General features: G+C 49.4%; 1 protein-coding gene across 1 annotated transcript; it reads right to left on the bottom strand.

The window, feature by feature from the left end:
* Positions 1 to 11,719: 11,719 nt before the first annotated feature.
* LOC129694693 (murinoglobulin-2-like) lies at positions 11,720 to 128,066 on the bottom strand. Its single transcript, XM_055631433.1, is given in 39 exon segments — positions 11,720 to 11,832; positions 21,132 to 21,188; positions 21,704 to 21,809; positions 21,953 to 22,021; positions 22,142 to 22,214; positions 23,305 to 23,414; positions 24,840 to 25,052; positions 25,606 to 25,829; positions 30,147 to 30,309; positions 30,626 to 30,669; positions 45,701 to 45,764; positions 47,063 to 47,143; positions 47,462 to 47,581; positions 47,583 to 47,631; positions 48,227 to 48,308; positions 50,139 to 50,315; positions 52,830 to 52,913; positions 53,697 to 53,748; positions 54,474 to 54,595; positions 55,891 to 56,014; positions 60,243 to 60,468; positions 61,025 to 61,175; positions 66,425 to 66,515; positions 69,159 to 69,308; positions 69,936 to 70,085; positions 70,212 to 70,357; positions 71,754 to 71,847; positions 79,686 to 79,913; positions 80,319 to 80,480; positions 88,303 to 88,412; positions 88,748 to 88,862; positions 92,429 to 92,534; positions 98,311 to 98,395; positions 106,454 to 106,619; positions 107,938 to 107,958; positions 108,563 to 108,615; positions 115,951 to 116,119; positions 119,324 to 119,513; positions 127,914 to 128,066. Coding segments are annotated over 38 exon segments (4,485 nt in total). The 5' UTR covers positions 127,979 to 128,066; the 3' UTR covers positions 11,720 to 11,832; positions 21,132 to 21,138.
* Positions 128,067 to 131,216: the final 3,150 nt, after the last annotated feature.

The raw sequence follows: 131,216 nt of genomic DNA, 5'->3' as shown, positions 1-131,216 counted from the left end.
CCAGTAAAAAAAAATTACAATACAGGAAAAAAATTCCTGGGAGTTTTACTCGAGTCAAAGGAACGGATGGAGCCAGTCAGCTCCTCTAGGGTCAGTGGTTGGTCCAGACTCTCCCGCTTGCTGTCTTCCAAGACCACGGTGATAGAGGACAGGAAGTTCTGGGAGGCGGTGCTGTCTGTGGCCTTTCTGTCATACAATTCCGTGTAGAGGAGACCACGTCGTGAACACAGGGAAAGGAGCAGAGGGGGAAAGGAGAGACAGTGAGAGAAAGGGAAGAACGCAGTAGAGAGGGAGGGGGTGAGTGTGAGTTGAGTTAAAGAAGGGGAGAGAAGAGGGCAAGATACTTTCCACACTTTCCTCTTCATCTCAATCACATGCAGTGGCGAGTGGAGTGCCGCAAGGCTCGGTGTTGGGGCCGCAACTGATTTCAATATATATTAATGATTTGGAAGAGAGAATTAGCTAGCAAGTTTGCGGATGACACAAAGCTGGGTGGCAGTGTGAACTGTGAAGAGGATGTTAGGAGGTTGCAGGGTGACCTGGACAGGTTGAGTGAGTGGGCAGATGCAGTATAATATAGATAAATGTGAGGTTATCCGCTTTGGTGGCAAAAACAAGGGGGCAGATTATTATCTCAATGGGGTTAGGTTAGGTAAGGGGGAGGTACAGCGAGACCTTGGTGTCCTTGTACACCGGTCACTGAAAGTTGGCGTGCAGGTACAGCAGGCAGTGAAGAAAGCTAAAGGAATGTTGGCCTTCATAACAAGAGGATTTCAGTATAGGAGTAAAGAGATTCTTCTGCAGTTGTATAGGGCTCTGGTGAGACCACATCTGGAGTATTGTGTACAGTTTTAGTCTCCTAATTTGAGGAAGGACATCCTTGTGATTGAGGCAGTGCAGCAAAGGTTCACGAGATTGATCCTTGGGATGGCGGGACTGTCATATGAGGAAAGATTGAAAACACTAGGTTTGTATTCACTGGAGTTCAGAAGGATGAGGGGGTTCTTATAGAAACATATAAAAGTACTAGACTAAGTGGGACCCGTTGGGTCCCAGTATCACATGGGAGGGCTGGTCACCCAATGCAATATTCCACCTCTCAAGTCAAGTCAAGTCAAGTTTATTTGTCACATACACGTACGAGATGTGCAGTGAAATGAAAGTGGCAATGCTCGCGGACTTTTGTGCAAAAGACAAACAACAAAACAACCAAACAAATTATAAACACAATCATAAACACACACATATTCCTTTACATAATAAATAATGGAAGGAAAAACGTTCAGTAAAGTTAGTCCCTGGTGAGATAGGCGTTTACAGTCCGAATTGCCTCTGGGAAGAAACTCCTTCTCAACCTCTCCGTTCTCACCGCATGGCAACGGAGGCGTTTGCCTGACCGTAGCAGCTGGAACAGTTCGTTGCAGGGGTGGAAGGGGTCTCCCATGATTTTATTTGCTCTGCAGTTGCACCTCCTGTTGTATAATTCCTGCAGGGGGGTGAGTGAAGTTCCCATAGTGAGTTCGGCCGAATGCATTACTCTCTGCAGAGCCTTCTTGTTCTTGGCAGAGCAATTCCCAAACCAGATGGTAATATTTCCGGACAAGATGCTTTCCACAGCCGCTGCGTAGAAGCACTGGAGGATCCTCGGAGATACTCTGAATTTCCTCAATTGCCTGAGGTGGTAAAGGCGCTGCCTTGCCTTACTCGCGAGTGCTGCGGCGTGTGATGTCCATGTCATATCCTCAGAGATGTGGACTCCCAGATATTTAAAACAGCTCACCCTATCCACAGTATCCCCATTTATCCTCAATGGAGTGTACGTCCTCGGATGATGTGCCCTCCTAAAGTCCACGATCAGCTCCTTCGTTTTTTTGATGTTCAAGAGGAGGCTGTTGTCCTGGCACCAGAGTGCTAGATCAGCCACCTCCTCCAGGTAGGCCTTCTCATCGTCGTCTGAGATCAGGCCCACCACCACAGTGTCATCAGCAAACTTAATTATTGAATTGGAGCTGAACCTAGCCACACAGTCATGTGTGTACAGGGAGTACAATAGGGGGCTGAGGACGCAACCCTGGGGCGATCCTGTGCTCAGGGTGAGGGACTTCGATGTATTCCCTCCCATCTTGACTACCTGGGGCCTGGCGGTGAGAAAATCCAGGACCCAGGCACACAGGGAGGTGTTGAGCCCCAATTCCATTAGCTTCCCGGCCAGTCTGGTGGGGACTATCGTGTTGAAGGCTGAACTGTAGTCTATGAACAGCATCCTCACGTAGCCCCCCTTCTGGCTGTCCAGATGGGAGAGAGCGGTGTGCAAGACCTGGGAGACCGCATCGTCCGTGGATCTGTTCGGACAATGTGCGAACTGCAACAGGTCCATGTTCCGAGGGAGGAAGGCGCAGATGTGATTCTTCACCAGCCTCTCAAAGCATTTCATGACTACCGATTTCATCTCCACCAATTCCAATATTGCTGGCCAGTTGAGGGGGGGGGGGGGGGGGGGTTGCGCTTTCTGTTGCACTAGTATGGATATTGTGGGCCAAAGGTACTGGCTTCCAGAGGGCTAGTATGGAGTTTGTGGGATGAATGGATTCTTGGGCTGGCAGCTCAGTCACTGAGGCCTGGCAGTACAGTGACTCGGACCTGGCAGGCTGGCAGCTGAGAAACTGCCCGAAATTCTGCCCAAAACAGATGACAGACTATGTGAGAGAGAAGGGGGAGAGGGTGGACTGAATGGATTATTGGGCTGGCAGTGCAGTCACTCACGCCTGGTACACTGGCAGTTCACTCAGTCACCCCTCCTCCCTTCACCCCCCCACTCTGATCCTTGCCATTCCCCTCCCCCCACACATTCTGTGCATCTCTCCACAACCTCCCCCCATGCACTCTTAGTGGCACTCCCACAGAGCAGCCATTTCTGCCTATTAGGTTTCCATTGTGATGAAGAACACACAGGCATCAAAAGTACATAAAGGATTTATTAAAGTTTAAAATGTGAATCTCTTAAAATATAAGAACAAGTTAAATGTTAAAGATGAGAATTATTAAGTTCTTTCTTGTTGTGTCTCTTGTTGTGTTCTGCTGCTCACTGCCTCTTGATGACTATTTCCTGTTGATAAAAAGAGACAATGTTAATATAGAGAAAGTCAACGGTCAAATTTTAAGAAAGAAAATCTGAGAATTTATCTCAAAGTCATCATTCAATGAAGCACGCTTTTAATGACAACTTTCTTGATTGATGTTCCATCCTTCAGGAAAACTTTGACATTTCCCTTCATCTTTCCTCGGCTAAGAGCCACATTTAGTTGTCCATGCTGAAATACCGGTTTGTCGAGGTAGATCAACACCTTCTGCATTATTTGTCCTTGTGCTTTATGGATGGTCATAGCAAAACTTGATTAAATGGGGAATTGGGTCTGCTGAAGGGGAATGTCTTCACCTTCTGTCAAATGAGTGCTATCCTAGTAATGAGAACAATGAAATCTTTGAAGGCTCACATGTTGATTCTTGCAATGATCAGATTATTGTGTAGCCACAATCCACAATCATCCTCGTTCCATTGCACAGCTTTGGCGGTTCCAAGTTTCTCATTAATATGATTGGAGATCATTTTTTCGTGTGGTGGTAATCCAGAGAGCTCGAGTGAATCGAGGGATTCTGTTGGGAAGTGAGTATCATGAATTTCATCATTGACTCCTTAACGATTGCAAGGACCCATCTGATACATGTAGAATTGATGCTTCTCATGGTTTCGTTGTGAGGAACCAAGATACAATTGTTATAGAATAATTCTGCAGGATTATCAAATGTGGGATAGATGAAATCCAGTGTTTCTGCTGATAGAAGCAGGTCTTGTGGGATTTCAATTTCATCGTCTTCATTCTTTAAAATCTTGTTTTCTCCAACTTTCAACAAAAAATTAGAATATTCGCCTTCTCCCTCTGTCAATCGCATATTTGTGTACAATTGAAACTTGGTGAAAAGTCTCCACAAGTAGGATTTCTTGATGCGGGCATTTTCAACATTAGCAGCATTTCCCCTTTTCACCAATGCAAGTAGTTGTCGAAAATCGCCACAACAAATGATACAAATGCCGCCAAAAGGCTTAGTGTTGCTGCAGACATCTTGAAGAGTTCTGTCCACCGCTTCAAAGCTTTCTCGCTTAATCATTGAACATTGATCCCAAACAATGACTTTCACTTGCCTCATGAAATGTGCCGTCTTAGAGATCTTCTCAATGTTGCACAATGTATCCTCGGCCACTTGGATGGGTATCTTGAATCGAGAATGTGCAGTTCTTCCACCAGGCATTAATGTAGCTGCTATCCCAGAGGATGCTACAGCAATAGCCACATCACCTTGACATCTATCTTTGGAGGTTTTTCCTGTTCCTCCTGGTGCTTCAATGAAAAACATTGAAGGGAGATTTGTTTTCAAGGAGTTGCACACGTGGCCATACACTGCTCTCTGCTCATCATTCAGCAGAGGCTCATTCTCCTCAACAAACTGCTGTTGTTCATTTCGATCGTTTTGCAATTCCTGCAGCAATTCTGGATTGTCACCATTAAGATGCATCCTTGCATTTCTTGGTTGTGGCAAATTAAAGAATTCCATTGTTTTGTTGTAATTCTCATGCTTGTCTTGATAATACAACAGAGCCTGATCATGATGTTTCTCGTCAATCACAATATTAGGATCATTCATTGTTCTCCGTTCTCCTTCAAGGTAATCTTCAGACATTGAATTCTTGAAATGATCCCATAATTGTTGAGGATCGTTGATCACAGTATTCGTCAACAAAACAACAAACAAATCATACACACACGCACACGCACATGCACACAATACTAAAATGCCAAATAACTTCAGAACGTAGTGAATATACAGTGTGTAAAACAAATGTTTAAAGCCTCCTGTCGAGGCTCCTGCTGAAGCAAAAATGTGCTTTAAATAACATCCAAGAAATACACTCACCATAGACAGAGCAGTAAGCTCTCTTGAATTATTCAAAGGGGCCTGCATTCGGCGCCATCTTGCAACTAAGCGAAAATCACAGAATGAGCTCCAATTTTGAAATTATGCACAGTTCTGATCTAATAAAATATTTATTCATGCTTTATCCATCCGAAAACTGTTGCAAGCAAGTCCTTTAAAAGCCAAGCCAATTGGGCAAAAACACTTAGCAAGCCAACAAAAGACATTAGTTTGCTGAAAGCACTTTAAAAAGCCAATTAGGGCAAAAACACTTAGCAAGCCAACAAAAGACATTAGTTTGCTGAAAGTATTTTAAAGAGCCAATTAGGGCAAAAACACTTAGCAAGCCAACAAAAGATTTGTTTGCTGAAAGCACTCGAAAAAGCCAATTAGGGCAAAAACACTTTGCAAGCCCACAAAACACATTTGCTGAAAACCACTTCCCGGGGACTCATCGTGAAGTAAACTGGCGTTCAGTGTTATTCACAGCTCAGAGAGCCGTGATCCTCTCGTTTCCTCCGTCTGGCAGAGGCTGAGTGAAGCATGACACTTGCGGGTTTTATAGTCCCTCCCCCCGCTGCCAGCAGAGAGAATGGAGAATTTTTCAAAAACATTAATATCTCTCTGATTTATCATCCATGGGTAAAATCTTCCTGTCCAGTCCGGCGGAGGGGGGCTCTGAGCGAGGTGTCCAAAAATGACGGCCGTAGTTGGATGCGTTCTCTCGGCAATCAAAGCACAGCGAGTCAAAAGCGGTCAAGATATTACATTTAGTAATATAGATGTGGAGGCGTCACTGTGGTGGATGTTTATGTTAAAATATATTTTGTGTGTTCTGTTGCTTTTTATTTGTATGACTGACTTGGCAAATGAAATTCCTCGTATGTTGCAAAACATACTTGGCTAATAACATATTACTGTGATTATGATTGTGATGCTTTGGTTGGCATGGACTCGGTAGGCAGAAGAGGATGTTTTCCACGCGGTATCTCTAATCTAAACGACACATGTCCACAGTGTTTATATTTGCCGTGGAAACTAACCGTGGGTTATAGTGTTTAAGAAAGAAGTGCAGATGCTGGAAAAATCAAAGGTAGACAAAAGATGCTGGAGAAACTCAGCGGGTGAGGCAGCATCTATGGGGAGAAGGAATTGGCAACGTTTCGGGTTGAGACCTTTCTTTACTGATGTGGGCGGGAAAAAGAAAGGAAGGAGAAGGAGACGGTAGGACTTGTGGGAGAACTGGGAAGGGGGAAGGAAAGGGGGGAGAAAGCAGGGGCTATCTAAAATTAGAGAAGTCACAGTTCATACCCTGAGGTGTAAACTGCCCAAGCGAAATATGAGGTGTTGTTCCTCCAATTTGAGTTGGGCCTCGCTCTGGCAATGGAGGAGGCGCAGAACAGAAAGGTCAGATTGGGAATGGGAGGAGGCAGCACAGGCTCAGCTGAACACCTCCCGCTCCCTCCGTCTTAACCAACCTGATCGCCCGGTTGCTCAGCACTTCCCCCCTCCCATCCCACCCCCCCCCCCCCCGGCATCAGTCTGAAGAAGGGTCCCCACCCGAAACGTAGCCGGTTCCTTCTCTCCATAGATGCTGCCCCCGCTGAGTTTCTTCAGCATGTTATGTCTGTCTGCCAGCGGGGTCTAGTGACCGCGAGCCTCCAACTGTTGCCACGACTTCACTGCATCGGATAATTCCACTTCCTGCTTCTTCCCGCGACCCAACCGCCTGCAGAATCTGCTCCACTTCTCTCGTGTTGTCCGATCTCATTCTCCTCTCTAGTTTAATGCCGCTTCCCTGTCTCCTCATCACTCTCCTGTGTGAGATGTCCCCATGTCTTGAATCATCTGAGTTCAGTCCACACCACTCTCTGACCCACTGCTCCAGTACACTGTGAACAGTCCCATCCCCCTCCCGGACTCGCTCAGGGTCCTTTCATCCCGTGCAGGTCAGCTCGCACTTAGCCCTCCCGTGTTATCTCATTCCACTTCCTTGTGGTCTGATGCGGCTCATGTCCATGGTCTGAATACTTTCTCCTGTATGGTCCACGTGCCTTTCACTAACGGCCTGATCTCAGTATCCAGCACAGTCCAATCTCACTCGACCTTATCGCCGGCTCTGCTTCGTGGCCTGAATTGGAATCTGGGTGCTTATGTAAAGTGATACTTGTACGGATCTGTATACAAAATGAATTTCACTGCACCGCTGTACCGGTGACAATAAAGTTCAATTGAACCATTGAAACTTGAGATGTGATAAACACAAAGGGCTGGAGCAACTCAACGGGTCAAACATCTTCTCCGGAGAAACAAGATGGGTGACGTTTTGGGTCAGGACTATTTTCGAAGAAAGGTCTGAAGATGAGTCCTTACCTGTAACGTCACCCACCCCGTTTCTCCAGAGACATTGTCTGACTCGCTGAGATATTCCAGCACTCTATGTCTATCTTTAGCATTAACCAGCATCTGCGGTTCATTGTTTCCTCCGATGAAGATCTGGATCTTCTAAATGCTCAGATCCAACTCCCCAGAACGGAATGATCACATTCTACTAGTCAAATTCCCCGGTAGTTTTTGATGCTCCTTTCTGGCTTCTTTGGGCCGGGAGTCCATGTCCGGGCTGAGCCGATTGCTCTGTGTTTTATGTTTATCGCCTTATCCACTCCCGGTGATTTCATTACACAAACCTGTTTCATCGAATCAGAGACTATGGTCTGACCCAGCCCTCCTCAACTGACGAACCATGCTCTTAACCCCATCTTGGTTGGCCCGTCTTCTTTAGACTTTAAAGATATCCAGCGTGGAGATAGGTCCTTCGGTCGACCGAGTCCACGCGACCAGCCATCCCCATACAACAATTCTATCCTACACACTAAATGTATAATTTACAGAAGCCAATTATCCTATAAACAAACCTGTACATCTTTGGGACGTGGGATGAAACAGGGGCACTCGGAAAAACCCACGAAGAAAGATCACTACTAATGCCTCCACAATCTCCACAGCTACCCGTAGTCTACCTGGTCCAGGTGACTTAAGGGCCTGTCCCACGAGCATGCGACTTGCATGCGGCAAGCGCAACCAAACCAGAAGCGGGGGCCGTGCGGTCGAGTGAGCGACGTGAAGATCGTGCGAAGTTCGTGAGTGACGTACGGCATCATACTGCGTCGAGATGCTGCGCACGCCCGTGGAGGCGGTGCGTAGGGCGTCGAGACGGCTGTGGGCCGGCAGGCCGTTGCCGCGCGGAACTTTTGAACACGGTCAGTTTTCCGGAGCCGCGCGCGATGTCGGGACCAGCTCCGCACAACTCCATACGGCTCCGGCGATCGAAGTGGGACCGGCCCCGCGAGGCCGTACGGCTCAAGCGACCACATTAGGTCGCGCTTGCCGCATGGAGTCGCATGCTAGTGGGACAGGCCCTTAAGTAACAGCAACTACACTAACTTCATCTCGCTGACACTGATGAATTTCTGGCCTGTTGCTGATGTATTTACTGTAAAAACACAAAAACCTTATTCTGTCCATCCACCATTTTGTTGTTCCCCATCACTTCTCCAGGTTCATTTCAAGCTGTCCAATGTCCACCCATGCTCCCGCATGGTCCTGAGATCCACCAGCCACAGATCCATTCTCTACCATGGTCTGTGATGAGCTGCAACTGGGCACAATTCCCCTAGGCACAGTTGTCAGGGACACCAGCAGTATCCCTGACTTCCCACATCCTGCAGGAGGAACATTGCGCCACTCTACCTGCCATATCCACTGTACTAAAACCAAATGGAGAGAGTCACACACAGGAACCAGCAGACCGTGCCTGTACCTCCCGTCACCCTCCGCTCAGCCTCGTGGCCGAATCCTCTTGAGCCAAAACCTCACACTTGGGGGATATCGGGGTAGTCACTGGAAGTGTCTTGAAAGCAGAAAGCAGTCAGTATTACGGTTTAGAGGTTTATGGCCCAAACGCAGGTAAGTGGGATTCGTGGAGCTGGGACATGTTGGCTGGTGTGGGCAAGTTGGGCTGAAGGGCCTGTTTCCACTGTAACTCTATGACTTCACCCCCACCATCACACAGCCTCACTCCCAATAGACCGTTTCGCTACCTTTTTTTATCCTATTTTATTGGATGTTCAGTTAGCCAATTTTAATCATTCAACTAATCCGTCGGGAATGTTTTGAAATCTCGCTGCTGCTCCGAGACTGAAATAGACCGACCCACCAACCCATCGGCTGCCTTTCTGTGGCATCGAAAGACCTTTGGGTCGGCAATAGATATACGTGGAGGCAGAGTGATGTGAATTATGTGCGTGCAGGGAGGCAAGCATGGGCGGAAATCCTGGGGGGACGGGCACCTTTGAGAGTTGGTGGACAATCCCCCCCAATGTTTTGTAATCAGCCGCTTTCTAAGGGCTGAATCGGCCCGGCCCGGCTTCTGCTGCATCGAGGCTCCTGATGTTGAAGCCCCCGCGGGGCAAAGAAAGGCCCCGCGAACGGGCCGATTGAAGCCCCACTATGTGATTCGGGGCGGACGAAGCTGCTGTTGCTGGAGTCGGTCACCAACCAGGTTGGCTCCTGATGTTACCGTCCACAGGGCCCACATGTGTGTGTGTGTGTGTGCCCGAGCAAGAAATTGTGCCCCTCCCCCCCAACAGGCAAGAATTAGTCTTGGCATCATGCTCAGCAAATGCATGGTGGGCCAAAGGGCCTGTTCCTGTGCTATACAACCATATAACAATTACAGCACGGAAACAGGCCATCTCGACCCTTCTAGTCCGTGCCGAACACATATTCTCCCCTAGTCCCATATACCTGCGCTCAGACCATAACCTTCCATTCCCTTCCCGTCCATATAACTATCCAATTTATTTTTAAATGATAAAAACGAACCTGCCTCCACCACCTTCACTGGAAGCTCATTCCACACAGCTACCACTCTCTGAGTAAAGAAGTTCCCCCTCATGTTACCCCTAAACGTCAGTCCCTTAATTCTCAAGTCATGTCCCCTTGTTTGAATCTTCCCTACTCTCAGTGGGAAAAGCTTTTCCATGTCAACTCTGTCTATCCCTCTCATCATTTAAAAAACCTCTATCAAGTCCCCCCTTAACCTTCTGCGCTCCAAAGAATAAAGCCCTAACTTGTTCAACCTTTCTCTGTAACTGTTCTATGAAACTGCAGTTGATGGAATCTTGAGCAGATAACAAAGTGCTGGAGGAACAGCATCTGTGGAGGGAATGGACGGATGATATTTCACCACGAGGTTCTCCTACACACTGCTCCATTCCCTCTGTCTGACTCGTAGAGTTCCTCCAGCACTTTGTGTTTTGCGGGAAGGTAGTAGGGGAGCGAGGGGGGATTAGGGAGAGGAGGGAGGAACAGGAACAGGAGAGTGAGAAGGGAGGGGAGGCGAGGAGACAGGGTAGAGGGGGAGGGTTGAGAGAAAATAAGTGGAGAAAGAGAAGAGAAATAAAGCAAGGAAGAGAGTGGGAAGGAATGAGGGAAGGAAAAGGAAAGGAAGTGAAGAGAATGACGAGGAGCCAGAGGGGTACCAAGATGGGGACAGAGAAAGGTGCTTAGAAGCGGAGTGGGGGTGAGAGGGATGGACAAAGAGGTGGGAAAGAGAGGGGAGAGGGACAAAGAAATGGGCTTAGAGGGAGAGAACGAGAGGGAGCGGGTGAGAGGGATGGGGAGAGTAAAATAAAGAGTGGAGAGAATGGGAGAAGGGAAAAGAAGGTAGCAAGAGGGAGAGAGAGGAGTAGAGTGAGCAAAGGGGAGAAGCGGTGGGAGTGAAAGGGGAAGCAGGTGGGGCAGAGAGAGGGGGTAGCAAGAGGTGATTGAGGTGGGACGAGGGAGAGATCGAGGTGAGAGAGGACGGGGAGAGAAATGGAAGAGAGTTTGTGAGACAACAAGATTGAGAGACAGGTGAAGTGGAGGGGGATGGACATAAGTGAGAGGGTGGTGGGAGAGGCAGGATGGGGAGTGAGTGAGTGAGAGTGGGCAGAGGGAAGGATAAGGGTTGATTATTGGAGAGACAGATGGGAGGCGAGGGAGAAATGGAAACAGAGCGAGAAAGAAAGGGAGTGAATGTTGGGGAGTATGTGGGTGAGTGTGTAGGGGAATGTGGAGGAAGAGTGGGGGGCAAAGAGAGGGTAAGTGGGGGAAAGAGAGAGGGTGAGAGTGGAGGGGCAGGGAGAGTGGGACAGAGGACAGAGAGGGAGAGCGGGGCAGAGAGATGGGGAGTGGGGGGGGAGCAGAGAGAGGGAGAGTGGGGGAGGGGCAGTGAGAGGGAGAGCGGGGGAGGGGCAGAGAGAGGGAGAGGGGGGGAGGGGCAGGCAGAGGGAGTGCAGAGAAGCAAGGTGAACACTGCTGAAAAGATACTTTGTGCGGCCTCACAAACGTCTTGTACAACTGCAACATAACGTCCCAACAGGAAGACTCCATTCCCAGGCTGACAAAGACCAATGTACCAAAACCTTCTTTACCACCGTATCTACCCATAACGGCACTTTCAGGGAACTATGTCTTGGCACCAGAGCCCACTGTGGTGAAGGTGCGTGCGTGCGTATGTATGCAGTATGCACATTTGTGTCTGTATGTACATGTGTGTGTGTGTGTGTGTGTACATGTGTGGATATGTTTGTGTGCGTATTTACATGTGCAACCTATGTGCCACTGGAGTAGTGCCCAAAGCAAGGGTGTTGGAGTGAGCAGGTGTGTACAGGATGGGGAGGTGAGGAATGAGCAGAGACATGAGGAGGATTGATTTAGTCATTTATTGAGGCTGATTCTTGGTTGGAGATTGTTTTTGGCTTCTGTCCGGCGCTGGGAGCCTCTGTGTCCATCCCACTCGACCCACGGCCTTCTCCACTGTCAACACAGAGCACGGAATGTGAGTTTGGCCCTTTTGCTGACCTGGCCTGGCCTTGCCCAGCCTCCTCCCCGATCCCATCCCCCGCCCCGGGACTGCCAGCTTTACTCGTCGGGGTGAATGTGGCTACCCGCTTGTCGGGCAGGAGGTTAGTGCAGTCAGGGAGTGAGTTTTCGCCGACTACACGGAGCCGCCATGATGCTGGGGAGGGGGTTGCAGCAGTGCAGTAGACCCAGGGGTAGTCACGGAGTGCCGCTGTGGTACCCATATAACCATATAACAATTACAGCACGGAAACAGGCCATCTCGACCCTTCTAGTCCATGCCAAGCATGTATTCTCCCCTAGTCCCAAATACCTGCGCTCAGACCATAACCCTCCATTCCCTTCCCATCCATATAACTATCCATTTTATTTTTAAATGATAATAACGAACCTGCCTCCACCACCTTCACTGGAAGCTCATTCCACACAGCCGCCACTCTCTGAGTAAAGAAGTTCCCCCTCATGTTACCCCTAAACTTCAGTCCCTTAATTCTCAAGTCATGTCCCCTTGTTTGAATCTTCCCTACTCTCAGTGGGAAAAGCTTTTCCACGTCAACTCTGTCTATCCCTCTCATCATTTAAAAAACCTCTATCATGTCCCCCCTTAACCTTCTGCACTCCAAAGAATAAAGCCCTAACTTGTTCAACCTTTCTCTGTAACATAGAAATTAGGTGCAGGAGTAGGCCATTCGGCCCTTCGAGCCTGCACCGCCATTCAATATGATCATGGCTGATCATCCAACTCAGTATCCCGTACCTGCCTTCTCTCCATACCACCCTGATCCCCTTAGCCACAAGGGCCACAGCTAACTCCCTCTTAAATATAGCCAATGAACCGGCCTCAACTACCCTCTGTGGCAGATAGTTCCAGAGATTCACCACTCTCTGCGTGAAAAAAGTTCTTCTCATCTCGGTTTTAAAGGATTTCCCCTTTATCCTTAAGCTGTGACCCCTTGTCCTGGACTTCCCTAACATCGGGAACAATCTTCCTGCATCTAGCCTGTCCAACCCCTTAAGAATTTTGTAAGTTTCTATAAGATCCCCTCTCAATCTTCTAAATTCTAGAGAGTATAAACCAAGTCTATCCAGTCTTTCTTCATAAGACCAGTCCTGACATCCCAGGAATCAGTCTGGTGAACCGTCTCTGCACTCCCTCTATGGCAATAATGTCCTTCCTCAGATTTGGAGACCAAAAACTGTACGCAATATCCAGGTGTGGTCTCACCAAGACCCTGTACAACTGCAGTAGAACCTCTCTGCTCCTATACTCAGATCCTTTTGCAATGAAAGCTAACATACCATTCGCTTTCTTTACTGCCTACTGCACCTGCATGCCTACCTTCAATGACTGGTGTACCATGACACCCAGGTCTCGCTGCATCTCCCCCTTTCCCAATCGGCCACCATTTAGATAATAGTCTGCTTTCCTGTTTTTGCCACCAAAATGGATAACCTCACATTTATCCACATTATACTGCATCTGCCAAACATTTGCCCACTCACCCAGCCTATCCAAGTCACCCTGCAGTCTCCTAGCATCCTCCTCACAGCTAACACTGCCCCCCAGCTTAGTGTCATCCGCAAACTTGGAGATATTGCCTTCAATTCCCTCATCCAGATCATTAATATATATTGTAAATAGCTGGGGTCCCAGTACTGAGCCTTGGGGGTACCCCACTAGTCACTGCCTGCCATTGTGAAAAGGACCCGTTTTACTCCTACTCTTTGCTTCCTGTTTGCCAGCCAGTTCTCTATCCACATCAATACTGAACCCCCAATGCCTTGTGCTTTAAGTTTGTATACTAATTTCTTATGTGGGACCTTGTCGAAAGCCTTCTGTGAGTCCAGATACACCACAGCCACTGGCTCTCCCCCTATCCACGCTACTAGTTACATCCTCGAAAAATTCTATAAGATTCGTCAGACATGATTTACCTTTCGTAAATCCATGCTGACTTTGTCCAATGATTTCACCACTTTCCAAATGTGCTGCTATCCCATCTTTAATAACTGACTCTAGCAGTTTCCCCACTACCGATGTTAGACTAACTGGTCTGTAATTCCCCATTTTCTCTCTCCCTCCCTTCTTAAAAAGTGGGGTTACGTTTGCTACCCGCCAATCTTCAGGAACTACTCCAGAATCTAAAGAGTTTTGAAAGACTATTACTAATGCATCCACTATTTCTGGAGCTACTTCCTTAAGTACTCTGGGATGCAGCCTATCTGGCCCTGGGGATTTATCGGCCTTTAATCCATTCAATTTACCCAACACCACTTCCCGGCTAACCTGGATTTCACTCAATTCCTCCAACTCCTTTGACCCGCGGTCCCCTGCTATTTCCGGCAAATTATTTATGTCTTCCTTAGTGAAGACGGAACCAAAGTAGTTATTCAATTGGTCTGCCATATCCTTGTTCCCCATGATCAACTCCCCTGTTTCTGACTGCAAGGGACCTACATTTGTTTTAACTATTCTCTTTCTTTTCACAGTTGCTGAAACCGAGGCAACATTCTAGTAAATCTCCTCTGTACTCTCTCTATTATGTTGACATCCTTCCTATAATTAGGCGACCAAAATTGTACACCATACTCCAGAATTGGCCTCACCAATGGTACAATTTTGACATTACATCCCAACTTCTATACTTAATGCTCTGATTTATAAAGGCCAGCACACCAAAAGCTTCCTTTACCACCCTATCTACATGAGATTCCACTTTCAGGGAACTGTGCACAGTTATTCCCAGATCCCTCTGTTCACCTGCATTCCTCAATTCCTTACCATTTACCATGTACGTCCTATTTTGATTTGTCCTGCCAAGATGTAGCACCTCACACTTATCAGCATTAAACTCCATCTGCCATCTTTCAGCCCACTCTTTCAACTGGCATACATTTCTCTGTAGACTTTGAAAATCTACTTCATTATCCACAACGCCACCTATCTTAGTATCATCTGCATACTTACAAATCCAATTTACCACACCATCATCCAGATCATTGATGTACATAACAAACAACAGTGGACCCAACACAGATACCCGGCCTGGACTCACACACCAGTACAGCAGAGGAACACAGCGACTGGAGCGGGGATGCAATCCTGGTCGCTACTGGGGAGGGAGTTCCAGGGGTCAGACCCAGGGACAGTCGCAGATCTAGGCTTCATTCTGCTAAACTTCTTCTTCACCCTTTACTAAGTCTCCCCATCCAGTGGTGCAGCGGGTAGAGCTGCTGCTTTACAGGGCCAGAGACCCAGGGTAAACATAGAAAATAGGTGCAGGAGTAGGCCATTCAGCCCTTCGAGCCTGCACCATCATTCAATATGATCATGGCCGATCATCCAACTCAGTATCCCGTACCTGCCTTCTATCCCTTTAGCCATAAGGGCCACATCTTAAATATATCTTAAACTCCCTCTTAAATATAGCAATGAATTGGCCTCAACTACCTTCTGTGGCAGGGAATTCCAGAGATTCACCACTGTGTGAAAAATTGATTTCCCCTTTATCCTTAAAACTGTGACCCCTTGTCCTAGACTACCCAACATCGGGAACAATCTTCCTGCATCTCCTGTCCAACCCCTTAAGAATTTTGTAAGTTTCTATAAGATCCCCCCTCAATCTTCTAAATTCTAGCGAGTACAAGCCGAGTCTATCCAGTCTTTCTTCATATGAAATTTCTGACATCCCAGATATCAGTCTGGTGAACCTTCTCTGTACTCCCTCTATAGCAAGAATGTCTTTCCTCAGATTAGGAGACCAAAACTACGCAAAACTCCAGGTGTGGTCTCACCAATACCCTGTACAACTGCAGTAGAACCTCCCTGCTCCTGTACTCAAATCCTTTTGCTATGAATCTGTGACGTCTGTGAGCTATGAAGTAGATCCTGACTGCTACTTTCCTGCGGCTACTGTCCATCCTGACTAGTGTGTAGGATATGTTAGTGTATGGGCTGCTGTCTGTATGGAGTTTGTTCTTTCTCCCTGTGACCGCGTGGGTTTCCTCCAAGTGCCCCGTTTCCTTCCACATTCCAAATATGTACAGGTTTGTAGGATAAATGGCTTTGGTAACATTGTAAAATGTCCCCAGTGTATAGGATAGTGTTAATGTATGGTGTGATCGATTGTTGGCGCAGACATGCTTGGCTGAAGAGCCCGTTTCCGTGCTGTATTTCTAAAGTCTAAATTCCTTACTGTAAGGGGATGACCAGAACTGCGCATAATACTCCAAATACAGTCCAACCAGAGATTTATAAAGCTTCTCGACTCATATACGCAGTGAACGTAGGCATACCTCATGCCTCCAAAAGATACAAAGTACGGGAGTAACTCAGCAAGTCAGGCAGCATCTTGGAGATCATGGATAGGTCATGTTTTGGGTCTGGACCCTTCTTCAAACTTCATACCAAATGCCTTCTTTACCACTCTATCTACTTTAAGGGAGCTGTGGATTTGGACGCCAAGATCCCTCTGTACTTAAGGGTTCTGCCATTAACTGTACATTTCCCCCTTGTGTTTGACCTCCCAAAGTGCAACAACTCAATGCCTGGAGGTGAAGCAGCATGTGGTGTTGCCCGTGGTACTACACAGCAATGAGTTGTGGAAGCAGCCTAGTCATGGAGTGAAACAGTGTGGGGACAGAACCTTCAGACCAACATGTCCACACCACCCAACATGCCCACACCACCCAACATGCCCACACCAGCCCAACATGCCCACACCAGCCAACATGCCCACACCAGCCAACATGCCCACACCATGCCCACACCACATGCCAACATGCCCACACCACCCAACATGCCCACACCACCCAACATGTCCCAGCTTCACTAGTCCCACCTACCAGCATTTGGTCCAAGTCCAAACCAGTCCTATCCATGTACCCGTCTAACTGCTTCTTAAATGTTGGGATAGTCCCTGCCTCAACTACCTCCTCTGGCAGCTTGTTCCATACACCCACCACCCTTTGTGTGAAAAAGTTACCCTTCAGATTCTTCCATCGTACATACCACTGTCCTCCCCAATCAACACCATCTACACCTCACCCTGCCCCACGATAGGAGCCAGCATCATTAAGGAAAGACACAAAGTGCTGGAGTGACAGTGGGTCAGGCAACATCTCTGGAGAACATGGACAAGTGACGTTTCGGGTCAAATTCAGGTATTTTGGGTTCTGACCCGAAACATCAACTATCCTTGTTCTCCACATATGCTGCCCGACCCGTTTACTCCAGCACTTTGTGTCTTCTTCGTAAACCAGCATCTGCCATTCCTTGTATCTCCAGCATATCCAATGACTGCTCGCACCCGGTCATTCCCTTTTCTCCCCGCTCCCACCCAAGATACAAAAGTTGGAAAGCACATGCACTAGATACAGGAGCAGCTTCTGTCCGCTGTTACTAGTGTAGTGAACACTCCTCCCGTACCCTAAGGATGAATTCCCCCATCTCCCAATCCACCACCTTGCTGCCCGTACACTTCTATTACCTGCACTTCCTCTGTCGCTGTGACACTATGTTCTACAGGTTGTTTATCAACTTTCTCCACTACTCATGCACGATATGACTTGCATGTATTGTATTACAACACATCGTTTCACTGTACCTCGGTACACGTGACAATAACAAGCCAATGCCATCACGTCCTGTAAACCTTCCTGAACACTGTATGTCCATGTGATCAGCTGTTGCCACGCTAACACACATGCCCATGTAGATCGAGACAGGTGAGCGCCACCATTCCCCGTCCTACATCCGCATGGTGCTGCCATCCGTGTGAAGCCTCCCCTGGACACAATAGCTATCGGCCTGGGCCACGGTAGCACCGGCCTGCAATTGGCAGCCATGCCCACAAGCTGAGACCATGCCAACACCAGCGGTCTGTTTGTGGTCGGGAACCTGGAGCTCCCACGATGCCAGCTCTGTCTATGTGGCAGCTATGTTGGTACGGTGAAGCCCACACAATATGTCGGTAGATATTTTGGCAAGATGATGTAGGTAGATATGTTGGCATGGTGATGCTAACACAGGGTGCCTGTAGATATGTTGGTAGGATGATGCCCACACTGGATGCAAGAAGCTGCAGAGAGCGGGCAATTCTGCCCAGTCCATCATGGGCACAGCCCTGCCCCCCTCTACAGGCGATGCCTTAGCTAAGGGGCATCTACTATCAAGGACCACACCATCTGAGCTGTGCCCTCTTCCCACTGCCACCAATGGGCAGGAGGTATAGAACCTCACCACCACCAGCTTCAGGAACAATTACATTACCACAACTAACATAGAAAATAGGTGCAGGAGGAGGCCATTCAGTCCTTCGAGCCATCACCGTTGTGATCATGGCTAATCGTCCTTAATCAATAACCCGTGCCTGCCTTCTCCCCATATATCTCGATTCCACTAGCCCCTAGAGCTCTATCTAACTCTCTCTTAAATTCACCCAATGACTTGGCCTCCACTGCCCTCTGTGGCAGGGAATTCCACAAATTCCCAACTCTCTGGGTGAAAAAGTTTTTTCTGACCTCGGTATTAAATGGCCTCCCCTTTATTCTAAGACTGTGTGGTCCCTGGTTCTAGACTCGCCCAACATTGGGAACATTTTTTCTACATCTAGCTTGTCCAGTCCTTTTATAATTGTATATGTTTCTATAAGATTCCCCCCTCATTTTTCTAAACTCCAGTGAATACAAGCCAAGTCTTTTCAATCTTTCCTCATATGACAGTCTCGCCATCCCAGGGATCAATCTCGTGAACCTACGCTGCACTGCCTCAATCACAAGGATGTCCTTCTTCCTTCATAACAAGAGTGTTTTATTGTCATGTAGAACAATACAAGCCAAGTCTTTTCAATCTTTCCTCATATGACAGTCTCGCCATCCCAGGGATCATCTCGTGAACCTACGCTGCACTGCCTCAATCACAAGGATGTCCTTCACAAATTAGGAGCCAAAAACTGGACACAACTGTGGTCTCACCAGAGCCTCTTTGTGGAAAAACCTCTTTACTCTATACTGAAATCCTCTTGTTATGAAGGCCAACATTCCATTAGTTTTCTTCACTGCCTGCTGTACCTGCACATCAACTTTCAGTGACCGGTGTACAAGGAAGCCCAGGTCTCGCTGCACCTCCCCCTTGCCTAACCTAACCCCATTGAGATAATAATCTGCCCCCTTATTTTTGCCGCCAAAGTGGATAACGTCACATTTATCTATATTATACTGCATCTGCCCACTCACTCAACCTGTCCAAGTCACCCTGCAACCTCCTAACATCACAGTTCACAGTTCACATTGCCACCCAGCTTTGTGTCATTCACAAACTTGCTAGTGTTTCTCCTAATTCCCTCTTCCAAATCGTTCCATTACTTGTTGCGCTGGGTGACACTCATTCACTGCCAGGTCCGTGTCTTTCAATGTAAATTTGCATGGGGACATGCTTTGGAGGTGTGTGACGGTTTGGTCAAGTGTGAATAACAGAGAATAAGAATGCTGCTGTCTTGTCAACAGACACGCACACAAGCAGTTGATATTTGTTTTGAAATTCTCGTTGATCACAGAATTTCTCACGATGGAGCGTGAGAAACTCTGTGATCAGCGTGAGAGCGTGAGAATTGGGCGAAATGTGTAATTCTCATGCTCAATGCGTGAAAGTTGGCAGCTCTGTTTATGGAACAAACTGCCAGAGGTGGTTGGGGAGGCAGGGACTATAACAGCATTTAAAAGACACTTGGATGGGTAGATGGATAGGAACGGTTTAGAACTACATTCCTACCCGTATGGTCTCAATGTCCAACAGTTCTTCATTGAACAGGGACCCAATCAGTTCCCCTCTGTGACACTCTCCTCCGCCTGCTGGAACTTGTCCCCACCCTCAATAACTTCTCTTTTAGACTTCCCACTTTCTCCAATTTAAAGATATCGTCACGGGCACTCAATGGGCACTGTCTGCCTTGTTATTGGTTTTGTCGAACAGTCCTTGTTCCAAACTTACATCGGCTCCATCCCCAACTTTCAGCAGCTTTGATAGCTGCATGGGGGCTGCATTGGCAGCTGCATGGGGGCTGCATTGGCAGCTGCATGGGGGCTGCATCACGGCTACATGGGGGGCAACATAGACAGCTACATTGGGGCTACATGAGGGCTGCATACTCAGTTGCCTCAAGAGCTGCATGGGGGCTGCATTGGCAGCTGCATTGGCATCTGCCTGGGGGCTGCATTGACAGCTGCATGGGGGCTGCATGGGGGGGTACATGGACAGTTACATCGGGGCAACATACAGCTGCATGGGGGCTGCTTCCTGCACCCGTGCTTAACTTGCCAATCTCCACTGTCTAACACCCCTCTCCCCTTTCTTGATCTCTCTGTATCCATGACAGAGGACATCCGATTGGATGCTAGGAGGATATAGAATGATATGCTGAAGGGTCACAACCTGGAGTATTGCGTGCCGTTCTGATCGTCCCATTACAGGAAAGGGTTGGAGGCTTTGGAGACGGTGCAGAGAAGGTTCATCAGAATGTTGCCTGGATTAGAGGGTTCAGCTACTGGGAGAGGTTGGACACACTTGGATTATTTTCTCTGGAATGCCGGAGGTTGAAGGGAGACTTGATACATGTCCATAAAATTATGAAAGACGTAGACAGTCAGAACCTTTTCCCCAGAGTGAAAAAGTCCAACAGTAAATGACTTGGCTATAAGGTGAGAGGGGGGGAAAGTTGAATGGAGATGTGGTGGGCAAGTAGTTTTATACTGAGAGAGGGTGGTGTGGGCCTGGAACACATCATCGTGTTGCCGTGCTGTACGGTGCTACCACTCCATGTTCCTGGATCCCTCAGCTGTACAACAATCGCAGGGACCCACCCATCACTCAGAAGGCCCTGCCCTTGGTGGACTTCCCAAATACACCACCTCACACTGACCTGGACACAAGCGGACATGCTCCCACCCCACCACAGTGTGACCCCTCTCCCACCCGTGTGACCCCATTCCCCAATGTGACCCCAGTCCCCAGTGTGACCCCAGTCCCCAGTGTGACCCCCATTCCCCACCCCCCATCCCGGTGTGACCCCAGACCCCAGTGTGACCCCAGACCCCAGTGTGAGTCCCCAGTGTGACCCCCATTCCTCACCCCCCCAGTGTAACCCGTCGCCATCCCCCAGTGTGACCCTAGTTCCCATCTCTTCCAGGGGAGAGGGGAAAACAGGGAGTGGGGAGAGCAGGAACGGGGTTGTGGGGGTGAGGGGGGAAACACTCACTGATTTGCTACTCCTTGCTTGAAGTGGGCCACTTGTATCCAGCAATGGCGGCCTCGTCTGGCAAAGAGAGACAGAGAGAGGTGAGGAGTGATTTAACATCGAGGGAGGGGAGGAGGGAGGCAGCGTGGATGGATGGTGGAAGCAGGGAGGCAGGGTAGACATATGTGGTGGATGGAGGGGAGGGAATAGAGAGAGGGTGGAGGAGAGAGGGAGGGTGGGAGGGAGGAGGGTGGGAGGGAGCAGGAGGAGGCAAGGAGGGTGGAGCAGGAGGAGCAGGGAGTGAGGGGAGAGCAGAGGGGGAGGAGTGAGAGGGGACAGGAGGGGGGAGGAGTGAGGGGGAGAAGGAGGGGGAGGAGTGAGGGGGGGGAGCTGGGGGGGGGGAGAGGAGGAGCAGGAGTGAGGGGAGGGGCAGGAGGGGGAAGAGGGGAGGAGCAGGAAGGGGAGAAGTCGGGGGCAGGAGGGGGAGAGTGAGGGGAGGATGAGGGGGGGAGCAGGAAGGGGAGGAGTCAGGGAGGAGGAGGAGTGGGGAGGGAGGGGGAGAGGAGCAGATTGAGGGGGGAGCTGGGCCCTACCGGTCACGTAGTAGTCGTAGACGGAAACTTGGGCCTCCTGCAGGTTTTCCACAGGGAATTCCTGGAAGATGCGGACGGACAGGGGGAGGGTCTGCCCGGCGTCCATCTGTGGGGGCAGCGGGGGGTCAGTCCGGGACCGCAGCTTCTCCCCCGTCTAAAACCCCCCCTCCCCCACCCAAACTCCCCCTTCACCTCCCGTCACCCTCCCCCACGCCCTCGTCCCCACTCCCCATACAAACCCCCCCTCACCTTTTCAATGTACATCAGGAAATGTCCGTCCTTTGACTCTATGCGACTCACACCCACAGGCATCGTGGTCTGGAGAGAGAGGGGCAAAGGTCATCAGTAACAGCCCCGAATGGTGGCAGCAGCCCATAACCCCCTCCCCCTCGTTGTGGGGGGATCCCCCGTGAAACCAGCCCTGCCCCCGCCCCTTACCTGGGGGGAATACCCGGAGAGCATCTTCACGTTGACGATCACCATGTTGGAGACGTTGCGGGATCCCGTGTAGCTGCGGGGCAACACGGTAACACATGTGAACACACAGAGCACGGAAACACACGGGACATGTGAGCAATCGATCACACACGGGGCACGGGAACCCATGGGACACGTGAGCGCACGATCACACACGGGGCATGTGGACACAGGACACGTGAGCACACGATCACACACGGGGCATGTGGACACGGGACACGTGAGCACACGATCACACACGGGGCATGTGTGGACACGGGACACGTGAGCACACGATCACACATGGGGCATGTGGACACTGGAACATACGGGACACGAGAACATACGATCACACACAGGGGCACGTGGACACATGGTAACACAGGGGACACGTGAACACGGTCACACATGAAACACATGGGGGTAAATGGGAACACACGGATACACAACGGCAAAAACAAAAACAAAAGGAACACACGGGAAAGCATTGGGCATGGGAACTCACAGGAGCACACAGTTATACACAGAACATAGGAACCCCATACACAACACGGGTCCCAGCACCAGGGCACAAATGGCCCCTCCCCCCCAGACGGTTCCAGGACAACCCCACCCCCCAGACCCCTTAGACAAGGGCCACATCTACCTCCCTCTTAAATATAGCCAATCAACTGGCCTCCACTACCCTCTGGGGCAGAGAGTTCCAGAGACCCACCACTCTCTGTCTGAAAAAAGTTCTTCTCATCTCGGTTTTAAAGGATTTCCCCCTTTACCCCCCTACCCTTTTGACAGATAGCCCTGACCTACCCCACAGATGACCGTCTTGCCCCCTATATGGTCCCTACCCCATCCCAGACAGCCCCTCCCCAAGGCAGTCCCTCTCCCGCCCCAGACAGCCCGTCTCGCTGCAAACAACCCATCGTCACTCCCCAGACGGCCCCTCCCCCAGATGGCCCCTTCCACCCACAGACTGTCCATCTCTACCGCCCCAGACGTCCCGTCGTCCCTCAGACTGCCCGTCTCTACTGCCCAGATGAACTGTCTAGCCCTCAGACAACCCCTCTCTACTGTCCCAGAAGGCCCATCTCCCCCAAGATGCTCCCTCCCCCAGTCGGCCCGTCTGGCCACCAGACGGTGGAGCTCACGTGACGTTGATGTGCAGCTTTCCCTCCGTGTTCCCGTATGGCTCCAGGTGGAGGGAGAGATGGAAGGCGGCACCACCGGCAGACGGCAGTGTGTGGTAACGGAGAGACGCCTGGGGCAGGGAGGGGTGAGGGCAGGATCAGTACAGCATTCACTCACCGTTCCCTCCACCCTTCCCTCACTCAACCCTCCCTCTTCCCTACCTCACCCACCCTCAACCCTTCCCTCACCACTCCCACAGCGGCCTCACTACAACCTCCACCGCTCCTCCCTCCCTCCTCCACCCCTCCCTCCAACCCTCCATACTCCCTGGAAGGTTAGATCGCATGGGATACAAGGAGAGATAGCTGAATACATTGAACATTGGCTTCATGGAAGGAAGCAGAGGGTGATGGTGGAAGGTTGCTTCTCGGACTGGAGGCCTGTGACTAGTGGTGTGCCTCAGGGTTCAGTGCTGGGTCCGTTACTGTTTGTCATCTATATTAATGATTTAGATGAGAACATACAGGGCAAAATTAGCAAGTTTGCTAGTGATAGCAAAGTGAGTGGTTTTGCAGATAGTGAAAATGGTTGTGAAAGATTGCAGCTGGATTTTGATCGATTGGCCAGGTTGGCTGAGGAATGGTTGATGGAATTGAATACAGAGAAATGTGAGATGTTGCACTTTGAGAAGTCTAACACGGACAGGACTTACACAGTGAATGGTAGGGCTCTGGGGGGGGGGGGGGTTGTAGAGCAGAGGGATCTCGGAGTCATGGTTCCTTGAAGGTGTAGTCTCAGGTAGATAGCGTGATCAAAAAGGCATTTGGCACATTGGCCTTCATCAGTCAGAGTATTGAGTATAGAAGTTGGGAGGTCATGTTGCAGTTGTACAAGACGTAGGTGAGGCTGTACTGAGAGCATTATGTTCAATTCTGGGCACCATTTTATAGGAAAGATGATGTCAAGCTGGAAATGGTAAAGAGAAGGTTTACAAGGATATTACCAGGACTAGAGGGCCTGAGCTATAGGGAGAGGTTGAATAGGCTGACACACTATTTCTTGGAGTGCAGGAGTTCGAGGGGGAATCTAATAGAATTGTATAAAATCATGAGAGGAATAGATCGGGTAGATGCACAGAGTCTCTTGGGCTGAGTAGGTGAATCAAGGATCAGAAGATATAGGTTTAAGGTGAAGGGGAAATGATTTAATAGGAATCTGAGAGATACCTTTATCCACACAAAGGGTGGCGGGTGTATGGAGCAAGCTGCCAGCGGCCAGGTTTGGAAGGATATGGGCCAAAAACTGGCAGGTGGGACGAGTGTAGCTGGGGCATGTTGGTTGGGGTCGGCAAGTTGGGCCGAAGGGCCTGTTTCCACGATGTCTCACTCTGTGACTCTGATCCTTGTGCCCCTTCCTCTCTCCACCCCTCCCCCCCCCCCCCCCCTCCCCTCCCCCACCTCCCCTCCCCCCCCCCCCCCTGCCCCTCCCCTCCCCCCACGCCCCTCCCCCGTCCCCTCACTGTACCCCCCCCTCCCCCACTGTCCCCCCCCCCCACCTGGAGCAGCACACAGCTGTTGCCGGTGATGATGCCGGTGTAGGTGCCGGTGCCCGGCAGTGCCGCTCTCTGCACCACCAGCCGGTTGTGGGCGTCGATGTGGAGGCCCTGCTGGAAGCCGTCGGGGCCACTGAGCGAGACGGAGGAGAGGGGCTCGGGGGAGTAGGTGAGGGCTGCATAGAGGGAGAGGGCCTGGAGGGCCACCACTGTGTCCTGTAGAGGGGGGGAGAGTGTTAGGGGTAATAGGGGTATGGGGGAAGGGAAAGGGGGGGTGGAGAACAGGGTGGATGGGGGAAGAGGATAGGAGAGAGGGTGAGGGGAGAGGGGGGGTGGGGGGGAATGGGGGGTTATAGATAGAGGTACATTAGCAAGGCCTTTGACCGGTTGCACATGGGGAGAGGTGGGGGACTTAAGTTTGGGGATCGATTCAACAGTGTTTGGTCGAGGAGCATGCTCCCCCCTCTCTCGCTCCCCCTCCTCATTGCCTTCCGTCCACCCACCGTTCCACCCTCCGTCCCTCTCCCCTCCCCCTCTCCCCTTCTATCCTTCCAACTCCCTCCCTTCTCATCCTCTCCTTCCATCCCCATTCCATTCCTCCCACTCCCTACCTCCTCCCTCTTCACTCAACCCTCCCCTCTCCATCTCCCCCCCTCACTCACTCCGCCCATAGTGTGTCGGCGTACCCCCATCCGCCCCTTCCTCCCCCCCCTCATTCTCTCAGACTCAACCCCTCCCCCACTCCTCCCCCACCCCCTCTCCCACTCACCTGTGTGGAGGCGAAGCCGCCGTACGAGTTCCTCTGGCGGACCAGCCAGCGGACGATGGGGGAGGAGCGCTGCAGCTGGGTGGGACTGATGTTGGGGGGGGAGAGCAGGGCCAGCAGCACGTAGGCTGTCGTCTCCACCTCAGCCGAGGGGGCCCTCCACCAGTGCCTCAACTCCTCCTCCCCACTTTCACCACCCTCACGTTTCCCCCAGTGGGTCTGGCCGTCTGCAGGGAGAGGGAGAGCATCAGGGGAAGAGACAGGGTCAGGGGAGAGAGAGTGCGAGAGTTGGGGGAGAGAGATTGTTGGGGGGGAGAGGCAGGGCCGGATTAAGACCCAAAAAAGATTTTGGTGCCCCCATATATATGTAATTCAAAATATAAACCATAAAATACATTTTGTTTTTCAAAATGAAACAAAACTAACAGTAAGATGGAAAATATTGTTTATTTTTATATACTTCCACTTTATTTATATTTGAAAAGTATTCTCCTACTTTTTTAAATTGCAAAGTCTTTGATCAGATCCTCAAAATGAATCTTACGTAACACATCTGCTTCTATACTTAGTAGAGATAAGGCATCCAGCCTGCCTTGTTGCATAGTGGTTCTGATGGGATTTTTTAAATATACTTCAACTGAGAAAATGAACGCTCAGCTGAGCAATTTGTGACCATAAATGTTAAAAATATACGAAAGGCAATGACTACATTTGGAAAGGCACACTCAATATTGTCTTCTACAATTATTTTATAAAGTTCAGCATGACTGAATCGTGTTTTTACAGTTTTTGTTACACTGAACTTATGGCGCACATATGGCGCACATATGGCTGGAGCTCAGCTGAGAAATGAGTGTTCAAGTTCTCTGGGTAAGCATCAATCCGTTTTTGACAACACTGAGAATACCTTTCAATTTCAGTAGATGATGAAGTCATTGAAGTGACATTATGTGGCACATCACTTAGAAAAGAAAATCTCTCTGATATTTCTTTGTATATCTCTCCTTCTTCTCATCTCATGTTTCTAAGTTTCCGATCATATAAACCACTTTGAATATTATTTTAGCAAGTTTAATGTGATTTATTTTGTGCCGTAAACCATTTACCATTTCTGTGGTGCCCCCCCCCCCCCCTTCCCTTGATGCCTTGAGCACGTGCTTATTTTGCTTAATGGTTAATCCAGCCCTGGGAGGGGGAGGGTCGTGGGAAGGGAGGAGAGGAAAGCAGGGGAGGGGAGGGCACAAACGATATAGGGAGGAAGAGGTAGGAGGTTCTGCAACATGAGTTTAGGGAATTAGGTAAAAGGCTGAAAAAGATAGTTATCTCTGGTTTTCTTCCAGTACCTCGTGCTGGCGAAGGCAAGAAGAGAAAGATAAGGGAGATGAATGTGTGGCTGAGGAGTTGGTGCAGGAGGCAGGGATTTTCCTTTCTGGATCATTGGGATCCCCTCTGGGGCAGGGGGGAACTTCTTCTTCTTTTTGTGTCTTTGAAGCTGGTTGGTTATATGGCAGTTTCCCATTCCTTTACAGGGGTGAACTGTACAAAAGGGACGGGTTGCACCTTAACTGGAGGGGGACCAACATCGCGGTGGGCAGGCTGGCTTATTAGTGCTCCACGGGTGGGGGTGGTGAGAGAAAGTTTAGTGACAGAATACACAGGTGAAAGGCAGAGAGAGAGAGGAGGGAGGGTTGGTTTAAACTGCAAGTATTTGAATGCAAGGGGCTTGATGCGTACGGCAGATGAGCTTGTATAGGTACGAGCGACTGGGACGTTGTAGCCATTACTGAAATGTTTAGGGGAGGGGCAGGATTGGCAGCTCAATGTTCCGGGGTACAGGAGCTTCAGGAGAGACAGGGGTGAGGGTAAAAGAGAAGGGGGGGGGGTTGCATTATTGGTTAAGGAGCATGTCACGGCACTTGTCAGAGGTGACAATACGGACGGTTCGTCTAGCGAGGCTGTATGGGTGGAGCTGAGGAACAAGAAAGGGATGATCACCTTGTTGGGGGTGTACCACTGTCCCCCAAATAGTCAACGGGAATTAGAACAACAAATATGCTAGGAGATTGCAGGCTGCTGCAGGTCAAATAAGGTTGTTACAGTTGGGGATTTTAACTTTCCCAATATTGACTGGGAAAATCGTAATGTGAACGGTTTAGATGAAGTGCAATTTCTCAGGAGAATTTTCTCCAACAATATGTAGGGAGCCCCACATGTGACAGGGCAACATTTGATCTAGTCTTGGGAAATTGGGAAGGGCAAGTGAATGAAGTGTTTGTGGAGGAACCAGTTCAATTTAAGGTTGACTGTTCAATTTAAGGTTTAAGATAGTATGGATAGTGCCAGGCTGGGCCTTCGTGTTAAAATTCTCAATTGGGGTAAGGCCAACTTTGAGGGTATGAGAGAAGGTCTCACTCAAGTTGATTGGAGAAGGTTGTTCGAAGGAAAAGTAACAGCAGTCAAGTGGGATGTTTTTAAAAGTGCGCTGCCAAGAACTCAGGATATGCACGTCCGTGTTAGGGTGAAGGGCAAGGCAGGCAAACGTTAGGAAGCTTGGCTGACAAGGGAAATTGAGGCATTGGTCAAGAATAAGAAGGATGTATGGGACAGGCAAAGGCAGCTGGGATCAAGTGTATCCCCGGAGGAGTTTCAGGAACTAAGGAGTAAACTAAAAAATGAAATTAGTTGGGCAAAGAAGGGGCCAGAGATAACACTACCATTAAGGACAACCCCAAGGGATTTAAGTCAGACTAACTGGCCTATAATTCCCACTATTCTGCTTTGCTCCCTTCTTGAGCAGCGGGGTAATATTGGCAACTGTTCAATCGTCTGGGACCTCTCCTGTCTCTAGTGATTCTTGAAATATCACTGTCAATGCCTCCACAATCCCTAAAGCCACCTCTTTCAGAACCCTAGGGTGTAGTCCATCCGGTCCAGGTGACTTCAGCCCTTTCAGCTTCCCAAGCACCTTCTCCCTAGTAACAGCCACTCAACTAGCTTCCACCCCCGACTCTCTTGAATTTCAGGCACGTTGCTGGCGTCTTCCACTATGAAGACTGATGCAGAAACGGTATTCCCACTAATCTTTGCTCTGCTCTATGCCTTCCCCTTGAGGTTTTATACTGTCCTTGACTTCCTTTGTCAGCCACGGTCACCTCTTCCCCCCCTAGAATCTTTCTTCCTCTTTGGAATGAAAAGATCATGCATCTTCTGGATTATTCCCAGAAATTCCTGCCATTGCTGTTCCACTGTCATCGCTGCTAGAGTCCTTTTCCAGTCAACTTTGGCCTGCTCCTCTCTCATGCCTCTGTAGTCCCCTTTGCTCAGCTGTAATACCGACACTTCTGATTTCACCCTCTCCATCTCAAATTCCAGATTAAAACTTATCATGTTATGGTCAGCATGGTTTTATATATGGGAGGTCATGTCTCACCAACCTGACTGCCCTTTTTGAAGACGTGACCAAACAGGTGATGAGGACAGAACTGTAGATGTATATATGGACCAGCAAAGCATTCAACAAGGTTCCACGTGGTAGGCTGCTCTCAAAGGTTAAATAGCATGGGATCCAAGGAGAGATACTGAAAGGATAGAATATTGGATTCATGGAAGGAAGCAGAGGGTGATGATGGAATGTTGCTTCTTGAGTGGAGGCCTGTGACTAGTGGTGTGCCTCAGGGTTCAGTGCTGGGCCCGTTACTGTTTGTCTTCTATATCAATGATTTGGATGATAATGTACATCGCAAGATTAGTAAGTTTGCAGATGATACAAAAGTGGGTGGTTTTGCAGATAGCAGCAGGATCTTGATTGATTGGCCAGGTGGGCTGAGGAATTGTTGATGGAATTTAACCGAGGGAAATGTGAGATATTGTGTTTTGGGAAGTCTAACATGAGCAGTATTAACACAGTGAATGGTAGGGCTCTGGGGACTGCTCTAGAGCAGAGGGATCCAGGAGGGCAGGTGCATGGCAACATTGAAGGTGAAGTCGCAGATAGATAGGGTGGTCATAAAGGCTTTTGGCACATTGGCCTTCATCAGTCTTCTAGAAGTTGGGAGATCATGTTGCAGTTACATAAGACGTTGGTGAAGCAGCATTTAGAGTATCGTGTTCAGATCTGGGCACCATGTTATAGGAAAGGTTGAGAAGATTTACGAGGATGTTGCCATAACTCAAGGGTGTGAGCTGTAAGGAGTGTGTCGGAGGGAGGGAGGGGGAGGCGAGAGGGAGGGAAGGAGATGAGGAACTGGGGACGACTGGATCTGTGGTGGGAGGGAGGGAAGGAGGGAGCAAAGGGTGGAGGGAGGGAAAAAGAGGAGGGTAGTGTGGGAGGGGGCGAGGGACGGAAGAAGGGTAGAGGGAGGGGGTGAAGAGTGGGTTTAGATGGGTGAGAGGAAGGGGGTGAGAGGGGGTGAGAGGTGGAGGTAGGGATGAGTGGAGGAAGGGGGCAAGGGGTAGAGGGAGGCGGCAAGGGGTGGATGGAGGAGAGAGGAAGGAGTTGAGTGAGGGGTGGAGGGAGGAGTGAGGGAGACTGCCTGGGTCCTCACCCTCATTGATGGCGAGGGCGTCCAGCCGGAGGAGTGTGCTGTCCCTCGAGGGCTCGTCTCCAGCGAGGGTGAAGGCGTAGGCGAGGAGGGCGAGGGTGTAGGTGTTGTTCACCGTCCCCAGGGCCTGACGCAGACAGTCCAGTGACCCGCCCAACACGTCCGTCTAGACGGGGTACAAGATGCAGACGGAGGGTCAGAGACGGGAGGCAGGACGTACTGGAGAATGTACTCCCCCTCTCCCAGTACCTCCCCACCACAGATCCAGTCGTCCCCAGTTCCTCATCTCCTTCATCCCTCGCCCCTCCCACTGTCCCTCACCCCCAACGTTACACCTCTCGATACCCCTCATACCTGTCCCCCCCCGCCTCCAACCCCATACCCTACTCCTCCTCCAGACCCCCACCCCCCTCCAGCCGAGGTTCCCGCAGCGACCCCCCCCCCCCCCCCCCCCCCCCCCCCCCACTCCAATATGTCCTCACCTTGAAGTCGGAAGGCAGGGGCTGCACGAGAGCAGACTCGAGATCTGTGGAGGACGAGGAGAGAAATGAAGGAGGTGAGGAATATGTGAGTGAGTAGTGGACCAGACCCAACCATGTAACAGGAACGAGGACAGCAACTCCAGGCGCCGGGTTGCAAATAAAGATGCAAAGTGCTGGAGTAATCAGCGGGTCAGGCAGCATCCCTGGAGAACGTGGATCGGTGACGTTTCGGGTCGGGTCAGGAACATCTGATATTCGGCCCACAATGTCCATAGCCAACATGAAGCAAATCAAACTAATCTCCTGTGCCTGCACGTGATCCAAATCGCTCCATTCCCTGCATATCCACAAGCCCTGTAAACACCACTATCGTATCTACCTCCACCGTCACCACCTGGCAGCAGGATCTAGGCACCCACCACCCACTGTGTAAACCAGGGTGGCATGGTGTGCAGCGATAGAGTTGCTGCCTTACAACGCCAGAGATCAGCCTTCAATCCTGACGGGTGCTGTCTGTATGAGTTTGTACATGAGTCTGTATGAGTTTGTACATTCTCCCCGTGGGTTTACTCCGAGATCGTAGATTTCCTCCCACACTCCATTGATAAAAATACTTCTATTGATGCTCCTGAACACATCATCAGTGATGTAACCTGGGGTCATTGGGTGTTTCGGGTCTCACAACATCAGGTGACCAGACCACGACTTGTGTTCAGGTGGCATTCGCTCCTCCCCATGGACCTTCTCTGCAAAGCCAAACAGGTTGTAGGTTAATTGGCTTGGTAGAATTGTAATTTGTGTCCAGTGCAAGTGTACGGTGATCGCTGGTTGATGTGGACTCGGTGGGATGAATAGAAACATAGAAATTAGGCCATTCGGCCCTTCGAGCCTGCACCGCCATTCAAGGGCCACATCTATCTCCCTCTTAAATATAGCCAATGAACTGGCCTCAACTACCATCTGTGGCAGAGAATTCCAGAGATTCACCACTCTGCGTGAAAAAAGTTTTTCTCATCTCAGTCCTAAAGGATTTTCCCCTCTATCCTTAAGCTGTGACCCCTTGTTCTGGACTTCCCCAACATTGGGAACAATCTTCCTGCATCTAGCCTGTCCAACTACTTAAGAATTTAGTACGTTTCTATAAGATCCCCCCTCAATCTTCTAAATTCTAGCGAGTACAAGCCGAGTCTATCCAGTCTTTCTTCATATGAAATTCCTGGCATCCCAGGAATCAGTCTGTACTCCCTCTATGGCAAGAATGTCTTTCCTCAGATTTGGAGACCAAAACTACGCAATACTCCAGGTGTGGTCTCACCAAGACCCTGTACAACTGCAGTAGAACCTCTCTGCTCCTATACTGAAATCCTTTTGCTATGAATGCTAACATACCATTCACTTTCTTCACTGCCTGATGCACCTGCATGCCTACTTTCAATGACTGAAATCCTCTTGTTATGAAGGCCAACATTCCATTAGCTTTCTTTCAGTGACTGGTGTACAAGGACACACAGGTCTCTTTGCATGGCCTGTTTTCCATGCTGCATCTCTAAACTAAACTACACTACACTAAACACTTACTCGAACATTATCTGTACTCTGACACTTCCAACCTAACAATAAGGTCTGACTGTCTCCTCTGTCTATGCCTCTCATAAGTTTATATACTTCCATCAGGCCCTAAAGGACTGGAGAGTAACTAACATTGGTCCTTTACAGGTCTACCACTGATATTCTGGCAAATGGTTGTCCGACACTGGTTGTCCTGTGACGTGGTGTGCCTCAAGGTTCGGTGTTGGTTCCGTTACTGTTTGTCATCTATATCAATTGTTTGGGTGAAAACGTACATGGCAAGATTAGCAGGTTTGCTGATGATACAAAAGTGGGTTGAACCTTGAATCCTCTGAGTGAAAAGGTTTCCTCTCAGGACCTACACAGTTAATGGTAGGGTTCTAAAAAGTTTTATAGAGTAGAGGGATCGTGGAGTGCAGGTACATAGAGCCTCGAAGGTGGAGAAGGTTGATAGGGTGGACAAAAAGGCTTTTGGTACATTGGCTGTCATCAGCCAGAAGATTGAGTATAGAAGTTGGGAGATCATGTTGCAGTTATATACATTATCTCAATGGGGTTAGGTTAGGTAAGGAGAGGTACAGCAAGACCTGGGTGTCCTTGTACACCAGTCACTGAAAGTTGGCGTGCAGGTACAGCAGGCAGTGAAGAAAGCTAATGGATTGTTGGCCTTCATAACAAGAGGATTTCAGTATAGGAGTAGAGAGCTTCTTCTGCAGTTTTATAGGGCTCTGGTGAGACCACATCTGGAGTATTGCGTACAGTTTTGGTCTCCCAATTTGAGGAAGGACATCCTTCTGATTGAGGCAGTGCAGCGTAGGTTCACAAGATTGATCCCTAAATAGGCAGGACTGTCATTTGAGGAAAGATTGAAAAGACTAGGCTTGTATTCACTGGAGTTTAGAAGGATGAGGGGGCATCTTATAGAAACATATAAAATGCAGGAAAAATGTTCCCAATGTTGGGCGAGTCCAGAACCAGGGGCCACAGTCTTAGAATAAAGGGGAGGCCATTTAAGACTGAGGTGGGGAAAAAACGTTTTCACCCAGAGAATTGTGAATTTGTGGAATTCCCTGCCACAGAGGGCAGTGGAGGCCAAATCACTGGATGGATTTAAGAAAGAGTTAGATAGAGCTCTGGGGGCTAGTGGAATCAAGGGATATGTGGGAGTGTCACCTTCCTCAAACGGATTACCACATTCCCGAATCAGAAGCCATGGATGACAGTGAGGTGAGGCTACTGCTGAAAGCACGGGACAACGCATTCAGGTCAGGCGATGCTCGAGCCTACAGTTCATCCTGGGCATCAGCGTGACTTTAGAGAGCTCGGAAAAATGCTGAAAAGCAGAACCTCCAGGGTTGTTATCTCCGGTTTGCTTCCAGTTCCTCGTGCTGGCGAGAGCAGGAACAGGGAGATACGGGACCTGAATGTGTGGCTGAGGAACTGGTGCACGGGGCAGGGATTTAGATTCTTAGATCACTGGGATCTGTTTTGGAGTAAGGGGGAACTGTACAAAAGGGACGGATTGCATCTTAACAGGTGGGGGACCAGCATTCTGTCAGGCAGGCTTGCCACTGCTACACGGGTGGTTTTAAACTGAATAAGGGGGGTGGGGTGTCGAATGGGATAGTCGAGGATGGAGTTAAAGGGAAATGGTTTCTTAAATGTGTGAGCGTAGAGACCGAAGGGTGTAAAATGAGGGTAGAAACAATAGGTAGCAAGGTGAAAAGTAAAAGTGGCAGGCAGACATCCAGGGCAAAAATCAAAAAGGACCACTTTTCAACATAATTGTATAAGGGGTAAGAGTGTTGTAAAAACAAGTCTGAAGGCTTTGTATCTTAATGCAAGGAGCATTCGTAATAAGGCGGATGAGTTGAATGTGCAGATAGCTATTAATGACTATGATATAGTTGGGATCACGGAGACATGGCTCCAGGGTGACCAAGGCTGGGAGCTGAACATCCAGGGATATTCAATATTCAGGAGGGATAGACAGAAAGGAAAAGGAGGTGGGGTAGCGTTACTGATTAGAGAGGATATTAACGCAATAGAAAGGAAGGACATCAGCTTGGAGGATGTGGAATTGATATGGGTAGAGCTGCGAAACACTAAGGGGCAGAAAACGTTAGTGGGAGTTGTCTACAGGTCACCTAACAGTAGTAGTGGAGTTGGGGATGGCATCAAACAGGAAATTAGAAATGCGTGCAAAAAAGCTAAAACAGTTATAATGGGTGACTTCAATCTACATATAGATTGGGTGAATCAAATTGGCAGGGGTGCTGAGGAAGAGGCTTTCTAGGAATGTATGCTGGATAGTTTTCTAAACCAACATGTAGAGGAACCAACGAGAGAGCAGGCTATTCTAGGCTGGGTATTGAGTAATGAGGAAGGGTTAGTTAACAGTCTTGTTGTGCATGGCCCCTTGGGCAAGATTGACCATAATATGGTTGAGTTCTTCATTAGGATGGAGAGTGACATAATTAATTCAGAAACAAGGGTTCTGAACTTAAAGAAAGGTAACTTTGAGGGTATGAGACGTGAATTGGCCAAGATAGACTGGCAATTGATTCTTAAAGGGTTGACAGTGGATAGGCAATGGAAAACATTTAAAGACTGCATGGATGAACTACAACAATTGTTCATCCCAGTTTGGCAAAAGAATAAATCAGGGAAGGTAGTGCATCCGTAGATAACAAGGGAAATCAGGGATAGTATCAAAACAAAAGATGAAGCGTACAAATTAGCCAGAAAAAGCAGCCTACCAGAGGACTGGGAAAAATTCAGAGTCCAGCAGCGGAGGCTAAAGGGCTTAATTAGGAAAGAGAAAATAGATTATGAAAGAAAACTGGCAGGGAATATAAAAACTGACTGCAAAAGATTGTTTAAAAGGGGTTCTAAGAGTAAACCTAGCAATTATAGACCTGTTAGTTTGACGTCAGTGGTGGGCAAATTAATGGAAAAGATACTTCGAGATAATATATATAAGCATCTGGATAAACAGGGTCTGATTAGGAACAGTCAACATGAATTTGTGCCTGGAAGGTCATGTTTGACTAATCTTCTTGAATTCTTTGAAGAGGTTACTAGGGAAATTAATGAGGGTAAAGCAGTGGATGTTGTCTATATGGACTTTAGTAAGGCCTTTGACAAGGTTCCTCATGGAAGGTTGGTTAAGAAGGTTCAATTGTTGGGTATAAATGCAGTAGCAAGATGGATTCAACAGTGGCTGAATGGGAGACGCCAGAGTGTAATGGTGGATGGCTGTTTGTCAGGTTGGAGGCAGGTGACTAGTGGGGTGCCTCAGGGATCTGTGTTGGGTCCACTGTTGTTTGTCATGTACATAAATGATCTGGATGAAGGTGTGGTAAATTGGATTAGTAAGTATGCAGATGATACTAAGACAGGTGGTATTGTGGATAATGAAGTAGATTTCTAAAGTCTACAGAGAGATTTAGGACATTTGGAAGAATGGGCTGAAAGATGGCAGATGGAGTTTAATGCTGATAAGTATGAGGTGCTACATCTTGTCAGGACAAATCAAAATAGGACGTACATGGTAAATGGTAGCGAATTGAGGAATGCAGTTGAACAGAGGGATCTAGGAATAACTGTGCATAGTTCCCTGAAGGTGGAATCTCATGTAGATAGGGTGGTAAAGAAAGCTTTTGGTATGCTAGCCTTTATAAATCAGAGCATTGAGCATAGAAGTTGGGATGTAATGTTAAAATTGTACAAGGCATTGGTGAGACCAATTCTGGAGTATGGGGTACAATTTTGGTCGCCCAATTATAGGAAGGATGTCAACAAAATAGAGAGAGTACAGAGGAGATTTACTAGAATGTTGCCTGGGTTTCAACAACTAAGTTACAGAGAAAGGTTGAATAAGTTAGGTCTTTATTCTGTGGAGCGCAGAAGGTTAAGGGGGGAACTTGATAGAGGTCTTTAAAATGATGAGAGGGATAGACAGAGTTGACGTGGACAAGCTTTTCCCATTGAGAGTAGGGAAGATTCAAACAAGAGGACATGACTTGAGAATGAAGGGACAGAAGTTTAGGGGTAACATGAGGGGAAACTTCTTTACTCAGGGAGTGGTAGCTGTGTGGAATGAGCTTCCAGTGGAAGTGGTGGAGGCAGGTTCGATTTTATCATTTAAAAATAAATTGGATAGGTATATGGATGGGAAAGGAATGGAGAGTTATGGTCTGAGTGCAGGTAGATGGGACTAGGGGAAAATAATTGTTCGGCACGGACTTGTAGGGCCGAGATGGCCTGTTTCCGTGCTGTAATTGTTATATGAAGAGAAAGAGATTAGTTAAAACAAATGTAGGTCCCTTGCAGTCAGAAACAGGTGAATTGATCGTGGGGAACAAGGATATGGCAGACCATTTGAATAACTACTTTGGTTCTATCTTCACTAAGGAAGACATAAATAATCTGCCGGAAATAGCAGGGGACCGGGGGTCAAATGAGATGGAGGAACTGAGTGAAATCCAGGTTAGCTGGGAAGTGATGTTAGGTAAATTGAATGGATTAAAGGCCGATAAATCCCCAGGGCCAGATAGGCTGCATCCCAGAGTACTTAAGGAAGCAGCCCTAGAAATAGTGGATGCATTAGTGATAATTTTTCAAAACTCTTTAGATTCTGGAGTAGTTCCTGAGGATTGGAGAGTAGCTAATGTAACCCCACTTTTTAAAAAGGGAGGGAGAGAGAAAAGTGGGAATTACAGACCAGTTAGTTTAACATTGGTAGTGGGGAAACTGCTAGAGTCAGTTATTAAAGATGGGATAGCAGCACATTTGGAAAGTGGTGAAATCATTGGACAAAGTCAGTATGGATTCATGAAAGGTAAATCATGTCTGACGAATCTTATAGAATTTTTCGAGGATGTAACTAGTAGAGTGGATAAGGGAGATCCAGTGGATGTGTTATATCTGGACTTTCAGAAAGGCTTTTGACAAGGTCCCACATAAGAGATTAGTATACAAACTTAAATCACACGGTATTGGGGGTTCAGTATTGATGTGGATAGAGAACTGGCTGGCAGACAGGAAGCAAAGAGTAGGAGTAAACGGGTCCTTTTCAGAATGGCAGACAGTGACTGGTGGGGTACCACAAGGCTAAGTGCTGAGACCCCAGCTATTTACAATATATATTAATGATTTGGACGAGGGAATTGAATGCAACATCTCCAAGTTTGCGGATGACACGAAGCTGGGGGGCAGTGTTAGCTGTGAGGAGAATGCCAGGAGGCTGCAAGGTGACTTGGATAGGCTGGATGAGTGGGCAAATGCATGGCAGATGCAGTGTAATGTGGATAAATGTGAGGTTATCCACTTTGGTGGCAAAAACAGGAAAGTAGACTATTATCTGAATGGTGGCCGATTAGGAAAAGAGGAGATGCAACGAGACCTGGGTGTCATGGTACACCAGTCATTGAAAGTAGGCATGCAGGTGCAGCAGACAGTGAAGAAAGCGAATGGTATGTTAGCTTTCATAGCAAAAGGATTTGAGTATAGGAGCAGGGAGGTTCTACTGCAGTTGTACAGGGTCTTGGTGAGACCACACCTGGAGTATTGCGTACAGTTTTGGTCTCCTAATCTGAGGAAGAATATTCTTGCCATAGAGGGAGTACAGAGACGGTTCACCAGACTGATTCCTGGGATGTCAGGACTTTCATATGAAGAAAGTCTGGATAGACTCTGCTTGTACTCGCTAGAATTTAGAAGATTGAGGGGGGATCTTATAGAAAGTTACAAAATTCTTAACGGGTTGGACAGGCTAAATGCAGGAAGATTGTTCCCGGTGTTGGGGAGGTCCAGAACAAGGGGTCACAGGCTAACTGGTCCATAATTCCCTGTTTTCTCTCTCGCTCCTTTCTTGAAATGTGGGATAACATTAGCTATCCTCCAATCCACAGGAACTGACCCTGAATCTGTTGAACATTGGAAAATGATCACCAATGCATCCACTATTTCTAGAGCCACCTCTCTGAGGACCCTGGGATGCAGACCACCAGGCCCAGGGGATTTATCATCCTTCATTCTCATTAGCCTACCCAATACTATTTCTCGCCTAATGAAAATTTCTTCCAGTTCCTCTACCCCCTTAGATCCTCTGTCCTCCAGTACATCTGGGAGATTGTTTGTGTCTTCCTTAGTGAAGACACATGCAAAGTACCTACTCAACTCTTCTGCCATTTCCTTGTTGCCCATAATAATTTCACCCGTGTCTGACTTCAAGGGACCCACATTTGACTTTGCTACTCTTTTTCCCTGTACATATCTAAAAAAGCTTTTACTGTCCTTCTTTATATTCCTGGCCAACTTCCCCTCGTACTTCATCTTTTCAGCCCATATTGCCCGTTTTGTTTCCTTCTGTTGTCCTATGAAAGTTTCCCAATCCTCTGGCTTCCGGCTACTCTTTGCTGTGTTATACATCTTTTCTTTTAGTGTTATTCTATTCCTAACTTCTCTTGTCAGCCACGATTGCCTCCTGCTCCTCTTAGAACCTTTCTTCCTTTTTGGAATGAAATGATCCTGTGTCTTCCGGATTATGCCCAGAAATTCCTGCCATTGCTGTTCCACCGTCATTCCTGCTAGGATCCCTTTCCAGTCTACTTTGGCCAGCTCCCCTGTCATGCCTTCATAGTCCCCTTTGTTCAACTGCATCACTACCACTTCTGATTTAAAGTTCTCCTTCTCAAATTGCAGATTATAACTAATCATATTATGATCACTACCTCCAAGCGGTTCCTTTACCTTGAGTTCTCTTATCATATCTGGTTCATTGGACAACACTAAATCCAGAATTGCCTTTTCTCTGGTCGGCTCCATTACAAGCTGCTCTAAGAATCCATCTCGGAGGCATTCTACAAACTCTCTTTCTTGGGGTCCTGAACCAACCTGATTTTCCCAGTCTACCTGCATATTGAAATCCCCCATCACCACAGTGGCATTACCTTTGTTACATGCCAGTTTTAACTCCTGCTGCAACTTTCACCCGACATCCGGGCTACTATTTGGGGGTCTGTAAATAACACCAATTAGTGTCTTCTTGCCTAAGAGATCGATCTCTTAGGTAGGCATAATTCTCCCGTGCCTTTACTAGTTATATTTAATAATTATCATTTTTTAATTTTAATCAGGGTAGGCAGTGCCTATCTTGCCTACCATGACGGCATATGCCTGTGTCCCAGCTACGCTAGCCTCACCTGGTCTAGATCCCTCCAAACCTGTCCAATCCAGCCACCTGTCTATCTGTTTCTTAAACGTTCATAGTTCCTGTCTCAGCTATTTCCTCTGGCAGTTTGTCTCATACACCCACCATCCTTTGTGGGAAAAAGTTAACCCTCAGATTGCTATTAAATAATTTCCCCTTCACCTACACTTGTTCAGATTAAACTCCACCTGCCATTTCTCCACCAATTTCTGTAGCTGATCTATACTCCGCTGTTTGCCTTGCCAGCTTTTCTCACAGACCGTGATCACAAAATTAACAGGACAGAAAGCTCACGAAGGGATAGGAGAGTATGGCCAAGTGAAATAGAAATCGATGTGAAGGATGAGGTGAGTAATGGATTAAAAGTATTATATATGAATGCGCAAAGTATAAGAAGTGAAGTGGATGAGTTTGAGGCTCAGTTAGAGATCGGTAGATGTGACACTGTGGGGTTTACAAAGACATGGCTGCAGGTGGATCGGGACTGGGAACTGAATATTTGGGGTTATCTACAGGCCCCCAAACAGTAGCCTGGATATAGGGTGCAAGTTTTAGCAGGTTAAAATGGGAAAGACTGGGAAAATCAGGTTGGTTCTGGACTCCACGAAAGGGAGTTTGTAGAGTGCCTCTGAGATGGATTCTTAGAGCAGCTTGTATTGGAGCATACCAGAAATAAGGCTATTCTGGACTTAGTGTTGTCTATCATTAGAAACGGGAATAGTGCCGGAGGATTGGCGTACTGCGCATGTTGTTCCATTGTTTAAAAAGGGGTCTAAGAGTAAACCTAGCAATTATGGACCTGTTAGTTTGACGTCAGTGGTGGACAAATTAATGGAAAGAATACTTAGAGATAATATATATAAGCATCTGGATAAACAGGGTCTGATTAGGAACAGTCAACATGGATTTGTGCCTGGAAGGTCATGTTTAACTAATCTTCTTGAATTTTTTTGAAGATGTTACTCGGGAAATTGATGAGGGTAAAGCAGTGGATGTTGTGTATATGGACTTCAGTAAGGCCTTTGACAAGGTTCCTCATGGAAGGTTGGTTAAGAAGGTTCAATGGTTGGGTATTAATGGTGGAGTAGCAAGATGGATTCAACAGTGGCTGAATGGGAGATGCCAGAGAGTAATGGTGGATGGTTGTTTGTCAGGTTGGAGGCCAGTGACGAGTGGGGTGCCACAGGGATCTGTGTTGGGTCCACTGTTGTTTGTCATGTACATCAATGATCTGGATGATGGTGTGGTAAATTGGATTAGTAAGTATGCAGATGATACTAAGATAGGTGGGGTTGCGGGTAATGAAGTAGAGTTTCAAAGTCTACAGAGAGATTTATGCCAGTTGGAAGAGTGGGCTGAAAGATGGCAGATGGAGTTTAATGCTGATAAGTGTGAGGTGCTACATCTTGGCAGGACAAATCAAAATAGGACGTACATGGTAAATGGTAGGGAATTGAAGAATGTAGGTGAACAGAGGGATCTGGGAATAACTGTGCACAGTTCCCTGAAAGTGGAATCTCATGTAGATAGGGTGGCAAAGAAAGCTTTTGGTGTGCTGGCCTTTATAAATCAGAGCATTGAGTATAGAAGTTGGGATGTAATGTTAAAATTGTACAAGGCATTGGTGAGGCCAATTCTGGAGTATGGTGTACAATTTTGGTCGCCTAATTATAGGAAGGATGTCAACAAAATAGAGAGAGTACAGAGGAGATTTACTAGAATGTTGCCTGGGTTTCAGCAACTAAGTTACAGAGAAAGGTTTAAATAAGTTATGACTTGATTCTTTGGAGCGCAGAATGTTACGGGGGGACTTGATAGAGGTTTTTAAAATGATGAGAGGGATAGACAGAGTTGACGTGGAAAAGCTTTTCCCACTGAGAGTAGGGAAGATTCAAACAAGGGGACATGACATGAGAATTAAGGGACTGAAGTTTAGGGGTAACATGAGGGGGGACTTCTTTACTCAGAGAGTGGTAACTGTGTGGAATGAGCTTCCAGTGAAGGTGGTGGAGGCAGGTTCGTTTTTATAATTTAAAAATAAATTGGATAGTTATATGGACGGGAAAGGAATGGAGGGTTATGGTCTGAGCGCAGGCATATGGGACTAGGGGAGATTATGTGTTCGGCACGGACTAGAAGGGTCGAGATGGCCTGTTTCTGTGCTGTAATTGTTATATGGTTATAAACCAGACTTTATAAGGGAACTCAAGGTAAAGGAACCGCTAGGAGGTACTGACCAGAATATGATAAGAATACGATCTTCAATTTGAGAGGGAGGTTAAATCAGAAGTGTCAGTGTTGCAGTTGAACAAAGGGGACTATGAAGGCATGAGAGAGGAGCTGTCCAAGGTCGACTAGAAAAGGATCCTAGCTGGAAAGATGGTGGAACAGCAATGGCAGGAATTTCTGGGCATAATCCAGAAATGCAGGATCATTTCATTCCAAAGAGGAAGAACAATTTTAAAGGGAGTGGCTGACAAGGGAAGTTAGGGATGGAATAAAACATAAAGAAAAGGTGTATAACATAGCAAAGAGTAGCCGGAAGCCAGAGGATTGGGAAACTTTCAAAGGACAACAGTAGGTAACAAAAAGGGCAATACGGGGTGAAATGATGAAGTACGAAGGTAAGTTTGCCAAGAATATAAAGAAGGGCAGTAAAATCTTCTTTAGGTATGTTAAGTGAAAACAATGAATAAAAACAAATGTTGGGTCCCTTGAAGGGTTAAATTATTATGGGGAACGAGGAAATGGCAGAAGAGTTGAACAAATACTTTGGATCTGTCTTCACTAAGGAATACACAAACAATCTCCCAGATGTACTGGAGGACAGAAGATCGAGGGAGACAGAGGAACTGGAAGAAATTTGCATTAAGTGAGAAATAGTATTGAGTAGACTGATGGGATTGAAGGCTGATAAATCCCCAGGGCATGATGGTCTGCATCCCAGGGTACATAACGAGGTGGCTCTAGAAATAGTGGACGCATTGGTGATCATTTTCCAATGTTCCATAGATTCAGGATCAGTTCCTGTGGATTGGAGGATAGCTAATGTTATCCCACTTTTCAAGAAAGGAGCTAGAGAGAAAACAGGGAATTATGGACCAGGTAGCCTGACTTCGGTGGTGGGAAAGATGCTGGAGTCAATTATTAAAGATGAAATAGCGGCACATTTGGATAGCAGTAAAGAAAGGGATTGGTCCAAGTCAGCATGGATTTATGAAGGGGAAATCCTGCTTAACTAATCTTCTGGAATTTATTGAGGATGTGACAAATAAAATGGATGAAGGAGAGCCAGTGGATGTAGTGTATCTGGACTTTCAGAAAACCTTTGATAAGGTCCCACACAGGAGATTAGTGGGCAAAATTAGAGCACATGGTATTAGGGGTAGGGTATTGACATGGATAGAGAATTGGTTGGGCGACAGGAAACAAAATGTAGGAATAAACGGGTCCCTGTCAGATTGGGAGTGGAGTGCCGCAAGGCTCGGTGCTGGGGCTGCAACTATTTACAATATATATTAATTTGGATGAGATGGAATTAAAGTAACACTGACAAATTTGCAGATGACACATAGCTGGGTGGCTGTGCGAACTGCGAAGAGGATGCTCGGAGGTAACAGGGTGACTTAGACAGGTTGGGTGAGTGGGCAGATGAATGTGTGAAATATGCTTTTCTCATCTCGGTCCTAAAATATTTCCCCCTTATCCTTAAACTGTGACCCCTTGTTCTGGACACATAAGAATGGATTGAGACTGGGGGGGATTAAAGGAGGTTCTGTAGAGATTTGTGATGGGACTGCTGCTGTTTGTGATATATATAAATTAATAGAAAATAGGTGCACCATCATCATGGCTGCACATCGACAATCAGTAACCAGTGCCTGCCTTCTCCCCATACCCCTTGATTCCACTAGCTCCAAGAGCTCTATCCAACTCTTTTTAAAATTCATCCAGTGATTGGCCTCCACTGCCATCTGTGGCGGAGAATTCCACAAATTCACAACTCGCTTGGTGAAAAAGTGTTCTCTCATCTCAGTTTTAAATGGCTTCCCCTTTATTCTTAGACTTGGCTGATCAGCCAAGGAGGTGTCAGTGTGGAAACAGGCCCTTCGGCCAAACTTGCCCACACCAGACAACATGTCCCAGCTACACAAGTCCCACGTCTGCTTTTGGCCCATTTCCCTCTAATCCTATCCTATCCATATATCTGTCTAACAGCTTCTTAAACAATAGTCCCTGCTTCAACTACTTCCTCTGGCAGCTCGTTCCACGTATCCCCCACCCTGGATGTGAGAAACTTACTCCTCAGATTCCTATTAAATATTTTCCCTTCATCTTAAGCCTGTGCCCTCTGGTCCTCGGTTCCCCTACTCTGAGCAAGAGAATCTGTGTATCGACATAATCTGTTCCTTGTGATTTTATACACATGTATAAGATCTCCCCTCAGCCTCCTGCGCTCCAAGGAGTAAAGCTTTAGCATGCCCCACCTCTCTCTGTATCTCGGGCCCTCAAATCCTGGTAACATCCTCGTAAATCTTCTCTGCACTATTCCAACTTATTTCTCTAGAACGCAGGAGGTTGAGGGGAGACTTGATAGAAATATATAAAACTATGAGAGGCATAGATAGGGTAGACGATGAGAACCTTCTTTCAAGGGTAGATATGTCCAACATTAGAGGGCATCATTTTCAGGTGAGAATGGTACGGTTTAATAGAGATGTGCGGGACAAGGTATTTAACAGAGAGTAGTGAACGTGCTGCCAGGGGTGGTGGTGGAGGCAGATATGATAGTGGTATTTATCGGCATGGACTAGAAGGGCCGAAATGGCCTGTTTCCGTGCTGTAATTGTTATATGGATATATGGTTATTTAAAAGGTTATTAGACACATGGAAGTGCAGGGACTAGAGAGGTATAGATCATGTACAGGCGAGTAGATGAGTTGTGATTAACTTGGCATCATGTTCGGCACCAACATTGCGGGCCGAAGGGCCCATCCTGTGCCACTCTAGTTCAATCTTCTCCCACTTTCACATCCACTCTCGAGACACTAGGGTCAATTTACAGAAGACAAATAAACTAGAAACTTGCACAGCTTTGTGATGTGGAAAAGAAACCGAAGGAAGCTCACAATGAAACGTGCAAACTCCACACAGACAGCACCTGAGGTCAGGACCAAACTGGTGTTTCTGGCGCCATGAGGCAGCGACTCTGCCAACTTGCACTGTCCTGACATCATGGTCTGCACAGGCATTGTGGGCCGAATGGCATGATGCTGTGCAGTACTGTTCTATATTTATCTTTGAGCAGACCTACCGTTGCCCACCTTACCCTGTTTATAATGAGCATAATAAAGGCCTTGAGATTGTCGTAATCTCGATTTATCAAACACAGTTCATGGCCTCTTTTGGTCTTTCTAATGATTCACAAATTATTTTCTTGCTTTCTGTTTCTGATTTAATCTTTCTGAACCTTGCATGTGCTTCCTTGTTCTTTTTAATCACATTTTCAAACACTTTGGTTGCCTTCCTTTGGCCGTCTCCAAATGTTCTCCTTGCCCAAAAATCCAAACGTATCCCTGATCACTGCCCCCATAATGCTCTTCCACTGGAAGACCAGTCACGTGGCCAGGCTCGTTTCCCAACACAAGCTGCAGTATGTTCCCTTCTCGGGTTGGACTATCCATATAACCATATAACCATGTAACAATTACAGCACGGAAACAGGCCATCTCGGCCCTACAAGTCCGTGCCGAACAACTTTTTTTTCCCTTAATCCACATAGTGTTTGAAGAATCCATCCTGGATACACCTCATCTGCCCCGTCTAAACCTTTGTACTAAGCAAGTCTCAGTCAATATTTAGTTTGGCATCTTCGGTAATCGGTCTACATATCTGTTCCTCAATCTCACATTTGCTATTGGGGGCCATTACAGTGTTTGCTCCATTCATATATCTGAGCTTCACACACTGTCTCAGTAGTACGTCCTCTCTGAGTACCGCTGTGACACTCTCCCTGATCAGTAGCACAACTTCTCCACCTCTTTTGCCTCCCCGTCGATCACGCGTGAAACATTGAAACTGCCAGTAGTGTCTCTCCCGTAACCACGATCACGTAATGACCACAAAAAAATAGTCCCAACCACTGATCCAGGCTCTGTTCATCTGCTTTTCCTACGAGTTTCAGGGGTCTAGGTTAGGCCTGAGAATCCGGGAATAAGCTCCAGGGCAATGGGGTAGGACTGGGTTAGGCCTGAGTTAGGCCGTCAGAGGACATAGAGCCTGCACCAACCTAGATCACTGATCAAATCTCTGCGGCGACGCCTGTTCTGAGACTTTTCATAAACCTGGGAGGCCTGAAAGAAGGCAGACGAGAGATGGTCAGAAGCGGTAAAGAGGGATCAGTCCCCTCCCTCTCTCCCTCCCTTCTCCTCTCCACCCTCCCTCATCACCCCTACTCCCCTCTTCTCTCTCACTACATCCACCCCACTTTCCCTCTTCTCTCCCTTAACATTTCTCCCACCCACTCTCTCTCCCCGTCACCACTCTTTCACTCTCCTTCCTTTCTCTGCCCACTCCACGCCTCTCATACATTGTCCCCTTTCCCTCCCTCTCCTCTTTTTCCTCATCCCCTGGTCACTAGGGGTGCTGCACTGACGGCAGCCTCTGCCTATAGCCCGTTTGTCTTTCACCATTTAAAAAAAAATGTAGTCAGTTCAAAGTTTGTTTTGGGGGTATCTTTGACTTTTCTATGTGGGGGAGGGGGCAGGGTAGGGGGGAAACTGTTTCCCAGTCGCTTACTGGCGGGGACGCGACTATTCTCTGAGTCGCTACCTCGCTCCCCTCCTCGCGGCTTACCGCCTGGATCGGAGTGGCCTTTCCTGCCGGGGACCAGGAACCGGACCAGAGCTTCAACAGCGGCGGCGCGGCGCTGGATTCACCGCGGAGCGGGCGATGCCTACTTGGATCGCCATTTAGAGCTCTGGAGCGTTGGGCCACTGCTCCAACATCGTGGAGCTGCGGTTTGGGAGAGGTTTGGGCGGCGCTGACCGTCATCGCGGAGTCCTGGGGCCCTTTGTCGAGGGCCGCCAGCGCTGCATCTCCGCCCAGTGCGGCCTGCGGACTTTGGGAGCCGCGGACTCCGGTAGGAGGTGGCTGACTCGGATGTCCAGGCCGCTGAGGAGGTCCCCCAGCCCCGACGTCGGACTTACATCACCCCGGCAAGCGGGCCTGAACGTCGGGCCGCCCATAGCGGCAACTGCAGAGGGCTCGGGGAGGCCCCGACCACGGGTGAACATTGGAGAACATTAGAGGGAGAGGACTGACTTTGGTGCCTTCCCTCACAGTGGGAAACTTTGATTCTGCTGTGTGGGGATGTTTTATATTGAATTCTATCAACTCTATATTGTGTTCTTTCTTTTTACCGTGTGGCTGTAGGGTGATTACATTTCACTGTGCCAACTGGCACATGTGACAAATAAATGTATCTTGTATCTTGTCCACAGTCCCGCCCCTCTCCCTCCTGCTCTGCACCCTTTTCCACCACCCTCCCCTGCGTGCTGACCCCCTACCCCCCCACCCCCCTCATGTTGTTCCCCTCCCCCGTGCTGCTGCACAATATAGCCCCCACCCCGCCGGTGATCCCGTCACTCACCAGCGTGGGCCTCAGTCGCTGCAGCTCCAGTAAGGAAGTGGTCACGTAGGCAGAGAGAGAGACGGTGTCATCCACTCCCCCCTGGCAGAGAGTGAACAGATCATCATTTACAGTCCCCGCCACTCCCAGGGACCCCCCCCCCCCCCACAGTCCCCGCCACTCCCTCACATCTGCCCATCTGCTCAAACCTCCCCCCGCCACCTCTGCTGCCCTCCCCTCCCCTCCCCTCATGCCCCCACCCCTCCACCCTCCCCCACCCCCCTCACCCCCCCCACCCCTGCTCACCTTGAGGGCGCCCCTGAACCCTCCCCCATGCCCTCCACCCTCCCCCACCCCCGGTGACCCTCCCCCACAGCCTCACACCCAGCCCACCCCCTCCCCCCGAAGATGTGGGCTCACCTTGAGAGGAAGGAGTTGAAGAGCTGCCCTATGCCTGGCGAAGCAGCCAGATGGAGGAGGGCGGGGGAGAGGGGGTGAGGGGGGGACAGGCTCACGCAGCACCGCCTTGGGGAGCGAGGGGGATGGGGGGGAGCGAGTGGAGGAAGGAGCGCAGCACGAAGGCTGTCAGCCTGGGGGGGAGAGAGGCAGATGGAGGAGAGGCGGGGGAGAGAGGGGGGATGGGGGGGAGAGAGGCAGATGGAGGAGAGGCGGGGAGAGGCGGGGGGATGGGGGGGAGGGGGGGAAGGGGGGAGAGAGGGTGGGGGTGAGAGAGGCAGATGGAGGAACGGGGGAGAGAGGGGGGGGGCGGATCCGGACAATACGGGGAAAGGGGAGGGGGCAGAGAGGGAGCTGGAGGATTGGTGGGGAGATGGCAGGAGAAAGAGTGCAGGCAAAGAGGGCGAGGGAAAAGAGATGGAGGAGAGGGGGGAGATGGTGGATGGGGACAGGGTAAAAATGGGAGTTGGAAGACAGTGTGGAGGGGGAGAGGGATAGGGAAATTGAGAGAGTGGGGAGATGTAACGGGGGGGATGCAGTGGAGAGCAGGGGAGGGGGGGTGGGAGGTTTCAGGAGTGGGGAGGGAGGGAGGGGCCGACGAGAGAAGAGGGGGAGAGAGGGAGGGAGAGAGGAGGCGGGGAGAGGGAGGGGATGGGGTGGGGCTTGGGGTGGGGATAGGATAGGGTTCGGCTGGGGTCGGGACGGGGCAGGAAGCTGCCCTTCCCTCACCAGGTGTTTCCTTCGGGGTCGCTGCTTCCGAAGGCGCTGAAGGAGCCATCGAGGTGCTTGTAGGTGAGTTGTCGCTGGTAACCTGGAGGGGATCAGTGGGGGGGGGGGTTAGGGTGGCACTGCCCAGGGGGAGGTCACACACACACACACACGGGGTCACACATACACATGGGGTCACACAAGCACGTGGGGTCACACACAGGCACGCGGGGTCACACAAATGTACACGGGGTCACGCGCACACACACGGTCTCACATACACACACACAGGGGGTCATATACACGGGGGCGCGCGCGCACGCACACGGGGTCACGCACGCACACGGGGTCACACGCACACGGGGTCACGCACACGCACGCGGTACACATACCCCGGTTTGCATTGACGGTGCTGAAGTCGAGATGGTTAAAACTTAAAATTCCTAGGCATCAATATCACCAACAACATCTGGACCACCCATATTGAAGCAACGACCAAGAAAGCACACCAACGCCTCTACTTCCTTATAAGGCTTAGGAAGTTCAGCATGTCCCCATCAATTTCTACAGATGCGTCCAAGAAAGCATTTTATCAGGATGTATCACAGCTTGGTTTGGGAACAGCTCCATTCAAGACCACAAAAATTGTAGCGAATTGTGGACGCAGCCCAGTGCATCGCACAAACCAACCTCCCTTCTATCTTCTATGAACATTGAATTCTCCCAATTTTGGTAGCCCTTGCTGTCTCCTCCCCTTCCTATCTCTCCCTCAGCCCTCGGTCTCCTCTTTTTCCTTTCTTCTCACCGCCTCCCCCCCCATCAGTCTGAAGAAGGGTTTCGGCTTGCCTATTTCCTTCGCTCCGTAGATGCTGCTGCACCCACTGAGTTTCTCCAGCTTTTTTGTGTACCTTCGATTTTCCAGTATCTGCAGTTCCTTCTTAAACACATCCCTTCTATTGACTCAATTTATACCTCACACTGCCTCAGTAAGGTCAGCAACATTATCCAGGACGAGTCGCACCCTCTCCCATCAGGCAAAAGGTATTGGAGTGTGAAAATGCACACCTCCAGATTCAGGGACAGTTTATTCCCCGCTATTATCAGGCAACTGAATCAGCCTGCCGGAACCAGAGAGTAGTGCTGAATTATTATCTACCTCATTGGTGACCTTCGGACAATCTTTAATTGGACTTTGCTGGCTTAACCTTGCACTAAACGTAATTCTATGTATCTATACACTATAAATGGCTCGATTGTAATCATGTATTGTCTTTCTGCTGACTGGATAGCATGCATCAAAAGGTTTTCACTGCACCTCGGTACATGGGACAATAAACTAAACTGAAACACAGGGTCACAAACGCAAGCACAGAGACACTCACACAAACGCACACACACACAATTACACACACAGACACTCACACAAACACAACACATACAGCCACAAACACATAGACACACAGATGCACACATACACAGGAATGCAGACACACACAAAGTACACAAACACAGATAAATACAGACACAAATACACACACACACACCTCACACACTAACACGCATACACAACACGTAGACACAAACACGGCGATACAGACACATAGTCAAACATAGACACACACACGTACACATTCATGCACAGACACATAGAGGCACATACCCACTGACAAACACCTCTATCCCCCCCTCCCCCCATTCATACTTCTCCGTGCCCCCCCACCCTTCCCCCTATCCCACTCCCCATTGCCCCCTCCCCGTCTATCCTACTCCTCCCCCCGTCCCCAGCCCCCTGCCTGACCCTACCCTCCCTTCCCTGCTCTGCCTCCCTCTCCCCCTAATCCCGTGTTCCCCTGACCCTCTCCCCACTGCCCCTTCCCTCCCTGCCCCCCCGGTGCCAGCCCGTTGTGAGTGTAGAACTCGCTGGCAGCATTACCTGTCTGCAGGAAGCCCACAGCTTTGGACCTGATTTTGGGAGAGAGCTGGTGGGTTTTCTCCAGGTAACTCAGCACCACGATGTTGGGGGTGAACTTCACCATGTTCTGCTCCCCGCAGCCCGTGGGGAGTCGCAGCAAACCATCCAGGTTGTCCATGGCGCTGCCCATCAGGTCACCTAGGGGTCAGAGAGGGCCAGAGAGTCACTGACCCCACTGGGACTCCCCAACGGCCCACCCCCATCATGTCGGGACTCCAACCCCCTCCCTCCTTCCCAGCGAGTGTGAATGCCCCACCCCCCCCATTACAGTGGTCCTCATTTCACTGCCCCCCTACAGTGGCCCTGTCCTCCAGTGCCTTCCAGTGGACCCTCCCTCCAGTGGACCCTATCTCCAGTGGATACTCCCTCCAGTGGACCCTCCCTCCAGTGGACCCTCCCTCCAGTGCCCAACCTTTCCCTTTAGCTCTGGACCTCGAGTCCTGGCAACATCCTTGTAAATCTTCTCTGCATTGTTTCCAACTAAATGGCATCTTTCTACAGCAGGGTGACTAAGATGACACACAATAGCCCGTGCAGCCTCACAGGTGTCTTGTAAAGCTGCACAACGTCCCCACCGCTGTACACAATCCCTGACTGATGAACGGCAGTGTGTCCAAAGCCTTCTTCACCATAGAAACATAGAAAATAGGTGCAGGAGTTGGCCATTCGGCCCTTCGAGCCTGCACCGCCATTCAATATGATCATGGCTGATCATCCAACTCAGTATCCTGTTCCTGCCTTCGCTCCATACCCCCTGATCCCTTTAGCCACAAGGGCCACATCTAACTCCCTCTTAAATATAGCCAATGAACTGGCCTCAACTACCTTCTGCGGCAGAGAATTCCAGAGATTCACCACTCTCTGTGTGAAAAATGTTTTCCTCATCTCGGTCCTAAAATATTTCCCCCTTATCCTTAAACTATGACCCCTTGTTCTGGACTTCTCCAACATCGGGAACAATCTTCCTGCATCTAGCCTGTCCAACCTCTTAAGAATTTTGTAAGTTTCTATAAGATCCCCCCTCAATCTTCTAAATTCTAGCGAGTACAAACCGAGTCTATCCAGTCTTTCTTCATATGAAAGTCCTGACATCCCAGGAATCAGTCTGGTGAACCTTCTCTGTACTCCCTCTATGGCAAGAATGTCTTTCCTCAGATTAGGAGACCAAAACTGTACGCAATACTCCAGGTGTGGTCTCACCAAGACCCTGTACAACTGCAGTAGAACCTCCCTGCTCCTATACTCAAATCCTTTTGCTGTGAATCTTGGTGGTGAGCTCTAATTAATGATCCCACATAAACAGTACACCCGAGCAACAGACTCTACCTCTGGCCCACAATGTCTGTCAAACATGGTGCTGAGATAAACTAAACACGTGATCCATCTCCCTCCATTCTCTGCAAACACATGTCCAATCTAAAAGCCTCTTCAGCATCATAATTGTAGTTGCCTCCACCCCCACCCCAGGCAGCAGGTTCCAGACATCCACCACTCTCTGTAAAAAACCTGCCCCTCGTACTGTCATAGCATGGAAACAGGCCCATGCCAACTAGTCCTCCCTATCCACGTTTGGTCGATATCCCTCTAAATCACACCCATCCATGTACCTGTCCAAATGTTCTTTAAATGCTGTTATAGTACCTGCCTCAGCTACCTCCTCTAGCAGCTCATTCCATATACCCGCCATTCTCTGTATGAAAATGTTACTCCTCAGGCTCCAATTAAATCATTCCCCTCACCTTAACCTGTCTCCTCTGGTTCTTGATTCCAAACGTTCCGAAATCTCCTTTAAATGTTGGCCCCTTCATCTTAAATCAATGCACTCTCGTGTTTGACATTCCCACCCTGGGAAAAAAGGTTCTGACTGTCCCTAATGATTGTATCAGGTCTCTCCTCAACTTCTGTCATTCCAGACAAAACAATCTACGTCTCCTGCCCTCCCAGTTATAAAATCCCGGTCTGCCCAACCTCTCCCTGTAGCGCAGGCCCTTGAGTCCTGGCAACATCCTTGTAGATTTTCTCTGCATGGTTTTGAGCTTAACAACATGCTTCCTGCAGCAGGGTGACCATAGCTGAACACAATACTCCAAATGTAGCCTCACCAATGTCTTCTACAACTGTAACATAACGTCCCAACTTCTGTACTCGGTTGCCTGAATGGTGAAGCTAAGCAGGGTGGCACAGTGGCGCTGCAGTAGAGTTCCAGACCCAGAGACCCAGGTTTCATCCTGACTACGAGTGCTGTCTGTACACAATTTGTACATTCTTCCTTGACCTGCATAAATTTGTCCGGGTACTACGGATTCGTCCCACACTTCAATGACGTGCAGGTGTGTAGGGTAATTATTAAATTGTAAATTTTCCATAATGTGTGTAGGATAGTGTTAGTGTGCGGGGATCATTGGTAGGCATGGACTCGGTGGGCCGAAGGGCCTGTTTCCACACTGTAAATCGAAACTAAACTATGAAGAAGGGTCCCGAGGCGCAAGGTTGCATATCCTGTGCCTCAGCCGTTGAGTTAGTGCAGCACATTGTGTTTGGGGCCCAGCCAGTGTAGGTGTGAGGCCCCTCGTGGATGGGTGTCGGTGTAGAGTGAGACGCTCTGCTCTCCCACATTGCCGGGGCATGAACACCAGCATCTCATCTGCTTACCCAGCACCGTGATGGAAGCTCGTTCTGACCCTTCCACCACATCCTCCCGGACTTGCAGCACGATTTCCTCCGTCACGCTTCGACCTGGAGTGGGACACATGGACAAGGTGCAGAGGTAGAGACTGGAGAGTAGGGAAACAGGCCCTTCGGCCCAACCCATCTATGCTGACCAACATGCCCCATCTACCACCTACCCGCATTTGGCCCATATCCCTCAAAACCTACCCTATCCAGGCACCTGTTACAGCCCTTGCCTCAACTACCTCCCCTGGCAGCTCGTTCCATACACCCACCACCCTCTGTGAAAACGTTGCCCCTCGGGTCCCTATTAAATCTTTTCCTTCTCACCCTAAACCTAGAGAAAAACAAAGTACTGGAGTAACTCAGTGGGTCAGGCAGCATCTGTGGAGGAAGTGGGGACAGGTGATGTTTCAGCTTGGGATGCTACTTCAGACTTGAAACAATTTCTATCCATTACCTCCACAGATGCTGCCTGACCCGCTGAGTTACTCCAGCACTTTGTGTTTTACTCAGGATTCCAGCAATTGCAGTTCTTTGCATCTTGACCTTAAATCTTTACTCTGCCCCTGTTTACAGATGCTGTTGGGTTCCTGCGTTTATCTCCGATCTCTTTGGGAAGTTTATCAAACCCCCCGTGAGGGATGAAGTTGACACAGCGAGGGAAGAGGTTCACATACGGACAATAGAAAGATGGAGGAAGGCTGAGGGAGCGAGGGGCAGAAGGGCAGAGACTGGTGTGGTGTGGGTGTGGGTGAGGCAGCAATGAGCAGAGGGACCGCTCTCACGCACAGACCGAGAGCACAACCACACATACATAAAATGCCTGCACGGGCACTGGGCACTTACCTGCCGGGCAGAGCAGCGAGCTGTGGGTCAACTCCGTCTCCGAGCCTTCCGGCTGTGGAGAGAGGGAGGCAGAGGTGGTGAGGGGAGGGGGAGAAGGAGTGGGGAGGGGGGGGGAGAGGGGAGGGGGGAGGGGAGGGTGGAGAGAGTGGTGAGGGGGGGGTGGAGAGGGGGAGAGGGAGGTGAGGGGAGGGGGAGAGGGGAGAGGGGAGGGGGAGAGGTGGTGAGGGGGAGAGGTGGTGAGGGGAGGGGGGAGGGGGAGAGGGAGAGGGGAGGGGGGGGGAGAGGGGAGGTGGGGGGGAGGGGAGGGTGGGGAGGGGGGAGGGTGGTGGAGAGGGGGGAGAGGGGAGGGGGGGGGGAGAGGGGGAGGGGGAGGGGGTGAGGGGAGGGGGAGAGGGGGGGAGGGGGAGGGGAGAGGGGGGGAGGGAGAGAGGGGGAGGGGAGAGGGGGAGGGGTGAGGTGGTGAGGGGAGGGGGAGAGGTGGGGAGGGGGGAGGGGGGGAGAGGGGGAGGGGAGGATTACATGGGGGGGGGGGGGGGGGAATCCCGGGGGTACTGTGGGTGGGTACGGGGTGGAGGGAAGTGGTAGATGGGGGTAGGGGAGTGTGGAGGGGTACAGTTGTAGGTAAGGCAGTAAAGCAGGGTAAAGGGGGGGCGTGGGGCAGTGGGGGGGGGGGGGGAGGTGGGAGTGGGGAGGGGGGGGGGGAGGGGAGGGGAGGTACGGGGGGGGGGGGGGGGTTGGGAGTGGGGAGTGGGGAGGGGGGGGGGCGGCGGCACTGACCTGGATGAGCAGCGACCTGCGTACTATGTCCACGGCCCCTCTCTCGGGCACGGACACCACCTCGTTCCCGCACATAGTGGCGGAGAGCACGGACTCAGCGGCCACCGTCACGTTCACCTCCCCTACAACACAGCGGAAGAGTGAGGGTGGGGACAGGGGCAGCAACAGAGACCCCCGTTCCATCCTGACTACGGGTGCTGTCTGTACGGAGTTCGTACGTTCTCCCTGTGACCGCGTGGGGTTTCCCCGGGAGCTCCCTTCCCTCCCACACTCTAAAGACGTGCAGGGTTGTGGATGAATTGGCTTTGGTTGTAAATTGTCCGTATTGTGTAGGATCGTGCTAGAGTACTTGCGTTAGCCTGCACGCTCGGTGGGCTGAAGGGACGGTTCCCGCACTGTATCTCTAAACTAAACTGCGGGGAGAGGGCGAGAGAAAGGGAGGGGGGCAGAGAGGGAGTTTGTAAAAGAGAGGGTGAAGGAGAGAGAATGAGAAGAAAAGAGAGAGAGAGGAAGGGGGATAGAGGGAGGAGGATCGAAGAGGAGACGGTAAGAGGAAGAGAGAAGCAGGAGATGTGGTGAGGGTGAGGTGGGGAAATGGGGAGAAACGGTAAAGAGAGAGGATGAAAGATGAGAGGGAGCAGGAAAGGGGAGAGGGGGAGAAAATTAGAGGGGGAGACAGGGGGGTGGGGGAAAAAACGGGGGGAGGTAGAAAAGGGGAGCGGGAGGCGGAAGAAGGGTTGGGAGAGGAAAGGGAAAAGGGGGGAGAAGGGAAAAAAGGGGAGGGGGGAGTAAAGGGGAGGGTGGGGGAAAAGGGGAGAAGTGGGTAGAAAATGAGAGGGGTGAGAAAAGGGAAAGAGAGCGAGAAAAGGGGAGGGGGGGACAGGCAGGGAGAGAGAGGGAGAAGGGGAAGGAGAGAAGAGAGAGATACGGGGAGAAAGCGAGTTCGAGGGAGAGTCCAGGAGGGAAAGGGAATCGAAAGAGGCCGTGAGAGAGAGAGAGTGCAGGAGGCAGAGTGAGGGCAGAGAAGACATATTCGCTTTGGTAAAATTGTATATTGTCCCTAGTGTGTAGGATAGTGCTCGTGTACTGGGTGATTGCTGGTCGGTGCGGACTAGGTGAGCTGGAGGGCCAGTTTCCACGCTGTATCTCTAAACTAATCTGATATTCATGTCCACAACACATTGCAGAGTGAAGGGAGGGGGAAAGAGACGAGTGCAAAATGCAATTAGTCGAGGATCGGACGCAGGGACCTGGGACAGATGCAGCCACTCCCTCCCTCACCCCCCCTCCCATGCCCCCTTCCCCCACTGCCCCCGTGATGGGGACAGGGACCTGGGACAGATCCAGCCACTCCCTCCCCTTCCCTCGCTGCCCCAGGGGTGGGGTAGAGGCAGGTGTAACCCGGTCACTAACTCACCCAGCCCAGTGGCTGTAAGGTTCCAGCTGACAGTGACACTGTCTGTAGATAAGACACACACTTGAACCTGGCTGTCTGACGACTTCAGCTCAAAGCCCTGGGCTTCCTGCAGCGTGACCTTGACCTTGAGACGGGGTGAAAGGGTAAACGGGTCAGTGTGTGGTCGACTGGGTTCGCAGGGGAGGTCACCGGTCCCTGTGCTCACACTTCAGCAGATCTGCATCGGGAGATTCACATATCGGCACGGAAACAGGCCCTTCGGCCCATCGTTCATGCTGACCACGGTGCCTTGGCTAAGTGAAGCCCACCTGCCCGCGTTTGACCCATATCCCTCTACACCCCCCCTGTCCATGTACCCGTCCAAGTGTCTTTTAAATGCTGTTATGCGACCTGCATCAACTACCTCCTCTGGCAGCTCGTTCCAGATACCACTCACGCTGGGTCTGAAAATGTTGCCCCTCAGGTTCCTATTAAATCATCCCCATATCACCTTAAACGTATGTCCCCTGGGTCTTGATTCCCCTACTCTGGGTATTCACCTTATCTATTCCCCTCGCGATTGAATAACCTCTATAAGATATCCCCTCATCCTCCTGCACTCCAGTGAATAAAGTCCAAGCCTGCTCAAGCTCTCCCTATAGTTCATGCCCTCAAGTGCTGGCAATGGCATATTTTGTGTAGCAGAGTGATCAAAGTTACACACAGTACTGTCTTGTAAAGCTGTACCATGACGTCCCCACCTCTGTACTCAATCTCTGACTAATGAACGCCAGTGTGTCCAAAACATTCTGCACCATCCTGGTGGTGAGCTCACATTAATGAACACAGAACATAAACAGTGCAGCCCAGGAACTAGCTCTCCCTCTGGCCCACAGTGTCTGTGTCAAGATAAACTCATCTTATCTACCCAAACATGATCCATATCCTCCATTCTCTGCAAATCCATGTGCCTCATAAACACCACTATCGTATCTGTACCACCACAACCCTGACAGCATGTTCCAGGCCCACACCACTCTCTGTAAACTACTTGCTCCTCTCACCTTATAACTTCTGCAGTTGTATAGGGCTCTGGTGAGACCACATCTAGAGTATTGTGTACAGTTTTGGTCTCCTGATTTGAGGAAGGACATCCTTGTGATTGAGGCAGTGCAGCAAAAGTTCACGAGATTGATCCCTGGGATGGCGGGACTGTCATATGATGAGAGATTGAAAAGACTAGGCTTGTATTCACTGTAGTTTAGAACTATGAGGGGGGGGATCTTATAGAAACATATAAAATTATAAAAGGACTGGACAAGCTAGATGCAGGAAAAATGTTTCCAATGTTGGGCGAATCCAGAACCAGGGGCCACAGTCTTAGAATAAAGGGGAGGTCATTTAAGACTGAGGTGAGAAAAAACTTTTTCACCCAGAGAGTTGTGAATTTATGGAATTTCCTACCACAGAGGGCAGTGGAGGCCAAGTCACTGGATGGATTTAAGAGAGTTAGAGAGAGCTCTAGGGGCTAGTGGAATCAAGGGATATGGGGAGAAGGCAGGCACGGATTATTGATAGGGGACGATCAGCCATGATCACAATGAAGGGCGGTGTCGGCTGGAAGGGCCGAATGGCCTCCTCCTGCACCTATTTTCTATGTTTCTAACTATGCATCTAGTCTTTGGCATTTCCATCCTGGAAAAAAGGTCCATAATGCCCACCAAGTGCTAGTGTACCTCAGTAGGTCAGGCAGCATCTCTGGAGAACATGGACTGGGCAACATTTAGGGCTGGGACCTTTCTTCAGATTAAAGTAAACCTCAGCTGCTGGAAAAGCTCCACTGTCCCATCTCTAATGCCTCCTCATCCTTCCTACAATCGGTGAATTGGCACCACCAGTAGTGGCCGCCTCGCCAACAGTCTGTCTGTCTGTCCTTTCTTCTTTTTGTTATTTTTAGTATGCGTTAAAAAGTATGTTTTAGTGTTCCTTGTTTTTTTATGTGGGGGTGGGGGGGGGGGGACTTTTTGTCAATCTCGCACGTCGACGGAGATGTGACATTTTTCCGTATCGTATCTCCATCCCCGCTGCGGCCTAACATCGTGGAGTTGCGGCCTTTCCTGGAGACCGACAGGCACTTCAAGCCGCAGGAGTCTGCGGGACTAACATTGCGGGGCTTGCGATCCCTTTGCTGGGGATCAAAGCTCCAACCGCGAGGCCTGTGCACTGAAGCCCGAGGTCTCTGTGAAGAAGAGGTCGACTCGGGAGCTCCATGCTTCGGAGAGTTTCAACAGCCCCGACGCGGGGGTTTCGATCACCCCGACGGGGGCTTCGATCGCCCCAACTAGGGATGGTTCGACACGGGTGACCATAGAAAAATAGAAAATAGGTGCAGGAGTAGGCCATTCGGCCCTTCGAGCCTGCACCGCCATTCAATATGATCATGGCTGATCATCCAACTCAGTATCCTGTACCTGCTTTCTCTCCATACCCCCTGATCCCTTTAGCCACAAGGGCCACATCTAACTCCCTCTTAAATATAGTCAATGAACTGGCCTCAGCTACATCCTGTGGCAGAGAGTTCCAGAGATTCACAATGTGTAAAAATGTTTTTCTCATCTCAGTCCTAAAAGATTTCCCCTTTATCCAAAAACTGTGACCCCTTGTTCTGGACTTCCTGCATAAGATCCCCCCTTAATCTTCTAAATTCTAGCGAGTACAAGCCAAGTCTATCCAGTCTTTCTTCATATGAAAGCCCTGACATCCCAGGAATCAGTCTGGTGAACCTTCTCTGTACTCCCTCTATGGCAAGAATGTCCTTTTTCAGATTAGGAGACCAAAACTGTACGCAATACTCCAGGTGTGGTCTCACCAAGACCCTGTCCAACTGCAGTACAACCGCCCTGCTCCTATACTCAAATCCTTTGGCTATGAATGCTAACATACCATTTGCTTTCTTCACTGCCTACTGCACCTGCATGGCTACCTTCAATGACTGGTGTACCAGGATACCCAGGTCTCGTTGCATCTCCCCTTTTCCTAATCGGCCACCATTCAGGTAATAGTCTACTTTCCTGCTTTTACCACCAAAGTGGATAACCTCACATTTATCCACATTATACTTCATCTGCCATGCATTTGCCCACTCACCCAGCCTATCCAAGTCATCTTGCAGCCTCCTAGCATCATCCTCACAGCTAACACTGCCCCCCAGCTTCGTGTCATCCACAAACCTGGAGATGTTGCATTCAATTCCTGCGTCCAAATCATTAATATATATTGTAAATAGCTGGGGTCCCAGCACTGAGCCTTGCGGTTCCCCACTAGTCACTGCCCGCCATTGTGAAAAGGACAAAGAGGAATGAACTTTATTGCCTTCCACCACAGTGAGGAATGTGGAATCCACTGTGATGGATGTTTATGTTAACTTTTATGTGGTTGTGTGTCTTGTTGCTTATCACTTTGTAGGGCTGTATGGTAATTCAAAATTCATTGTGCCTTTACTGGTACATGTGACAATAAACTGCAGTGTAATCGAAGTCCATGACTTCCTGACTCTTATAGCGAATGCCCCAAGCAATGAAGGCTGGCATTCCATACGCCTTCTTTACATTTAATCTACTTGCCATCATCTACAGTGAGATTGTTTTCAGGGGAAAGCTGCACCTGTACTCCTTAATCTCTGCTCCACAACACACCCCCAGGGCCCAACGTTCTCAGTGAATGTCTGACCCTGGCTTGACTTCCCGTAAAAGCACTATAGAGCTCTAAAGTGAAAGGGGCAAAGTTGAATGGTGATGTGCGGGGTCAATTGTAACACAGAGAGTGGTGGGTGTCGGGAACGCGCTGCCAGGGATGTTTGTTGGTAGATACGATGGTGGCATGAAAGAAGCTATTCGACTGGCTCATGGGTAAGCTGTGAATGAAGGGATATGGATCACGTGCAGGCAGAGGAGATTAGTTAAACAACATCATGATGGGCATGGAAATTGTGGGCTGAAGGGCCTGTTCCTGTGCTGTACAGTGTCATATTCATACATATCCAAATCCCTTTTGCCCAACTGATCAATATGCCACTGTAATTTATTGGACTCTTCCTTCATTCTCTGCAATACCATCTGTTTCAGTGTCAGCTGTAAACATACTAATCATGTCTTATGCACATTCTCATCCACATCGGTGATATCAACTACTATCAGCAATGGGCCCAGCACCGATCTCTGCGACGCACCACTAGTCACAGGCCTGGGCGAGGCGGTGAGGGGGGAATGTGGGAACGGTCAGGGCTGGCAATCTTGCCCTTCCCCGCGGCCCATGGGTGCCTCCCCACCCGGGGGTGCCCCCCCCCCCCCCCCCAACCCGTGGGTCCCCCTCACCATGAGGCTGTGGGCCAGGTAGTTGAAGAGCTTGGCCTTGAGGGTGAAGCCCTCGCTCCTGACCACAGCGTAGGGTAGGGCCAGCTCCAGGAAGAAGGGCTTGAAGGTGGTGAAGGAGGCGGTGGGCGAGAGGCCGAAGCCGGTCTCCCCGTTGCAGAACACGCTGCCCTTCCACTCCGTGATGGCGTCCGGGATCGTCAGCTCCACCGAGGCCCGGCCCTCTGGCCTGTGACACAGGGAAGACCCATCAACCCATCCTCTCCCTGCTGTCCCACCCATACCAGCTCCCTCCCTCAGCTGGCACCACCCCACCACCCCTCCCCCCTCCCACCACAAAAAAACTGGTCTCTGGACCCCCTTGCAGTTCCCACCCCCCCCATCTCCGTAACCCTCCCCGGCCCATACACCCATCCCCGTCTCTGTATCCCCCTGCCTGCAGTCCCCCCCCCCCCCCCCCCCAGGCCCCCTTTGCCCATACACCCTTTCCCGTCTATGCCCCCACCCTGGCCCACTACACCATGGCCCGTCTCTGTAGCTCCCTCCATTCCTGCAACCCCATCTCCCCGCCTTAATAACCCGTCTGGCCCCTACCCCCACTCCCCATTTCAAACCCTCTCCATCCCCTACACCCCCGATCCCGATCTCTGTCAACCGATCCCCTCTGCTCCCTCCCCATCTCTAACCCTCTCCCACACGCCTCCCTTCGGGTAGTTTACCCAGGTGAGGTGAGGTGAGGGGGAGGGGGTGAGATCAACAGACAGTGTGTGGTGCGGTGAACCTACCCGACTGGAATCAGGTCCCAGAGCCAGGTCTCGGGGAAGTACTGGCGGACCTGGAGCTGCCTGGGCCCCAGGGAATCTCTCGCCGCTCCCGACTCCACCATGCTGTACATGACGTTCTGAACACGTTCTGGCGGTCCTGGCATTCCTTCTGCTGTGACAATCCCACTGATAATGTTGGTTGAGGAGGGAGCACTGCGCGGTGTATGTGGGGGGGGGGGGTGAGGGAGCACCTCACTGTGGGGGTGGGGGGGGTGAGGGGGCACCACACACTGCGGGGGGGGGAGGGGTGAGGGGGCACCACAATGTGGGGGGGGGGGGGGTGAGAGGGGCACCACACTGTGTGGGGGAAGGGTGAGGGGGCACCACACTGTGTGGGGGGGGAAGGGTGAGGGGGCACCACACTGTGGGGGGGGGAGGGGTGAGGGGGCACCACACTGTGTGGGGGGGGGGTGAGGGGGCACCACACTGTGGGGGGGGGGGGGGTGAGGGGGCACCACACTGTGGGGGGGAGGGGTGAGGGGGCACCACACTGTGGGGGGGGGGGGTGAGGGGGCACCACACTGTGGGGGGGGGGGGTGAGGGGGCACCACACTGTGGGGGGGGTGAGGGGGGACCACACTGTGGGGGGGGGTGAGGGGGCACCACACTGTGGGGGGGGGGGGTGAGGGGGCACCACACTGTGGGGGGGGGGGAGGGGGCAGGCACCACACTGTGGGGGGGGTGAGGGGGAACCACACTGTGGGGGGGGGTGAGGGGGAACCACACTGTGGGGGGGGGGGTGAGGGGGCACCACACTGTGGGGGGGGGGGGGGTGAGGGGGAACCACACTGTGTGGGGGGGGTGAGGGGGGAAACCACACTGTGGGGGGGGGGGGAGGGGCACACACACTGTGGGGGGGGGGTGAGGGGGCACCACACTGTGGGGGGGGGGGGGTGAGGGGGCACCACACTGTGGGGGGGGGGGGTGAGGGGGCACCACACTGTGGGGGGGGGGGTTGAGGGGGGCACCACACTGTGGGGGGGGTGAGGGGGGGAACCACACTGTGGGGGGGGGGGTGAGGGGGCACCACACTGTGGGGGGGGGGTGAGGGGGGCACCACACGTGGGGGGGGTGTGGGGGGAACCACACTGTGGGGGGGGGTGAGGGGGCACCACACTGTGGGGGGGGGGGGGCGAGGGGGCACCACACTGTGGGGGGGGTGAGGGGGGGGGAACCACACTGTGGGGGGGGGGGGGGTGAGGGGGAACCACACTGTGGGGGGGGGGGGGTGAGGGGGCACCACACACTGTGGGGGGGGGGTGAGGGGGCACCACACTGTGGGGGGGGGGGGGGGGTGAGGGGAACCACAATGTGGGGGGGGGGGTGAGGGGGAACCACAATGTGGGGGGGGGGGGTGAGGGGGAACCACAATCTGGGGGGGGGTGTGAGGGGGAACCCACACTGTGGGGGGGGGGTGAGGGGGGAACCACAATCTGGGGGGGGGGGAGGGGGAACCACACTGGGGGGGGGGGGGTGGGAGGGGGTGCACCACACTGTGGGGGGGGGGGGAGGGGGGCACCACACTGTGGGGGGGGGGGGGGGGTGAGGGGGCACCACACTGTGTGGGGGGGGGGTGAGGGGGCACCACACTGTGGGGGGGGGGGGGGTGAGGGGGCACCACACTGTGGGGGGGGGGGGGTGAGGGGGCACCACACTGTGGGGGGGGGTGAGGGGGCACCACACTGTGGGGGGGGGGTGAGGGGGGCACCACACTGTGGGGGGGGGGGTGAGGGGGCACCGCACTGTGGGGGGGGGGTGAGGGGGAACCACACTGTGGGGGGGGGTGGTGAGGGGGCACCACACTGTGGGGGGGGTGGTGGGGGGGGGAACTACACTGTGTGGGGGGGGTGAGGGGGAACCACACTGTGGGGGGGGGGTGAGGGGGCACCACACTGTGGGGGGGGGGTGAGGGGGCACAGCACTGTGGGGGGGGGTGAAGGGGCACCACACTGTGGGGGGGGGGGGGCACCACACTGTGGGGGGGGGTGAGGGGGCACCACACTGTGGGGGGGGGGGTGAGGGGCACCACACTGTGGGGGGGGGCACCACCACTGTGGGGGGGGGGTGAGGGGGCACCACACTGTGGGGGGGGGGGTGAGGGGGCACCACACTGTGGGGGGGGGGGGTGAGGGGGGGGGGGGGTGGTGGGGGGGGGGGGAGAGGGGGGGTGGGGGTGGGGGGAGGGGGGGGGGGGGGGGGGGGGGGTGGGGGGGGGGGGGGGGGGGGGGGGGGGGGGGGGGGGGGGGGGGGGGGGGGGGGGGGGGGGGGGGGGGGGGGTGAGGGGGAAACCACACTGTGGGGGTGGGGGGTGAGGGGGCACCACACTGTGGGGGGGGGGTGAGGGGGACCACACTGTGGGGGGGGGGGTGAGGGGGCACCACACTGTGGGGGGGGGGGTGAGGGGGCACCACACTGTGGGGGGGGGGGGGGTGAGGGGAGCACCACACTGTGGGGGGGGGGGGGGTGTGAGGGGGCACCACACTGTGGGGGGGGGGGTGAGGGGGGCACCACACTGTGGGGGGGGGGTGAGGGGGCACCACACTGTGGGGGGGGGGGGGGGGGGTGAGGGGGAACCACAAGTGGGGGGGGGGGGGGGGGTGGGGAAACCACACTGTGGGGGGGTGGGGGGGGGGTGAGGGGAACCACACTGTGGGGGGGGGGTGAGGGGGGAACACACTGTGGGGGGGGGGGAGGGGGGGGGGGGGGGGGGGTGAGGGGGCACCACACTGTGGGGGGGGGGGGGGAGGGGGACCACACCACACTGTGGGGGGGGGGGTGAGGGGGGCACCACACTGTGGGGGGGGGGGGGGGAGGGGGCACCACACTGTGGGGGGGGGGTGGTGAGGGGGGCACCACACTGTGGGGGGGGGGGGGGGGGGGGGCACACGTGGTGGGGGGGGGGTGAGGGGGGGGCACCACACTGTGGGGGGGGGGAGTGAGGGGGCACCACACTGTGGGGGGGGGAGGGGGCACCACACTGTGGGGGGGGGTGAGGGGGGGAACCACACTGTGGGGGGGGGGTGAGGGGGGCACCACACTGTGGGGGGGGGGGGTGAGGGGGAACTACACTGGGTGTGGGGGGGGTGAGGGGGGGAACCACACTGTGGGGGGGGGGAGGGGGCACCACACTGTGGGGGGGGTGAGGGGGCACAGCACTGTGGGGGGGGGGTGAAGGGGCACCACACATGTGGGGGGGGGGGGGGGGGGGGACCACACTGTGGGGGGGGGTGAGGGGGGGGCACCACACTGTGGGGGGGGGGGCACCACACTGTGGGGGGGGGGTGAGGGGGCACCACACTGTGGGGGGGGGGGGGTGAGGGGGGCACCACACTGTGGGGGGGGGGGTGAGGGGGCACCACACTGTGGGGGGGGGGGTGAGGGGGCACCACACTGTGGGGGGGGGGGTGAGGGGGCACCACACTGTGGGGGGGGGGGGTGAGGGGGCACCACACTGTGGGGGGGGGGGGGGTGAGGGGGCACCACACTGTGGGGGGGGGTAGGGGGCACCACACTGTGGGGGGGGGTTGAGGGGGCACCAGCACTGTGGGGGGGGTGAGGGGGCCACCACACTGTGGGGGGGGGGGGGTGAGGGGGCACCACACTGGTGGGGGGGGGGGTGAGGGGGCACACCACACTGTGGGGGGGGGTGAGGGGGGCACCACACTGTGGGGGGGGGTGAGGGGGCACCACACTGTGGGGGGGGGGGGTGAGGGAGCACCACACTGTGGGGGGGGGGTGAGGGGGAAACCACACTGTGGGGGGGGGGGGTGAGGGGGGGCACCACACTGTGGGGGGGGGGGTGGGAGGGGGCACCACACTGTGGGGGGGGTGAGGTGAGCACCACACTGTGGGGGGGGGGGGGTTGAGGGGGGACCACACTGTGGGGTGGGGGGTGAGGGGGCACCACACTGTGGGGGGGGGGTGAGGGGGGGGACCACACTGTGGGGGGGGGTGAGGGGGCACCACACTGGGGGGGGGGGGTTGAGGGGGCACCACACTGGGGGGGGGGGTGAGGGGAGCACCACACTGTGGGGGGGGGGGGGGGGGAGGGGGAACCACACTGGGGGGGGGTGAGGGGGCACACACTGTGGGGGGGGGGGTGAGGGGGCACCACACTGTGGGGGGGGGCGTGGAGTGGGGGGGGGGGGTGGAGAGGGGACCACACTGTGGGGGGGGGGTGAGGGGCACCACACTTGGGGGGGGGTGGGGGGGAGGGGTAGGGGGGGGGTGGGGGGGGGGGTGGGGGGGGGGGGGGGGGTCGGGGTGGGGGTGAGGGGGGGGGGGAGGGGGGGGGGGGGGGTGGGGGGGGGGGCACCACACTGTGGGGGGGGTGAGGGAGCACCACACTGTGGGGGGGGGGGGGGGGGCACCACACTGTGGGGGGGGGGTGAGGGGGCACCACACTGTGGGGGGGGGGGGTGAGGGGGCACCACACTGTGGGGGGGGGGGGGGAGGGGGGGGGGGGGGGGGGGGGGGGGTGGGGGGGGGGGGGGGGGGGGGGAGGGGGGGGGGGGGGGGGGGGGGGGGAAGGGGGGGGGTGGGGGGGGGGGGGGGGGGGGGGGGGGGGGGGGGGGGGGGGGGGGGGGGGGAGGGGTGGGGGGGGGGGGGGAGGGGGGGGGGGTGGGGGGGGGGGTGCGGGGAAGGGGGTGGGGGGGGGGGAGGGGGGGGCACCACTGTGGGGGGGGGGGGGGAGGGGGCACCACACTGTGGGGGGGGGTGAGGGGGCACCACACTGTGGGGGGGGGGGGTGAGGGGGGCACCACACTGTGGGGGGGGGGGGGTGAGGGGGAAACCACACTGTGGGGGGGGGGGGAGGGGGGCACCACACTGGGGGGGGGGGGTGTGAGGGGGCACCACACTGTGGGGGGGGGGTGAGGGGGCACCACACTGTGGGGGGGGGGGGGGGAGGGGGCACCACACTGTGGGGGGGGGTGAGGGGGCACCACACTGTGGGGGGGGGGGGAGGGGGCACCACACTGTGGGGGGGGGGGGGGGAGGGGGGCACCACACTGTGGGGGGGGGTGAGGGGGCACCACACTGTGGGGGGGGTGAGGGGGCACCACACTGTGGGGGGGGGTGAGGGGGCACACACACTGGGGGGGGGGTGAGGGGGCACCACACTGTGGGGGGGTGTGAGGGGGCACAGCACTGTGGGGGGGGGGGGGGAGGGTAACGCCGCTTTGTCTCCCAGACTGGGGGTATCATAAGCACACCAGGGTCACGGATGGTCAGGGGGGTCACGGTGGGGAAGGGGCATGGCCCGGCGGGGAGAGGGAATGCTCCATCACATGGTAGTTCAACGGGGATCAGAGCGAGGTCAATGAGGGGTGACTAGCTGGGTCAGCAGGTGTCACTACTCACCCCCATATCTCGCATAGGCTACTCTTCTCTGCGTCTCACAGTTGAGGGGCACTTGGTAGTCCAGGTCCGTGAAGACCTTCAGGCCTAGGCCCTGTGGGGAGGGCAGGCATCAGGGTCTGCCCCAGTCACTGCCCCTCCGTCACTCCTGCTCCCTCCTCTCTCCCACAACTTCTTCACCCTCTCACACCCTCATTCCTTCCTTATCTCACACTCCCTCCCTCCATCGCACTCTCACCCCTCCCTCCGTCACCCTCACCCCCTCCCTCTGTCGCTCTCACCCTCACACTACCCTCATACCCTCCCTCACCCCTCCCTGACCATCTCCCTCACCCCCACTCTCCCCCTCCTTCACCTCCTCCCTCCCTCACACTCTCACCCCCCCCCAACCCTCTCTACCTCAGTGTTCGCCAATCCCCGTCCAATACTCCATCACGCACCCCTCCCTCACTCCCTCCCTTCACCCCTCCCTCAACCTGCAATTTGAGAGGGAGAAGGTGATCTTGGATGTGCCGACATTGCAGCTGAGTAAAGGCAGCTGTAAAAGAGGCACTGAACTACAGTGGCATGATGGAGGAGCTGGCCAAAGTTGACAGGAAAGGAATCCTAGCAGGAATGACGGTGGAACAGCAATGGCAGGAATTTTGGGGAATAATCTGGAAGATGCAGGATCTTTTCATTTCAAAGAAGAAGATAGATTCCAGGGGGAGAAAGAGCCGGCCGTGGCTGACAGGGGAAGCCAAGGACAGTATAAAACCTGGGCGGCATGGTGACACAGCGATAGAGTTGATTCCTTACAGTGACAGAGTCAGTGTCAGTTCCATCCTGACTATTAGTGCTGTCTGTACGGAGTTTGTACGTTTTCCTCCCGACATGGATTTTCTCCGAGATCTTCGGTTTCCTCCCACACTCCAAAGACGTACATGTTTGTAGGTTAATTGGCTTGGTATAAATATAAAATAATTGTCCCTAGTGTGTATAGGGACTGATGGGACTGAAGGCTGATAAATCCCCAGGGCCTAATGATCTGCATCCCAGGAGGTGGCTCTAGAAATGGTGGATGCATTGGTGATCATTTTCCAATGTTCTATAGGTTTAGGATCAGTTCCTGTGGATTGGAGGGCAGCTAATGTTAGCACATTTTTCAAGAAAGGAGCAAGAGAAACTTATAGACCAGTTAGCCTGACATCGGTGGTGGGGAAGATGCTGGAGTCAATTATTAAAGAAGTAATAATGGTGCATTTGGATAGCAGTAAAAGGATTGATCCAAGTCAACATGGATTTATGAAGGGGAAATCCTGCTTGACTAATCTTCTGGAATGTTTTTGAGGATGCGACAAGTAAAATGAATGAAGGAGAGCCACTGGATGTTGTGTATCAGAAGGTTTTCCAAAAGCCTTTGATAAGGTCTCACACAGGAGATTAGCGGGCAAAATTGGAGCACATGGTATTGGGGTAGGGTATTGACATGGATAGAGAATTGGTTGGCAGACAGGAAACTAAGAGTAGGAATAAACCGTTCCCTGTCAGAATGGCAGGCAGTGGCATGTGGAGTGTCGCAAGGTTTGGTGCTGGGTCCACAACTACTTACAATATATATTAATGATTTAGATGATGGAATTAAAAGTAACACCAGCATATTTGCAGGTGACACAAAACTGTGGCAGTGTGAACTGCGAAGAGGATGCTAGGAGTTTGCATGGTGACCTGGACAGGTTGAGAGAGTGGGCAGATGCGTGGCAGATGCAGTATAATGTAGATAAATTTGTGGTTATCCACTTTGGTGGCAAGAACAAGGAGGGAGATTATTATCTCAATGGTGTCAGATTTGGAAAAAGAGAAGTGCGACCAGACCTGGACCAGTCACTGAAAGTAAACATGCAGGTACAGCAGGCAGTGAAGAAAGCTAATGGCAAGTTGCCTTCATAAAGAGAAGATTTGAGTATAGGAGTTGTACAGGGTCCTGGTGAGACCACATCTGGAGTATTGTGTGCAGTTCTAGTCTCCTAATTTGAGGAAGACATCTTTGTGATTGGAGGCAGTGCAGTGTAGGTTCACAAGGTTAATCCCTGGGACAGCAGGACTGTCGCATGAAGAAAGATTGGAAAGTCTAAGCTTGTATTCACTGGAATTTAGAAGGATGAGGGGTTATCTTATAGAAACGTTTAAAATTGTAAAAGGACTGTAAAAGCTAGATGCAGGAAAAATGTTCCCAATGTTGGGGGAGTCCAGAAGTAGGGGCCATAGTTAAGAATAAAGGTAAGGCCATTTAAATGCGATGAGTAAAAACTTTTTCACACAGAGAGTTGTGAATTTGTGGAATTCTCTGCCTCAGAAAGCATTGGAGACCGGTTCACTGGATGCATTCAAAAGAGAGTTAGATAGAGCTCTTTGGGCAAGCGGAATCAAGGGGTATGTGGAGAAGGCAGGAACGGGGTACTGATTGTGGATGATCAGCCATGATCACATTGAATGGCTCAAAGGGCCGAATGGTCTCCTCCTGCACCTATTGTCTATGTATCTTTGTATCTATGTTTCATGTGATCTTATGACTCCCTTCTCCCCCCATTCCCTCTAGCCCTTCCTTTGTGCTCTCTCCCTCACTCCCTCACCCCTCCTTCCTTCCTTGCCCCTGCATCAACCCCCTCGCTCCATCCCTCCACATCTCAGCCTTCTCCTCTTTTCCCTCCCTTCCACAGCCCCTGTTCCACGCCTCCCGCCACTCCCTGGGTGGTACCTGCAGCAACTGAGCCACGTCAGTGACCGAGTCCTTGTCGTACAGTGAGAGCAGTGAATCGTCAGGCTCAGGAACACAGTTGTGAGAGTCATAGTCACGCGCTGAGTAGGGGTAGTCGTCCAGATCAGTGACCGGCAGCAAGGAGTAGACCTGTGGGGACAGGGGGAGGAACAGAGGGGGGAGAGGGAGAGCATTGCGGAGGTAGGGGACGAGGGGATGAGGGAGGGAGGGAGAGAGCAAGGTGGAGGGAAGGAGGGAGAGAGATGGGGGGAGTGAGAGATGGGCGAGTGGGAGGAAGAGAGAGGCAGAGAGCATTGAAGGAGGGAGGAGGGAAGAAGAGAGATATAGGGAGGGAAACGAAGGGGGAGGCGGCGGAGGGGAGAGAGAGTGAGGAAACGGATTGAGAGAGGAAGAGAGGAGTGCGAGAGTGAGGGGAGGGCGAGGGGGCAAGTAGGCGAATGTAAAGGGAGGGAGAGTAAGGGGAGTGGTAGAGAGGCAGGGTAAGGGCAAGTGAGGGAAAAGGAGGGGGAGAGAGGGGAGAGAGAGAGATCAACAAGTGTGGGTGAGAGAAATACGAATTACATCATATAAATATCAGGAGCAGGGATTCGGGAAAATTATTCCCCCGCCCTCCCCCCTCATCCCCCCCAGCACCATCCCCCTTCCCTCCCCCTCTCTCCCTCCACCCCATCGTTTCCTCTACCTCTACCCCTCCCACTCTGCACCCCGAGTGGGGCTGGGCCCCCGTCTGCACCCCAGGGTGGGGCTGGGCCTTACACTTTGTGCCGTGAGTTCCCTCTCGGGTTTGAGGAGCAGCACACTGTGGTCGACGATGCGGAGACCGCAGAGGGAGCCTGGGGCGGCGCCGACGTGCAGCGAGACCTGGCTGCCCGGCAACTCCTCCGGCACGGAGAAACCCAGCTGCACCTGCAACGGGAGAGAGCGCGGTGAGGCAGCAGTAGAGAGCGCGGTGAGGCAGCGAGCGGGAGGCAGATGGAGGGGGAGAGGTGGGAGGTAGAGGCGGAGTGGGGGGTGGTGAAGGAGATTCCTCACCTTGTTGCGGAAGCACTTGTCCATGTGTATGTGTGCAGAGTGGGCCACCATCTCACCACTGGGCAGGGCGGTGAAGACCAGGAGTCGGGCAGTGGGAGCCAGGAGGGCGGGCAGGTGGAGTGTCAGCGTCAGCTCCCCCTGTGAGGCTGGAGGGGAGTCGTTACACAGTGTGATCCCACACCGCCCCGTTACACAGTGTGATCCCACACCGCCCCGTTACACAGTGTGATCCCACACATCCCCGTTACACAGTGTGATCCCACACATCCCCGTTACACAGTGTGATCCCACACATCCCCGTTACACAGTGTGATCCCACACATCCCCGTTACACAGTGTGATCCCACACATCCCCGTTACACAGTGTGATCCCACACCGCCCCGTTACACAGTGTGATCCCACACATCCCCGTTACACAGTGTGATCCCACACCGCCCCGTTACACAGTGTGATCCCACACCGCCGCGTTACACAGTGTGTTCCCACACATCCCCTTCACAGTGTGATCCCACACCGCCCCGTTACACAGTGTGATCCCACACCGCCCCGTTACACAATGTGATCCCACACAATCCCCGTTACAGTGTGATCCACACCGCCCCGTTACACAGTGTGATCCCACACATCCCCGTTACACAGTGTGATCCCACACCGCCCCGTTACACAGTGTGATCCCACACAGCCCCGTTACACAGTGTGATCCCACACCGCCCCGTACACAGTGTGATCCCACACCGCCCCGTTACACAATGTGATCCCACACATCCCCGTTACAGTGTGATCCCACACCGCCCCGATACACAGTGTGATCGCACACATCCCCGTTACACAGTGTGATCCCACACATCCCCGTTACACAGTGCGATCCCACACATCCCCGTTACACAGTGTGATCCCACACATCCCCGTTACACAGTGTGATCCCACACATCCCCGTTACACAGTGTGATCCCACACCGCCCCGTTACACAGTGTGATCCCACACATCCCCGTTACACAGTGTGATCCCACACCGCCCCGTTACACAGTGTGATCCCACACCGCCCCGTTACACAATGTGATCCCACACATCCCCGTTACAGTGTGATCCCACACCGCCCCGTTACACAGTGTGATCCCACACATCCCCGTTACAGTGTGATCCCACAAATCCCCGTTACAGTGTGATACCACACCGCCCCGTTACACAGTGTGATCCCACACATCCCCGCTACACAGTGATCCCACACCGCCCCGTTACACAGTGTGATCCCACACATCCCCGTTACACAGTGTGATCCCACACTGTACTGTTACACAGTGCCATCCCTTGCAAACCGTCTGATGCCTAATTATCGGGTTAGACAGCCCAAACCCACACTGTCTACCCCAACACTGTTTCCCACCCTGACTCCACCCTCCCCACCTGTTCCACCCCTATCCCACCCTGCCTCCCCAGCCTGCCCCCCTGCCACACATCCTCCATGACCTGCCCACCTTCCTTGTCCATCCCCCACCCGATTCCACCCCCCATCCCGCCCCATTGCTCCTCCCCTTCCCACCCCTCCACCCCAGCCCGTCCCCCTCCCCGTACCGTGCGTCCCCCCCGACGATGAGGGTTTTATCCAGGCTGATGATCTTCCCTTTGGCCATGACCTGTGGGGGGAGAGAGGAGAGACCGAGGCTGAGAGCTCCGTGATGCAGTGGGGGGGGGGAGGGGCAGTGGGTAGTGGTGACGAGGGGGGGGGGCAACAGGGAGATGTTGATGAGGGGTACGGTCCTGACCCAGGGGAATGGGGAGTCTCGAATGGTGGGATGAGGACAGGATATCTGCACCATTTTTAACTGAGGTGCGGAGGGAGTCTTCTCTCGGTGGGGGGAGGGGGGAGAGAGATCAACATAGAACAGTACGACAAAGGAACAGGCCCTTCGGCCCACAGGGTCTGTGCCGAACATGATGCCAAGACCAACTCTTATCTGACTGTACATGAACCATGTGCCTCCATTCCCTGCATAAACACCACGTTGAACCTGTCAGCAACACCGCCCTCGACTCCACCTGAAAAACTATCCGTGAAAAAGACTGTCTACCCTGCGCATGCCTCTCACAGTTTATATACTTCTACCAGGTCTCCCAACAGTTTCCGTAGCTGCAGAGAAAATAATCCAATCTGTTCAACCTCTCCCTATAGCTAATACACCCTAATCCGGGCGTAATTGTGTTATCCTCCGCTGCACCCTCTCCAAGGCCTCCACATCCTTCCTGTAATGGGGTGACTGGGACTGCCTAACCAAAGTCCTATAGAGTTGCATTATGACTTCCTGACTCTAATACACTATGCCCCGATCTATGAAAGCAAGCATACCATACACCTTCTTTACCACTCTGTTTGTGTTGCCACTTTCAGGGTGTTATGGACTTGTACCCCATGATCCCTCTGTACATCAATGCTGTGAAGGGTCATGGCATTAATTGTATACTACGTTGGTCGTCCCAAAGTTCAACACATCACACTCTAGTTTACAGATACAACGTGGTAAAGGGCCCTTCAGCCCAACCAATGTTCACAAGTTCAAAGTTATCCCAGTTTCACATACTACACACAGGTGGCAGTGTACAGAAGCCAATTAACCAACCAACCTGCATGTCTTTGTAATGTGGGAGGAAATTGGAGCAACAGGAGGAAAACTACGCGGTCACAAGAATGTACAAACTCCGTACAGACATCACCCATAATCGGGATCGAACCGGGGTCTCTGGCGCTCTAGGGCAGCAACTCCACTGCTGCACCACTATGCCGCCTTTATGCAAATTAAACTCCATCTGCCACTTCTCTGCCCATTTCTGTAGCTGATGTACATTCTACTGTATACATTGACAGTCTTCCGTGACCCCACCTGTTTATGTTTACGTGCAACTCATTTATATATATATATATATCACAAACAGCAGAACTCCACTGGTCACAGACCTCAAGCCACAATATCTTTCTTCCACCACAACCCTCTGTCCTATGAATAAACCAGTTCTGAATCCATCCTACTAAGTCACCGTGGATTCGTACATCTTAATCTTCTGGATCAACCAAACATGTGGGACCTTCTCAAAAGCCACTAAAATCCATGTACACAACATCTACTGCCCTACCTTCATCAATCTCCTTTCTCACCCCCTCAAAAAACTCAATCGTTCATGAGACATGACCTGCTACATACAAAGCTGTGCTGGCATCCCTACTTAGCCCATTCTCTTCCAAATAGGAGTAAATCTTATATCAAATAACTCTCTCCAATAGTTTCCCTACCATTGATGTGAGGCTTACCGGCCTATAGTTCCCTGGATTCTCTCTACTTCTTAAACAAGGGAACAACATTGACCACTCTCAAGATCCCTGGGACCTCACCTGTGGCTAGAGAAGAAACAAAGATCCTCATCAAGGCCCCCACAGCCTCTTCTCTTGCCTCCCTCTATAACCTGGGAAAGATCCCATCAGTCCCAGAGGACTTATCCGCATTAATGTTCTTCAAGAGCCTCCGCACCACCTCCTCAATCTCAAGCCCAAGCATATTTGTATTCTCCACTGATTTTGCTGAACTCCAAGGCCTTCTCCTCAGTGAATACAGATACAAAGTACTCATTTAATACCTCACCTACATCCCCCAACTCCACAGATTCCCTCCTTTATACTTGATGGGTCCTACCTTCTCCCAGGTCACCCTACTGTTTTGAACGTATGTAAAAAAGCCTTGGTATTTTCCTTAATCTGGCTCGCCAATGACATTTAATTGGCCCTTCTAATCGCCCACGAGTTCTTTCCTACAAGCCTTATATTCCTCATAAGCCCCATCCGATGCCACCTCCTTAAAACTAACTTTTGCTTCATTTTCCTACCCAATCAAGTTTACAACCTCCTTGGTCATTCATGGTTCCTTTACCTTGCCATCCATATCCCTCCTCATTACTGGAACATGCTGATCCTACACTTTGATCAGCTGGCCTTTAAACAACTACCAATCTACCCTCCTGCGCTCCTGCCTAATGACATTGCAATCAGTCTTGCCCCAATTAAGTACCTTCCTCCAACATCCAGACCTGTCCTGACTCAAAACACTCTTAAAATGTATGGAGCTTTGGTCACTATCTCCAAAATGCTCTTCCACCATAAGACCAGTCACCTGACCAGGCTCGTTTCCCAACACAAGATCCAGTATAGTCCCTCCTCGAGGTGGACTATCCACACACTGTTTAAGGAAAACTTATTGGATGCACTGGGGTGGAAGATTGCAACCTTCACGTGGTCCACCCTGTGTCGACTAATGCAATCAACTCAACGTGCACAAACGGAAGATCAAATAGAACAAGTTGCCCAACAACTTTAGGCTGTGCACGCCACATGTAGGAAGGAAGAATTGGATGCACTGAACAAATTCTGCCCTGTCTAATTCTCTTGCCCTGATTAAGTCCCAGTGAATATTGGAGAAGTTTGTCACCCACTCCAACCCTGTGGTTCTTGCCCTCTTACATAATAACCATATAACCATATAACAATTACAGCACGGAAACATCTCGGCCCTACAAGTCCGTGCCGAACAATTTTTTTTTTCCCCTTAGTCCCCACCCATGCCTGCACTCATACCATAACCCTCCATTCCCTTCTCATCCAGTGCCTATCCAATTTTATTTTTAAATGATACCAATGAACCTGCCTCCACCACTTCCACTGGAAGCTCATTCCACACCGCTACCACTCTCTGAGTAAAGAAGAACCCCCTCATATTACCCCGTTTCCACAATGGCCAAACATCTGTCCCTTAATTCTGAAGTCATGTCCTCTTTGTTTGAATCTTCCATTTCTCAAAGGGAAAAGGATCTGTCCTACTTGTGTGATGCTCTATCTCCCACTAGAGTTGGGTGGCCTATAATATAATCCCAGAGTAATTGCTCCTTTCTTCTTTATGAGCTCTACCCATTCCACCTCAGTAGATGAACCCTCCAATACGTCCTCCCTGAGTGCCGCCGTCACAGTCTCCCTGATCAGTAGTACAACTCCTCCACCTCTTTGTTCCTCCCTGTTGATCACGTCTGAAACATCGAAACCACAGAACATTGGCTGCCGGTCGTGACCCTCCTACAACCACGTTTCCACAATGGCCACAACATCATAGTCCCAAGCACCGATCCAGGCTCTACATCCAGCTGCTTTCTCCACAACTCCTTGCATTGAAATAAACACACTTCAGCCTATCAGCCTCACCTCTCCCTGCCTGTCCCTCCCTCCATAAGACTTTCTGGTCAGAACCTCTACCTCCCATCACTCCTTCAAACTTCTGACCCACTTTGCTGGTTTCCACTGTGGAAATAAAGTTAGTTTTAAAAGTGAATAGGCGGGAAATCTAAAGAAGCCGGCATCTGGACAAGAAACGGACTCGCTTGCCAGCTCAACACTCTGCCCTTAAATGTCCCCAGATTCTGAATTAATTTTAGTGTACATTATTAACGTTGAGGTTTCAGGGTACTTGGAAGCACAGGATACAATAGGCCAAAGTCACCGTGGTCTCGTCAAGGGGAGATCTTGCCTGATGGATTGGTTGGATTTCTTTGAGGATGTAACAAGCAGGATAGACGAAGGAGAGTCAGTGGATGTTGTTTACTTCGATTTCCATAAGGCTTTTGATAAAGTGCCACATGTGAGGCCACTAAACAAGATAGGAGCCCATGGTATTAGAGGCGAGGTACTAGCATGGATAAAAGATTGTATGACTGGTGGAAGGAAAAGAGTGGGAATAAAGGGGGCCTTTTCTCGGATTGGCTGCCGGTGACTTGTGGTGCTCTGCAGGGGCGAGTGTTGAATGCACTACTTTTCATGTTATATGTTAATGATCTGGATGATGGAATTGATGGCTTTGTGGACAAGTGTGTGGATGATACGAAATTAGATGGAGGGGCAGGTAGTATTGAGGAAGCTGGGACATGTTACGAGAGAGGGCGGAGAAGTGGCAGATGGAATACAGCGGATCAAAGTGTGGACATGTATTTTGTAGAAGGAATAAAGGCACAGTCCATTTTCTGAAGGGGCAGAAGATTCAGGAATTGGAGTTGCAAAGGGACTTGGGAGTGTTTGAACAGGATTTCCAAAAGTAAATTTGCAGGTTGAATCAGTAGTAAGGAAAACAAATGCAATGCTAGCATTTATTTAGTGGGGACTATAATATAAAACCAAGGATGTAATGCTAAGGTTTTATCAGGTGCTTGTGAGGCCACATTTGGAATATTGGGAGCAGTTACCCGAGGGATGTGCTGGCGTTAGAGAGGGAAGGGTGGTTAGAGAAGGTGGTTTACGAGAATGATCCCAGGGATAATTGGGTTACAGAGCTGCCAACTCTCATGCATTGTGCATGAGAATCACCCATTTCGCCAAATTTACACGCTCTCACGCTGATCCCAGACTTTCTCATGCTCTGTCGTAAGCAATTAAAACATAGAAATATAGAATCATAGAAAATAGGTGCAGGAGGAGGGCATTCGGCCCTTCGAGCCAGCACCGCCATTCATTATGATCATGGATGATCGTCCCCTATCAATAACCCGTACCTGCCTTCTCCCCATATTCCTTAACTCCTCTAGCCCCTAGAGCTCTATCTAACTCTCTCTTAAATCCATCCAGTGACTTGGCCTCCACTGCCCTCTGTGGCAGGGAATTCCACAAATTCACAACTCTCTGGGTGAAAAATGTTTTTCTCACCTCAGTCTTAAATGGCTTCCCCTTTATTCTAAGACTGTGGCCCCTGGTTCTGGACTCGCCCAACATTGGGAACATTTTTCCTGCATCTAGCTAGTCCAGTCCTTTTATAATTTTATATGTTTCTATAAGATCTCCCCTCATCCTTCTAAACTCCAGTGAATACAAGCCTAGTCTTTTCAATCTTTCCTCATATGACAGTCCCGCCATCCCAGGGATCAATCTGATGAACCTACGTTGCACTGCCTCAATCACAAGGATGTCCTTCCTCAAATTAGGAGACCAAAACTGTACGCAATACTCCAGATGTGGTCTCACCAGAGCCCTATACAACTGCAGAAGAATTCTGTGATCAAAGATAATTTGAAAACTAATATCAACTGCATGGGCTGCGGTTGTTGGAGAGTCGGGGCGGAGGAAGGGATGGAGCGGCAGGAGCAGATGCGGACGGGGAGTCGGCGCTGGCTAGTGTTTGTGGGGCTGGTGAGTCGCTCGCTGCAGCTCCGGCCATGGAACAGCCTCAGTGCAAAAGTCCCGGGCGTTCGTCGGAAGCGTTGCGCCGCTGCAGTGAGAGTCTCTGTGCCGAATTCGCCCTGGTGACCAGCATGGACCAGGCTGTGGCTCGGTGCATCCTGGAGGACAACCAGTTGCTACTGGAAGTATGTACCAAGAACTGGGTAGAGGCTGTGGAAGATAGTGGCCTTCAAATGGGGGTGGTGGTTAAAGCATCCTGCTTGCCTGCTAGATTTCCACTTACTGTAACTGCAGGAAAAATGTTTCTGATGTTGGGGATGTTCAGAACCAGGGGTCACAGTTTAAGAATAAGGGGTAGGCCATTTAGGACTGAGATGAGGACAAACGTTCTTCACCCAGAAAGTTGTGAATCTGTTGAATTCTCTGCCACAGAAGGCAGTGGAGGCCAATTCACTGGATGTTTTCAAGAGACATTTAGCTCTTTAGGCAAAATCAAGGGACATGGAGGAAAAACAGGAAAGAGGTACTGATTTTAGATGAACAGCCATGATCATATTGAATGGGATTGCTGGCTTGAAGGCCGAATGGCCTATTCCTGCGCCTATTTTCTATATTTCTATGCTTGAGTATATGGCAATAAAACTCGACCACTTGATTTTGAAGCACTTATGCATGGTGGAGGTATAATGTAGTCATAGGGTGATACAGTGTGAAAACAGGCCCTTTGGCCCAACTTGCCCACACCTGCCAACGCTCCCTCGGGCTTGGTCTCTCACAATTTCTCACTCCCAACTCTCACCCAATGTTGGCAGCCCTGTGGTTAACGTAGGAGATCTGTTTGATGGCGTTTAGAACGATGAGGGGGGGGATCTCAATGAAACTTACCAAACAGTGAAAGGCCTAGATAGTGGATGTGGAGAGGATGTTTCCGCTAGCGGAAGAGTCTAGAACTGGAGCATAATGCCTCAAAATAAATGGACGTATCTTTAGAATGGAGAAGAGGGGGAATTTATTTTGCGACACTGCCCCCACAGACGACCCTGAAGCCCAATATTGAGTATTTTTAGTGGCGATTGACAGGTTCTTGATATTAGTAAGGCTATCAAAAGTAACGGGGACAAGGCAGGAGAATGGGGGTTGAGAGGGGAAAAATAGATCAGCCATGATTTAGGTATCAAAACCTACCTGAATCGTGGGAATCTGCCCTCAGCCATGGCGAGTAGGGGGGCGGGTTTTTAACGATGGGCTAATATGTTCAGCCTAGTGCATTAACGAAAAATCGCCTGCAAGACCCGGTCGCAAAAGGTATTATTAGTTTTATAGGCCTCGATAATATAGTTCTAATAGTTTTAAAATTACTGTCTCATTCCGCAACCTCTCGCAGCCCCAGGGTTTTATAAAGCAAACAATTAAAGGTATGTACCTTATTTTTACATTAAATGGGGCATATATATAACCCTATATATCGTTATCTATAGCGGTTAGTTCATTTTGGGCTTTTTATATCCCGCAGGTATTTTCTCGGCATTTGAGGGCACTAATCCAGCGCGATGTCAACGTTCTAAACCAGCGCGTTCCACATGATCCCACTAGAAAGCCGATTTAAATGGGCATTTATTTACAGCAATTGAACACTAAATTCCTTCCATTTGGCCTATAAATTAATGAAAATTAGATATAAAAATCATGTTATATTGTGAATTATTGGGAATAATCTTTGGACACTTAGGCTATTTAAAAAATGTTAATCTTTCCTTAAGAAATGGCTTTTTCATCCAAGATCAACGGTAATGTCCATTGAAAATCATGAAGGGAGATATGAAAGTGAATTTGGTGAGGTTATTGTTATGCTTTATCTGATGGGATAAATTGCAGACTTGATGCTCTCAAAATTTTGTCATGCTACATGAGTGAATGGCCGAGTAGGCTCGATGGGCCATATAGACTGCTTCTGCTCCTATGTCTCTGGTGTTCCCGTCCCTGCCTCTGCAGTTTAAAACCGTTTGTTGAGGACCGGGAGTGATGCGGAGATCAGCATTATCCACGGTCATGATAGGGGTGGTTAGAGGGGCCGAGCGGCCGGCTGCTTCATGTATGTAGGTGAGGGAGGGCCGGGGGCAGAGGGGGGGGGGGGGGGAGAGGGGGTGAGGGGGGAAGGAGGGACGGGTCAGGTGGGGGTAAGGGAGAGAAGGGGGGGGGGGGGGGGGGGGGAAGGACAGGTGGCACAACGTCGAGGGGGTAGAACATTCCGGCGGATCCGGTACCTGCAGGTCAACTCACCAGGTGGAAGAGGTCGAGATGGAGAGGAGCTTCCTGCGGAAGGTTCTGGAACACGTAGTTGATGGGCAGGTCCAGCTGGGAATCGCACGGCATCTCGCTGCCGACCTTGCCGATGGAGATAAAGCTGCCCGACTTGGAGTAGAAGGGTTTGATGGAATGGCGGGCGGGAGCGTGTCTGGGAACGCTGGCTGTGTAGTGGAAATGCTCAGGGAGCAGCTGGTAAATGGCCTGTGGGGAGCAGATGGAGGCATTATCCCAGAGCTGCCCGGAGAGGAGAGAGAACTATCCTGGAAGTGGGTCAGGACAATGTAGCCCAGAGGGAGAGGGAGAGTGGGAGAGAGGGGGGGATGGAGAGAGAGGGGGATGGAGAAAGAGGAAGGAGAGTGGAAGAGTTGGTGTAGAGGGGGAGGGCAGAGAGAGAGGAAGGGAGTTAGAGAAGAGAAGGAGGGAGAGAGGGAGGTTGGGGGACAGGGAGGCAGTGAGAGTGGGAGAGTTGGTGTGAGAGATAGTAGTGAGAGAGTGATGGTGAGAGAGGGAGTGAGAGAGAGAGTGATAGTGAGAGATGGAGAAATGAAGTGATAGTGAGAGAGAGAATATGGCTGCCCTTGCAGACCGACCCTGGTCCAGACTCACCAATAGTTGCACGGGCTGCATCTCCCAGGTGGAGGTTTTGAAGGTGAACGTGGCCATTCCTCTCTCGTCCGCAACAACTTGCTGTGCCCCCGGATATTGGGAATTGAACAAATATATCCGTGCGTTTGCAAACGGGCGGCCGGTGACATATTTCACCTTCACCTGTGGATCAGACGAGAGAAATCTGATGGAGCTTCCGACGAGGAGACGTTACAAGCAGAGTGATGACTGTTGGTGAGTTTCCCCTGTACCTCCCGTGTAGGCGTGTATCTCACCGTGTGTATCACACCCCGTGTGTGTGTGTGTGTATCACACAGTGTGTGTGTGTGACACACTGTGTGTGTGTGTATCACATTGTGTGTGTGTATCACACAGTGTGTGTGTGTGTGTATATCACACTGTGTGTTTGTGTATAGCACACTGTATATGTGCGTGTGTGTGTATCACACTATGTGTGTGTGTGTGTGTGTGTATCACAATGTGTGTATATATCACACTGTGTGTGTGTGTCATACTGTGTGTGTGTGCGCATATCACACTGTGTGTTTGTGTATGTGTATAGCACACTGTATGTGTGTGTGTGTGTATATGTATCACACTGTGTGTGTTTGTGTGTCTGTATAGCATGCTGTGTGTGTGTATATGTATCACACTGTGTGTGTGTGTGTGTGTGTGTGTATAGCACGCTGTGTATGTGTGTGTGTGTATATGTATCACACTGTGTGTGTGTGTGTGTGTGTGTGTGTGTGTGTATAGCACGCTGTGTATGTGTGTGTGTGTATATGTATCACACTGTGTGTTTGTGTGTGTTTCACACTGTGTGTTTGTGTATCACGGGCTGACGGAGGAACTGAAGGAAATTCATATTTGTCAGGAAATTGTGTCGGATAGACCGATGGGACTGAAGGCTGATAAATCCCCAGAGCCTGATGGTCTGCATCCCAGGTTACTTAAGGAGCTTTTGGAAATAAGAAAGTCTTTCCATAATGTAATGTCTGAGTTTAAGAAAAGGTTGCGTCCAGCCTTACTTTATCCAGCTAGACTGCGTATGCAACTCTTTAAAGATAACATTCGATTTTTTAACAATCCTCAAGATGCTTCCAGCTTTCTGGAGGCTTATGAGGGTGAAGCTGCCACCGGGAGCTATTGATAGCTGATTGAGTTATATTTGGAGATTTACTATTCTTATTTTGACAATATATTGTTTTTGTAATGATTAAGAATTTAACTGGATGAGTTGTTTTTCTTTTTTTTAATTTACTTTTTAGAATTTTAGTATGATGGTATTAAACAACAACCTTTACCTTCTTTAAAATACTGTTAATTTAATGTAATATTATTAAATATATATATATATAATTTTTAAGATTTTCTTTGTTAGTTTTTCTATTTTTAAAATTGAAGGAATTCCCCCCCCCCCCCCCGTCTTTACACAAATTAAGTGAACGCAGTTCTTGGTTTTCATATTTTGATCTTGGATAAATAATATGAAGTAGCTCTTGTGTTCCACTGCCAACATGTACTTTTTTTTTTAACCATATCATAATTTTGTTTTAGCTATTGAGTGGCAAATACGCTTTCTTTTTACGTTGGGTGCTGCTGTTAGGAGAGATGAGGGTAGGGAGGGGATTAGGTGGTGTACTGACTGTCTACTGGCCAGTTTCAGGCTTTGCATGGGTGGGAGGGGGGAGGAGTCTTTTGCTTTTAGCTTAGCTTTTTTCATCTGTGCAGAATCTGAACTACAAAAATGTCTGAAATGTCGTCACTTCTGGTTCTGCCCTATATTTTTCTTCTTCCAGTATCATGAACTATTAGGCTAAGAAATTAACCCTTTACATTCCACATGATTTTTACAAACAATATGGATAAAGTTATTAACTTCCTTTCATGGAATGTGAATGGTTTGAACCATCCTATTAAGAGGCAACGCATTTTTAAAGTTCTTCCCAGACTAAATGCTCAGATTATTTTTGTTCAGGAAACTCATGTAAGGCAAGATGACAATCAACGATTTTTCAAGTTTTGGAAAGGACAGCAGTTTCATTCTAATTCACAGGCTAAGGTGAGAGGAGTCTCTATTTTTATTGACTCCTCAATTCCGTTTGTTCATTATGAAACAATTTCTGATCAATATGGTAGATTTTTGGTGATTACTGGTGTTCTTTATAACCAAAAAGTTGCTATGGTGAATGTTTATGCACCAAATATTGATCACCCTGAGTTTTATAAAAATTTAATAAAAAAGTTAATTTCATCCTTTCTTAATTTGAATGAACATTTTTTAATAATGGGTGGAGATTTTAACTGTTGTTTGAACCCCTCGATGAACAGATCTGCATCTGATCATGTGCTTCCAAATAAATCAGCTAGTTTTATCAATTCTTTTTTACTTGACTCTGGAATGTTATAAGTTTGGAGATTCTTACACCCAAATGACAACGAATTTTCTTTTTTCTCTCATGTATATCATAGTTACTCTAGGATTGACTACTTTATAATAGATTCTCGGCTAGCTTCATCGGTCACTGCATGTGTGTATGATGCAATTGCTATTTCTGATCACGCACCATTGAAACTATCAATCAAACTACCTGATTCCAAGTTTAGTGCTAAACAATGGTGATTTAATGCTACTTTGCTTCAAGATCTAAATTTTGTTAATTTTATTGAAGATCAGATTGCTTTTTTCTTCTTAACAAATTCTTCTGAAGAAATATCCAATGGTGTAGTCTGGGATGCTTTTAAGGCATATATTCATGGACATTTTTATTTCATACTCCACGGGATTAAAAAAACAAATTCAAAATGAAATACGTACATTGGCTGATGAAATTAAAGAAATTGATAAAAAATATTCAAAAGCTCATAGTTTAGAGCTCTATAAAAATAGAGTTGTACTTCAATTGAGATATGATTTGTTATTAGTATCACGGATTGAGAACCAGCCACTTAAAACCAAAAGTTAATTTTATATACATGGCGAAAAATCTGGTAAATTACTCGCTAATTAGTTGAAAGCAGTGTCGGCCAAATGTCAGATTACTAAAGTGAGTAAACGGGATGGTACACTAACTGTGGATCATGATGAAATTAATTAATCCTTTCAGGAATTTTATACCTCTCTATACCAATCAGAATTTCTTACTGATTCCAATTTAATGCACGAGTTTTTAAAAAAACTGAACTTGCCAAATTTAATACATAATGAGTCTCTGTTGTTAGACGAACCCATCACGGAGGATGAAATACAGAAGGCAATCCTTTCAATGAATTCTGGTAAAGCTCCCGGTTTAGATGGGTTTACAGTAGAATTTTTCAAGCATTTCTCAAGTTTATTGTCTCCCTGGCTATGCAAGGGTTTTAAAGAAATCTTTTTAATGAATAGATTACCACAATCCTTTTATGAAGCATCTATTTCTTTCATTCTTAAAGACCCTACTGAAGTGACATCATATACACCTATATCACTGTTAAATGTGGATTCCAAAATTCTTTCCTAAATATTAGCTATGAGATTGGAAATTATTTTACCGCAAATTATTTCTGAAGATCAGACAGGTTTTATTAAAAATCGTTACTCATACTTTTATGTTAGGAGATTAATGAATATCGTATATACAGCGTCAAATAAAACTCCAGAATGTGTCATTTCACTTGATGCCGAGAAGGCGTTTGATAGTGTATAATGGCAATACTTATTCAATACACTTGAAAAATTTAAGATTGGTCCAATATTTATCTCTTGGATCAAGCTGATATATCATATACCTCAGGCTTACCAATACTTTACCAATTACTTACCAATAATCAGAGATCCCCTTTTTTCAGTCTCTTTCTAGGTACTAGACAGGGCTGTCCTTTAAGTCCTTTACTGTTTGATATTGCTTTGGAACCTTTGGCCACCGCTACTAGGGAATCCCCTAATATTTTTGGTATTGTCCGCGGGAATACGACACATAAGTTATCTCTTTATGCAGATGATCTGTTATTATTCATTTCTAATCCTGAGAAATCTATTCCGGCAATAGAAATCTATTCAGGCAATAGTAACACTACTTAATCAATTCAGAAGTTTTTCTGGTAATAAACTAAATCTTAGTAAGAGTGAGCTTTTTCCATTAAACAATCTAGTTTCGAATTATGGACAGTTTCCATTTAGATTGACTACCGAATGTTTTACTTATTTAGGTATTAAGATTACCAAGAAACACAAGGATTTATTGAAAGCTAATTTTACGCCTTTAATTGACCATATCAAACAACAGTTTACTAAATGGTCACCAATGTCCTAATTTTCAATCGGCCGAATCAATGCTATTAAAATGGTTATCTTACTTAAATGTTTGTATTTATTTCAGCCGATACCAATTTTTATTGCTAAATCATTCTTTGATAGTATTGACTCCAAAGTTTCTTCACATATATTGCAGAATAAAAATGCAGACTAAGTAAAAAATACTTACAGAAATTTTAAAAAAGACGGTGGTTTGGCACTGCTGAACCTTAGATTCTACTATTGGCCAGTTAATGTTCGTTATTTAACATTTTGGACAAAAGATTTAGAAGTTACCCAATGCCCAGGATAGATAAATCTTCAACGTGATTCTATGCAATGGCTATCATTGGCTTCTATTCTAGGGGCCTTGTTACCTTTTACAATTATGAGATTGAATAAATATACGACTAATCCAATAATAAGACATACATTTCGAATATGGTTTAAATTTCGTAAGTTTTTTGGATTGAATGATTTTATCTTATCGAGTCCTATCATATCTAATTTTCTCTTCCAACCTTCTAGTACTGATCAAGCCTTTCTGTTATGGAATAGTAGCTTTTCGTGATTTGTTTTTGGATGGTTGTTTTATGTCTTTTGAACAACTCTCCAATAAATATAATTTACCTAATTCACACTTTTTTAGATATTTACAAATTAGACATTTTGTGAAGGCTACTCTACCCTTTTTTCCATTACCACATGAAACTGAAATTTTGGAAAACATTTTACATTTGAACCCTTATCAGAAAGGCTTAATAACAACTATTTATTAGTTAATTTTGAAATTACAAATAGATACATTTGATAAAATTAAGAATGACTATTTATATCTATAGAGAAATGGGAGAGGATTCTTCAATTAGTTAGTACTTCCTCAATGTGTGCAAGACTCGCTTTGATACAATTCAAGGTGGTTCACAGAGTTCATATGTTAAAAGATAAGTTAGCTTGTTTTATGGTGATATAAATCCTACCTGTGACAGATGTAACTCTGAAGTGACTTCACTGACCCATATGTTGTTGTCCTGCCCACTTTTGGAAAAATATTGGAAAATACATTTTTGATACAATTTCTGTAGTTTTAGGTATTGATTTACAACCTCATCCTATTACTGCAATTTTTGGGATACCAATGTTAGATTCTATTCATTTGTCCCGTTCCGCCCATCGGTTGATAGCTTTTACTACATTCATTGCCAGAAGATCTATTTTAATTAAATGGAAAGACTCTAATCCTCCGACCACACTCCATTGCTACTCTGAAACGATATCATGTTTAAATTTAGAAAACATCAGGAGTGACATTGTTGAACCCTTGGTTAAATTTGATAGAACTTGGGGAAGATTTATTCAACATTTTTACATGACATAAATTGTCCTTTCTCCAACCGTTGTAATTATTTTTTACCTTTATACGATGGAACGGACTTGACGACAAACTGTTGAAATTCTTTGCAGCTCAGATTCTGTTTTGCTTTTTTTTCTCTGGTTTAGGGGGGTTTTGTTCTTTCCTTTTTTCTCTTTTTTTTATTTTATCTTCTTTCATATACAAGTTTTCTTTTAAACATTTAACTATATTTACATAGAGACCGGGAGGTCTATATTCAATGTGTATTTTGACACTGGACTCATATTTAGGTTTGTACCTGTTATTAATGTAATCCTGATCCCTATGTATCAATATCATTGTTATGTTTATCATTATTCTTTTTTTTTGTTGTTTTGTTTTTGTTTTTGAAAAAAAAAGTTAATAAAAAGATTTTAAAAGAAAGAAAATGAAGCGACTCTAGAAATCGTGGACCCATTGCTGATAATTTTCCAATGTTCTATAGATTCAGGATAAGTTCCTGTGGATTGGAGGGTAGTTAATGTTATCTCACTCTTTAAGAAAGGCGGTAGAGAGAAAATAAGGTATTATAGACCAGTTAACCCGACATCGGTGGTGGGGAAGATGCTGGAGTCAATCATAAAAGATGAAATAGCGGCACATTTGGATAGCAGTAACAGGATCGAGTCAGCATGGATTTACGAAGGGGAAATCATGCTTGACCAATCTTCTGGAATTTTTTGAGGATGTAACACGGAAAATGGGCAAGGGAGAGCCTGTGTATGTAGTGTACCTGGACTTTCGGAAAGCATCTGATAAGGTCCCACATTGGAAATTAGTGGGCAAAATTAGGGCACATGGAATTGGGGGTAGAGTGCTGACATGGATAGAAAATTGGTTGGCAGACAGGAAACTAAGAGTAGGGATTAACGGGTCCCTTTCAGAATGGCAGGCAGTGACTGGTGGGGTACTGCAAGGCTCGGTGCTGGGACCGCAGCTATTTACCATATACATCAATGATTTACATGGATTCAACATTAGCAGATTTGCAGATGACACAAAGCTGGGTGGCCGTGTGAACTGTGAGGAGGATGCTATGAGAATGCAGGGTGACTTGGACAGGGTGGGTGAGTGGGCAGATGTATGGCAGATGCAGATTCATGTGGATAAATGTAGGGTTATCCACTTTGGTAGCAAAAACAGGAAGGCAGATTATTATCTAAATGGTGTCAAGTTGGGAAAAGGAGAAGTACAACAGGATCTGGGTGTCCTTGTTCATCAGTCTATGAAAGTAAGCATGCAGGTACAGCAGGCAGTGAAGAAAGTAAATGGCATGTTGGCCTTCATAACACGAGGAGTTAAGTATAGGAGCAAAGAGATCCTTCTGCATTTGTACAGGGCCCTGGTGAGACCACACCTGAAGTATTGGTCTCCAAATTTGAGGAAGGACATTCTTGCAAGTGAGGGAGTGTAGCCGGGGTTCACAAGGTTAATTCCCAGGATGGCGGGACTGCCATATGCTGAGAGAATGGAGCAGCTGGGCATGTATAATCTGGAATTTAGAAGAATGAGAGGGGATCTTATTGAAACATAAAAGATTATTAAGGTTTTGGACAAGCTAGCGGCAGGAAACGCGTTCCCGATGTTGGGGGAGTCCAGAACCAGGGGCCACAGTTTAAGAATAAGGAATAAGCCATTTAGAACGGAGACGAGGAAACACTTTTTCACTCAGAGAGTTGTGAGTCTGTGGAATTCTCTGCATCAGAAGGCGGTGGAGGCCGGTTCTCTGGATACTTTCAAGAGATAGCTAGATAGGGCTCTTAAAGATAGCGGAGTCAGGGGATATGGGGAGGAGGCAGGAACGGAGTACTGATGCGGTTGGCCAGCCATGATCACAGTGAATGGCAGTGCTGGCTCAAAGGGCCGAATGGCTTACTCCTGCACCTATTGTCTATTGCTTGTGTGTGCAGCATTTGTGTGTATCACATCGCAGGTGCGTGTGCATGTATGTGTGTGTGTGTGGAGTGTCACTCTATACCTCTCCATGTAGGGGTGTACCACATCGTGTGTGCATCACAAAGTGTGTGCGTGTGTATCACACTGTGAGTGAGTGCATGTATCACACTGTGTGTGTGTGTGTGTGTGTGTGTGGGGGGGGGGGTGAAGTTTGTGTGTGGTGGATGTGTACCCGTGTAGTGTGGGGAGTTTCGCGTACCACTATGTGTGTGTGTGTATCACACTGTATGTATGTGTGTGTGTGTGGGGGGGGGGGAAGTTTCCCCCTGGAGGGATGTACCCGTGTATGCGTGCGCGCGCGCGTGTGTGTGTGGGGAGTTTCACCCCCCTGTAGGGGTGTACCACACATGACCACACCGTACCTTTCCTGTGTATGGGATCCCGGTCTTGTAGTAGTCTTCCACCTCCTCAAAACTGATCGTGGTGACCTCTGACGATACCTGGCAGCTGCCCGAACCTTCCCTCGTTATCCCTGTGGATGGTGTCAAACACAGTCACCCAGAGGTGAGGGAGGGAGAGAAAGTGGGATGAAGGAGAGGATGGAGAAGGAGAGCGGATTGAAGGAGAGAATGGCGAGAGGGAGCGAGAAAGAGCCGGATGAAGGAAAAGATGGAGAGAGGGAGCGAGGGAGAGTGGGATGAAGAGAGAGTGCGAGGGAAAGGGGAATTGAGAGAGGGAAAGGGGGATGAAGGAGAGGATAGAGAGAGGGAGCGAGGGAAGGATGAAGAGAGGGAGTGATGGCGTGGGAAATGAAGGAGAAAGGGAGCGAGGGAGTGGGTGATGAAGGAGAGTTCGGCACAGTCTCACCCGTCCCTTCCTCAGCCACTACGAAGTGTGCGTGGATGTTCCCAGAGCGCCGGTTGGTCCTGATCCGGAAGGTGTCCGTGGACAGATCGGTGGAGAAGCAGCCGTCTGTATCCGTCTGAGGGTGTGAGAGGGGAGAGTGAGACCCAGGGGCAAGAGCTGGGCTGGGAACCTCATCCACATCCTCCTGTCCCACCCCCCACCCCATTTATTTTTTCTTTTTCTTTTTTATTTTATATGGATTTATTGACATTTAATCTATTCAATTAGTTTAATCAATCTCTGTAAAGCACTTTGGTTCAAAGTGATTTTGTTTAAACGTGCTATATAAATAAATATTACTTACTTACTTACTTACTTATCCCCTCCCTGTATCCGTGTGTGTGACAGAGTGGGGGAGAGAGGGCAGAGAGAGAGAGTGAGGAAGAGAAGGAAAGACGGAGAAGGAAAGAGAGGAAGAGAAGGAAAGAGAGAGAGGGAGGATGGCAAATGAAAGAAAGTGCAAGGGAGGAAAGGAAGAGGATGAAAGAGTATGAGAGAAGGAAAGAGGAAAGGGGATGGGAAGAGAAAGCAGAGACGGTGTGAATGTGTCGTTGAGCCTGGCTCTCTGGTGATCTGGGTTCGATCCTAACACCCACCACTGTCTGTCTGCGGGATGATTGCACCCTCTCCCTGTGACTGCGTGTGTCTCCTCCGGGTGCCACAGTCTCCTGCCCAGTGGGCTCAAGGGTTTAATGGGCCGCTGTGTATCGGTCCCCAGTGTGTGGGTGAGGGGCAGGAGATGGGGAGGTGGGAGAGTTATAAGAGGATGGGATAGCTGCATAAACCACCGGGACATCCATCCCCTTTCCTTTCCCCTCACCCGCTGACCCCAGCCCAGTCACTCCCCTCACGCCCACCTCTTCCACACCCCTCATCCCTGCTTCACTTCCCTGGGCCTTACACCAGATCAGAACCAAAGCAGGGGGTAGAGTTCAACACTCACTCATCCAACTAGTTTCACTCATCCTGTTGATTTTCACTGTCTAAATAAATTGGAGGAACAGCACTTTATATTTCGCTTGGGCACCTTACAACCTCAATATTGATTTCTCCAACTTCATGTAACTCTTGCATCCCCTCTCTCTCCTTCCCTCCCCCACCCCAGTCCTCGTACTTGTTTCACTGTCGTCCTGTTGAGTTTCACTGACTGTACACCTTTTCTTCATTATCATTGCTTTTTGCTTATCTTCCATTCATTTATCCTAAGCACCAGCTATATCTCTCGTTAACCTTACTTCTGACTCTCAGTCTGAAGGGGCTCAGCCTGAAACTTCACCTATTCCTTTCCTCCAGAGATGCTGGCTGACCTACTGATCCCTGACACATAAAGCTGACCTACCGTTACTCCAGCTTTATGTGTCTCTCTTCAGTTGATAACCGCAACTGCAGTTCCTCCCAGCTCACCCACCCTTCCTCTCTTCCACTCTCATTCCTTGGTGTCACCTTCAAACTAACTGACCAACCTGTCTATGTTTAATAAGAAACTACAGATGCTGGAAAAATCAAAGGTAGACAACAATGCTGGAGAAACTCAGCGGGTGAGGCAGCATCTATGGAGAGAAGGAATCGGCGACGTTTTGGTTCGAGACCCTTCTTCAGACAGAAGAATCATAAGAGGAATTGGTTAAACAACATTTGGAATATTACATGCAGTTCTGTTTGAAGATAGACACAAAAAGCTGGAGTAACTCAGCGGGTCAGGCAGCATCTCAAGGGTTAAAGAACAGGCAACATTTCGTGTCGAGACCCTTCATCAGTCTGAGATGACAAAGGGTCAGTCTAATGAAGGGTCTTGACCTGAACCATCTAGAGCTTTTCTCTCCAGAGATGTTGCCTGACCCGCTGAGTTACTCCAACGGTTTCTGTCTATCTTCGGTGTAAACCAGCATCTGCAGTTCCTTCTTACACATGCACTTCTGGGCGCCCCATTACAGGAAAGATGAGGAAGTTTTGTGGAGAGTGCAGGGGAAGTTTACCGGAATGATGCCTGGATTACGGCGCATTAACTGCAAGGGGAGGTTGGACTGACTTTATAGTCAGAGTCATACAACATGGAAAGAAGTCCTTCAGTCCAATTTGCCCATGCTGACCAAGATGTGCCGTCTCCACTAGTACTGCCCACCTGCATTTGGCTCATATTCCAGATGTATTTTGAAAGCGAGGCATGGTGGTACAGTTGTAGAGTTGCTGCCTTACAGCGGCAGAGACCCAGGTTTGATCCTGACTACAAATGCTGTTTGTAGGTTGTCACTGTGACTGTGGTTTTTTTTCCGGGTGATCTGGTTTTCTCCCCACATTCCTAAGATGTACAGCTTGTAGTTTAATTGGCTTATGGTATATTGGTATATTGTGCATATTGTTGAGGATAGTGCTATTGTACACCGTGATCGCTAGTAGGCTCAGATTCAGTTGGCCAAAATGCCCGTTTCCATAATGCATCTCCAAAGTAAAGCAGTGCATTCCATATACCCACCACCCTCTGTTTGAATAAGGTACCCCTCAGTTTCCCATTCAATCTTTTCTCATCTCACCTTAAACCTTTGTTCTCTGGTTCTTGATTCTCCTACTCTGGGTAAAAGACTAGGCACCTCATGTTCTTTTACATTTCACCCCTTAGCCTCCTGCGCTCCAAGGAATAAAGTCCTAGCCTGCCCAAACCCTCCCGATAGGTCAGGCCATTAATTCCTGCAACATCCTGGTAAATCTTCTTTGCATTATTTGCAGCTTAACAACATCTTTCCTGTTACAGGATGACCAAAAATAAACACAATACCTCTCATGCGATCTCACCAATGTTTTCTACAACTGTAACATAGCATCCCAACTTCTATACTCAACACCCTGAGTAATGAAGGCCTATGACCAAGCCTTCTTGACAACCTATCTACTTGTGACACCATTTCAAGAAACAATGTACCTGTACTCCTAGATCCCTCTGGTCTACAACACTCCCCAGGGCCCTGTCATTCACTGTGTAGATCCTGGCCTGGTTTGACTTCTCAAAATGCACCACTTACACCTATCTGTATTAAACTCCATCAACCATTCCTCAGCCCACTTGTTCAACTGATTAAGATCCCACTGTAATTTTTGATAACCATCTTCACTATCTTCGATGCCACCCACTTTAGTGTCATCTGCAAACATACTAACCATTCTCATACATTCTCATCCAAACCACAAACAGCAATGGGCCCAGATCCGATCCCTGAGGCACACCAGTCCGAAAAACAACCTTCCATCAACTTTTGTTTCCTTCCATGAAACCAATTCCATATCCAGCTCTCCCTGGATCCCATGCGATCTATTCTTCCAGAATAGTCTACCAAGTGGAAACTTATCAAATGCCTTGCTGAGGTCCATATAGACAATGTCTATGGCTTTGCCCTCATCAACCTTTTTCATTGCCTCTTCAATAAACTCAATGAGATTCGTAAGACATGATCTCCCACATACAAAACCACGCTAACTATTTCTCAGTAGCCCCAATCTATCTAAAATGCATGTATATCTTATCCCTCAGAATCTTCTCCAGTAATTTGTCACTCTCCAGCCTTCCAGCATCTCAGTATGATTTGACTGAACAGTACACAAACAAAACATGGTACACGTGACAATAATAAACCAATACCAGGTACTGACCTTGCCCGTCACGATGTGACAGTTTCTCTGAGAACGGCGGTAGTAAACTTGTTGCAGGCAAACAGTGCCGTTAACATCTCCCCGCATGGGTTTACCATAGGTGTATCTGCAAAACATTCACAGCACCGGTCATTGACAGAGAGCCTCTACCCCGTCCCTGTCACACACTCCCGGCATCAGACAGGAGAGAAGCTCCCTCTACCCTGTCCCATCACACGGACAGACAGGAGGAGCTGTTCTGATGGCAGAGGATTTGAAGCAGAATTTCAGAAGGAGAAGTTGGGAGGTCATGTTGCAGTTGTATAAGACAACATTTAAAATATTGCTTAAGAAGAAACTGCAAATGCTTAAAAATCGAAAGTAGACAAAAATGCTGGAGAAACCCAGCGGGTGAGGCAGCATCTATGGAGCGAAGGAAATAGGCAAGGTTTCGGTCCAAACCCTTCTTCAGAATATTTTGTTCAGTTCTGGGCACCATGCTATAGGAAAGGTATTGTCAAGCTTGAAAAGGTTCAGAAAAGATTGATGAGGATGTTGCCAGGACTAGAAGGTGTGAGCTATAGGGAGAGGTTGAGTAGGCTGGGTCTCTATTCCATGGATAAGGGGTGATCTCATAGAGGTGTATAAGATTATGAGATGAATAGATCGGGTAGATGCACAGTCTTTTGCCTAGAGTAGATGAATTGAGGACCAGAGGACATAGGTTCAAGGTGAAGGGGAAAAGATTTAATAGGAATCCGAGGGGTAACTTTTTTACACAAAGGGTGGTGGATATATGGAACAAGCTGTCAGAGGAGGTAGTTGAGGCTGGGACTATCCCATCGTTTAAGAGACAGTTAGACAGATGCATGGATAGGACAGGTTTGGCGGGATATGGACCAAGTGCAGGCAAGTGGGATTAGCATAACCATATAACCATATAACAATTACAGCACGAAACAGGCCATCTCGGCCCTACAAGTCCATGCCGAACAAATTTTTTCCCCTTAGTCCCACCTGCCTTCACTCGTACCATAACCCTCCATTCCCTTCTCATCCATATGCCTATCCAATTTATTTTTAAATGATACCAATGAACCTGCCTCGACCACTTCCACTGGGAGCTCATTCCACACCGCCACCACTCTCTGAATAAAGAAGTTCCCCCTCATATTACCCCTAAACTTCTGTCCCTTAATTCTGAAGTCATGTCCTCTTGTTTGAATCTTCCCTACTCTCAGTGGGAAAAGCTTGCCCACATCAACTCTGTCTATCCCTCTCATCATTTTAAAGACCTCTATCAAGTCCCCCCTTAACCTTCTGCGCTCAGGTCGCCCCTTAACCTTCTGCTCTGTAACTTAGTTGTTGAAACCCAGGCAACAACTAAGCATAGCTGGGACATTGTTGGCCGGTGTGGGTGAGTTGGGCCAAAGGACCTGTTTCCACACTGTATCATTTTTTGACTCCATGAGTCATTATAGAAACATAGAAATTAGGTGCAGGAGTAGGCCATTCGGCCCTTCGAGCCTGCACCGCCATTCAATATGATCATGGCTGATCATCCAACTCAGTTATGGAGGGGGAACAAAGGCAGCGAGAATTTGGAGCTCGGATTATCACCAGACTTCAGAGGCTTTCTTTTAAAAAAGATTTCTTCAATTTGTGAGGAATTTGACTGTGACTCTTTGAGAGTTGTAGGAGTGGCAATAACTGACAGATTGCCAAGAACACTTGGAAAGAGAGGAGCTGAGATTTGGATTGATTTATATTGTGGCTGTTTACATCGAATACCTCCCTCCCATGCCAATTTAACTCGTCCAGGTTAGCTGGTAAAGAGGGGAACTGTATTTTTTTGGTTGCCAGACAAGCTGAAGTGGTTCAAATGGACCTGGGGTCAAAGCCCTTAGAGTTGCAACTTCGACGGGGAAGATCGACTCGTACATTCCTTGTTTAGTCTTTGTTGCTTTTCTGGCATTTGTGGCGCCACCGTTGGTTAGGCCACTCACTATGCAACCCCTCGGTGGTAGGGAGTAGGGTCATGTACGTGTCTGGGTAATGGCGGGAAGGCGGGGTTTAGGGGTGTGCCCTAGTATAAGTAAGGAGCCCCGGGTCAGCCTTCCCCCATTCGCGTGTATGTTGTTCTCTTTAATTCATCAATAAAGATCACTTTGATTCACCACGCGTGGCTTGCTTATTCGCCTGCCATACACTTCTTAATTAGATTGTTCATTAAATGTTGGAATGCACTGTTTACAGCAGCAACAGCAGTAAGATTTTAATCTATTAAGTACCTATAACCTTTATCGTGCCACTCCTCAAAGATGGCAACCACACTGAGCTACGCAGCTACTGAGCCTTGACCCTTGTATGAGTTGATGAAGCAAAAAATGGGGTTAAAACGAAGATACAGAATAATCTGACTTTTGCCTTGAAAGACAGTGGGAAGTCTGTTTTCATGTTAAACGCAGCAGCTCAGGGAAACTCTGCTAGCCCATCCGAGGCTGCCGGTTCCACCTCGGCGGCCCAGGGCGGCACTGCATCCCCACCCGCACGTCCTGTACCTACGGTGATGGATGTTGGTGAAGTACGGTGGGAGGAGGGCAAGGGGGAGGGATGGCAGAAGCAGATGGGGAAGAAGGCGAAGAAGAAGAACAAACACCTTTGGGCGAGTCTCCCCACAGCAGACGAGCCCACGCTCACCCCTGAGCCTACTCAAAGGGTGACTGTTGACCCCGGAGTCAAAAAGCAGGCTGGGAAGGTTCAAAAGATATCCGAGGAGGTCCAGTAGGGAGCGGGGGAGGTTCCAGCAGGGAGTCGGGGAGGTTCAGCAGGGAGTCGGGGAGGTTCAGCGGGGAGTCGGGGAGGTTCAGCAGGGAGCCGGGATGGTCCAGCAGGGAGCCGGGGAGGTCCAGCAGGGAGTCGGGATGGTTCAGCAGGGAGCCGAGGAGGTCCAGCAGGGTGAGTCGGGGAGGTTCAGCAGGGAGTCGAGGAGGTCCAGCAGGGAGTCTTGGGGAGGTCCAGCAAAAAATGGAGTTAAAACGAGGTCCAGCAGGGGGAGGTCCAGCAGGGAGCTGGTCTGGTCCAGCAGGGAGTCAGGGAAGGTCCAGCAGGGAGTCGGGAGGTCCAGCAGGGAGTCGGGAAGGTCCCCAGCAGGGAGTCCAGGGGAGGGTGAAGTAGGTGCAGGGAGCGGGAGGTCCAGGGGAGCTCCCAGCAGGAAGTCGGGGAGGTCCAGCAGGAAGGTCCAGCAGGGAGCCTCGGGGTGATGGTCCAGCAGGGTCAAAAAAGCAGTCCAGCAGGGAGCCGGGGAGGTCCAGTAGGGAGTCGGGATGGTCCAGCAGGGAGCTGGGGATGGTTCCAGCAGGGAGTCGGGATGGTCCAGCAGGGAGTCGGGGAGGTCCAGCAGGGAGCCGGGAAGGTTCAGCAGGGAGCCGGGAAGGTCCAGCAGGGAGCCGGGAAGGCAGGGAGCCCAGCAGGGAGCCGGGGAAGTCCAGCAGGGAGTCGGGATGGTTCAGCAGGGAGTCGGGATGGTCCAGCAGGGAGCCGGGATGGTTCAGCAGGGAGTCGGGAAGGTCCAGCAGGGAGTCGGGATGGTCCAGCAGGGAGTCGGGATGGTTCGGCAGGGAGCCGGGGAGGTCCAGCAGGGAGCTGGAGAGGCTGAACAAGGAGCTGAAGAACAGGAAGCTGGTGGTGTGGAGGCAGAGGACTCTTCCTTTATTGAGGTCACCGTACTGCTGCACATCAGTGGGACGAAGAGAAGGCGCGAATCCTCTGCAGGAGAGATCGGCCCGGAGGCCAAGGTCCAGGGGCAACCTGAGTGGCGACCTTCAACCTCTGTCAATGCTGGGGATTCAGGGCGTGTGTCCTCTGGGCTGCAGGAAGTTCCCTCAGTTCAGTGGCCTTCTGGGGGAATCATCTCACCAACTGTTGGGGTTGGTTCCCCTGGGAAAGTGTCCCCTGGGTCGGAGGACGAGCAGAGACAGCCCGAAGGGGGAGACTGGGGAGCAGGGTCAGGTGCCTAGCCTGTGCTTCTGATCAGGGCTGCAGGTGTAGTTGAGGGGTGCGCTGCCCCACCGACTGAGGGAGTAGGGGAGACTCCAGAAACAGCGGCTCCTTCAGTGGTCCATAGTGAGGTTACCTCCCTGGAGGCAGAGGCTCTCTGGGTGATGCTGATGGAACGGGTACCCTGGGTGCGGAGGTGAATGGGGCTGTTTTGGGTAGTGTCCCTCAATCGGATACTGGGCGTGCCTGCCTGCGCACCGCGGGCCCAGGGGCGACGTCACCTGTTTTTTCTGTCCCAAACCCAGTTGTAGTGGGTAGTGAGAGAGCAGGAGCATGGCCATTCACTGGCCAGCTCATTGCTGTCAGAAGTTTCAAAACCCTCCCTCAACACTGATCTTGGGGGTAGAATTGTGTCGGAGGAGGGTGCGTGTAATGCAGTCAATTTGCGCACTGGAGCCGAGCTAACTGGCAGCCAGCTGCAGCCCTCCGAACTCAGACAAAGACCTTGAGTGCAGTGAGGGAGATGATGTTAGTTCTGGGAGAAAAGAAGCACTGGGTTTCCGCACCGGTCCTGAGTCTCCATTTGAGGAGGGCGGCCAGTCCTTGGTATGTGTGTGTACCCAGGTGGTGGTTCTCCATCTCAGGACCCTGCAGAGGTACGTTTACACAAAGCACCCTCCTAGGTGGCAGATTCTGATCACATATTTTTTACGCCAAGGCCGTTGCCTAGAGGGGGGTTCGCGGCTCCCGGTGGTGGGAATCAGTCAACACGCCACATGGGATCTGCCCAGCTTCTACCGTGATGTTTTACGAGTTAGGAATCTGATCACTAGGGGGAGGGGAGTGTTGTAACTGCGAGGGTGACCGGTCCTCACCCTGTTATGGTGGGTGTCGAGGAGAGGTGCGTGCTCGGGACGATTCCAACCGAGCTTATTCCCGAACCGACGGAATTACTCATTGGGCCCAGGACCCGGAATCTTTCCCGGGAGCCGGCCATACACAACATGAGCCGCCTTTCCGGGATGCCCAGCGTGCCGTTCCATGAAGCGGAGAGACGCTTACTGTACAGGTTGCTCCTGCACACTCTACACTTCCTCACCCTCGTCGTCCATCCAGACATGCCTTGGCGGTCCGTGTTACCACGTGACGGCGGGATCGGTCCCCAGTGAAGTTCTCTTTATAAGGGAGTCCACCCCCTTTACATTGAAGTCCAGGTGTTGAGAGTGTTGCACAAGAGGCGTGGTCTGTAATAAATATTTAAGTTGGTACACGGACTCACCAACCACCCATAACTTCTGTGGCGAGGAAGAGATCGTATTCCACATCCGTATGGGGTGTGAGAGGTTGCAGCCCCTGTATGAGTATTTGAAGGGGCTGCTCTTCAAGATTTGGTTGCATTTTAGTCCCACGATTCTGGTATTTGGGCACAAGGCCCAGTAGGGAGGGTCGATCGGGAGGGTCTTCTGAGCCTGGCCAAGATGGCCATTCGTGGATCCAGGCAGTGGGTGGTCGATGATCACACTAGAGTCAGCTGTATACCCCTCTTCTGGGCCTACGTCTGTGCTCACGTGTCCCTGGTGAGGGAACCATGGAGACTCTAGATGCCTTCCATGAATGCTGGTCGCCGCAGAGGGTCGAGTGCTTTGTAGATACAGAAGCCACTATTGTATTATAATGATTGCCTGATGCAATGTGACATTTGAACATTTTTGCACCTTCTGATACACTGCAAAATGCAATTATTGAATAAACTCCTTGGAAGAAAAAAGAGTGAAGCTCCCTCTGCATGGTCCGATCACACACTCCCGTGATCTGACACAGAGTTAGTCTCCCTCCGCAATGTCCCCTCACACACCTGAGCTGACTAAGTTGGGGCTCAGAATTGAAAGCAGACGCCTGTTTACCTGCCACACACTTTGATGGGAATTGTTGTGTCTAGGATGGTGATTTGTTCGGGAAGATGAACCTTCAGTTCAAACTTGGGCAGCACTGCAAAACAGAGGGAGAAGGTCAGTGAAGCTGCATCCCCTCCCCAACACGGTTCCCCACCCACCACCCTCACAATCCCTGCAAACTCCTCCCTCCCGTCCTGCCTCCCTCCCTCCGGTTTCAGCTCCCCGACACCCATCCACTCCTCCTCCAGAGACCCTTCAATGGCCCACGTCCCAAACTCTGCCCCTGCTCCTCATCCCACCTGGGAACTCTGTCCGCCTGTCCCAAACTCCCCTCCTGGGACACGGACAAGGAGGAGGTTTCTCAGTCAGATCAGATCCCGGTAACCTTTGACTTGACTATAGGCAGCTGGGATCAAGCATCCTTTATCTTCTCACGCCTCCGAAATATCCACCGGCTTCACCTCCTCCAGGGAGAAGGCACCAGGGCTTCATGGGAAGAGATCTCCCCCCTTCCCATTGGCCCCCCATCTCACACGGGACGTCCCGTGTTTTCAATGGAGCCCCTCGCTCGAGGCTACCCCAGGAAAGAGAGCCTCCTTCCTCCTTCTCTTCCCTCGGGATATCAGAGGCAGGTCGAGAGATTCAAGCTCCTGGCCGGAAATATGTTCAACAATCTATCCTGTACTAACCACATCAACGCTCTGGCCAAGAAAGAAGACCAACACCTCGACTTCCTCAAAACACTTAGGAATTTCAGCAGGTCTCCAAACCCCTTCTCAACAGAAACACAAATTGGAAACACAACAGTATCTCATATTTCACTTGGGCAGATTACAGATTTGTGATTTATCTAACCAAGTAATCCCGGCATTCCCTCTCCCTCTATCCCTCCCCCACCCAGAATAAAGATAAGAATTTATACACAGTTCATACGGTCTGTGCTTTGTTCGCTTTTTCTTTTTCGCGAATCTCCTTTGAGAAATCCCATGATTCCTTGCATTTTTCAGAATACTGAACTCGCTTAATGAGTCATGAAAAAGGAGACTTGGGACAGGTATAAGCAGCTGGGATCGTGTGTCCTTGCAGGAATTTCTAGAACTGAGGAGCATAGTTAAGGCAATTAGGACAAAGAGAAGGTAGGAAAGAGTGGCAGATAATATTAAGGAATATTCAAGGAGATTTTATGTACATTAAGAGAAGGACATGAAGGCTGGGGAACTTGGGACAGTTAATGGAAGTTGCTTGACAGCAGTCAAAGTTACAAAGTTTGCAACTTTGTCAGTACCAGAAACGTGGCGACCCTTTGTGTACTGCCTAGGAAGGTGAAGCCAGAGTATGATTTTATCGGGTTGTATGTAAAACAAAGAATTTTGCTGTATCGAGGTACATGTCAAAATAAAGTATCACTGAATCATTGACTCATTGTATTACGGTCGAGGAGGTGCTGAATGTCATAAGGCCTTTGAAGGTGGTTAAGGGCACTGTGTTCCAAGGACACTGAAAAGCTAGTGAAGAAAAATGCAAGAGATGTGGCAAAGATATATGAATCATCGTTAGATAGGGGTAGGTGTCAGCAGGTGGGTAATTTTGTGCCTTTGTTAAGCAGGGTTGCAAGGAAAAGCCTTAGAATGCCAGGGAAAGCCAGTGAGCATAATGTTTGTGAAAGGTAGGCAAATTACTGGAGAGACTTCAGAGGTTTTTTAATTAAGTCAAGAGTCAAGAGTGTTTTATTGTCATATGTCTCGGAAAGGACAATGAAATTCTTACTTGCTGCAGCACAACAGAATATGTGAAAATGTGCTGTCTTGTGCTGTCTTGTTTACGCTGCTAGAGGAAGGATATTGTTAAACTGGAAACACCCAGTGAAGATTTACGAGGATGTTGCCAGGTCTGGAAGACCTGAGCTGTAGGGAGAGGTTGAGCAGGCTAGGACTTTATTCATTTGAGTGCAGGAGGTTGAAGGGTGATCTAGAATTACACCTCTATAAAGACCATGAGCGGACACTGAACACAATGTTCCAAATCATGGTTAAGGCAGATGAAATCAGGGCATCGATAACTATGTACGACTGGGACGTTGTAGCTATTATGGAAACTTGGTAAAACCAATCCTTTGGCCCAACTTGCCCACATTGGCCAACATGTCCCAGCTACACTAGTCCCAACTGCCTGCTTTTGGTCCAGATCCCTCCAAACCTGTCTTATCCATGTACTTGTCTAACAGTTTCTTAAACATTGGGATAGTCCCAGCATCAACTACCTCCTCTGCAGCTTGTTCCATACACCCACCATCCTTTGTGTGAAAAGGTTACCCCTCAGATTCCTATTAAATCTTCACCTAAAACCTATGTCCTTTTGTACACGATTCACCTGCTCTGGGCATGAGACTCTGATCTATTCCTCTCAAGATTTTATACACCTCTATAAGATCACCCCTCATCCTCAAAATAAGTACTTATGTTTGAGTAAGGGTGGGGGAGACAGCCTACCTAGGGGCAGCGACAGCGGCCGGGCCTCTGGCACAAAGACCGGTTCTGTTGCTCGGAAGGGTAAGGAAAAGAAGAGGAGGGCAATTGTAATAGGGGACTCTATAGTCAGGGGGTCGGATAGGCGATTCTGTGGACGCAGACAGGAGTCCCGGATGGCAGTTTGCCTCCCTGGTGCCAGGGTCAGGGATGTGTCTGAACGTGTCCAAGAAATCCTGAAATGGGAGGGAGAGGAGCCTGAGGTTGTGGTGCATATAGGTACCAACGACATAGGTAAAAAAAGAGAAGAGGTCCTGAAAGAAGAATTTAGGGAGTTAGGTAGAGAGTTAAGGAGATGGCCTGCAAAGGTAACAATCTCAGGATTACTGCCTGTGCCACGCGACAGTGAGAGTAGGAATGGAGCGAGGTGGAGGATAAATGCGTGGATGAGGGACTGGTGCAGTGGGTATGGATTCAAGTTTCTGGATCATTGGGACCTCTTTTGGGGAAGGTGCGACCTGTACAGAAAGGGACGGGTTGCACTTGAACTCGAGGGGGACCAATATCCTGGCGGGGAGATTTGCAAAGGCTACTGGCGAGACTTTAAACTAGTATGGTTGGGGGGAGGGACTCAAATTGGGAAAGCTAGCAGTCAGTGTGTGAGGCAGGAGGCAGAGAATGGTAGCACTCTGACCCAACATGTAGGGGAGAGAGAAGAAAAATATAATAAACAGAGAATAAGAGAGGGTGGGTTTCTTAAATGTGTATATTTTAATGCTAGGAGAATTGTAAGAAAGGTGGATGAACTTAGAGCCTGGATTGACACCTGGAAGTATGATGTTGTGGTGATCAGTGAAACATGGTTGCAGGAGGGCTGTGATTGGAAACTAAATATTCCAGGATTTCGTTGCTTCAGGTGTGATAGATTTGGAAGGGCAAGAGGTGGAGGTGTTGCATTGCTTATCAGGGAAGATATTAAAGCAGTGCTTTGGCAGGATAGATTAGAGGGCTCGTCAAATGGGAAAGGGGTAGCAACACTTATAGGGGTGTATTATAGACCGCCAAATGGGGAGCGAGAATTGGAAGATCAAATATGTAAGGAGATTGCAGATATTAGTAGTAAGCACAAGGAAGTGATTGGGGGAGATTTCAATTTTGCGCACATAGACTGGGAAACACATTCTGTAAATGGGCTGGATGGGTTGGAGTTTGTAAAATGTGTGCAGGATAGTTTTTTTCAGCAATACATAGAAGTACCTACTAGAGGAGGGGCAATGCTGGACCTCCTGTTAGGAAATGAGACGGGTCAGGTGGCAGAGGTATGCGTTGGGGAGCAGTTCGGGTCCAGTGATCACAATACCATTAGTTTCAATATAATTATGGAGAGGGTCAGAACTGGACCAAGGGTTGAGATTTTTGATTGGAGAAAGGCTAACTTTGAGGAGATGCGAAAGGATTTAAAAGGAGTAAATTGGGACAGTGTGTTTTATGGGAAAGATGTGGAAGAGAAATGGAGGACATTTAAAGGTGAAATGTTAAGAGTACAGAAGCTTTATGTCCCTGTTCGGTTCAAAGGAAATAGTAAAAATTGGAAAGAGCCCTGGTTTTCAAGGGAAATTGGACACTTGGTTCGGAAAAAGAGAGAGATCTACAATAATTATAGGCAGCATGAAGTAAATGAGGTGCTGGAGGAGTATAAAGAATGTAAAAAGAATCTTAAGAAAGAAATTAGAAAAGCTAAAAGAAGATATGAAGTTGCTTTGGCAAGTAAGGTGAAAGTAAATCCAAAGGGTTTATACAGCTATATTAATAGCAAAAGGATAACGAGGGATAAAATTGGTCCATTAGAGAGTCAGAGTGGACAGCTATCTGCAGAGCCAAAAGAGATGGGGGAGATATCGAACAATTTATTTTCTTCGGTATTCACCAAGGAGAAGGATATTGAATTATGTGAGGCAAGGGAAACAAGTAGAGTAGCTATGGAAACTATGAGATTCAAAGAAGAGGAAGTACTGACACTTTTGAGAAAATATAAAAGTGGATAAGTCTCCAGGTCCGGACAGGATATTCCCTAGGACATTGAGGGAAGTTAGTGTAGAAATAGCAGGGGCTATGACAGAAATATTTCAAATGTCATTAGAAACAGGAATAGTGCTGGAGGATTGGCGTACTGCGCATGTTGTTCCATTGTTTAAAAGGGGTCTAAGAGTAAACCTAGCAATTATAGACCTGTTAGTTTGACGTCAGTGGTGGGCAAATTAATGGAAAGGATACTTAGAGATAATATATATAAGCATCTGGATAAACAGGGTCTGATTAGGAACAGTCAACATGGATTTGTGCCTGGAAGATCATATTTGACTAATCTTCTTGAATTTTTTTGAAGAGGTTACTTGGGAAATTGATGAGGGTAAAGCAGTGGATGTTGTATATATGGACTTCAGTAAGGCCTTTGACAAGGTTCCTCACGGAAGGTTGGTTAAGAAGGTTCAATTGTTGGGTATTAATTGTGGAGTAGCAAGATGGATTCAACAGTGGCTGAAGGTGAGATACCAGAGGGTAATGGTGGATGGTTGTTTGTCAGGTTGGAGGCCAGTGACTAGTGGGGTGCCACAGGGATCTGTGTTGGGTCCACTGTTGTTTGTCATGTACATCAATGATCTGGATGATGGTGTGGCAAATTGGATTAGTAAGTATGCAGATGATACTAAGATAGGTGGGGTTGTGGATAATGAAGTAGATTTTCAAAGTCTACAGAGAGATTTATGCCAGTTGGAAGAGTGGGTTAAAAGATGGCAGACGGAGTTTAATGCTGATAAGTGTGAGGTGCTACATCTTGGCAGGATAAATCAAAATAGGACGTACATGGTAAATGGTAGGGAATTGAAGAATGCAGGTGAACAGAGGGATCTGGGAATAACTGTGCACAGTTCCCTGAAAGTGGAATCTCATGTAGATAGGGTGGTAAAGAAAGCTTTTGGTGTGCTGGCCTTTATAAATCAGAGCATTGAGTATAGAAGTTGGGATGTAATGTTAAAATTGGTGAGGCCAATTCTGGAGTATGGTGTACAATTTTGGTTGCCTAATTATAGAAAGTATGTCAACAAAATAGAGAGAGTAGAGGAGATTTACTAGAATGTTGCCTGGGTTTCAGCAACTAAGTTCTTTGGCTAAGGCTTTATTCTTTGGAGCGCAGAAGGTTAAGGGGGGAATTGATAGAGGTCTTTAAAATGATGAGAGGGATAGACAGAGTTGACGTGGAAAAGCTTTTCCCACTGAGAGTAGGGAAGATTCAAACAAGGGGACATGACTTAAGTATTAAGGGACAGAAGTTTAGGGGTAACATGAGGGGGAACCTCTTTACTCAGAGAGTGGTGGCTGTGTGGAATGAGCTTCCAGTGAATGTGGTGGAGGCAGGTTCGTCTTTATCATTTAAAAATAAATTGGATAGTTATATGGACGGGAAAGGAATGGAGGGTTATGGTCTGAGCGCAGGTGTATGGGACTAGGGGAGAATACGTGTTCGGCACGGACTAGAAGAGTCGAGATGGCCTGTTTCCGTGCTGTAATTGTTATATGGTTATCCTCCTGTACTTCAAGAAAAAGAGTCCCACCCTATTCAACCTCTCCCTATCGCTCAGACCATCGAATCCTGGCAATATTCTCGTAAATGTTTCATGTATTTTGTGCTTTTATGACTGTTGGCAGATCAATTTCCCTCCTGGGATAAATAAAGTTTTATCGTATCGTAAATCTTCTCTGCACACTTCCTAGCTTGACAATGTCTTTCCTATAACACGGTGCCCAGAACTGCTAACCCTGCCATGCATGTTCTCATCCAAATCATTGATGTAGATGACAAACAGTAATGGACCCAGCACCGAACCCCGAGACACACCACTAGTCACAGGCCTCCAGTTCGAGAAGCAACCTTCCACTATCACCCTATGCTTCCTTCCACGAAGCCAATTTTCTATCCATTCTGCTATCCCTCCTTGAACCCCTTGCGGTTTAACCTTCCAGAGCAGCCTATCATGTGGAACCTTGTTGAATGCGTGACTGAAGTCCATATATACCACATCTACAACTTTGTCCTCATTGACCTTTTTGATCACATCTTCAAATCAATCAGATTTGTGAGACACGACCTCCCACGTACAAAACTATGCTGACTAAATCCTTCGCTCAGAATACTCTCCTGTAACTTTCAGATGTTAATCTCACTGGCCTATAGATCCCAGCATTTTCCCTGCAGCCCTCCAGTCTTCCAGCACCTCTCCTGTATTTAAAGACGACTCATAAATTTCAACCAGGGCTCCCACAATTTCCTCTCTAGTTTCCCGCAATGTCCTCGGATATATCTGATCAGGCCCTGGAGATTTGTCTACCTTCCATCATGATAGTAAAAGGATTTTCATAGCAAAAGGGTTTGAGATTTGAGTATAAGAGCAGGGAGGTTCTACTGCAGTTGTACAGGGTCTTGGTGAGACCACACCAAGTATATTGTGTATAGTTTTGGTCTCCTAATCTGAGGAAGGACATTCTTGCCAAAGAGGGAGTACAGAGAAGGTTCACCAGACTATTTCCTGGGATGTCAGGACTTCCATATGAAGAAAGACTGGATAGACTCGGCTTGTACTTGCTAGAATTTAGAAGATTGAGGGGGGCTCTTTTATAAACTTACAAAATTCTTAAGGGGTTCAACACGCTAGTTGCAGGAAGATTGTTCATTAGATGCAGGAATTCTTTGCCACAGTAGGCTGTGGAGGCTAAGGCCGGATATTTTCAAGGCAGTGATTGATAGATTCTTCATTAGTACGGGTATCCAGGGTTATGGGGAGAACGCAGGAGAATGGGGTGAAGAGGGAAAGATAGATAAGCCATGATTGAATCGTAGAGTAGACTTGATGGGTGCAATGGCCTAATTCTGCTATCACATAGATACATGGAAAATAGGTGCAGGAGTAGACCATTCGGCCCTTCGAGCCAATGTGATCATGGATGATCATCCACAATCAGTATCCCATTAGCTCTATCTAATTCTCTTTTGAATGCATCCAGTGAATCTGCCTCAACTACCTTCTGAGGCAGATAATTCCACAAATTCACAATTTTCCTCATCTCAGTTCTAAATGGCCTACCCCTTATTCTTAAACTGTGGCCCCTGGTTCTGGACTCCCTCAACATCGGGAACATGTTTCCTGCATCTAGCGTGTCCAATCCCTTAATAATTTTATATGTTTCTATCAGATTCCCTCCCATCCTTCTAAATTCCAGTGAATACAAGGCCAGTCGTTCAATTCTTTCATCATATGACAGTGCCACCATCCTGGGAATTAACCTGGTGAACCTACACTGCACACCATCAATAGCAATAATTTCTTCAAATTAGGAGACCTAAACTGCACTTATGAACTTATGACCTTTGGTCATCATCAGTCAGGGCATTGAGCGTAGAAGTTGAAAAGTTAGAGAGGAGAGGAGGGAGTTGGCAGGGAGGGTGCAGGGAGCAGTGAGAGAGGAGCATGTGCCCGGACCCTGGTGATGAACAGTAACAGTCCGGTCCAATCCAAACGTCCTGCCATTGATCCTACTGCTGCTTCCCTGTACCGGCAGAATGCAGGGATATGCGGAGGGGGTGAATGGGGAGAGGGAGATGTCTCGATCCCGTGGCCGGTATTACTCACCGTATTCCTCCACGGAGAAGCTGTGGGTCACTTTCTCGCTGGACGTCTGCACTTGGATCGTGTACGAGCCCATCGGGGAGTCGGGAATCAGGTCGAAACTGAGATCCACGATACCCTGCCTGCCCTCCACGCCCAGCCACTGGCCAATCCGATACTGCCCAATGTCCTGAGGATCACAACATCTCCAGCAGTTCACTACCCCTCTCTTTGTCTCTCCCTCATCACTCACTATCCTTCCCATCTCTCTCTCTCTCCCGCTCATCACTGCCTATTCTCCCTCTCTCCTCCGCTTCTCCCTCCCGCCTTCTAACCCCTTCCGTTCCCTCTCACTCTCTCGGCTTCTATTTCTCCTATTCTCTCTTTCAACGCCTCCTTCTGCGTATCTCTCTCTCTTAAGGGCATGTCCCACCAGCATGTGATTGCCTGCGTCTAACGTGACCAAACGTGGTCGCTTGAGGCGTATGGCCCCGCGTGGCCGGTCCCGACATCGCACGGGCTCCAAAAATCTTGCACTGTCTGAAAATTCAGCGCGCCAACAGCCTATCGGCCCGCAGGCGCATTGGGGGCGTACGCAGCGTTTCGACGGGCGTACGCAGCGTCTTGACGACGTACGCAGCGTCTTGACGACGTACGCAGCGTCTTGACAGCGTATATGGCAAAGCGCATGGTGTTGCGCGATGACGTCACCGCCCGGCTTGCCATTGCATGATGACGTCAGCTCCCGACGCCGTACGCGTCCAAATTCAGTCGTTCTGCCTCCTGCCCAGCTGATTGGTGAGTATGATGTCAGGACCAGCCCAGCCCCAGTCCAACTCCATGCGCCTCTGCGGTTCGAAGTGGGACTGGCCCCTCAAGGCCGTACGCCTCAAGCGACCACGTTTGGTCGCGCTAGATGCATGCAATCACATGCTGGTGGGACAGGCCCTTTAATCTCACTCCTGCTTGTAACTATCCTTCACCACCCCTCCCACAGCGCAGCGCTCCTTCACCACCCAGCGCTCCTTCACCACCCCTCCCACACGCAGCGCTCCTTCACCACCCCTCCCACAGCGCAGCGCTCCTTCACCGCCCCTCCCACAGTGTGGCGCTCAGTACCGCACTATCTGCCCAGGGGCCAACATGCCAGGCATCATAGAGCTGCTGCCCCCAGAGGGGCCACTGCCCACCCCCATCCCCCATGCATCAGCCCCAGCTGCATCGGTGCAGTGGAGGAGCCCGGAAGTGGAGCATGGTCTCCCCTCCCCTCTGTCGGCCCAGGGATTTGGCTCCGCCGTGGGGCCGAACTCCGCCCCTGGGACCAGCCACCGTGCGACCGGCCTCCGCCGTGGGACCCGCCTCCGCCCCCAGGACCCGACTCCTCCGTAGGACCGGCCTCGGCCCCAGGGACCGGCGGGCTAGAGGACCGTGGACCGGGGCTCGGAGCCCAGGCTGGATCTGGGGCGATCCTGCGTTACCGTCCCCCGCAGTCCATCACAGACACTCACCGTGAGGGTTATCAGTGGGTACTGGGGAGAGAAAGAGAAGGCAGTCAGTAAAAGCACAGCACAACTGGGAGCCCTTAAAACAGTCTCCTGCACGCACGGGGAGGGGGCAGGACAGGGTGGGGATTAGGGGGAACAGGAGCGGCTGGAGGGGAGGGGGGAAAGTCGAGCTGGAGAGGAAGGGAGGTGAGGGGAGGGGGTGACCGAGGAGGTGGAGGGGGAGATAGGAGCATTGTGGGGGTAGGAGCAAGCAGAGGGGGCTGGGATTGGGTGAGAGTTCCAGGGAGGGGCAGGAAGGTCTATGGATTTGATCTGGGTGGGGAGGGTATCTGTGGGGTTGGGGTCGGGGAGATGTGGGGCAGAAGTATCCACTGAGGGAGGGTCCAGAGAGGGGGTTATGGTGGAGGAGAGTCTGGGCGAGTGTGGTGTGGAGTGGTAAAGGACCCTGCGGGGGGGGGGGGGGGGGGGGGGGGGGGGGGGGGGGGGGGGGGGTTGGGAGAGAGGAGGGTGTGAGCTGGGGATGGAATATCCTGGGTTCGGGAGAGGGGATCTGGGGGATGGAGGGTCATTGGCGAGGGAGTTTGGGGAGGAGGGGATCTGGGGCTGGGATGGGGAGAGGTCACCTCACCTTCTCCAGGGTTGGCTGGAAGTCCTGGTCCAATGACACCACCCGGAACCGCACTGGGGGATGAGAGGCACAGTCAGATACCTTGACAATGCCCCAGGTGGTGAGGGCAGGGGGAGGTTAATATGGAGCAGTACAGCACAGGAACAGGCCCTTTGGCCCACAATATCTTGCCCTGCACATCTCCGTGAAACTTGCCCCCTCTCACCCTTTAGCTGCACCCTCTAGTGTTGATGAAGTGGACATTCGCACCCTGGGATAAAGGTTCTGACTGTCTATCCCGTCTATGGCAGGTTTCGGGTAGGGAGAGGAGGTCGTTCGGCCCATCACTCACTGTCTGGTCAGCAACAACCAGTTTGCCTCAATGTTAACCTCAGTCTGTGTCTCGCGCCAAGTGAGGGGACGCAGTGAGACTGGGGCTGGGCACCAAGTCAAACCAACGCAGCAGCTGGACCTGCTGCCTCACAGCGCCACAGACCCTTGTTCGATCATGACTTCAGGTGTTGTCTGTGTTGAGTTTGCACATTCTCCCCATGCCCGTGTGGGTTTCCTCCGGGTGCTTCAGATTCCTCCCACAACCCAAAGACATGCTGGTTTGTTGGTTAATTGGCCTCTGTAAATTACTGCTAGTGTGCAGCGAATGGATGCGAAAGTTGAATAATATAGAACTAGTGTGAACTGGTGATCGATGATCGGCGTGGACACATTTGGGGTGAACAGTGAACGGGCCCGGGGACTGTAATAGACCAGGTAGATCAAGCAGTACAGGTACATTGTTCCTTGAAAGTGGCACCACGGGTAGATAGGGTGATAATGAAGATTTCTGGTCTCCCTCAATCAGGACACTGGGTACAGAAGCAGTCAGTGGTGAATGTGGGGTGGTGTCAGTGTTTCAACTTTGAAGGAAATTACCTGAAATTCGGGAAATTCTGGCTGTCCTCGAGTAATTTTAGGGAAATTAAATAATTTCTGGACATTTCCCGGCCCGGTAAGCCTTCCCCAACTGCGCATGTGCAACTGCTGCCCCAACTGCCCAAGCGCGGAATCCAGGCCCACTGAGAAGAAACGCCAAAGGGTTCGAATCAAGACCGTGGGATGTTTTGCGGAAAAAAAACACCTGCATATTTACGACCATCCACGCCTGCGCAGTTTGGGGAGGCCCATCAGCTGCGCCTCAATTGAAAATGGCGCGGGTGAAGTGGTAGGGAAGCAGCGCATGGAGTGAAATCATATTACAGAACTTAAAATTGATTCTGCAAAAGTTCCAGGTTTATTATCTAAATGGTGGCCGATTGGGAAAGGGGGAGATGCAGCGAGACCTGGGTGTCATGGTACACCAGTCATTGAAGGTAGGCATGCACGTGCAGCAGGCAGTAAAGAAAGCGAATGGTATGTTAGCTTTCATTGCAAAAGGATTTGAGTATAGGAGCAGGGAGGTTCTACTGCAGTTGTATAGGGTCTTGGTGAGACCACACCTGGAGTATTGCGTACAGTTTTGGTCTCCAAATCTGAGGAAGGACATTATTGCCATATAGGGAGTGCAGAGATGGTTCACCAGACTGATTCCTAGGATGTCAGGACTGTCTTATGAAGAAATACTGGATAGACTTGGTTTATACTCTCTAGAATTTAGAAGATTGAGAGGGGATCTTATAGAAACTTACAAAATTCTTAAGGGGTTGGACAGGCTAGATGCAGGAAGATTGTTCCCGATGTTAGGGAAGTCCAGGACAAGGGGTCACAGCTTAAGGATAAGGGGGAAATCCTTTAAAACCGAGATGAGAAGAACTTTTTTCACACAGAGAGTGGTGAATCTCTGGAACTCTCTGCCACAGAGGGTAGTTGAGGCCAGTTCATTGGCTATATTTAAGAGGGAGTTAGATGTGGCCCTTGTGGCTAAGGGGATCACGGGGTATGGAGAGAAGGCAGGTACGGGATACTGAGTTGGATGATCAGCCATGATCATATTGAATGGCGGTGCAGGCTCGAAGGGCCGAATGGCCTACTCCTGCACCTAATTTCTATGTTTCTATGTTTCTAACCACTGGTTTATGGTAGAATTGTTGGAACGTTTTTTCCCTTGACCATCCTGCTGTCTCCAGGATTTGGTCCATCGGTACGTCCAATTCCATAGCTGCCGATGTAGCTGCAGCCCTGGTGGAATGAGATTTGAATATGTTAGTATCCACCCCAGCTGTTGTTAAAACCTGTTTCAGCCATCTGGAAATAGTTTGAACCGACACTTTTTTGTGGGGTTGCTTGTGGCTGATTAGTAGTGCCATCTCATTGCCTCTGATGTTTTTGGTGTTCTCTATATATAACAATAAATGTCTTAAAACAGAGCCGATCATCTATAGGGTAAGCCCTGAATTCTATTTTGAGGCCTGATGATCCCGGTCTGTTCTGTTTTGACTAATTCGTGAATATGAAAAGGTATATTTCTTGTTGAAGTAGTCATATTGTCCAGCCTTAACTTATGTAAAGACTGTACCCTTTGTGCTGTGACCAAAGCCATCAGCATGACTGTTTTATGCGTCAGTTTTTGCAGGGACAGAGCTGTTGCTGGAGACCAGTTCCTTAGCAACGTTAGGACAATACTCACATCCCATATTTCAGAGTACCTGGTTCTTGGGGGATTGATATTAAAAATTCCCCTCATAAGTTTGGTTACCAGGGGGTGAGTCCCAACAGAATGATGCTCTGATCCTCGCCACAGATATGCTGAAAGGGCACTTCTGGCGCAGTTAATGGCACTGTAACTGAACCCCTCATCATAATGGAGGCCTGCCAGGAATTCCAGAACAGACGTCATGTTCATCGAGCTGTAAGTGATGTTGTTTCTGTGACAATATATCTCACATTTCCTGATGTATACCAGATATTGTTTTTTTGGTGGACTGCCTGTGAGCCGCTGAGATAATGTTCAATGTTCGGTCCGTCAGTCCCAGTTCCAGTAGAGGTTTCTTTAGACTCTACAAATTAATAAGTTTGTCGTATTATGACATGGATGGCTATCCCCAGTTACGGGATGAACCAACAAATCTGGTCGTTTCAGGACGGTGATACATGGTTCTAAGACCATGTCGAGTATCACAGGGAACCATGGTTGAGTAGGCCAATCGGGCACTACCAAAATACCAGATGCTGAGTCTTGTTGTATTCTGCGTAATAACCGACTGATGAGGCAGAAAGGAGCGAATGCATAGAAAAACAATTTCCCCCAATGCAGCGAAAAAGCATCTATCGCTGATGCCCCAGGGTCTGGTTCCCAAGAAACATAGTTTGGTAACTGGTGATTGAGTCTAGATGCAAATAGATCGATATCTGGTATTCCATACCGTGCTACAATATCAGCAAATTACTTTTTTATCCAACATCCATTCAATGTTTTCATTGAATTTGCGTGACCTGGTGTCTGCCACTGAATTTAGGTTACCTGGTAGGTAAGTAGCTGATATCCAAATATTTCTCTGGATACACCATAGCCAGATTGTCACATGATGCCAATTTGATTCCACCCATATGGTTAATATATGCCACCACGGTGGTATTGTCAATCTGTAGTCTAACATGCTGGTGATATATTCCAGAACAGTATGATTTTAGGCCATAGAACGCACCCAACATTTCCAGGTAGTTTATGCCAAGTGTCTGTAGTAATGATGCATCCTATGCATTCCATCTACCTCTACAGCTGGAGATGGAATTGGTAGCACCCCAACCAAGTGCACTGGCATCAGTTTGTAGCACCACTGAGCGGTTGCTGATAATGATAGGGCTGGAACAATGCCGAATGTTATCCCTCCACCATTTTAATTCCATAATTGCTTTGATTGGTAGCTTCATTGATCTGTCGAAATGACCAGCATTAATTTTGAGTGCTTGTATTTTTGCCCTTTGTAAATTTTGATAATACAAAGGTCCAAATTGTGTGGCTGGAAAAGCAGCCACTATTTTGCCAATTACCCATGCTACCAATCTGATAGATGGTTCACTGATGTCAATGAGGTTGTTGCAGGCCTCAGTTAAGACTGTAACCTTTGGTAAAGTCACCGACATGTGAACTGAGTCAATAGTGAACCCCAAATAATCCATTATGGTGGCAGGCGTTAGTTTAGATTTAACTAGATGGATGATAAACCCCAGTTTCTTAAACAATTGTTTGGTGGCTGATACAGCTAGTTTGGCTAATTCCAAAGTTTTGCCCACAATTAATATGTCATCTAGATAGGCCATGATCATATGTTTTTGTTTCCGAAGAAACGCTAGGGCTGGTTTCAAAATTTTTGTAAACAGCCTGGGGGCTGATGTTAATCCATTTGGTAGAGCTCTATACTGCCATGAGCTGCCCCATCCAGTTGAATTTAAAATACCGTCTGTGGTCAGTCCGTATAGGCACTGAATAGTAAGCATCTTTTAAGTCGATGCTAGCCATGAAGTAACCTTTGGAAATCACTTGTTTGGCAGTAACAAAGGTTTCCATTTTGAAATGAATATATTGCACAAATGTATTCAATTTGGTCAATTCTATGATGATGCGACAACCACCATCTTTCTTGTTTTTGGTAAAGATATTAGACACAAATTCCAGAGAATCATGTTGGGTTTTTTCAATTACCCCCTTTGTGTGAAGTCTCACCAGTGCAGCATGTGCTTCCAATTTTTACTTTCGTGAAAGTACGAAAGTTCGGTTCGGTACATGTTGAACTGGGGGGCTATTTTTGTGCACAAATTCAATGGTATATCCCTGGATACTGTTTAGGATATAAGTGTCTGTAGTTAATGCACTCCATGCATCCCAAAAGAAGTGTAATTATCCACACTTCCTATAATTTGTAAGGGACCAGACCCACCTACCTCCATGGTTACAGTGGAAGGTTTACTTCTTCCTGTGTAGTCTTCGAGGAGGTTGAGGCACCGGTGTCTGGGTTTGGGTTTGGGGTTTGCGCATTTTCCACGAAGGCCGGTCTGGGCCATGGCCTAAAAAAGACCGCTGTCCTGTATGCCCGGCCTTTTAGCTTTCACCAGCTTCTCTTGTTCTGCTGGTGGGTGCGTAAGGGTGCTGTCTTTGGCTGTAGGAGGTCCTTCCTGTTGTCGCCTTTATGAGCCCCAGGGTTTTTGCCTCCTCATCGAGCTCCTTAACCTGCTTAGACAGGTTTCCCCCAAATAATAATATTGGTGTTCAAGAAGGAACTGCAGATGCTGGAAGATCGAAGGTACACAAAAATGCTGGAGAAACTCAGCAGGTGCAGCAGCATGTATGGAGCGAAGGAAATAGGCGATATTTCGGGCCGAAACCCTTCTCCAGAATAATATTGGTGGCTTTGTGTCTCCAGGTTTGCACAGGCCTGCAAATTTTGGATTTAAGGCAGGTCAGATGGCACTCTTTCTGATACTATTGATTTCATACTACGTATTGCAGAATAGTGCCAGTGCATCCTGTTGTTCTTGCGACATTTCCTTCCCATCCACTATGCGAGCGAATGCTGTGATCCCTGCTGTTAGTAGTTTTAGTATTTTCTGGAGCTTTACATCCAGGCTTCTAACTCCTGCTCCGACGTATTTCCAGATACAATTATTCACGACTGGAACATTCAGGGATACGCAATTTCCTGGTGCCAAACATTTGGCAGTGGTGTCCATCACAGCCTGTTCCTGTAGTTGCTTGAATTACAGGAAATCAATGCTGGAAGCTAGTTTCTGTTCTAGTTTCGTCCAGTCTGATCTGGCTGTATGTATTTGGACACCATGTCCAGTAGGTTTTCTCCTTCCTGCACCCCCTGCACACTTGTAGTTTGTTCGGCAAACCCCTCTTCAGGGTCAGCCCAGAATTGACCCCCAGTCCTCCCCTCTGACGAGGGAGATGCACTGTGCAGCCCTACGTATGGTGCTGCTGTGGGTGTTTTGTACAACCCATGGTGACTAGACTCCATCTCCCGGAGTCTGTCATGTTGGAGCATCTGCTCCATAAGCCGCTTCATTGGGCTCCAGCGCTCACGATCAACGGCTCTGTTTGTTTTTCGTTTTGCCTTCCAGCCCGGCGTTGATCTGGCCGGTGCGGGGGCAAAGTCGGGCACAGCTGATCCCATTACGGGTGATTCCTGTGCCGTCAGCCGCTGCTGGCTGCCTGCAACTCCGCGGTCCTCCCCAGCCAGCTTTGTTGCAGCTCTTGTTGAATTTTTGGATTTATCCATCGTTTCCCCACCTGTGAAACAGTATGGGAGCAATAATGACCGCAGAGTAACCACTTACCTGTCGGTCCCGGCTTTTAAACTTGCCGCTACGGGGGAACGTCGTTCCACCTCGCCTGTCATTTCACAATGCGATATGGCACGCATGCATCCTGGCGGGTTCTTCATATAGTCACTCACGTGACTCCGAAGTAAAATTATAAATGTAAAGCAGCAGATGTCAAGGGCATGAATTACCAATGATGATGGAGTGATAGATGTTGAGTGCACAGATTATCAATGACGGTAATATGGTGGATGTCAAGTTCACGGACCAACAATGGGTGTGGTCCATTTAGGACGTACATAGTAAATGGTAGGGAATTGAAGAATACAGTTGAACAGAGGGACCTGGGAATAACCGTGCATAGTTCCTTGAAGGTGGAATCTCAAATAGACAGGGTGGTAAAGAAAGCTTTTGGTATGCTAGCCTTTATAAATCAGAGCATTGAGTATAGAAGCTGGGATGTAATGTTAAAATTGTACAAGGCATTGGTGAGACCAAATCTGGAGTATGGTGTACAATTTTGGTCGCCCAATTATAGGAAGGATGTCAACAAAATAGAGAGAATACAGAGGAGATTTACTAGAATGTTGCCTGGGTTTCAACAACTAAGTTACAGAGATAGGTTGAATAAGTTAGGTCTTTATTCTCTGGAGCGCAGAAGGTTAAGGAGGGACTTGATAGAGGTCTTTAAAATGATGAGAGGGATAGACAGAGTTGATGTGGACAAGCTTTTCCCTTTGAGAATAGGGAAGATTAAAAAAAAAGAGGACATGACTTCAGAATTAAGGGACAGAAGTTTAGGGGTAACATGAGGGGGAACTTCTTTACTCAGAGAGTGGTAGCGGTGTGGAATGAGCTTCCAGTGGAAATGGTGGAGGCAGGTTCGTTGGTATCATTTAAAAATAAATTGAATAGGCATATGGATGAGAAGGGAATGGAGGGTTATGGTATGAGTGCAGGCAGGTGGGACTAAGGGAAAATAATTGTTCGGCACGGACTTGTAGGGCCGAGATGGCCTGTTTCCATGCTGTAATTGTTATATGGTTATATGGTTACATGGCGGTGGATGTCAAGTTCACGGACCAACAATGGATGCGGTGGATGCTGAGTGTACAGACTATTGCAGTGTGTCTATGTATGTCCTCACCACCCACCTGTCTGCCCTGGTTTGTAGACGGGTTTGTCGGTCTGCACAAAGGTCAGAGAGTGGTACTTCTTCAAGAGGACCTTCTTGGTGATGTTGATTGCGGCCAATTCCCCAGATCCGATCACCGTGACTGTGGCCCCTGAATTCCATTCATTTCCCAGTTCCACCTCCGGTGCCTGCACAGGGGACAGCACGAGGCTATTCAGGAGCGAGTTATGCGGTGGGGCAAGTAGACACATAAATCACGCCCCTGCTCCCACCCTCCCCTGTTCCCGGTGAGCAGAAAGGCCAGGAGTATTCCCGCTGAGCGGAACCAAACCCTCCAGTCGGCCTGGCTTGACCGCCGCAGACATCGATGGGACCCGTGCCGCAAGAGCGAGGTGGGACCCACCAGCACATAGGAGATTAGGGGGCAAAATAAGAGCACATTGTATTGGGGGTAGGGTACTGACATGAATAGAAAGTTGATTGGCAGTTAGGAAACAGAGAGTAGGGATTAACGGGTCCCTTTCAGAATGGCAGGCAGTGACTAGTGGGGTACATACCGCAAGGCTCGGTGCTGGGACCGCAGATATTTACAATATACATCAATGATTTAGATGTAGAGATTAAAAGTAACATTAGCAAATTTGCAGATGACAGAAAGCTGGATGGCCGTGTGAACTGTGAGGATGCTATGAGGCTGTAAGGTGACTTGGACACATTGGGTGAGTGGGCAGATGCAGTTTAATGTGGATAAATGTGAAGTTATCCACTTTGGTGGCAAGAACAGATAGCCAGATTATTATCGGACATGAAGATTGACCCCTGCATCTGTCACTGGATCTATAGCTTCCTTTGGAACAGACAACAGAGGGTGAAGATACATAACACCATATCTCACCCTCTGCACCTCAGTACAGGAGCCCCTCAGGGCTGCGTCTTGTCACCCTGGTTATTCTCACTCTACACAAATCAACTCACATCCCAGTATAGTTCAGTTAAAATATATAAATACGCAGATGACACAACCATCATAGGTCTCATCTCGAACAACAATGAAACAGAATACCGCACTCAAACACACAAAGCAGTCACTTGGTGCACAGATAATAACCTCCTACTCAACACATCAAAAACACACAAACATCATTGATCTCAGATGTAAGGCACAACCCAAGACCCCCCTACTCATCTCAAGCGAACCCATATCCACCACTGACTCATTCAAATTTCTTGGCACTCATATAAGCAATAACCTCAAATGGAAAACCAACTCAGATCACATCTATAAAAAAGCCAACCAAAGACTTTTCTTTCTGCACCAATTCAAGAAGTTCAGAGTGAGGAAACATCTCCTAATCCGATTTTACACAGCCATCATCCAAAGCATGCTCACTTCATCAATAACAGTCTGGTACAGCAGTTTAGACACTCACTCCCGTAATAAACTACAGCGCATTGTCAACAAAGCATCCAAAATCATCAGCACTCCCCTCCCATCAATAGAATCACTCAATCTCAAACGGTCCGTGTCAAGGGTGAAGAAAATCATTTCTGATCCCTCCCACCCAGCTCACCGCATCTTCCACCTGCTGCCGTCAGGAAGGCGCTACAGCTCGCTGCCCGCCAAAACATCACGATTTAAAAACAGTTTCTATCCTCATGCAATTCGAATTCTGAACACTCTATGACGACACCACATAGCCACTTCGTGCATGTACTGTATACTGTATGTTGTTGTGTTTTTATGTTATGTTTGACGGGAATCAGCCTATCAGCCTATTGTATAACATTCTGTACTGAACCTGAATTCCACCAGCTTCACTGTGTGGTCATTAAATAATCTAATCTAAATCTAATCTGAATGGTGTCGTTGGGAAAAGGGGAAGTACAACAAGATCTATGGGTCCTTGTTCATCAGTCATTGGCAGTGAAGAAAGCGAATGACATGTTGGCCTTCATAACAAGAGGAGTTGGGTATGGGAGCATAGAGGTCCTTCTGCAGTTGTACAGGACCCTAGTGAGACCACACCTGGAGTATTGTATGCAGTTCTGGTCTCCAAATTTGAGGAAGGACATTCTTGCTATTGAGGGAGTGAAGCGTGGGTTCACAAGGTTAATTCCCGGGATGGCGGGACTGTCACATGTTGAAATAATTGAGCGACTGGGCTTGTATACATTGGAATTTAGAAGGATGAAAGGATATCTTATTGAAACAAATAAGATTATTAAGGGATTAGACATGCTAGAGGCAGGAAACCTGTTCCCGATGTAGGGAACCAGAACCAGGGGGCCACGGTTTAAGAATAAGGGGTTGGCCACGAGGAAAAACTTTTTCACCCAAAGTTGTGAATCTGCGGGATTCTCTGCCTCAGAAGGCGGTGGAGGCCGGTTCTCTGGAAGCTTTTAAGAGAGAGTTAGATAGAGCTCTTACAAATATCAGAGTCAAAGGATATGGGGAGAAGGCAGGAACGGGGTACAGATTGGGGATGATCAGCCATGACAGTGAATGGCGGTGCTGACTCGAAGGGGCGAATGCCCTACTCCTGCACCTATTGTTTATTGTCTAATCGCTTGGAGCGAGGAGGGCCATCGTAGAGTGAGGAGACGCTGCAGGGGGGTGAGGAGCGGCCGTGGGGGGTGAGGCACCAACCAGTAACCGCCAAGAGTGAGGAAGGCCCAGCGACAGGCGGCCAAAGCCGGGCCTGCGGTGGGTTTCGCAGGTAAGAAAAATGAAGATTTTCACTGTGACATATCACGTGTGATAAAATATCTATCTGTCTCTATCTCTCTCTCTCTATCTTCACCCCATCTCTGTGGAACATCTCACCCCATCACCCCAGGCCATTGCCTCCACATCCCCAGTCTCTCCTCTCTCTGTGGGCTCTCTGCATCATCCCCCTACCACAGACTCTCCCCCCTCAGGTCTCCCTCCCTCACCCCACCCCCACACAGCCCACCCTTGCAGTCTCTCCCCCCCCCCCCCCCCCCCCCCTGCTGGCTCACCCATCTACAGTCCCCCCCCCCCCCCCCCCCCCCTGCTGGCTCACCCATCTACAGTCCCCTTCCCCCCCCCCCCCCCCCCCCCCCCCACCCTGGCTCACCCATCTACAGTCCCCTCCCCCCCCCCCCCTGCTGGCTCACCCATCTACAGTCCCCTTCCCCCCCCCCCCCCCCCCTGGCTCACCCCAGTCTCCCACCTCCCCCCCCTGCTGGTCACCCATCTACAGTCCCCCGAAGTCTCCCACCTCTGGCGTGTCCCCCCGCCACCCCCCTGTCTCACCCACCCCGCAGTATCCCCTTCCCCATCTGCCCACTCGCTGTCTCCCCCCGGAAGTCTCTCTCCTTCCTCTCTCCACCCGCAATTCCCCCCCCTCATGCCTCACCCCTTCGCTCACCGTGAACTGGATGCAGCCGTGTGCTCCGATGTCCTGCGTCTCCAGCTGGAGGAGGGTGACGTTGGCCCGGGCGTAGAACAAAGTCACCCTGAGGGAGCCCCCGCTCCCCCCCTCTCCGGCCGGCTGCACGACGCACAACTTCTCCGGGCTTCCCAGCTGGATCTCCGACGGAATCAGGACCAGCGCGTGCCTGGGAAGAGAAAGTGGGGTGGGGGGGGGGGGGGGGGGGGGGAGGCAGTCAGGAAAACTTCCACCCAAGAGACCCCTCACTCCAAACTGTGATACCCATAGAGTCTTAGAGCTGTACAGCACGGAATCAAGCCCTTCGGCCCACCTTGTCCAGGCTCACCAAGATTGCATCTAGTCCCATTTGAAGTAAATTATTAGAGGCTGATCTATACCCCACTGTATACTTTGCCAGCCTTCCACCCATTTCATAACTCCAGCAATGTTGATGGCAAACTTACTAATCAACCTGTCTAAGTTTACATCCAATTTGTTTGTATAAATCATAAACAGCTGAGATCACAGCACAGATCCCTGTGGAATTCCACTGGTCACAGACCTCCAGCCTGAATATTGTCCTTCCACCATAAGCCTCTGTCATCTATCATATGATCATATAACTTGGGAGCAGCATTAGGCCATTTGGCCCATCCTGTCTGCTCCACCATTTGTTTATTACTGTTCTCTTTCTCCCTCTCAATCCCATTCTCCCCTTTTCTCTCCATGACCCCTGACACCCTTACTTTCAAGAACCTATCAATCTCTGTTTTAAAATTATCCAATGACTTGGCCGCCATAGACCTCTTTGGCATTGAATTCCACAGATTCACCACCTTCTAGCTGGTGTACCATCTTTTAAAGGTACGTCCTTTTATTCTGAGCTTGTGTCCTGGTCCTAGACTCTCCCATGACTGGAAACATCCTCTCCACATCCACCCTATCCAGGCCTTTCATTATTCAGTAGGTTTAAATTAGATCCCCCACCCCCATCCTTCAAATCCAGAGTACAGGCCCAGTGCCGTCAAACGCTCCTCACACGTCAACCCAATCGTCCGTGAGATCATTCTTGTAAACCTCCTCTGGACCCTACCCAGCACCACATCCCCCCTCAGACATGGGGCCCATATCTGGTCACAATATTCCAAATGCGGTTCCCAGCATTACATTTTTGCTTTGATATTCTCATCCGCTCAAAATTAATGCTAACATTGCATTTACCTTCCTTACTTCTGACTCAACTTGCAAATGAACATGCACCAGCACACCCAAGTCCCTTTGCACCTCCAATTTCTGAATACACTCCTTATTTAGAAAATAATCTATTTCTTTATTATTACTACCTAAGTGCATCCATTTGTCACTTTTCCCACTCTCCCAACCTGTCCAGGTCCTTCAGCAGAATCCCTGCTTCCTCAACACTACCTGCCCCTCCACCAACCTTTGTAATATCACAAATTTGGTCACAACGCGATCAATTCCATCTTCCATCAATTTCATTTTTTCCAACATCTGCAGTTCTTTCTTAAACAATTCCATCTTCCAGATCATTAATGATATACTGTAACGTGAAAAGTAGCAGATCCAACACTGACCCCTGAGGAACACCACGAGTTACCAGTAGCGAACCAGAAAAGACCCCCTACACAATACAATACGATAGGACTTTATTTATACCAACCTTCCTGATTTATTCCCACTCTTCTGCCTTCTGCCACTCAACCCAATCTTCTATCCATACTTGTACCTTGCCTCTAAAACCATGGGCTCCTATCTTGTTTAGTGGCCTCACAATGCAGCATCTTATCAAATGCCTTCTGAAAATATAAGTAAATAACTTCCACTGACTGCTTTGTCTATTTCCTGAAAGACTTCCAACAAATTAGACAGCCAAATCTCTCCTTAACAAAATTATTCTGACATTAGCCTATTTTATCATGTGGTTATCATACCTCAAAACCACATCCTTGATAATGGAGTCAAATCTTACCAACAACAGAATTCAGACTAATCAGCCTATAATTTCCTTTTCGTGCCTAGCACCCTTCAACAGCAGTACAGTTACATTTACAATTTTTCAGTTCCTCTGGAATCATTCCTGACTAGTGATTCTTGAACAATCTCAACTAATGCCGCCACAATCTCTACAGCTACCTCTTTCAGAACCTTGAGATGTAGTCCATCTGGTCATAGAAACATAGAAAATAGGTGCAGGAGTAGGCCATTCGGCCCTTCGAGCCTGCACCGCCATTCAATATAATCATGACTGATCATCCAACTCAGTATCCCATCACTGCCTTCTCTCCATACCCCCTGATCCCTTTAGACACAAGGGCCACATCAAAACCCCTCTTAAATATAGCCAATGAACTGGCCTCAACTACCTTCTGTGGCAGAGAATTCCACAGATTCACCACTGTGTAAAAAATGATTTTCTCATCTCGGTCCTAAAAGACTTCCCTCTTATCCTTAAACTGTCACCCCTAGTTCTAGACTTCCCCAACATCGGGACTAATCTTCCTGCATCTAGCCTGTCCAACCCCTTAAGAATTTTGTAAGTTTCTATAAGATCTTCTAAATTCTAGCGTGTACAAGCCGAGTCTATCCAGTCTTTCTTCATATGAGAGTCCTGACATCCCAGGAATCAGTCTGGTGAACCTTGTCTGTACTCCCTCTATGGCAAGAATGTCTTTCCTCAGATTAGGAGACCAAAACTGTACGCAATACTCCAGGTGTGGTCTCACCAAGACCCTGTACAACTGCAGTAGAACTTCCCTGCTCTTATACTCAAATCCTTTTGCTATGAATGCTAACATACTATTTGCATTCTTCACTGCCTGCTGCACCTGCATGCCTACTTTCAATGACTGGTGTACCATGGCACCCAGGTCTCGCTGCATCTCCCCTTTTCCTAATCGGCCACCATTCAGATAATAGTCTACTTTCCTGTTTTTGCCACCAAAGTGGATAACGTCACATTTATCCACATTATACTGCATCTGCATTTGCCCACTCACCCAACCTATCCAAGTCACCTTGCAGCATCCTAGCATCCTCCTCACAGCTAACACTGCCCCCCAGCTTCGTGTCATCTGCAAACTTGGAGATGTTGCATTCAATTCCCTCATCCAGATCATTAATATATATTGTAAATAGCTGGGGTCCCAGCACTGAGCCTTGAGGTACCCCACTGGTCACTGCCTGCCATTCTGAAAAGGACCCGTTTACTCCTACTCTTTGCTTCCTGTCTGCCAGCCAGTTCTCTATCTGCATCAATAGTGAACCCCCAATACCGTGTGATTTAACTTTGTATACTAATCTCTTACGTGGGACCTTGTCGAAAGCCTTCTGAAAGTCCAGATATAACACATCCACTGGTTCTCCCTTATCCACCTCTACTAGTCACATCCTCAAAAAATTCTATAAGATTCGTCAGACATGATTTACCTTTCATAAATCCATGCTGACTTTGTCCAATGAATTCACCACTTTCCAAATGTGCTGCTATCCCATCTTTAATAACTGACTCCAGAATCTACCCCGTTTTCTCTCTCCCTCCCTTTTTAAAAAGTGGGGTTACATTAGCTACCCTCCAGTCCTCAGGAACCACTCCAGAATCTATAGAGTTCTGAAAAATTATCACTAATGCAACCACTATTCCTTAAGTGCTCTGTGATGCAACTTATTTGGCCCTGTGGATTTATCGGCCTTTAATCCATTCAATTTACCTAACACCACTTCCCGGCTAACCTGGATTTCACTCAGTTCCTCCATCTTATTTAACCCCCGGTCCCTTGCTATTTCCGGAAGATTATTTATGTCTTCCTTAGTGAAGACAGAACCAAAGTAGTTATTCAATTGGTCTGCCATGTCCTTGTTCCCAATGATCAATTCGCCTGTTTCTGACTGCAAGAAACCTACATTTGTTGTAACTAATCTTTTCCTCTTCACATATCTATAAAAACTTTTGCAGCAGGTGTTATGTTCCCTGCCAGTTTTCTTTCATAATCTATTTTCCCTTTCCTAATTAAGCCTTTTGTCCTCCTCTGCTGGACTCTGAATTTCTCCCATTCCTCTGGTAGGCTGTTTTTTCTGGCTAATTTGTACGCTTCATCTTTTGTTTTGATACTGTCCCTGATTTCCCTTGTTATCTACGGATGCACTACCTTCCCTGATTTATTATTTTGCCAAACTGGGATGAACAATCGTTGTAGTTCATCCATGCAGTTTTTAAGTGCCTTCCATTGCATATGCACCGTCAATCCTTTAAGAATCATTTGCCAGTCTATCTTGGCCAATTCACGTCTCATACCCTCAAAGTCACCTTTCTTTAAGGTCAGGACCCTTGTTTCTGAATTAACAATGTCACTGTCCATCCTAATGAAGAACTCAACCATATTATGGTCACTGTTGCCCAAGGGGCCACGCACAACAAGATTGCTAACTAACCCTTCCTCATTACTCAATACCCAGTCTAGAATAGCCTGCTCTCTCGTTGGTTCCTCTACATGTTGGTTTAGAAAACTATCCCGCATATATTCCAAGAAATCCTCTTCCTCAGCAACCCTGCCAATTTGATTCACCCAATCTATATGTAGATTGAAGTCACCCATTATAACTGTTTTACCTTTGTTGCACGCATTTCTAATTTCCTGTTTGATGCCATCCCCAACTCCACTACTACTGTTAGGTGGCCTGTAGACAACTCCCACTAGCATTTTCTGCCCCTTAGTGTTTCGCAGCTCTACCCATATCGATTCTACATCCTACAAGCTGATGTCCTTCCTTTCTATTGCGTTAAATCTCCTCTCTAACCAGCAACGCTACCCCGCCTCCTTTTCCTTTCTGTCTATCGCGCCTGAATATTGAATATCCCTGGATGTTCAGCTCCCAGCCTTGGTCACCCTGGAGCCATGTCTCCGTGATCCCAACTATATCATATTCATTAATAACTATCTGCACATTCAACTCATCCACCTTATTACGAATGCTCCTTGCATTAAGATACAAAGCCTTCAGGCTTGTTTTTACAACACTCTTACCCCTTATACAATTATGTTGAAAAGTGGCCCTTTTTGATTTTTGCCCTGGATTTGTCTGCCTGCCACTTTTACTTTTCACCTTGCTACCCATTGCTTCTACCCTCATTTTACACCCCTCTGTCTCTCTGCTCTTGCACCCATCCCCCTGCCACATTAGTTTAAATCCTCCCCGACAACACTAGCAAACACTCCCCCAAGGACATTGGTTCCATTCCAGCCCAGGTGCAGACTGTCCTGTTTGTACTGGTCCCACCTCCCCCAGAACTGGTTCCAATGCCCTAGAAATTTGAATCCCTCCCCCTTGCACCATTTTTCAAGCCACGTATTCATCTGCAATATCCTCCTATTTCTACTCTGACTGGCCCGTGGTACTGGTAGTAATCAAGAGATTATTACCTTTGAGGTCCTACTTTTAAGCTTATCTCCTAGCTCCCTAAATTCACCTTGTAGGACCTCATCCCTTTTTTTTACCTATATCGTTGGTGCCAATATGCACCACGACAACTGGCTGTTCACCCTCCCCCTCCAGAATGTTCTGCAGCCGTTCAGTAACATCCCTGACCCTTGCACCAGGGAGGCAACATATCATCCTGGAGTCTCGTTTGCGGCTGCAAAATGCCTATCTATTCCCCTTACAATTGAATCCCCTATTACTATTGCCCTTCCACTCTTCCCCCCCCCCCCCCCCCTCATGTGCCGCAGAGCCACCCATGGTGCCATGAACTTGGCTGCTGCTGCATTCCCCTGATGAGCCATCTCCCCCAACAGTATCCAAAATGGTATACCTGTTTAGGAGGGAGATGACCGCAGGAGACTCCTGCACTACCTGCCTACTGCTATGCTGGCTAGTGGCCACCCATTCCCTTTCTGTCCTCTTACCTTTTACCTGCGGTGTGACCAACTCGCTGTACGTGCTATCCACGACTTTCTCAGCATCGTGGATGCTCCAGTATGAATCCAGCCGCAGCTCCAACCATTCAATGCGGTCTGCCAGGAGCTGCAGCTGTACACACTTCCTGCAAACGTAGTCACCAGGGACACCGACCATATCCCTGATCTCCCACATGTTACAGGCTGAGCAGTCCACGGGGCCAATCTCCACTGACATGGCTTACCCCCAAATTAAATCAACTCCCTCACACTATAAAAATCTTTCTCCAGCTTTATCCACCTTCAGACCGTTCAGCTTCCCAAGCACCTTCTCCTCCAATAACGACTGCACTCATTTCTGCCCCAGACTCTTGTGTTTCTATCACATTGTTTCACAATGTCTTCCACTGTGAAGACAGGCACAAGCAATGTATTCAGTTCAGCCACCATCTCTTTATTTTCCATTACTAATAATAACCATATAACCATATAACAATTACAGCACGGAAACAGGCCATCTCGACCCTTCTAGTCCGTGCCAAACACATAATCTCCCCTAGTCCCATATACCTGCGCTCAGACCATAACCCTCCATTCCCTTCCCATCCATATAACTATCCAATTTATTTTTAAATGATAAAAACGAACCTGTCTCCACCACCTTCACTGGAAGCTCATTCCACACAGCTACCACTCTCTGAGTAAAGAAGTTCCCCCTCATGTTACCCCTAAACTTCAGTCCCTTAATTCTCATGTCATGTCCCCTTGTTTGAATCTTCCCTACTCTAAGTGGGAAAAGCTTTTCCACGTCAACTCTGTCTATCCCTCTCATCATTTTAAAGACCTCTATCAAGTCCCCCCTTAACCTTCTGCGCTCCAAAGAATAAAGCCCTAACTTGTTCAACCTTTCTCTGTAACTTAGTTGCTGAAATCCAGGCAACATTCTACTTCTCCAGCATCATTTGCCAGCAGTCCAATGTCCATTCCTGACTCTATTATTCAGTAAGCCGGTTCACATTCCGTCTTAAACTGGATGATCCCACCCTGACTGACACTGATCTTCAACAGAATTTGCCACTTTGTGTGATAGAGCAGAGCAGCAGGTAGGGGGAGTGTCAGCAACAGAGCGAAGGAACAGGGGGCTGGACATCCCTCCCCATGAATCTCTTTCTCTCTCTCTCTCTCTCTCTCTCTCTCTCTCTCCCCTCTCTCTTCTCTCTCCCCAATCTCTATTCTCTCCCTACCCAGTTTCTCTCTCTCCCTCCCTTCCCATTCTCACTTTCTCTCTTCCTCCCTGCTCTCTCTCTCTCTCTCTGATCTTGTTATTTCCCCAGCCTCTCTTTCTCTCCCCTGCTGCCCTTTCTCTCCCGAGCCTCTCTTTCCTACTGGCCCCTCTCATCCCTGAATCTCTCTGCCCCCAGTCTCTCTCTTCTTCCTATCTCTTACCCCATTTCTCTTTCCCCATCTCGTTCTCCCCCATCTTTCTGCCCCGTCTCTCTCTCCATCTCTCTCTCCCCCTTCCCATCTCACTCTCGCTCCCTCTTCCCCTTCTTTATAACCATATAACAATTACAGCACGGAAACAGGCCATCTCGGCCCTACAAGTCCATGCCGAACAACTTTTTTTCCCTTAGTCCCACCTGCCTGCACTCATACCATAACCCTCCATTCCCTTCTCATCCATATGCCTATCCAATTTATTTTTAAATGATACCAACGAACCTGCCTCCACCACTTCCACTGGTAGCTCATTCCACACCGCTACCACTCTCTGAGTAAAGAAGTTCCCCCTCATGTTACCCCTAAACTTCTGTCCCTTAATTCTGAAGTAATGTCCTCTTGTTTGAATCTTCCCTATTCTCAAAGGGAAAAGCTTGTCTACATCAACTCTGTCTATCCCTCTCATCATTTTAAAGACCTATAACCATATAACAATTACAGCACGGAATCAGGCCATCTCGGCCCTACAAGTCCGTGCCGAACAACTTTTTTTCCCCTTAGTCCCACCTGCCTGCACTCATACCATAACCCTCCATTCCCTTCTCATCCATATGCCTATCCAATTTATTTTTAAATGATACCAATGAACCTGCCTCCACCACTTCCACTGGAAGCTCATTCCACATCACTACCACTCTCTCAGTAAAGAAGTTCCCCCTCATATTACCCCTAAACTTCTGTCCCTTAATTCTGAAGTCATGTCTTTCTCCCCTAACTCTCGCCCCCTTTCCCCATATCTCTCCTCTTGTCTCTCTCCCTGTCTCTCTTCCCCACTCCCCTCCCCCATCCATCTTCCTCCTCCCTCTCCCATCTCTCCCCTTGTCTCTCTCCCCCCCAGTCTTTCTCTCCCCAGCCTTGCTCTCCCGTCTCTCTCCCACAGAATTTCTCTCCCTCCCCAGCCTTTCTTTCTCCCTCCCCGTCTTCCCCAGTCGCTCTCCCTCCCCGTCTCTCTCCCCCAGTTTCCCTCTCTCTCTCTCTCTCCCCCAGTCTCTCTCTCCCCCACTTACAGAGGGCAGCGGAGGCCAATTCACTGGGTGATTTCAAGAGAGAATGAGAATTAGCACTAGCGGAATCAAGGGATATGGGGAGAAAACAAGAATGTAGTACTGATTTTGGTTGATCACTATCTCCCCCTCCCCATTCGCACCCCCTGCCCCCTGTCCACCAGTACTCACGGGATTGCTCCCACTACCCCCAGTAGGAGGAACAGAACGCCAGCCACCATCTCTCTCGTGTCCATCTCAGTCTTCCACCGACTGCGAGTCTGACTCCCGACTGATCTTTAAATCAGCAACAGAAGGTCACAGAGTGGGTTTCACCATCAATGCTGATAAACATGTTGACACAGAGAGGTTCCAGTGAACTGTGGGACACGGGGAGGGGGGAGAGATAGGGAAGAGGAGTGAGTATTGGAAGAGATAGCAGATGAAAGATTGTGGAGAGATGGAGAGGGGAGCATGAGAAAGAGGAGACGGAGAGAGATGGGGAAGGGAGGAGAGGAAGATGGAGCGAAAGGGGGGGGGGAGATGTAGGGGAAAGAACAGGAAGGAGGGAGAGAGAATGGGGAGAGTGGGTCGTGACATGAGAGAAACACAGAGGAATAGACAGTCAGACACGGATAGATAGAAAGAGAGAGCGGAAGAGAAAGAGGGAAGGAATGGAAGGGAGAGAGAGGAGATGGAGAGGGAATAGTGAGACAGGAGGAACATTGGGAGAGTAAAAGACCCTCATGACCCACTAAGGAGGAGGGAGAAGGAAGGCAAGATGAGGGAACCAGAGTTGTTGGTATTCATTTATTATTTTCACGTGAACAAATGTCCAGTGAACAGCTTTAGATACAGGGAACTGTGGTTGCTGTAAAGGACACAGTGCTGGGATAAATCAGCGGGTCAGGCAGCGTCTCTGGAGGGCATGGAAATGGGATGTTTCAGGACAGGATCCTTCTTCAGACCGATTGTGGTGGGTGCGGAGGTTAGAGAGCTGGAGAAGCGGAGAGGGCAAGACTAAACCTGGTGAGTGATAGGTGGATATTGGGTTGGGGGGGGGGGGGGGAAATAACGTGAGATAAAGAGTTGAGGATACAAGAAGCAGTCATAGAATCGGAGAGTCATACAGCATGGAAAGAGGCCCTTCAGCCCAACTCACCACACTGGCCAATATGTCCCATCTACATTAGTCCCACCTACCTGCATTTGGCCCATATGCCTATAAACCGGCCGCATTCCATGTACCTGTCTAAATGTTTCTTAAACATTACGATAGTACCTGCCTCAACTACCTCCACCGGCAGCTTGTTTCATAGACCCACCACCCATGTGTGAAAAAGTTACCCCTCAAGTTCCTATTAAATTTCCCCCTTCACCTTAAACCTATGTCCTCAGGCCCTCGATTCGCCGAATCTGGGCAAGAGATTCGGTGCGTTTTCCCAATCTATTCCTCTCATGATTTTGTAAAAGAAGGTAAAGGAAGGGAGAAATGGATACTCATCCAGGTGAGGCACAGGTGGGGGTTGGGGGTGGGAGAGAGGGAAGGGGCAAATTTGTGGAATAGTTACAAAACATTTGAGAATTCAATGTTCACACAGTTGGGTTGTAAGCTGCCCGAGTGCAATAAGAGGCGCTGTTCCTCCATTTTGCGTGTGGCCTCACTATGGTGATTTAGGGAGACCCAGGTCAGAAAGGTTGGAATGGGAAGGGGAATGGGAATTAACATCGTTAGCTACCAGGTGTTCCAGCAGGTTTGGCAGCCCACCAGTCACATCTTCCCATCCACACCACTTTCTGCTGACACCTCTCCCTCCACAACTCTGGTTCACTCACCCCTTCCCACCAAACCATCCCCTCGCCAGGTACTTTCCACTGCAATCGCGAAAGATGCAACACCTGTCATAAGTTCATAAGATTTAGAACTAGAAATAGGTCATTCATAGATTCATAGCAAATAGGTGCAGGAGTAGGCCATTTGGCCCTTCTAGCCAGCACCGCCATTAAATGTGATCATGGCTGATGATCCACAATCAGTACCCCGTCCCTGCCTTTCCCCCATTTCCCTTGATTCTGCCATCCTTTGATTCCGCCATTCGGCCCATCAAGTCTACTTCGCCATTCAATCATGGCTCATGTATCTTGTCCTCTCAACCCCATTCTCCTGCCTCTCCCCATATCCCTTCTCTCTATACCTCCTCCATCACATCCATCCAGCAACATAGAAACATAGAAAATAGGTGCAGGATGAGGCCATTCGGCCCTTCGAGCCAGCACCGCCATTCATTGTGATCATGGCTGATCGTCCCCTATCAATGCTAACTTTGATGCGATGCGAGATGATTTAAAAGGAGTGAACTGGGACATTTTGTTTTATGGGAAAGATGTAGAAGAGAAATGGAGGACATTTAAAGGGGAAATTTTAAGAGTACAGATTCTTTATGTTCCTGTTCAGTTGAAAGGAAACAGTAAAAATTGGAAAGAGCCCTGGTTTTCAAGGGAAATTGGACATCTTGTTCGGAAAAAGAGGGAGATCTACAATAATTATAGGCAGCATGAAGTAAATGAGGTGCTTGAGGAGTATAAGGAATGTAAAAAGAATCTTAAGAAAGAAATTAGAAAAGCTAAAAGAAGATATGAGGTTGCTTTGGCAAGTAAGGTGAAAGTAAATCCAAAGGGTTTCTACAGCTATATTAATAGCAAAAGGATAACGAGGGATAAAATTGGTCCATTGGAGAGACAGAGTGGACAGCTATCTGCAGAGCCAAAAGAGATGGGGGAGATATTGAACAATTTCTTTTCTTCGGTATTCACCAAGGAGAAGGATATTGAATTATGTGAGGTAAGGGAAACTAGTAGAGTAGCTATGGATACTATGAGGTTCAAAGTAAAAGAAGTACTGACACTTTTGAAAAATATAAAAGTGGATAAGTCTCCAGGTCCTGACAGGATATTCCCTAGGACATTGAGGGAAGTTAGTGTAGAAATAGCCGGGGCTATGACAGAAATATTTCAAATGTCATTAGAAACGGGAATAGTCCCCGAGGATTGGCGTACTGCGCATGTTGTTCCATTGTTTAAAAAGGGTTCTAAGAGTAAACCTAGCAATTATAGACCTGTTAGTTTGACTTCAGTGGTGGGCAAATTAATGGAAAAGATACCTAGAGATAATATACATAAGCATCTAGATAAACAGGGTCTGATTAGGAACAGTCAACATGGATTTGTGCCTGGAAGGTCATGTTTGACTAATCTTCTTGAATTTTTTGAAGAGGTTACTAGGGAAATTGACGACGGTAAAGCAGTGGATGTTGTCTATATGGACTTTAGTAAGGCCTTTGACAAGGTTCCTCGTGGAAGGTTGGTTAAGAAGGTTCAACTGTTGGGTATAAATGCAGGAATAGCAAGATGGATTCAACAGTGGCTGAATGGGAGAAGCCAGAGGGTAATGGTGGATGGCTGTTTATCGGGTTGGAGGCAGGTGACTAGTGGGGT

The sequence above is a fragment of the Leucoraja erinacea genome, unplaced genomic scaffold (assembly GCF_028641065.1).
Source record: "Leucoraja erinacea ecotype New England unplaced genomic scaffold, Leri_hhj_1 Leri_75S, whole genome shotgun sequence".
Taxonomy (NCBI): Eukaryota; Metazoa; Chordata; class Chondrichthyes; order Rajiformes; family Rajidae; genus Leucoraja; species Leucoraja erinaceus.
Note: the sequence above shows the minus strand (reverse complement) of the source record. Positions and strands in the feature narration are given on the sequence as shown.